This window comes from Pyrgilauda ruficollis, unplaced genomic scaffold (assembly GCF_017590135.1).
Source record: "Pyrgilauda ruficollis isolate IOZ18807 unplaced genomic scaffold, ASM1759013v1 scaffold40, whole genome shotgun sequence".
Taxonomy (NCBI): Eukaryota; Metazoa; Chordata; class Aves; order Passeriformes; family Passeridae; genus Pyrgilauda; species Pyrgilauda ruficollis.
Genome location: NW_024525490.1, coordinates 5557192 through 5701370, shown reverse-complemented (window position 1 = coordinate 5701370; position 144179 = coordinate 5557192). Strand labels below are relative to the sequence as shown.

Here is a 144179-nt window from a genome sequence, read left to right as displayed (position 1 = left end):
CTCCCAGTTAAATGCCTATTTCTTCCCAGTATCAAAAACTTTAGTGAGTAACCAGAACCTTAAGCTTACTCCAACTAGGAGATTTAGTAACTGCTACTTTGGACAGTTGAAATGTAAATTAAAATCTCTTAGGGCAGTTCTCTAGCAATTTAATTTCAGGCCGTGCAGAGCTGTGGAGAAATGCCAGGAAAAAATCTCCTTCTTGCAGAAAAAAAACCATATTAAAATATGGAAGCTGGTTAGCAGTCTATTGTGCTGTCATTCACCACATGCTACCTGTGCCAAACAAAGGGCTGGGAATTAGGCAGTCAACAGTAAATCTCAGAAACATCAATGAACTTTACATGCAGTCTTCATGCTTTGTACTGGTATCAGAAACACTTGACTGCATAATTCCTCAGAGATGGAGCAGAAGAGAACCAGTGCTTCACCCCTGTGGGACACCAACCTAGAGTAAAGTGGGTAAGGTTTACTGCAGAAAAGTTATGTGGGTGGGAAGAGAAAACATTTTGTCTAGAGCTGCTGAGATTGTCTAATCCAGGGGCTTGGACTCACTTTAGTTAAATCTGTCGTCATTGCTTTTTGGGTCCCACAGACCCAAGAAAGGCACTCAGGGCAAAAGCTCCAGACTTGGCCGTGCAACCTATTGCTTCACATAGAGCAAAGGATGCACCCATGCCAGGCGAGACTCAGTCCTCACCTGTAACAGCCAGGACCTGGCAGTCCTGCAGCGGAGACTCTGTGCTTCCTGAAGACAGCAGGGTTCAGCCCATGCCCTGCAGCATGCTGGCCAGCTGGTTCTCCTGCAACAGCTGGAGAAATTTTGGAGAACCTTGAAAGCAAGATCATTAGATGTGCATTTCACCATCACCAGCTTCAACAGCAAAAATAAGTCTGCAATCATAATAAGTTTGTCTTACTGTGGCGCAAATTGAATATGCTGCAAGTACAGGGCAAAACAAGTAATCTGATTTATCACAACAGACACCAGTCCCCATTTATAAAAACTTGAATTTGTGCTGTACAGTTGTTCTACAAAAAGCCTCAGTAAGTCATTCGCTATCCAATAGCTACATTGAGTTATCACAGGAGCAGCCATTAGTCACAGTGACAGTCCCAGCACAACCAGCCCCTGTTGAGAGCAGGAGTTTCTGCCTACACGAAGCAGATGAAGCTAATGGATATCCACGTGCCTGGCTGAGCCCAGCGCCCGCGCAGCCCGAGCCTGACTGCACACAGGGCGACAAATCCACCACAAGAGCATCTCGCCAACAGCAGCTGCTCTCTGCAGGAGAAAACTGACATGCTGCTGCTTTTCTTTGGACAAGCCTGGGTTTTGTTGATTTGCGGGGTGGGAGGGTGTCTCTTTGTTTTTGTTGAGTGAGTGAGAAGTTAAAACAACTCCTATTTAACAGTCACAAGGCACATCAAGCAACATATGTGGGACAGGAGGTAGGGAGTAACCTTTCAAATGTGATGGGAGCAAGCTTGGCTTTGATGTTCTCCATCAGACCTGATCTGCCTGGAACCAAAGATAAACCAAAGGCCTGGCCATGAAACCTTCTTTTGGGAAGAAAGGGGCTGTGCAGGCTAGATCTATCTTGGGGGCTATTCTAATCCAAATCTGTAATCCTATTTAATTTAATCTATAATTATAAAATGTAGAGTAAATTAATACTATTTAATATATTATTATATATTGTATATTATGTTTATTGTTATAATATCTATATTATAAATAACATATAATTATAACCTTCCTATATTACCAAACATCTTAAAAGGTAAGTTTTCTAAAGCTGCTACCTGAGGGAGATCAAAGTTTCTTCCATGGCTATGTCTCTTGATTAGGAGATATTTCCTGGCTGCAGGCAGACATTGCTGCATTTGAGCTGATTCTAAATTATTTTTTGTTAAAACCTATCACCAAGCTTCACAGTGAAAAGAGATGACTTATTCTCTAACCAAGCATAGTAAAGAAGAAACAAAATGTACACCAGTTATTTTCCTACTCTTGAAGTTGCTTCATTGTAATTTTATAACTATTTCCTCCTTCTCCTAAAAAAAGTAATGGAATCCAGTGTCTGAAAACAGAATATTCATCTTCTGACTTTTTTTTACTCCAGTTTTAGAAGGAAGAAAACCCCAGTAAGTAGCTAGTGAGATTGATTTCTGGAAATGTCATTTAATCTCTGGGGGTTTTGCAGCTCATAATAGAGCACAGCCAGTAGGGAACAGTCACATTTTGTGTTCATTCATCTGAGTAAGGAGAAAAAGTCAGTTCTTAGTGCCATGCATTTAGCGGGGGATTAGATGAATTACTACGGTCTGAGTCACCAGGGCCGTACCTGTGCTCCATCAGTCTCTGCACACCCTTCAAGCAGGGAGTTGCATGGTACAGTCCTGCACCGCTGCACCCCAGTTTCTGCAGTGCCACCACCCCAGAGCAGCCTCCAGCCTGGCCAGCTGCCACCACCGGTAGCTGCTCCAATGCCATGGTGGGTTCTGCTCCTAAAGAGACAGGAGGAAAGAAGAGGCTCAGAACGTCCTCCTCGCCACAGGCACCAAGGAAACATTGCCACTGACAACAAGGAGGAAAATTATGTTTACCTGGACTCTTTAGTTTGAAGCTTTGTTTAAAAGGAACACGAGGCAGATAGGGACAGAATAAATCTGCACTAAGAAATGAAGTGGGATAACAAATAAGACAACAACACTGAATCCCGCTCTTCAGGGAGCACAGCTACATTCTTTCCTAGCAGTAAGTCCCTTTAATGATAATACACTGGAAACAGTTCAAAATCCCATTAATATAAAAAATAAGTTCTTACCTTCAGTTTAAATGACAAAGCTCTCTATTAATGTGAAATCCTTACTATCTCCTTCCCTGGATGCATGTATCTAATTTGCAACTACATTATTCTGGGGATTTAAGCTATAAATGACCCCACCTGATGCTGCAGTACTTTTAGCCTCAGAGGGGTGGGAAAGTTCTCTTCTGAACCATTGCCAAACACTACAGCACAGCAACTTCACTACCTGATCAGGCAAAACCTCTTTTAAAAGGCAAATGTTATTTACACAGACAGTGAGGAGCCGAAAGAACAGAGCTCTGTTGCGTGGCAGAGCCACAAGAAATTACACAGTACCTCTTCAGCCCAAAGATGAAGAACAGCACTGACAGAAACCACAGCAAAACTTCAGTACCTGAAGTGAAGTCATTCTCTATCCATCACATCTGCAGCTACCTTTGCAAGGCAGGCAAGATGATGATAAATATGGCGCGAGGACATTAAAGTATCTTTTCCCTGGACCACAAATAAAGCTACCTGCAGGACCTGCCTTCCCAGAAATAAATGTCAAGGAGAAATCCAGGGAAAACAAAGGGAGCTTGTTAATTGAGTGATGCCCACATCACACAACAGACATGATCCTACAGAATGGAGCATGCAGTTCCAATCTGGCGCTGTTTACAAACACGATGCAACTGGCATCATTTCAATGTTGTTGTAACAGGTGAGAACACATACAGCCTGGGGAGGAAATATCATTTTTATTGACTGACAGATTGTGGTACCACATTACATCGAACATCCCTATAAAAAGAGGAGTGAGCCTTGCCTAAAATATGGCACTGCACTGTGCAAAGGTCAGCAGTGCAGTGGTCATTTTATCGAGGTTCAGGTTTTCCTGCAAAGCTTTGCTGGAACAGCTGTGTTGATTATGAATATTCAATAAATAAGTAAATATGAATCATATCTCAAAGCTTATCTCTTTAACCCCTGGAGCAGGTACAGATATGCTTGTATCAGCTCAGTTGGGCAGCTGGAGGAAGCAGTGTAACACAAGCAGGATCTGTGTGTGTGTCTGTGCTGCCGGGCTCAGCAGATTCCTGGTGCCAGCACGGCTGCTGCTCCCACCATCAGCCAGCCCCAGCACAAGCTGCCTGCACCTGGGTACGGACACACAGACAACGTGTGTCTGCAGGCACATATCCTGACCCTCAAGTCTGGTTACAGCTCTGCCCCTCAAATGCTTCTGGAGCATACAGAGCCCTCAGCAGCTGCTGGCAGTGCCAACCCCACTGCCACTTCCCTTCAGACTGCACTTCTGGCCTGCCTAAAACCAGACTGGGGAAGTAGAAAGCAGATAAAAAGTTTTTAGGCGCAAATTTGACACTTAAGATTTTTCAGAGATCTGAATTGCATCTCAGCTAATTACACATCTGGTTTTTCTTACTCTGACAACTTCATGATTGACATTTTTTTGTCTCAGATTTCTGCACCAACCTTCCACCCCTACAGCAGCCAGTGCTCAAGTATTCGTCGAGTATCATTGCTCATCCAGTACCATTGAGAGTAAATGTGTATATCCTGTAGACTGGCCAAATAAGTCTGGATGGAATGATTTTCTTGTCTTGCAAGATTTCAAAGGTCTCAGGTTTGGCTTTTTTCATGCATCTGGATGAAAAGTGATTTGGAAAAAAACCAGAGATCACATATTTCTCAGAAATTACTACTGTAACAGTCAGAAAATGTATCCCAGATTAGAAAGATGTAAATTAAATCGCCCTTTTCCTTCTTTCAGAACAGGAATTTCCTTCAAAAACCATTCCCTTTGAGAAAGACATTTCACAAATAAGTTTTTAAAAAATAAATTTGGAAGTTTCTTATATTTCTGACCCAAAAAAATTGCTCTGGACTACCAGACAAGGAGGAAAATTGTAGCAACACACATTTGGCTTATAAACATCTATATTTAAACTAACTTTCACTGAAAGAAGACTCACTGAGTGCTGACCATTTCATCACCTGCCTGTATATGTGAAGGTGGATGGCTTAAAACCTGTCCATTCCTGTCCCTCAAACAGCAGCACAAGAATGAATCTCTTAAAATCCTCGACCTCCCCTCCCATGCCACTTGTGCCTTCCCTGAATCCAAAATCTCGCTGTTCCTCCCCTGAATGACAATGCTGATGTTAGCTTCTGCTGCTGAGCAGCTCAGAGCCAGCCCTGACTCCTAACTGGCCAGGCAGACCTTGAGTCTGCCAGGAATTTTGCTGAAACACTAATGAATGAAAAAATGGAGATATTTCTGCTGCTTGTTATGTCAGCAGCACGTCTGTGGGCCTTGCATATGCTAAGGACCAATAAGGAACCATCATCAGAGCATTCACACATCTGTCACTCCACCTCTTCAGACACTGCAAGTCACTGGCACAGCAAAAGCTTCACAGTCTCTCCTGGGTTCATAAATCTGAGGGCCTTTATAACTCCCAGTATCTCTTAAACTCTACCTCACATTTAGACAGACCCAGCACAGCATTTCTTTCAGGAAATGCAGATTACACAGAGCCTTAAGTAAGGCTCTTTGGATGAAGCACAGCTGGAATGTATTCTGGGGAAGTAAATATTTCACCACTAACTATGACACTGCCTGGGGCAAGGACAGAGAACATCAATGCTTAGACAACTAAAAAAATAATATTTACTACATATGGACACCCTTGTTTGGTTATAGCCAGTAACTTCTCCTGAGCTTGGGGCTTTGATAGCAAATGGATGAGTGGAGAGTGGAATGTGAAAATAAATCACTGTCTGGGAAGCTGCTCTCTTAAGCAGTATACACTAGGATTTCTTACAGGAGAGAGAAATGCTTTCTTGGTTTCACCTTTGACACAGGTAAACCTGCTGGGAGCAAGCAGCAGAAGGAAAATCCTGCCTCAGATGTGATGCTCTGCCATGCAGCTCACACTCCATCCTGGGTCATCACTGCTCTTAGTTTTCAGAAGCCTGCACATTCTTGAAGAAACAGTCTGTTTCCATTAACAAAACCCCTACAGTGTGTTGAAAAGATGGAAAGCATAAAATTGTGCATGGAAAAGTAGGGGGTAGGCTTACCAAAAGTTTTTCAGTCTTTAATTTCTTCCATAGTCTGAAGAAAAGCTAACCCATATTTATCTCTGCAGTTGCTTCAGCCAGCTCTTTTTCTTAAAACTCATGGAAATAATAATTTTCAAAAGAGCATTTAAAGGTCATGCAGGATTCCAAGCCTTTTTTAGTCATGAGACAGAAAAACCAGCAGATCACAAGAGATAAAGCTAGAAGGGCCAAAATTCACTGAAGTTTTAAGATAGCTCCAGTAGATCCAGAAGGATTTGGTCGAGTTTGCCTTGTAGTCTAATCATCCTAAAGGCTGCCGGCAATGACAGAATACAATTTCTCCTTTTTCATAGTGAAAGTCACATAAATTGATAAATGCTGCCTCATTTGAAAGCTGGGTGCTTAGTCACTGGCTCTAATAACACTCTGCAGACTTAGGACTGATTAACTGACAGACATTTGGGATACCTAGGGATAAATATCAACAACAAAGTGAAACGTCAGCAAGTGAGTGAAATATATTGCAAGGCTTGTGTGGATTATGAGAAGCTGTATTATCAAACAAGAGAATGAAGTCAAGGGATAAGCAAGTGTAGAATCAGAGCATGCAGCAGGATAGAGGTAATTAAGTCCAGAGAGATAATTTTGTAAACGTAGATTTAACAGCTATAGTCAGATGCTCATCTTTTCTTGTATAACCAGCAGGTTTATTCAAAGATCATGTTGGCAATCAACTCAAGTAGAAATGGCAACATGAGTTGAAAAGGGGTCATACAGGAATGGTTAGGTTGAAGAAAAACAGAATTCCAGTCTCCCTGCTGCCTGTTAATGATTTAATGACCTCAAATGTGATCCATAGAGGGCAGCAAAAGAAGGTGTCTTTTGAAATTCAAGAATTTTCACATTTGTTATGTTCATTTCCAGACATAATTGTGACCAAATTAATATATAAAAAAACATTTTGTCTGTCACTTTGGGTTTAAGATGCAATCCTTTTCAGAATATATATATATATGTATACACTATATATATACACCATATGTATACACTATATATATACACTATATACACATACATATATATGTGTGTGTGTGTGTATATATATGTATATATATATATGCATGTATGTATATACATATATGTATCTTATGTATGAGCAAGTAAGCAATAATGCCCCTTAGGTTAGAATTGTGGCCTCAGTGTCACCCAGAAAACAGGCTGTGTTAATTGCCCAGCTGCAGTGCCATGAAAACAAACACATCTATTTATGAGAATTGCCTGTTCTTACATACCTGCTACTGGGTGCCCCAGAAGCACCATCTTAATTTGATAATGAGTCTGGCCAGAAAAGAAAACAAAGCAAAATGAAATGTTTTATATTTCACCACAGAGTTCTGCCTACCATAAGCATGAGCTGGAACAACCATGCATGGCTTTGGGAGAGGACAGGAGAAAAGCAATAATAAGATAATAAGAAAACTGCTGTGAATATTCAGTGTTAAACCACTATTCCTTGAGGTGCCTGATTTCCCAGCAGTTCCTCAGGTGCAATACCATGTAATCATTGCTCCACACTGCATGTACAAATGGAATGAATGATGGGCTTCCAACCTGCAGCCTCCAAACCCATAAGGAGTCCATGGAGTGATGTTAAGATGTCCAAGAAAGGGGATTACAAAAGCAAGATCCTCGATTCTCTGTATAGGTTGGAAAGGGAGTTTTTTGGCCCACAATTGCTAGAAATTGAAATTCGCTGAGTAAATTCTTTAAAGCCTAATGGGAGTGATAACCACAATCACAAGACATGGCCTGTGGGCTCATAAGACCAGCATAACTGACTGTGCCATCAGAGGATCCCTCAGCCTTCCTGCTGCAAACACCAAGCCAGAACCTGAGAAACCTTTGCAACAGACATCTTGCTAAATGGTGTGCAATTCCAACAGATGATAATTTCCCTACATCCATAACTTTTATATAATAATAATTATAATACTAATAATAATAAACAGAGGCACACACAGTTTGCACAAAGCACTTCAGTCTTTGGGTTTCATAAGCTTAGAATCAACTGGAAAATTGGAAAGAAACTTCAGTGTAGTGGGAGATTACAACCAGAATTATCATAAATTACAATGAAAATAAATGTGTATTCACTTTAAAAATTGTAAAGTCTGATTTCAAGTTTAAGCTATTGTTTCATTATGATGGCTTTTAAATACCTATAACTACATGTTAGTTACTATTGCTCAGACCATTTAATATGAACACATACAGAAAATGCTCAGAAATAAATCCCAGGCACTGATAATTTTTAATAGTGCAATGCTTCTTCTATGGTAATTACTGGGGTACAGTGACTATTAACCTATTCAGCATTCCTAGAGGAACTTAAGTCAAAAGCAATCTGATTAAAGTAAGGGCTTCCCATCTCTGCTTTCTTTCCCCCTCCTCTGCTCAAACAAATATAAATGTGTATTAGCTATGCAGAGAATCAATGAAATTATATTAAATTGCCAATTCAGCCAAGTGTCTGCAAATTCAACTAATTATTTATATTTTGAGTCTTGTTGATGCTGCAGTTATTGTAAAGCTCAACAGTCCATCTCTTTATTGTAACCAGTACCTCAGGCTTTTTTACATATCCATTTCATTAAATTTGAAACATTTTGTGGCCTAGTTAAGTGGCATAGGTAGTATTTACCAGAAAGTGTGAAAAATGGTTTGATGTCCTGAAATGCATTTTATAAAGTAGCATATTTTCAATAGGTGCCAACAGCTTCGTACACTTGCTTTATGAATATTTGGATGTTTGGAAAATCATTACTGAGTTTACTTCTCATAGGACTTCTGTGAAAAGCCTTGGTGGTGGCTGGACAGCAGCAGCTCCTTTCAGACTCCACACAGTGGGCCCTGCTCCAGGAAACTGTGAAAATACCCCCCCAAATAACATCAGTCTCCCTGTTCCAACAGTAAGAAAGCAAATAGCTTGATGTTAGCAAATTCTGACAGGAACAAGGAAAGCCTGCCCAAAGACATTGGGCAGCCATTTTCAATCTGTAATATGACAAACATTGGTGCAAATACTTTCAACTTGATTTGAATCCACAAGGAATAGTTCACTGCAAAGACCTGCTGTCCACGGCTGCTAAACACCCTGCAACATTCATCAGAGGAGTAACAATCTCACTTTTCCTCGGCAGACATCCAGCCTCCCTGAACTCAGCTTTAAAAATGTGAGTGAATTGTACATTACTCATTTCCGGCTTAAAAGTGTCCATTATTAGCAAAAATTACATTTTGGTAGAGAGAGAAACTATTTCAGTGTAATCTACAAAATTATTTTCAGGGATTTTAGCAAAGCAATTAGGGGAATTTCTGGACTACAAACACTGTAGTGTGTAATGTGAGATTTCATCTTGACTGATAGACCTGTTAGGATTTCCATCCAAAAATACAGCCATGTTTCCTTCCTTGCCACACCACCCTTTAATGAATTATATGTGAAATTTTCTTATTTCCTGTATTTTTATTAGCACCTTACCCAACTTTAATCTATTTTAATCCTCCTGTTGTCCCACTGAGCAGAACAGATGTCCAGCAGAAAAAGGGACAAACGGATGCCATAACTACAGAACTCAGGAGCCACCAAAGAGAAATGCAAACCAAATTAAACCTCTAAAACTTACCAAGTGCTCACTGGGCAAGGGGAAGCAAGGTGAACCAATTTTAAGTTCATAAGCAATCACAGAATCGCCTGGGTTGGAAGGGTCCTGAAACATCATCTAGTTCCAACACCCTTGCTGCACTGGGACAATTTTCACTGGGCCAGGTTGCTCAGAATTTAATCCAAACTGGCCTTGAGCATTCCCAGGCATGGGCATCCACAAGTTCTCTGGGCAACCCATTCCAGTGCCTCACCACCCTCACAGTAAAGAATTTCTCCCTAATATCTAATCTAAACTATCTTCTTTCAATTTTTAGTGGTTCTCCATTGTCCTGTCACTATGTGTCCTTTAAAAATTCTCTCTCCATCTTTTCTGTAGGCTCCCTTCAGATACAGAAGGCCACAAGCAGGTCAGCCCAAAGCCTTCTCTTTTCCAGGCTGAACAAACCTGATTAGCCTTTCCCCACAGGAGAGGTGCTCCAGCCCTCTGATCATCTTGTTGCCTCCTCTGGACTCACTCCAACAGCTCCATGTCCTCCCAGTTCTGGGGACCCCAGAGTGGGAGGCAGTGCTCCAGTTCCTCCTGACTGCATGGATGATGCTGCTCCTGATGTGAGCTCAGCCTGCTGTTCTGCTGCTTGCTGTAAATCAGCTCAGACACAGCCACGCCAGCTGCACTGGGAGGGAACACAGGCACGGATAAACAGAACATTCAGAATAATTAGATACCCACAACACTGCAAATAATTTAAATAGGGGTTTTCACACTCTGAAGAGTGGGATGGAGCTGTTCATGGCAGATTTTTAGTGGCTGCATCTGAACCTACTATTAAAGCAAACAGCAGAACAGAAGAGTGAACTCAAAGCCTGCACCATCCATGCAGTCAGAAGGCAGATTTCCTTTCCTGCCTTATGTACCCCATGCTGGAGCCCTTACACACAGACCATACCCTGCCCTTATGGCTGAAGAAGAGGCTATGTTGTGACAGAGGAGTGGGAACAGTTCCAGGGGCACTGCTGGAAGCACAAAGATTTGAAGGTAGCATTAAATGGCAGATGGAAATCCAGCATCACTGGATCAACATGAAATCCAGAACATGACAGAATCAGCAACTAGGAGTGTCCCAAACACCCAGAACTTTTAGCATCAGGATGCTAGAGGAGGCTACCTGAAATATTTTTTCCCATTAAAATCCAAAGTTATTGTTCAGGTAAAATACCCCTTTACATATCATGTGCCTGAAAAGAGAATTTTCATCATTGCTCATTGTCATTGCAGGCAGATGAGACAGTCTTCTCCAGATGTCACACAGGAGGAGATACAATACATGTGGTACAGACTGATGCAAATGGGCCAGAACTGGGGTAAGGAGGGATGGTTCCCTTTCCCTTGCAGGTGAGGCAAGTAGACAGCCACAAATCACCAGGGGAGATTCAGGGCCACACCTCACATAGAACATAAACTGTCCCAGGCTCTGCAGCATAGTTTCTGAGTGGCAAGAAAGGAGATGGTCAGTGGGACAGCCCTAAGAGCAGCAGTGGAGCTGTGCCTGCTAAGCCAACATGAATCTGATACATTTATTAGGAAGAGAAATAAATTAGTGAGCAAATTCACTGTTGTCCCAACATACAAGGGTTTCCCCATAAAAAAAGTGTCTCTGCCCACTGCTGGCATGTGACAGAGAGATTAAGAGATTAATGAAGCAGAAAAAGATGGTGACAACAGCAAAATCTGTTACTGCAGCTGTACCCCTCTGCAGTTTGGGTATTTACCCCCTTCCCCACAATTTCCCAGGGAGACCACACTAAGAATACAACGAGCAAAGTCCAGATACAAGCTCAGCCCTGACAAAACTTCACTTAATGAAGAGAGAAGAGAGGGGTTTGCAAATCAGCTTGTAAATCGGGAAATATTTGGCCTTAGGCTCATATCTGGCATTAAAATGTGGTAGTTTCTGGTAAGCAGGCAAGACTGTGTTTTTCTCATCATAACTTACTGGTCTTCCCATCATCTTCCAGTTCACCAAGGCAAAACCCTGTTATACCTACCTCTGACAGCATGTCAACTTTCTCTTTCTGGCAGGATTGCTCAGCTAGTCCCTATTTACCATCCTTCATAATGCAAGCTGGATACTGTACCTGCTTGCACATCCTGAACCTGTGACTCCGCAGTTTTTCTTTACTGTCTCTGAAAACCATTCTGCATCCTTTTGTAATGCATGTAGATAAAACTGTTCTCTCCCTCCAGGCCCTATAATATTTTAATTTTTTATATCTTTAGTAAAGTAACTTAAAAGTCATATTAAGTGACTCTTTTTACTGCTATTTATACCTAAGGTATGCCATTTTGTGGTGCATTCATGAGAGATATGTATGCCAGAACAAAGAATTACTAAGCTTCACCCACAGTGCATTGATAATGCATTTATTTCTGGCTGTATTCAGCCACCACCAGTGGCGCACAGTGCATCCTGACAGCTGCCACTGGTGTGTGACCTCAGCAGTCCTCGTTAGTACAGTTTCTTAGCTATCATTTCACAAAAAAGAAATTACTATGGAATAGCTCCCAAATGAGCACCTCTCCCTGCAACTCAAATTCAAGGGATGAGACAAGAGACAGAACACCTGCCAGAGAGTAGGATATTTTGTATGTTGATCAGCAGTGGAGAACAAATAAACCATGTTCTGAAAACAGAAAATTGACTTCCTCCAAATCAGGAGAGCATCTATGCTAACTCTGAAAAGGAAAAGCAAGTGATTGACTCTGCATACAAGAGCACCCCCAGTCAAAGGCAAGGTAGCTCCCCAGCCTTGGTACTGTTCAGCAGGCAGAGGAAATGCTCCCTTTCCCACAAAGACTGAGGTTTCTGGATGATGGAAACACTATCCCTTCAGTGTAGGCATTACTTTAAGGAGAGAACTAAATTTAAAAAAAGAAAAAATAAAATTTGCCTTTCTTACACTTTTGGTTGGTACACTTTAGACTCTTGAATGCTCTTTCCTTGCAAGTAAAAGCTCAAATGAGACTGCAGAAACAGGTTTTCTTCTTCTTCTCCTTCAGGCTTTTGTCGGGAACAAAAGCATTTGCTTACTGATCTACCTGTAGAGAAACAAAGCACAACTTCAAATACCTGTTCCAAATCAGAAACAAAAGATAAAAGTCAAATAAGTGGGTGCCTGCTCAGGGTTTATAAGTTTCTTTATGTGGCATCATTTCTACAATAAGCTTCTCTTCCTGAAAGTACTATTTAAACCTGGAAAAAAGCCTCTAAAGCAATTCTGGAATGGCAGAAAATAATTAAGTGATCAGAATACTGTTTTGAACACATTTCAAGTGCTTATCATGAAGTTTTTTGAATGTATTTGACTGGAAGCTTTGGAAATAAAAACTGGGCTGGAAAGAACAGAGAAGGAAAGAGAATATGCTGGTTGTTTCACTCCAGACACATCTCTTAAGTCTAACACATTAGGGGAACATATCTAGAGTGTGGAAGACATTTCTGTCATCATGTCAAAGATGAATAAAATATCAAGGTATACATTTTGGATATTCAAGTATTGAAAAACTGTTTGTTGCTAATTATGAGGTTGCATGTAAAAAGATAAATTAACAGAAAAGGAGTTCTCTTATTCCCTAGTCAACCACATCTGTCAAGAAAAGATATTTCCATTATTTTTTTGGCTGGGTAGTATTTTTGTATATTACAAATTGTTAACAGTTAGTTATGATTATAAAATAATTACTAAGAGATTCATTTTGTGGCATCAGTCCAAAGTCATTTGCTACAGCACATAAGCTAGTATATGAAATTTGCTGAAGCCAGGGCTTCAGTCCAGCTATAAAATCACAGGACTAGAATACAAAACAGACCATTCAAATACAAAGACATTTACGAACCTTAACTACCTGTGTTTAGAGAATATGAGACCAGCGATGCTCAGAACAAGAGGAAGTGTTTACAAAGTGTACAATCCTATTCTTTGGTCAATCTGTAATAACAAAAATAGTTTATATTTGGGGTATGTCATCCAATCTTCAAGATCTCTCATAGAGGAGTACAATGATAAAACATGGGGCTGGCTTTGGCTTTCACAACACTGAAATCAATCAAGTACCTGTATGCAGTCCAGAGGGATGATAAATTGTGTTTGTCACACCTAAAACCAATTTTCTGGGAAGAAAAAAAAAGTTTAACAATTTAGAGGAGCCTAGATGCCCTATATTTATTCTTTCCCTGAAAGCCAGAATTGAAGACAGAACAAATCTCTCATATATATATATATATATATTTAATGAACATTTTCATTTTTTAAAAATAGAGCCTTTCTTTTTAGAGCCAGATTTCTTACTACAGCTGAAGCTTCTGTTTAAGGCAGAAGCTATCTGAAGTGTTTGAAACAGCACTCTGGACTCCATGTAGTGGCCTAGACTATAATTCATAAAATGAATTTACATTAATCTCAGTATTTATCAGGAAATATGAAAGAGGTCAAAATGCCTTGGATTTTTTTATGAAAAACAATATCATGAAAAATCCTTTCTATTATATCTGTTTAATTTACTACCTCCTTCTACATATATATTCTAGTTACAAGACATGTTTGTTTTCTCTATTGGTAATTATTAGGAAAATATGAGATTTTAGATTAGAAAAAATCTGTGCTGTTGTGAGCTCTTACTTACAGAATTACTTGTTTCCACTTGTTTCCTAGATATATCACTGATCTGTATAATCCTAACAAATATTCGAGCAGGTCAGTCTCCAACACAGTTTCTTACCAGGCAGATGATGTTTCTGGAGCTAAGAAAACACAGGAGAGTAATTTTCTCTGCAGCATGTCCGGCCACCTTTGGTTATCCCCAGGCAAAATTACCAGGTACACAGAAGTGTTCATGCAGGCTTGATATGAGAGGGGAACTCGTGCTCTGAGCACAAGGTGTGCAGTGAGACCCATTAGCTGCACTGCAACAGTGACCAGACAAGTCTCTGGAGCACTGGGACTGAAAACACAACCTGAAGTCCAGGATGGAAATAAACCACATATTAAAAAGAAGAAGAAATATGAGAGACACAGAAGAACTGTGCAGAAATATCCAACGCAGCAAGACTCTTCTGTTTACAAAACCCAGGACAGCTAGAACCTGCTATTTTGACAAGGTGAAAATTACATTTCATATAATAAAAATTCATGTGTCATGGTAATACAAGAATGCCAAGATTAAAAGTGTAAGTAACTTCAAAAAACTGCTTTAAAATTCATGGACTACCCAGAGAAGGCTCACTTCCCAACTTGTTTCCTTCCTTTCCTAAGCATCCAATGAGTTGCAGCTGCCAGGGATGAGGTATGGACTACAGAGTTATAGGACTCACTCGGCTTCATCAGGTAGCAAAAATTCATTTCAATTCAAATGCTCAGGGAGTGCAAAGCAGCAGCAACAGCAATGAAAATTTAAGATTTGCCCATCAGAATAAACAATATACAGAATAGGCAATAAGAATATATCAAGCTTGTTATTGCCATTCTATGCTATGAGAATCAGAGCTGGGATTGAGAGACTGCAAGGAGCACCAGTACTCATCACCCGAGTTACAAAGCCACTCTCTAACCAAAGGTCTTTAAAAACAGAAGGTATCATGACTAGTTTGTGTGCATAATATTTACTTACTTTTATTTTGACTGAAACAGGCTAAGAAATCCAGCCTTTAGATGCCCTTGTGATCACTCATAAATGCAATTGAGTGCACTAAACCCCATTAAAATAATCTCTGTAAATAACTATGAGCTGACACCTAAGAGCTAACATGGCTGACATGACAAATTTTCATCTCATGATGTGCATAAGCCTAGTGTCGCTCAAAGCCAATGTATTTTAACCCATATCAAATTAGAATTGCCAGCTACTGTGGACTTTTCTTTCCTTGAACAAGGTACAGGTGAAAGGCCTGCCAAAAGAATCCCACATTTCTTTTGGAGCAACCTACAAACTTTCTGCACGTGCCATTGATGTTGGACATGGGAGCACAGCTGCTGCATGTCAAACTGCTTCTGTGGTGGAAGGGCTGCTTTGGAAAACAAACCAGGCTCATAAAAATGTGTTTTATAAGCTGAAAAAATATTACAAAGCTGAATGAAAGGGAATTGGACAACATCAGAAACAGGATGTGGACTATTCTGTCTCCAGAAGTCTCAGGCAGTCCCAAGCAAAGAAACAAGTAAAGCTTTCTGAACACTGAGAACAGTACAATTAAAGACCTTGTCAGACACAAAAGCACCCTTCTCATAGACATACATGAGAAACAGGCACATTGCTGTGCCTTTTGTTGTCATTGCAATGCCACATCAATAATCCAGAATTAGGGGCCAGAAAGTGAAAGCTCGTGTTCATGCAAGAGCTTCTGCATTGTCCAAGGTCCTGAAAAAGTTTGTGGACAGCAAGAGAACACAGAGATTAAGAGAGGTACAGACTTCATCTCAGGGTTATTTTGCATATAATTTGATTACATGTATATTCTTACTTTGTATTCATTGATTTAAAATGCTTCCTCTGTACCCAATTGCTCATACTGGATAGGCAAGTGGCAAGCAAACACTATGGACATAATTAACATTTATTTTAACAACCCACCTCAAACCTTCAACAATACATAAATGTAAACATAACATCGGTCAAAGCCCTTGCCATTTTATATTTTAATCATCTGCCCCTCATATTTGTTACATTCACTCATTACATCATCTCATAATTTAAACTGTAAACTGTTGGGGACAACAAATATCCTGTCTTCCATATTCCTGTGCAATGATACCACAAACGATGAGACCCTGCCACAATAGCTCCTTTGGAAATTAATACATGTAACAATATTTATAACAATACATGTAACAACCTTTTCTTTGTCATTTTGAAATGGTATGTTTTTTGCTATATTTCTTTAGGAGTAGCAATGGAAGCTGCTCTCTGGTTTACACCTCTTTGTATTTTGCACTACGTACCCCGTACAGCACACATCTTCCATGGGAAAAGTGGGTTGTAGCAGCAGCAGAGTAAATGAATTCAACAGGGTTTGTCCTTCAGGGGAAGATGCCTTGGTTTGGTCACATTCCATGTTTTTGTGGTGCTCTAAAGTCACAGAACAGCAATCCACAGCGTGCAGCACCTCAATATTGTGGTGGAGATTACACAGTGGAAATTGTGTTCTTTTGGAAAAAGCAATTTTTCACACTGCATCTATTGACCAAAGTGCTGCAACTCAGATGGCTCATTAGCATTTTAGCAACTTCCAGATTCCCACAGCCTGATGGAGGAACATTCAGACATTCCTGGTACATATTTTCCCTCTTTCCCATTCGTTGAACACAGAACACACAAAAAGAGACAATGGCGAAATGAAGTTTGCCTGAACGTCTCCATTAAACCAAAGCTATTTCTAAGAGCAAACCTGACAACAAAACCCCATCTGGAGAGTGTTTTCAACTGAAAACCTGCTCAGAGACCACGCACACAAAAAAGGTCTCCTGCCTACCAAAGGGAAATGCTTGTGGCACTGAATCACCCCCCTGTTAGTGAATAGGAACAGCAGCATTTTCCTGCAACAGTGGAACACCATGCCCTGAAATGATCACTTGGTGCTATTGGGCTCATGGCCAGGTTTAATGTCACGATTCTTTTGATAGTGTGATTCTGTGCATTCATAGAAGTGAAAATCTATACAGTTTGGGGGATTCTTTTGAGCTATTTGTATTCTAACCACCATGAGTATTAAATAAAGTCCCTCAGATGTCACCCACAAGACCTCCAGCCCACAGCCCATGTCCCACTTACTGTGCTACCAGTCCATCCATGCAGAAAACAAACATTGATGCTTTATCTCTCCTTTTCTATTTCAAAGCCACCCTGTGGCCCCAAGGACTACGCTGGACACCTTTCAGTGCTAACAACTGTTCTGAATCATGAGCAAAGCAGGACTGATGGCCAACAGAAGCATTCTCCACACTGGGAAGCGAAGATTTTACCAGTCACTTACAAACAACCCACTGAGACTAGTTCAGAAATATATCTTTAATTACTAGAGTTCAGTCTTCCACCTGGCAGAACAAACATGCAAAGCAACCCATGGCTTTAATAATTTACTCTCTGCAACCACAACTTGGTCATACAGCTAATTCATGCTGTAGATTCTGCTCAGTGAAGCACCACAAATTATCCACACAAGCAAAAAAAAAAAAAAAAAAAAAAAAAAAAAAAAAAAAAAAAAACACCAAAAAAAACCAAAAAAAAAAAAAAAAACCAAAAAAAAAAAAAAAACAAAAAAAAAAAAACCCAAGAAAAGCCCAAAAAACAGAAACAAAACAAAAAAAAACACCCAAACAAACAAACAAACAAACAAAATTTAAAAAAAAAAAAAAAAACACTTTCAGGGAGTAGATTTAGGTTAAGCAACATTCAAGGATTTGCATGCAAGACTTCCACCACAGTGAACCATGAAGACATTAACACCATGATACATTAGATACACCAAATGCATTTATTTACTTAGAGCACAGAAAGAGCCAGCTCTTCATTCCCAAAGCAGTCATTCAGCAACTGTTAAAAATTAAGACTCTTCTAAAGTATCCAGGAACAGCATGTGTTGGTGTTGTTTGTTTGATTTTAATAGAAATATTTAGACATTTGGATTTTAAAGGAATGCCAGCAACCTTCAACTTACTGGTTGAAATAAGTCCAAACCAAGTTACTTATCTCCTTATGCATCTACAAACTGAGCATTGAACTTGTGAATGAACTCTCACATGAATTCAGATTGTGAGATCTGAGTTTGCTAAGCAGCTGGTCAATGCACACAGTACAGCCCACCTGCCTGTCAGACCCAAATTCCTGTCCTCAGATGAAAACAGTCACAAAGAACAGCTCAGTCTGATACTAGGAATCTCAGCCCTGTTGAGACATAAGTTAATACCAATTGCAGAATAAACTTTGCTCAGTAAAAGGGATCTATTCACCTCTTTATAATGTCAATTGAACAGCTATTAAAAGTGGTCCTTACTAAAGCTTGAGGTGCCCATAATTTAGACAATTCTTCCAGATTTATGGACAGCATCAGCTCTGAGGAATTAAATGTTCTCTATAGCGATGATGATTAAGAGGACAGCTGGAACAATAACATTGTATACAGGAGCACTACTCTCTGTTCTAAGATTTTGTTGTTTCAAGCTACAGAAATTACTCAGGTGATTTTTGTTAGAGAAAATGATTATTGCAGTCACTCTCATTGAAGAAGATTCAGACAGGTTTAGGTCTATTAACATGAAGGGTAAAAAAAGTAACTTATTAGGAATAAACATCTGGCAATAAGCTCCACTGAATTAAAAAAAAAACTTCAGTAACAGACTGTAATTAAGAAATGCAGCAATTTTTTCAGTTTAAATGTAATTAAAACTTTTTTTAAACAATTCTTTCTTATAAAGATTACCACAAAATACTGAATCACTACAGCTGAAGAGAGCAAGTGAAATTTTTGAAGCGGCATTAAATTCTATTTAGGAAAAAAGTATTTCTAGAGTTTGCTACTTGGTGAAAAATAAGATCAACTCCCCTAGAGAAACTGAATCTAAACTGTGAACTGAGAGTGCTGGTGGCTGGCATTATTGCAGAGAACTGGGTTTAGTGCTCTAAATCGGCACAGTAGACAATTTAATAAATATTGAAGTTATCAAGTTATGAAATAATCATGTGCTAAGAACACTTCTTGCAAAAATATGACAAGCATGTTACAGAGCTGTTGTTATTCAGATATAAAACCCATTTAGAGAAAGCACTTAGCAGAACCAGTTATACAGCTGGATGGCATTCACAGAGATATGATTTTTCCCTCCCAGATAAGCATTTAAGCACCTTAAGTAAGTGTCACACAGGCAGACTGGCTTAAATAGGTTCCAGCTACCTACAGGAGACAAGCGGCTCTCCTCTGCCATCTAATTTGATACATGCTGGGAGCACACATTGCAGTTAAAAAGAGTGAATATCCCATCAAACTTGCTTGACAGCCAATTTAGATATTCCAGCTTGATGGTTGTGCTCCAGATAATTTTGGCCTTCAGGCTGGAAGCAGTTCAGCAGGCTGAATATTCTACTATTTTCATTTATGATAAGGCTACTGAGGTTGGTTTGGGTTTCCCTCACGACTGAAGTCCCATTTACATATGCTCCAAAACAATTCAGAAATCAAAAGAAAAGCTTTGCCTCTAGAACAGGCATAAATATAGTCACACGGCTTCCTCAGCGTAATTACACCCCCCTGTTTAGAAGAAAATTTACTTAATTTCTTTATTTATCATTTCTTTTGATGGAAACTTTAGAAGGTCAAAGGGAGGAGTTTATTTCATATGGTCTATGAAGGTATTCAGAATTTTCATCGTGGAGGGACTTTTTCCTAGGTGATGCATGAAAAAAAAAATGAATTAAGTCGGATTCTTTAATCCAAAACTACAAAATCCTGAGGTTTCAACGTAAGGCCTTACATAGCTCATAAGAGGGAGCTTAAACCAAAACATAGAGGCAGGAGACAGAAAATCTATGAATATCAGTGATTAATTTTAAAAGGACATTCCAATGCATTTTTTCCACTGCATAATAAATTAGAATTTTTCACAAAAATAAAATGATAACAATTTTTAAATTAATAGTAAAAAGCAAGAGATATACTTTTTACAACTCATTTATAAACACACCAAGTAGAAATAACCTGGGAAAGGAGTACTGCACTTCTTTCACATATGCTTGCACTCCCCAGATTACTATGGCTGCACTACCAACATGTTTAACTATTGTAGCTCTGATTACACACCCTACAACCTACATAATGAGTCTATTTAAATTATTCTTTTTATTTTTCTTATTTGTATGTTGATTCAGGTATTTGTACTTATGATTTTACTTACTTGTTATTCTTGATCTGCTACAGTACTAAAGCATGTATATATATTTTGATGTACTAAAGCAGTGATGAAACTGAGAAGAAGACCATAGATGAATACCTAAATCCAAGTGAAAAGATTCCCCAACTGTAAAAAATTGCATTTCTATTAGTGCCAGGTCCTGGAAAAGGAAGTTTTACAATCGCTCCTTAGGATATCATAATAGAGAGAGAAATTGGATCACTGTAGACAAAACCAGTCTTCAACAGTGACTCTGGATTTAACCAAGAGACAATGTAAGAAATCCTTCACCTCCTTCCTAAGCCACAGTTGACAAGGATTCTCCTTTTCTTCCATGTGAAGGCACACAGTAACTGCAATTATTACTGTTTTTCAGCTACATCATGTTAAGAATGAAACATATTTTTAATTATGCTCCAATACCAAAGATCAGCTCAGAATCCAAGTCATTCAGCAGGTTCCCTGGTATCTTTCTACAGCCAGCCATTTCTCTGGAAACTGCAGCTGGCCAAACCACTGACAATTCCAAGACCTGAACATCGAGTGGGTGAATCACGCATCCCTGACTCTTCCACCGCTCTCAGATTGCCTCCACATCCCACCCTAAAGCACTACAGTAGCTGCCTGAAGCAAGGACACCTTCAGCTTAGAAGAATAAATTTGTATTAAGCATTAAAATAAAGCCACATGTCATAGACTTGAATGGCCAAAAGGGCCAGCCAGGCCATCAACTTTGAACCGTGTAACAGAGACCATCACATTTCCTCCAGTGCATGCATCCATTTGACTGGTTCAGTTTGAGCAAAGACACTTCTAAGTTATTTTTATTGAAGTTCACTTTATGAGTTTGGCCATTGAACATGGCAGAGATTTTCTATTTGCATAACATCTCCCATGATACAACTCTGATCCTGAGTAGAATGCAATATTCTTCTGAAAAAAAATAAACATTGTGCCACATCATCTTCCACTCTACTGATTTCTTTTTCATTACCCCATGTTCATGAACCATCTTAATTAAAGTTTATATGACAAAACATCCTCAACTTGGCTGAAAACTTTCAGCTAGAAACACAGCTTCTCACGATGCCTCCATTGTTGAAATTTTTATTCTAAGAGAAACTTAGAGTTCATACATCTTCCTTTTTTTTGCAGCCTAATCACCAAGTCCTGCTCTCCCCCAGCTGATACCTTCAAGTCTGCAGCTACTGATCTACTTTTCACCCACCCCAACCGTCTTCTAGTCTTCCAGTGCTTCCTCTGTTAATAAGTTAGTATTTAGGTATCTATTCCTCATATTTCACAGCTATAATTCATTCTTGACATTATCCCAACCATTTTTATACTTGTTTTTCAATTAATTTACCTATATAAACACTTCAGGTTCCTTGTGGGATTGAATTATACCCGGTGATCATAACCTTTGTCCAATTCAAACACCGCAAATCCTTCAGCATTTGAGGAGTTTAGACAAATCTCAGCAAATAAGTGTGTTAAGGGTGAAAGTCTATTTTTTTCTGTTAACTAGATATCACAGGTAGAAGTTTCAATGTTGAGATAATACCATTACCAAGAGTAGCTCATGAAGACAAGCAGAAAACAAGTGATTCTTCTGTGGGTTTTTAAAGCACTCAAAATAGATATGGATTTCAGAATATGCTACATATGCTTAAAAAAAAACAAATAACAACTGAGGTATCATGATGTGAAATACACCCAAAAGAACCACTTAAATTGAATACACCTTTCCATCTGTGATTCATTGGATTTTCCTGATAGGTACTTGGAGAAAATAAGGAAAGCATCTCCTGGGGAGGTGTGGGATAAAAAAACCAAAAAAAAAAAAACCTCATGGTTGAGATAAGAACTGTTTAATAACTGAAACAAAAATTTTAAAAAATATTATTCTAATAATAGTAATGAAAAGGACAGAGAGGAAGAGAACCTATAAGAAAGAAGTGATGCACAATACAATTGCTCATCACACACTGACTGGTAATCGGTGACTCTCAGTACCTCCCCTCAGTTTACACACTGACCATGACATTCTGCAGTACAGAATATCCCTTCGGCCAGTTTGGGTCAGCTGTCCTAACTGTGCTTCCTCCCAGTTTCTTGTGCAGCTGCTCCCTGGCAGAGCATGGAACACTGGTAAGTCCTTGATTTGGAGTAGACCCTGCTCAGCAACATCTAAAACATCTGTGTGTCATCAACCTTATTCTCATTCTGAGCCCAAAACACAGCACAGTAACAGCTACAGGAAGAAAATCGACTCTATCCCAGCCAAAACCAGGATAAATTACATGGACTTAAGACTGTCTGAAATGTTCACCATTTTCAAGGCAATCTCTCAAGTCACCTCCATTTGCTCTGCTTTGGCTCACGCTGCCAACCAGTCTGCATGCATACAAACTGGGTCCCTTCTGGAAGAAACTCACACAAAAGGCACATCCTGCACATTCCTGTACCTGCTACTGACCACTCCAGCCACAGTGTAAGGCAAAAACTAGTCTGAAGTAAAGCTCCCAAAACACGCAGAGAGGAACACAGCGCGCTCAGCATCAGGAGTGCGGCCGCGTGGATCAGCTCCTGCACTGGGTGCCGTGACGGTGGTGGCAGCTCCCGCCATTCCCCTTGCCACTCCTCACCTCAGCAGAGCACTTAAAGCTTCCCTCAGCTTGGGAGCTCCTCAGCCTCCTTCTGCCGAACACCCAACAGTGACATCCTCTTCATCATTATATCCTGAAAGGCTTTGAAGTCAGAGACTTTTATTGTCTTGCGTGCTCACACTTCAGCAGCTTTGGGCCAGCATTCCTTTTGAAACATCCAACTGCAAACTGAACTGGAGTACATTTGAGATTAGAGGTTGGACGGAAAGAAAACCTTCCTACATCAGCATGACTGCTGCATAGAAATACATGCTAATAAGCTTTTAGCTTCTTCATAATGAGTCAGTTAGCAGAGTATCTTTTTTCTATTACTTTCTTACATACAGGTGTCTAAACTCTGATTATGTTCTCTTCCAAGTATCAAAATCAGCTCTCTAAATTTAGTGCCAAGGTACAAATTAGGAAGCTGATTTCCCTCAGCTCCTCATATAGAAGAGACAGACAGACTCCTCCAGAGGGTAATTTTGATCATAAGAACTCCTACTTAATCACCATCCCAATATAGCTTAAAAAAAATACAAAAACCTTTGCTTTGCAATTTTTTTTATTAAGATGATAGATAGAAAAGTGATCACAAAAGAGGAAAAAAATATTTGAACTTATTGAAGCAAACAAAAAAAGGTAAGTAAGACAAAAATTACCTAATAATTGTGAAGAATGTTTCATTTCCCATCCTTAAACACACGCTATAAAACAGCTTCCTAAAGCAGTAAGAATAAATACTGGATGCAATTACAGCTTCAATATTTTGTTTTTTCAGCCTTCTCAAAGCACTAAATGCTTCTGTCTTCCAGGTGGTGAAGTGCATATTCCTCAGTACAGGGACAAATCCAGCTAGAGAAGGGAAATAATAAAAGAAAAAATAACACAAATAACCCTGCTGCTTAGTCTTCAGTGAAGTATGCTTCCAGTCCTTCCAGTTCTGTATCAGCTTTGGCATTTGAAGAGGTGGGAGTAGAGCTTGAATTTATGCTTTCCTGAATATTATTTTTTTGTTGAAAGTTTCCCGAGTTATTGAATTCCTTCTTCGGTTCTCGACCACCACTTAACAGCTTCTGACTCTCTGTAAAGTACTGATTAGGATGATTCAAAGAAAACCCAATGTCATCAACCTGCACATAAAAGGAAAGGAACATCAAGTTATCACACTTATTTCTAAAAATCATTTTTTCATATTCAAGAATAGATTAATTAACAATTTAGTAAGTTCCAATTTCATTGACGAAAAAGGCATCAGTTTGTAAATAATGTTTCAGTAAATGTTAGCATAACGCAAATCTCGTTTCATCGGAAATTTTCTTCCTTCATTGCAGAAATAAAATAACTTTGGCATATTCAAACATTATTTCACACTGTCTTTACTACAGTAAAGAAAAATAACACCCCAAAGCATCTAAAACACATAAGTAAAATGGCAACTCTTTAGAGATGAACCTACATCTTAATTGAATCTTAATCATCTGCATTGAACCTACATCTTAAAACGGACTTTCACTGTCCAAAAAAGGGAGTGAGAGAGGTCTAGAGTGCAAATGAAAGTGAAAAACACTGCTAGAAGTTGTACCAACTGCACTGTATAAATCTAGATCTTAAGTATCAGTGTGAAACTGTAAATGGAGAAGGGGAACTTCATGTCTTTCCCTGTTTTCCCAGGAAGACACAAATGCAATATTTACAAGGGAGTGAGCTAAGACAGAAGCCCAGAGATCAAGTTTATCCTTGCTCCATCAGTGCCACCACCAGCACCCTGACTCTAGATGCACACCCAGTACCATAGAACATTTAGTCTTCAGTGCAAAAAATACAGAAAACTAGCAGCAGATTTGTATTACTAGTTTTTACTTCAGCAGATGCATTCTTTCAACTCTGAAATTATTTGAAAAATGAACATTCAATTAATGCTCTTCAAATATTTCAAATCAAGAAAGGCTTCAGCTTTAAAAGGAAGCTATTCTGATGTAATGACCAAGAACCAGAGTTACAACTTTTGTATTTCTTTTGGGAGGCTCAGAAGTTGGAAATGCTTACTGTAAAAAGTGCTTTCATCGCCTATTCAAGGCAACCTGCACCTTTCATCTGCCTGTCAGTTCATGTGAATTCTGGGAACGTTTTAAAAAAACCACTGCTCTTAAAATACATTGGAAGACTTACCAAACATGGGGTACAACACACCATGGAAGACTAAGAGTCACATACCTGTTAATTTCTGCTCCCACTATATTCCTTTGTTCCCAGAAGGGAGTGGCCAATTCAGGCATAATAAGCAACTCTGCGCACACACTGAGTCTCCTGAGGACATACTGTGGCTAATTTAATATGCCAAACCCCATCAATTCAAATTTCAGCTTCTTGTGAATAATCATAAAGCAGAGGATCAGTGTGTGCTCTAAATGGAACCCTGATTAAATGCATTACCACTGCCTAGCTTAGCTCCATTAGAAAATGGTGACATGGATAACAAAATCTAATTCAGACATGAATTAGCAACTGTAGTCAGTGACCTTGCTTGAAAAATCTTAAAAAAGTAACAGTCCTAGCACTCTAATTTGGTATTCAAAGGCATAACAAAAAAAAAAAAAAAAAAAAAAAAAAAAAAAAAAAAAAAAAAAAATCTAACCCAAAGTCATCACTGAATTTGATTTTAGTCTTATCTGGATGAGTTTCATCCAGCCAGCTTTCATCCATGCTCCAATTTTCATTACATGGGAACTAAATTACTTCTTTACATGAAAAAAGCTTAAAAAGAAGTGATATAGTGAAAACCAGGCTTTCCTTTTAGAAGCTCTTAATGAGCTCTGGTTATTTTAACCTTAAAATCTCAGTTCTCTTCAGACCAATTTAAGAGTCACTTTGTACCTCTTAATTTTATTCTAAAGTCTTCCCTCCCCAACAGTCTGAAAAAAGCTGTAGAAGCAGCTCATTGTATGAAAGGAGCCTACAACCATGTTTTCAGAGGTGACTGATGGTATTTGTGAGCTTTAATTTGTGGGTTTTTAAAAGTTATTTATGGGCTGTTAGTTGAAATTGTTGTATGATTACATGTACCATTTTTTCCTTTTCAAACTCGAATGCCAGTTAAATAAAAATCTATCAGATGAAGCTTAGACAACTCTTAATTAGAAGAATTCCACCAATGCAAACCATCAAATTTTTGTGAGAGCCTTAAAAGAGAAGGGGGAAGATTTTTTCATTATCTTCATTTGTGATATAGTGATATAGAAAGAATTCTGTTTTCTGTAATTTTCAACAGGGTTCAGCAAGCATTCCTTTTAATGAAAATATTCTACTCTGGCTGGAAATTCACAAGAAATTTGAACACAAAAATGGAAGTCTTTTTTTACATTAGAATGCTCACACAACTTTATGCAAGTTTTACAACGTTTTTAAGTAATATAGAACAAAGCACAATAATTTTAAAAGCCTCATCATTAACTTTGCTGTAAGTTAGCTGAGACTTACTACAAGAAATAGAGAAAGTAGATTTCTCGAACAGAAACAGCTTTCAGACTGGCACTTCAGACACAACTGCATAATCCATCTAAGTAGGTGATACTGACACAAGACTTTTTTTGGATTCAGCATATTTTGCACATACTGGCTCTCATACAAACTCCAGTTTAATATTCCTGCTATAGCAAATACTGTTTTGAAAATCCTGAAATAATCGTTTTGAAGCTGTAACATCCTTGGACTTTAATCAAGAACTTTCAAAATGACAGCTGATATTAGAGAAAAACCATGTGGAGCAATCATGGTACTACAGCTTTCCTTTTGCACACTTACTGAAGAGTTAACAAATTGCCTACATGTATCTTAGCTCCTGCCAGGTCCATGCACTGGGCCACAAAAATGATGTCTGCTTTTGTTCTTGGTTGTAAAAAAGTGCAACCAAAGTTCAGGAGAGGTGTAGCACTAATGTTCATAAGCCCAGGTCACAGAGAACACAGAGAGCATCAGCTTTTTGACAGCCCACACTATTCGAACACAGCACTGAGGTGCAAGGACACAGCCGCCACCACTACCCCCCAAAAATGTATCTCAACAAGAATGATACACTCTAATCCAGCTGCATGCATCAGCACAGTCTTGGTGCCAAGCACTAGACTACTGAAGCTGACCCTGTGAACTCAGAGAAACAAAATCTTTAACAAGTCTCTGTTACAAAGTCATTCATAGCCAATCTTACCCACATATACACCATAACTTTTAAGAATTGAAGGCAACACCAACAGCTCTTCCCAATACAAAGCAAACAATTTCTTGGTAAAATTTTTACATAATTTAGAATTCTCCATGTGAGCAAATCCATTACTTCCATGACAATTTTACTTAAGACTGTTCCCCTGCTCAAAGAAACAATCAAAGTTATGCTAATTGATTCTTCTGAAATTTCCTTCAATTACACACTCTGCTAGTGATATACAGGAAAGCAAAGGTTTGATTGCAAGTAAAGGTCACATAAAAGCTTCAGAGACATATCTTTTACCTCCCCATAGGAAAAAAAAATAAAATAATAAAGCATATAGTTGTAGAACAGAAAAATCAGTCCAAGGAGGCTAGTAACAAGTTGAGCAGCTAAATTCTGTAAAAAAATTGCCATCATAAGCATGTGCCATTAAAACTACAGGGTCTGTGTATTTTGCTTTCTCTCACTGAAATAATATCAAGAGCAAAGCAGAAAGATGATTGTGAGAGCAAGCAGAGATATTTATGTGAGTGCAAGCAGCAAAGACGTTCATATTACCACAAAATTGATAAAAAATAATGCTTTTCTGGAATTTCCTATAGAAGAATGGAAAGACAGCTTTCCTAAAATGCATAGTAGTGATTTATCTTTTGATGAATGTTGACCTTGGGGTCCACAGTCATCTTGAGAAAATATTATTTCTACTGACATGAGTGTTACCTAAATTTAAAATTGTATATTATTTTGAATTTCCTTCCAGATTAGTAGACTTTTTCTCACATTTTCTAAGACCATAAGACAAAGTGTTCCTTTCAAAATACAGCTGCCAAAGCAACACTGGACACAGGCTCAGGGTACACCTTTGCTATACATTCATACATATGACTGCTGGAAATATGTGAAGATGAACAGTTCCACTTAAATCAATTGTGAAAACCAGTAAGAACAAAAAGTCAGTGGTAAATGCCTCTGGGTGGGTCATCTAGTCCTCATCCATATCCTCATTAAGGCTGTTCCATAGTCTGCTGTTTGAAAGGGATGCTTCCATTTTTTGGTTTGTGAAGAGAACAAAGCTATTAGAAGAGCTGTGCTTCACTGGGTTTTCTTTTTCTTTGATGACAAGAAATCTTGAACCAGTGCAAAAGCTGCTTCTTTGAATCAAGAAATCACACAGGAGATGGAGTGTGACCATTTGTTATCTTAAAATTTTTTGAGAAAATTTTCAGATAACTTTGTTTACAATTAAGCAAATGGGAAAGCTCTGAGAACGCTCATCTCGATTTAAAAAAATAATCACACACAACTACAAATGTGAAAAAATACCAAATAAAAATTAACAAAAGGTACCATGAAAATGCAGGAAGATTAAATTAAACGGTTTTAGATACTTTCCCTTTATTTTTTAAAGGTTTTTATGTGTTTTATCTAAACACATCAAACTTCATCTATGTATTAAAGCCTACAAATTTGATTAAAAGCAGGATATTGAAAAAGCTAAATGACTTGAAATAGATAAGATTCAACAATATTGACCTTTTCGGGAAGACAGCATAATATTTTACAACATCTTGTAATACTGAGGGTATCAATAACATAAATATATATATGCAGAAAATTACAAAGGAATATTTGAAATTACTGAAAAGATAATTAACACGGCTAATGATGGATGGGCAAACTGAAAACAGTCTCTGGGCTTCATTCATGATTTCCAAGGCCTTCCTCAAGACAAAGTGGGTGAGAACAAAGAGTAGTAGCTACTCACATCATGTGTCAGCTCGAAGTACTTCTGACAGGCCAGCTGGTAATGCATGCCCTTCACCAGCTCCAGCACCTGCACGGAGGGAGACCAACGAGACACTCACAAGCAGCACACATTCAACTTACTGACACTCACAACAACAAGGTGTTCCAGGACAGCCCTGTACAACAGCTCATGGACTTCCAGCACATGATACCTGTGAATCCTACAAATAACTGACAACATTTTGAAATGCCTTGGCAACGTTAAATACAAGATAAAAACCACAGGAAGGTACGCCCGACCCTTAAAATGTAATTTCAATACTCTTAACTTCAAGCATAAGTTGAATCTATATTTTGGTAATATCATTGTGACAGTTATTGTCAAACTATCATATTGCAACATCTCTTCTATAATTGCAGACATAAATCTAGCAATTCAAGTGGTTGAAGCATGAAGCAATCAAGGACATGATTTGTATTTTTGTTTTCCACATTACCAGTTCATGGAGATGCACAGCAAAATACTACTGTGCTCCCATCAAGAAAATTTAATGCAAATCCTTTAGACAAGTATCTGTGAGAGGGGAATGCTTTTACCTTCAATCAGATTTGTCCTTTTAGAAATGAAGCTATTTCTAGTCAAGCTCAGCAGAATATGTGAGTGAATAGGCTGTTTTGAACACGTATTAGGAAAATCATGCCATCTTTTGTAAATACAATTTGCTTTCCAATTCTGCTTCAGGTAATCTCTTCTGTGCTGCATGAAGTCCCATTCTTATCACTACAATGCAATGCTGGTTGAAATATTTTAAAGTTTCATTACCTCCTCCCTCCTTTATAGAATCAAAATGTATGTTCTCTCTGCTTATCAAACAGAGAAAATTGCTGGAATTAAGAGATAGCCTCAGTGGAAGGAAAAATAGTTTTCAAGAAATGTTAATTTCAAGCCATTTCCCAAGGATGACCTTTGTGTCAAACACAGCAATATACAGCTTAAATCCCTGCTGTACTCATTATTGGATGCTGCCTTGTATTTATTGACAGATATATAAATAAATTACATTTGCTGAATGGATAAAAACAGTAACACACTGCCAGGAAAGTACTTAGCCCCATTATTTCTCTGTAATAGCCCAACTGATTACATTTCTATCCCTCTTGCCACCTCCTGTTAAACCTTCTGTAAAACACAAAGGCCAAAGCCAGCCAGGCAATGAAGTCTGAAATCTGCCACTATCTGTGTACATACATACAGTTCAATTTTTTCTCCTCTCTCCTTGAAACTGACTGGAAAAATCAGTAGTTAAGGATTGAAAAACCTCATCTATTCTTAACACTTCCATTTCATATTGCCTTACATTTGCTTATTTGTTCCTTACAAATAATCTATGCCATATAAAGGAGCCACCTATTTTAAAGAAAATGCTAACCATGTTATATGTACATACTTTCTTAAAAAGTATTCTTCACCTAATATGGAGTAATTGTTAGAAGACCTATTTGTCTATTCACTACATTCTGTAGCATTCAGACCTGTCTAACCTGAATTTCCCAGTTGAAGTAAGTCAGCTCATTCAATCTAGTTCATAAACACTTAAGATTTTCTCAGAATTCTTCTTTATTTAATCAAGATTACATGAAATAAAATGATATAAATAAAAAGTTTTCTAAATTTAGGTGTAAATACATTTTAAATCTCAGAACCTTAACTGAGCAAACAAACTCAGGTATGCACTGATTTTTAGTATAAACCCTAAGAGATTAAAAAAATTAGATATATGGAAGTTTCAACTGGCCACATCATGGAGGACCAGGTTCCCCTTCTGCACATATGAAAGGGAGGGGGAATAGGGCATATTTAAGGTATTTGAAGAAGAATAAGTTCAGAGATTAACTTGCTTTATCAGGGAAGAAGTTGCTAAGAGGAAACAAAAAAGGTTAAACAGTGCAATAGAATGAAGCCCAGCTAGAAGGGAGTCCTCTCTGTGAGACAAACTAACAATCCTCTATTAAAATAATACGGATTTACCATCCCTAATAAATACTATCTTTTCTACTACATTTCTGTCCATAAAGAAAGCAAGCTTGGAGCTCTTTTTCCCTAGTATTTCCCAGAAACAGACCTCCACTCAAAGCTTCATTCACAGCAGCAATCTTTTGCCTCTACGTTCATTAAGCCATTTACACTGCATTGCTTTATTGTGTAAGTAAAGGTACACACTCAAGGACTTTTCCTGTGAGTCCTTGTGTGCCTTTTTCTTCACTGCCATCTGCAACTTGCTTTTCTGATGTTGCTCTACTGACTGCTAATGAGGCTGAGATGATGTTTGGCAGATGCATGCAGCCACCTGCTTTTACAGATCCTCAGCACTCTAAGTAAAGATGCTGCATAGCAGGACAGTTGGGGCTCTATAATTATCCACTGTTATTTTCTACTTACTCAAAGTGAGTTTGGGGTTTTTTACGTTGCAGAATTAACTTACTATGAAAATCTTTCTACTATAGACTCAGTCATGTGTGATTAATTTCCAACTTTTCCTGGAAACTTTCTTTAGCTGCACGGGAAAATATTTTTACAGACAGCAATAACCTAAAACTTTTAAAATATTATAACAATAGGGAGAGTGTTACATTTTTTTCCATTCATGGTGGGTTTTTTTGCAGGTTTGGCAGTTTTTTGTTTGGCATTTTGATGGGATTTTTTTCATTCATAGAAACATATATCCTGTATCAGAGACCTAGGCACAAACTGCTTTATTTATTTCCATCTCTGTGAAGAATCTCCAAATAAATCTGTTGAAGAATACACAAAGTTCAGTGAGTGACTTAATCAAAACCTTTAATTTAACCCAGTTATAGGAAAAAAAATTAAGAGAAAAATTCTACTAGAAAGAAAAAGCCTTCTTTAGAAGTTATCTGCTGTTCACCGACATAAGTATTTTTCCCTAAAATGCTTTTACTCCTAGTAGGAAAGCAAAAAGAACTAGTCTAGACTCTCTGTTTCTCCTGTTAGCAGAACCAGAAATTTTTACTGCTTTTTGCTTTTGCTATTGTTATTGACATGATTTGGGAAGAAGGTAATTTCTGCAAGAAAACTTTCTGAAACAAATAATAGATATTTTGAACAAACTAATTCAAAGCCTGTAGTTTCTCTATGTGTAAGATGCAGGCAACATATTACAGTGCATTTAGTACAGCATCACAACAGATGTATTAATCACAGAATCATAAAATGGTCTGAGTTGGAAGGGACCTTAAAGATCATCTAGTTCAGACCCACCTGCCATGGATGGAGACACCTTTCACTAGGCCAGACTGCTCAATGTCCCATCCAGCCTGGTCTTGAACACTTCCTGGGATGGGACATCCACAAATTCTCTGGACAACCTGTTCCAGTGACTCATCATCCTCACAGTAAAAAATTTCTTCCTTATATCTAATCTAAACCTCCCACTCTTTCAATTTGAAGTAATTTCTCCTTGTCCTGTCACTACACACAACTGTTCAATGTCTCATACGTAAAAACATATCTTAACGTATTCTTTAATCTTTATATTCTTCAAATTGATTAGCTGATTTCATTAGGATTTTTACCTAATTAGAAGAATACCAGACAGAGAAATGAAAAATTATACACTATAAATTCAAATGCTATGCACTTACACATCCACACATCAGATCCTCAGCTAATGCTTCTTTCTCCAATAAGCATTTAAAAAAAATCCAAAAACCTACTATCACGAATGTACACTAATCTAAGGAAAATGGGAAATTAATACAAGTTAAATAATTCAGGGATAATCAGGGATAGCTCTCTGCTTCAAGCACCTTGATAACTAGGCAACACCTGTATCGTCTGCTGCATTACTTTGCCATGATTACTTCAGCAGATACTATCCTAGACAAGATACAGCCTCAGAAAACCTAGACTGGAACAACAGGTTGGATCCAAATACTTCATAGCAAGCAGATTCATATATTCAAATACTTTGATCCCTGTTTTCATTACTGACAGCACTACAGATGAATGCAATGAAAGCAGTCTAATGCTCAGACTGACTACTGAAGTCACATGAGGTCTGGCAGTATTTGCTCTTTATCATCATCACATCATTCCCTTTTCATACTCATTCTTGTGAAAAAGACCTTTAGGATGGGGTTTGTTCCTACCACACAACAATCAAATGCTTTATCTGAATTGGAAAAACTCAGAACCTTTATGAACCTTAAAGGAAAGAGTGCATGTCAAGAGTATGTACAGCCCCAGAAACAGAAGGCTGAGAACAACACTAGAAAACTGAGCACCTTGGGTAAAACCACAGCCACTAGGGCTAGTCACTAACCCCCACTGTGGCTCACATAACAGCCACGAGGAACAAGCTTCAAAGACATGGAAGGGCCTTGTTTGTGGGTTTGAAGGGAAGACATGAGTACTCTAACCAAAAGATTAAAATCCCAGTGGGGGACCAATTAATCAGTGCATAGCTAAATTCAAAATAGATGTTTGCAAAATTATGAGTCATTCCCAGAATTTTGGAACAGAGCAAGGAACAAGCATAAGAGGACCTGAGCCCTGGAAAAAACATGCTTTTTATTGAAATATAAAACCAAACCATTCATTAAAAACAGGTATCTACCAGTTTGTAAGGGAGCTCTTGTTGGACCTGGAGTTAACAGGAAGTCTAAGAGTCAAAGGGAATGGTTTGAGTGAATGCCAGTCTAGTTACATGAGACAACTGCATGACTGGTAAACCATCCACCCCTAACATCTATTCACAGAGCTAAAGGAAAAAAAATTTCTGATACTCAAGAACCACCATCAACATCGGAGAAGACTCCTAAAAGCCCTGTCTGGACTGAAGGATCCTGAACTCTTCTTAGTCACACAAACATTACTGGACCATGAAAACAGAGCAAGAAGGAGGGGCAGAAATAATGACAACTTGGAGACTGATGGCAACTATTTCTCTTCCTCTTCTCCCACTGGATATCTCAAAGACTGTCTGATGTAAAAGCTTAATTTCTCAGAAGCCAGGCACAGCCAACATTTTATTTTACATTATTTTATTTTATTTTTATTCGATTTTGCATGGAGAGTGTGGGGTTTTTTGTCTAACACTAGGAGTGGACACTGAAGAGCCCTTTACCCTAATTGCACTTAAACACCACAAAAGTCACAAACAGGACAACATCCATTTCTGGGCAAAAAAGATGTTGATGGAGACAGTTTTTCTCAGACACTTTTGATAAAGAAAATAAGACTGCTAGTGAATCCAAATTCTACTTTGCAAAAAAAAAAAAAAAAAAAAAAAAAAAAAAAAAAGAAACAACAAAAAAAAAAAAAAAAAAACAAACAAAAAACCTAAACACATGCACAAACAAAAATAAAATCACAATTCACATTAAATATGAAGACACAGTCTTACTGTGCAAATTCACTGAAGAAATAACCTCTACTAAATCCTACCCACATATACAGCGAGGCATCTAAGCCAGTAAATCCTCACCAATCTGCCCAATGATTAGCAGGATAAGAAATCCTAGACCAGCATCAATTCTTGATATATATAAAGGAAAAAAGACAAAGGAAAGTATCTCTAGGGTCTGTCAGATATATAGATGATTATTGATATGAACCAGAAGAAAACAGGGAAAAAATGTAAAAGGAAAAAACACTCCTATAGTGAACATTAAACTCCTTAAAACGCTTTTAATTCGTATCTTAATTAATCCTTCAAAGGGAGACTGCTTTAAGTGGAACTTTTGCATTCTTTTCCATTTGGTAGAACAGTCTGTTGATGCCTGACAAACAATGGTGACATTCCACATGAACTAAAGACAAGAACTTAAAGCCGGTTTTTCCTATGGACCTAAAGCAGGTTCCAGGCAGTTAATACACAAAACTGTTTGGTCTCAGCTTAAATGTCACCTCTTCTTTCAGTGAAAACAATGACAACCTCTTACTGCCTTAAGCTCTTGCTAGAGAATGCGGTGGGAGACACAGTTCTTCAGGACACATCTCAAAGTTCCAATCCCCACATTGTTTTTGCTATATTAGATTTTCAATATAAGTTTACATTTTCTAAAAGCTGATAAAAATTTCTGCTTTATTTCATTAGGTGTTTTATGTGCTTTTGTTGTTCAGAGGAAGTTAGCACAACAGATAATGAGGAATGTATGGGTTTTAGAAGTTTATTATAGAAAATAATTGCATTTGTATAATGACTACACAGTAGTCGTCCACAAGTCATTACAAGAATAAAAATAAGTTCTCTAAAACACTGCCAGATTCATTTAAACTTCTTTTCTAATCACAGTGCAGTAAAACAAAGCATAAAAAATTTCTGGATTGTATCCACTATTGGAATAAACCTCCTCACAATATTAAACAATAAAAGGTGGTGACAAGAGTCATCACATCAGTGGGAGCACTGCAGCCAGAAAGCCAAAATTCTGGTTTAAAACCTTTATAAGAAGAAATATTTCACAATACATAGTGACAAATTGCATATGGCATTTCTACACAAATAGAACGTAAAATTGGAAAGCAGTACCTTATTAATGAAAGTGTCAAGCAAAATATGCCTTACCTGAGCTATTCCACTGGGAGGGATCTTGTATGACTGCAGCTTTTGCTTCAGTAGCTCGGGATCACTGTGGCGGAATGGGCACCCTGGCAGTAAAAAATAAGCAAGCTCACAAACAGGCTGTTTACTCAGGAGTTAGTGCAGTAAGGCACTCAAGAGACCAGCTAAGCTGTTCCTAATTGTCTAACAGCTTATTAATAGGAAAGTTAATTACCCATGTGTACAATTGCCTTTTTTTTTCTCTTTAAATAATTACTTTACTGCAGAGTTATCAGGGCACCACAGGCTCAAGAGTCACATAAAATATCCCACCATAAAGAGGCCACAATTCTCATTCACTGACAGGAAAACTGTTTAAGTTAGTTCCTTACTAACAATGACAGTGTTGGTACATTTAATAGCTGTGGAAAAAACCCAAGAAAATAAAAGTAATGAGCGTCAACTGGTCTTTAGAAGCATAGTCCCTTGTAAAAATACCACCTTGTAATAACTCAGAAAGTTCCACCACCTAAGTGGATTTTTTTTGTCCTAGAGTAAGTTTTGAGACACAACTGAATAAATGACTTAATATTAGCATAACAACAATGAAGCAAGTGTAGGTTTCCCATGTTTAGTCACACAGTTGTAGGAGTTTTTAAAATACCCTTGCAAACTTCAGACTTCCTGTATGATTGAATTCCTATCTCAGAACACCTCTAATTGGTCATTTCTTAAAGCATCTGCACATTCAAAGTGTCTTTGAGCTGCACGACAACATATGTCAAAACTAGCAGTTATCAAGTCTGATCTAAAGAGAACAGTTCAAGACCACAATGGTCTGGAAATTAAAAACAGAATAAAGGAGACTACAGGAGGGAATAACTTCTCTAGCCAAGAGATTCTGCTGTTTGTAAATGCTTGGGGTTTTTCCCCTTAAGGATCTCACCATGATAATCCCCTTGACTTGGTGGATTGGACATGATAATCTTCATGCAGCTGTATGGGGTATAATCAGTCCTCTTTCCTTCTTGCCCATAGTTGTGGCGAATGCTGTAAGCATATCCTTTGTCAAACTGAATAAAAACAGAAGAATAAATTCTTATATACTGGGTCAGTAATTCTACCTTCTCTGCAAATAGAAATATTGAATAACAAAAGAAATTTTCCAAACATACTCAAACTGAGGAAAACAAAAATCTAGTTGCTTGCTGCCACCTTTGAGTTTTATATTACACAAACTCGCATTTGTACATAAATGTGCTTTACAGACACAACTCAAGAGAAGTGTCTAACTGCACTGATTGAAGGTCTTTTCAGCTGATTCTGTAATGGCATTAAAGATAAGATGACATAAGGATCAAAATTTTGGACCCCACAGTATTAGCAAATGGAGAAAACAAGGTAATTTAAAATCTTTCAAAAATGCCCATCAATTGATTGCCTGACGGGGGGGGAAAAATAGAAATACAGATTTCTTTACTCAGGTTCATGTTCTTGTTCTCCCAAAGTATAGCGTTACACCTAGACTTTGCTTCAGCACTGAAGTTCAATTCTTCAGATTATAAAATGAAGTATACTTTGCTTGTGTAAAAAAGGTTCTCTCTTACGTCTACCAACAGACTACCAATTCCTCCAAAGAAATGAAATCTTCTAAAGGATATAGATGTAATCAAGCATTTATCTTTACAGCTGAGCACAAAGCTATCAATATATGATTTTAGATAAGTCCTGTGGAAACCATGCAAATACATGAGTTCATGTCATTTTTTACGTGGTAATAGGTGACACAAAATCTGTAGAGGAATCAGATTACTTAATATACAGATCCCATTAAATTGCATTAGCTACTGTAAGACATCAAGGGACATTTGTTCAAATAACATATTTCAAGTTCTAAAAAACACAACGATGATAAAATAAAAAAACATCATATTTAGAATTACACCTCTTTAGTCTCTGTTTGCCTTAAAAAAAGAACAGACAATACATAAAAGGAACAACTCTGCCCTTGCTCAATTCAAAATTATAGCATTAATCTCAAATTCTGCATCTAAATATAGACAATACCCATAAGAATTTAAGTCTTCTTCTCAAAAAACATTTTAAATTAATTTTTTACTCTGACTCTGGTATTTTACTAATAGAAGACAATGTAATATACTGAGAAAAATCATTCAAACATACCACTGCTAACACTACTACTGCAAGGATATTCTCATTTCTACTGATAAAAGTAGCTCCCTATTTGGCCTGTGTGTGTCCAAAAAGTACTTCAGAATATTCATATACCTATGACTGGCCTAAAGACGAAAAAAAAACAAAATAGAAACATAAATGATTTTTTTTTCATATAAAACACTTCAATGATTTTGAAAATATAGTTAAATTCTACAACATAATATGCAAATATACATAATAAATGTGTATAAAAATATACACAAACTTTGAGAATAAAATCCTAAATTGCACCTGACTCAAACAGTAAAAAAGAAACTTCACCATCAAGATGCTGCTCATAATCAAGTCAATACAAGAAGACTAAAATTCAGCATTCAGCCCTAGTAAGGCTTAAGACATCCAAAGCTCTGAATAAATATTGACTAATTAATCTATACTGTGCATTTGACAAAGTGACTTTACTCTACTTCAAAAGAATTTTAAAAAGCAGGAAGGGGAAGAAAAGAGAGAACATAGCATTTTGTTTTCCAGCATGGCCACAGGCAGGATCAAGCAGGTGGGAATACTCCTTCGTATCTAGTCAACCTTTTTGCTCAGGAGATAAAAGAACTGGTTGGTTGAATAGCAAATGAACACCACTTTTTCTAGGAATAGAGTCGGGCTCACCAACTCATCATTAGAAGGAATTCTCCGGGTGTGTGCTCACACTCAGAAGGGCCAGGGAACAGCTCCCCACCCTTACACAGGGCACCAGCAGCTGCTGGCCAAGTCCTGCTGCTGCTCCTGTTGGAGCAGCAAATGGTCTGGTTACTCCTGAAAAACAGCAAAGATCAAATACAAAGATGTCTGCATTTTAATTTCCAATCTCTGCATGAACCTGTTAAACTGAAGATGGAATCTGTGATCCTGTAGCCACCTGTTCTTCTAGCCAGAAGCTCTGGAATATTTCCTCCTTTACAAAAGATGAATTAAAGCACATTTCATCTTCTTAACAAAGGATATTTGAGCAAACAATTAAGTTAGACTAATTTTTTTTTCCCAAGGGTAAAGCAATTCATGAATGTTTCAGGATGCACTGCTTAGTTTCCTAGAAAATTAACACCCATCTTTAACAGCTTTGTAGACTAAAATCTTGAGCTGTACTTTTCACATCCCTTGCCTTAATGCCCACAGAAATTGCTTTTAGTACCTAACTCATTACTTTATGCTGAGAAGCAGCTCTTGCAGTAAATAGAAACAACAGCTACATAATAACACAACACAGCCTTGGGACAGGTTGGATATTTTCTCACTGCTTTCTTGTAATCCTGTTTGGTTCTCTCCTTTTGCAGCGGCAGATGGCAGAGAAGAACACAGCTACGTGGTGCAAGTTGGCACATCACTGAGAGCTCTCTCGTCCCTGTGATTCACCTTTTCTTATCATTGATCAAGGAAACAGGATTTTAGCAGGGCCAGTATCTGACAGGCTGTGTGGTCATCCTCAGCGGAAGAAGCCATGAACTGGGGCATTTCATTACCAAAAATGCATCCTGCAGAACAGCCTTCTTGTACACGGGGGAGTGAACTCCATGGTCAGCCTCATTCTCTCCTAAGGCCATTACTCTAGGATGTGCATTAACAAAAAAAAAAAAAAACCCAAAAAAAAAAAAAAACCCAAAAAAAAAAAAAAACCCAAAAAAAAAAAAAAACCCAAAAAAAAAAAAAAACCCAAAAAAAAAAAAAAACCAACGAAAAAAAAACCCACAAGGAGCAATCTGTTTTGCTAGAAAAAGCACCGAGGTAAAATTAGACATGTCTGAAATCTGCAGAAACAAGAAGGCAGAAGGATTTGTTACTATTTATTCTAACGCTCCAAGTTGAAGTGGTTCAATTAAAGTTCATTGAACAAAATAAATTATAGACAGCACATATAACACATGTAGATGTTTGCAGGATCATTCTAATTGCTTCGTTTTAAACTGTTTTAGAGAAACAGCTTAAAAACCCACAAAACTACTATGACCATCTATTCTGACTGCAATCTATTAAAAGGGCATTATGGCAACAACCTGTAAAAGGTCAGACTCAAATTAAGTGATTTGAAAAACACCAAAAATTTTTGGTGATTTTTGTATGAAATTCTGAGTATCTTACTGAACCCTGATATGGACTTGCTCAACAGTAACGATGCTGCAGGAGCAAGTACATTTCCCTTCTACTCTGCGTGACAGTTTCCACTGAGGTGAAACAAATGCAAAACAAAAAATTATTCACAGAAAAGCTGGGTATGTTCTACACATTCCACCACAGTTGTGATAAATATCAGCAGAAATTACCAAAGTCACTATGAAACAGTAATACTGAAGCAACATCATTACACTATTGAGATGACCTACCGCTGGTTATACTTGACAGCAAGGATTCTCTCCAACTTTTTAACTCTATGGCCCACATCAGGACTATCTCACTTACTTTGCCTCTATTTAGCTCTCTGAGCATTCTAAAATCTGCAACACATTCATAATTTATGTGTGAGGTGAATGGGCCATGACTTTGGCAATAAAGAGATCAAGAAATACGTCTCATGTCAGCAATGAACTGATTCAGAGGCCACGAAGCTGAGGCAAAGGCAGCCCTACCAAAAATTGTCATTTGGATCTTGGAATGTGCAAGTCTAGGCATTAGCGGCAGTGTGAATTTTTGTTTTAAAAGAAACTTCAAGTCAACTCTCCAAGCTTTAACTTGATGACTAAAGACATAGTTTTTTAGGGACCTCTCTTTCCCTTAGGCATGGCTGTAGGATGCAGGCGATGCCATCAGCAGAGCACTTGAGACCTGGCAAGTGGGTAGTTCTGAGGTTTTATGCACCAGTGTCTGCTGCAGTGAACTGACATGTCCATTGTATGATACTGAATGATACTGGTGATATTGGGTATCCTGGTGACACCGAGGCTTTCTTGGACAACTTCTCCCTATAAGAAACAAAACTCTGGGTGATGATAAGCGGGACAAAGCCAATAGTCCAAAGCCAGAACCAAGGAGGCTTGGGAGATAGTTCACCTGGTATAGATAAGTGTACTGTAGCAAGGAACTTATCTTTTGCTTTTATGTGGTACAATCACATAAGTATCTGAGTAATGCAGATTAATTTGTCTAATAAATGTTAGTTAAGACACACATACTATACTAGATAGCCTTCACTACAAGATACAAAAAGTTATAAATAAAAAGGGATAGATACAGATACAGACATTTAAAAGCCATAAATTTGCAACTGGTATAGCCTAATACCAGATTCCCATATTCCAGATAGGAAAAGATCCTGATAGGACAAGCTTTTTTCAACAAGTTCTGATCACATAAACGCATACAAGACCTTTAGATATGGAATGAGGATGGAGCTCAAAAGGACCATTTAGCAGGTGTATGCTCTCCTTTGAAGGCAAGTTTTCAACAGACAGAGCAGGAAAGCATGGGTCATGTCTGCCCCATAATTATCAGTCTGATATAACAGAATACACTTTCAAAGCTACAAGAAATGATGTTCCCAGCCACTCCAGTCACTGAACAATGGGCATCACATCATCACTGACAGCCACCTTCCTTATATCACTTGCCATATTTGCAGATTAGTACTTGCAAATATAACCAGGTGCCCCATAAAATTTGTTATCAAAGATGATATTCAGCATGCATAGTAGGACAGAAAATAATTTGCTGAAAAGTCTTGCAAGCCCTGTATGCTCAGGTTCACACTTCCACAAAACTTTCATGTTTCAGTTAGAACTATTTTTATATATTCTTGTAAGATTTTATGCATCTATTCCTTACAGTACTGGGAAATTTATTTATTTAAAGTCTATTAACTAAGCAAAATGGTGCACTAACTTTGTCTAGCTTCTTGACTGACCACCTGATTAGTTCCACGTCTGCAAAATTCAAAGAAGTAATGGCTTAACACCTTTTTTTTAAACAGTCACTGGGTAATTTCCTGTCTAAAATTGTTGAGCCTGTGTAGATAACAGCTTCAGATTCATAAATTTATCACACACAGTCATGTATCTGCTGAAATAATTGGTTCTCTTTTTCATTCATTTCCTAGGCAGGCACTCAAATCATTACTGTTGACATTGCTTAGTTGGCATATTTTTATCCAAGCAACTTTTCTTTTTTTAAGCTCATTCTTAAAATAACCTCAACTTGAGATTATCTTTTTGCAAGCACAGTTGTATTTAGGAGCACAAATAAATGCTTCCCTATCTGCCAACAACAAAAATTCGTCCTAAATTACCATCCTGTAGCCCAATTTCTATCTCAAAGGTACAGATCAGAGACACCACCTAAAACCGAGCTGGAAAACTATTACATTGTGTAACAGTCAGCACAGACCAATCCATAGCAGTACAAAAAAACCTTTTCCCCTCCAGTTCCATGATTATCAAACTACATGAGGCAAGAACCACTTAGCATTGGAGATAAGAAAATTACATTTTTTTTATATCCAACACCTTGTATACTACCCATATGAACATATAGCGTGGGGCTGATAAACTAGGTAAAATCTGATACCGTAGGCTTTTATTTTCAGCAGTCTAAGCTTGCCTTAATATAATTTAGCTAAATACATAATTTATGTACACAATTTTTTCACATATTTGCATGCCCAAAGACCTTGAAAAGGAAAAGTAAAACATAAACCACAGCAGGCTGTCTTCTGCCTCAAGACATTACATCAAATTATCAGCACAGCACATCTTAAAGCCTTCTCTATAACAATTTTTGTTAGGCACATGCTTGGTCACCTACAAAAGATTTTATTAGCTACTTCAAAACATTGCAATATTTGTTTTGGTATCTAAATTATTCCGATGGTTTCAGTTGGGATAAAGTTAATTTTCTTTCTAGTAGCTGGTACACTGCTATGTTTTGGATTTAGTATGAGAATGATGCTGTTAACACATTGATGTTTTGGTTGTTTATAATTAGTGCTTACTCTGAGTCAAGGACTTCTCAGTTTCCCATGCTCTGCCAGTGAGGAGGTGCACCAGAGGCTGGGAGGAAGAACTGTCGGGACAGTTAGCCAAGGGATATTCCAGACCACAGAAACCATGCTCAGTACACAAACTGCTCTAAGCTGTGTGGGTGCTGCTGGTCACTGCTTAGGGACTGGGGGGCATTGCTCAGCACATGCTGAGCACATTTACTGTGTATCACTTGTGGCTTGTTGGGAGGGGTGCTGTGATTTCTTTTTGCGGGGCGGGGAATAGAAGGAGAGGGTCCTCTCTATTTTTATTCTGATAACTAAGAAAGTCAACAGAAGTAGAAGAGTAACTGACTGCATCTGCAGAAATAAGATCCCACTCCAAACATCTAAATCCAGACATCTCTCATTATCATCAATAGTGGTCAATGGAATCAGAGGAGTCTGGGGAGCAATTCCATTTGCTCTGGAGGCTCATTAAATAAATCATTCTCTAGACACTATTGACTATATAGGCTAGATTTCTATTGGTCATAATGGCAGTTTATAATCCAAGTGTAAAGAGAATGTATACTTAGGAGAAAAGAAATTTAGTAGGTCTGTTATCAAAACTGAGAGAAATCCATACTTACATGTATACCACAGCACCATGTATTACAGGTTTACAAAAAAGAGGGATGAAGACTAGCCAGGGACCCAAAGTCCAAAAACTAATTTCCTATTGCTAGTTCAAGCCCTATAAATTCCCTAAACAGGAATGCTCTCATACAATGTTCTATACTTTTACTTGAATTTTACCCTAAGTCTCAGATTTTCAAACATAGCAACATCACTCAAAGAGATTCAGTGACTGAAAAACTGGAAAACATTCCTTCAACCAAAATGACAGTTATCAAAATTTGATACAACTGTGACAAAAACCCTTGCCTTTTACTGAGATATGGTTAAACCTCTTGGACAAGAATCAGTGAGAGAAGAAAATTATATTAAGTCCCAATCACATGTTTCAAGATGTCAGCAAATCCTTAGTGTAAGTGCAAGTTTTAAAAAATTGATTTAATTTCTGGATGAATTGATCATTGAAAAAAATAATCAAATAATTCTTAAAATAAAATTACAAGGAGACTGAGGAATGAATAAACTTCCTCAGGCTGATAAGTATTCCTTATGTCTACTCTAGAAACATATACACTTAGCTTTTTTGAGGCAGTCACAAAAGAATGACAAAAGCAAGGCAATGAAACACCAAACACTACATGGATAGTTGATGTTTATTAACCCTCTTGAACATAGAGTAAACCAGAGATTGGAGCTCTCCTAACAGCATAGTTTGGCTCAAGATCACTGGCATTCTCTCTCTAAAAACTCTGCTGTAAAACCAGTTTTTTTTTATTTATTAACAGGACAATAAAAGACAAAATGACATTTTAAGACAATGATCGAACAGAAATGCAGAAAACCAGGTATCAGCCCTTGCTGTCATAATAAAGAGAATTGCTTACATACAAAGAGCATTTTATATTCTATCTTATGCTAAGTGCACCATAATCAAGACATATGTCAACTGTAGACTGCAATTACAAGAGCCTTTCTGCACTCAACAAACGAAAGCTTATTTCAAAAATATACAAGACTATTTTCCTATCCTTTCAGGTTTTTTCTGACTAAAAGATGACTTGACTGCAGAGAAAATCGCAACAGAAGAATAAAGAAGCTCCACTACCAGACTGCTCTGAACTGTCTCAGAAGAAGTAACACTCGTCTCATTTTCAGTGCCTGCTGTAAACTTCTAAAAACAGGGAAGTAACTGTGGCAACAAAGTACAAGAAGCCCAACTATTGTAATTGATTTTTTTAAAAAAGTTTGTTAGAATTCACTAGTATTGCCCCAGTTCTCATGATCCAATTTCAAATCCATTAAGTACATGAAATTTAAAAAAACCAAAATAAATTGGAATTTAAATAGCAAAACTTGCCATAAAGGCCACATGTTTCCATTCCTACATGTACAGCAGGTGACCAAAAGAAAAACAGGGAAACAGAAAACAAACAAACAAAAAAATCCAAAATAAAAAAAAAATACCACACAAAAAACCACATATTTAAGGACATTTTGTTTTTCTTCTTTGTAAGTGGACTTAAGAGGGGATGCAAGGAGATGTAAAAACCCAACCTATGGAATTCAGTTTCAAAACTAAATAGCATTGTACATTTCATACAAAATTAGAATTCAACCTTCTTTCAAGAAGTAGTAATACCTATAATGTTGAAGTACTTGAGCCCTATCATCATCTCCCTTTCCTAAATCAATACATTAAATTTCCAAAACATAAATTGCACATAGAACAAATAATCTATGAAGAGTTGTTCTGACTTTATTTATGAGATTCAACAGATTTCAAAGATATGAGGCAGAATGCTAAATCAATTCTGAAAGCAAAAGCACATTTTTATTTACATCATGCCTATTGTGATATATCAGCAGTGTGCACATTTGATACAATATGCTGCTTTTCTGGATGACTGAATATGAAACGCAGCCATAATTTATTGGCTGAGTACAGACTGAATATGGCAGCTATATGATGTTACAGCAATTACATGGACATTATCAAAAAAAGTATTCACAATCCTGGGTTTTATTTCTGAAAACAGTTTCTACAATTCCAGGATATCTGAATGTTTGAAAAATTATTTGAAAGCATTATTTCAACTAAGAGTATCAACGTTAAAAAAATTCATATCAAAACTTTTCTGTTCAAAAAGCACAAGAACAAAACTGGAAGACACCTGCTGTGTCATTCAGCTTGTCCTGGAAGGCAGTAAAAAGATATGGATGAAAAGATTTGCATCTCAAAAACCACTAACTCCTGTCTCAGAATTTGGGGTAAATAGCCAAAGAGCTTAAATACATTACCAGTGGTGTGTGCAGCAATGTGCAGCAGGCATTTTTCAGCAGATGGTTAGAGCAGTATGGTTAAAAAGGTATTCAAAAGAGTCTGATAAAAGCTCTATATTTAGCAACACTCAGACACTTCACTATCCCTAAACTTAGAAATTTATCAGCCACATAGGCAAATCCATCTATTACTTTTTTTTAAATGTCATGGAATGACTTTCTTGCTGCTGCTGCAAGAGCCAATAAAACAGAAACCTCTTCTGACAAGTAGAGTCCATCTACACTCATGATGAAGTGCAAGGACTGACAAGTGATTCAAAACTACAAAAGGAATCTTAGAAAATTAAAGGTCTGGCTTCACCATTCATTTTTATACATGCAGTTCTAACAAGACACTACATCAAGGAATATCTACAGCAATGTGTGTTGCTGAGAATAAAACAAGTCATAAGAGAGCAGATTCTGATCTAAATTAGTTTTAGTACAGGAAAGATAATTATTGCTTTTACTCTCTTCACTGCAAGAACCTTATCACCAACCAGCTCATACATTAGATTATTAAATGCAGATTTCTGTGTCGAATATGTAACAACAAAGTGATCCTATTTCTTTTTATGGTAGCTAGCACAGTTAAACATCACTAAAACTATGCCAGCACTGTTAATATCCTGGAAGAGAGATTATAGCTAGAGCTCTTCTCTAACCCTAAGATATGCCACAGGCTAAAAGACTGCCCAAAATCCTCCCTTTTAATGTAATTCAGAAGATGAAACCTGAAAATCATACATTTTTGACAGGTTAAAAAAAATACTGAACAAATTAAAGCACTTTAAAGTGCTTAATCATAGGCAAACGCCAGCATAACTTCAGCGTTACAAAGACAGCAGAGTTCCAGTTTCAGCTGGAATAACTGGGAAAACTGAAAAGAGGATTGAGTTTGGAGTGAAAGAGCACACATTTTTAATATCACTTACTACTGTGTTTCTTCAAATATTTACGTGCACACTATAGCCTTCACGTATATTACAGTCTAATACTCTTCAATGTTTTCTAATACCTCATCTTCAGTTGGGGTTCACTGGAATAACACCAATGAAACAAAAATATGGTGGAAAACAATGGGTCTATACCAGATCCATTTCATTTAAGAAATACTGCTTTAAGACTTTGAATCTATTATGCAAAAACTTGTGTTTTTTTAATTAGAAGTTTCTGTAACAAAAATACTCTCTTATGAAAAACAGTTGTAAAATGAAACATATTTTTGTCAATATTCCTAAGCTTAGATAACTGCAAGACACTGATATGATGATTTTTGGCTTGAGAAAGGAAAGTTTCAGAGGGAAATACACAGAAATATTGTTGAGTTTAATATGCATCATTAGCTACAGGGCATAATTAAAACATAATTATGTCCCAAAGACATTTCTTCCTTAGCATCCTTAATTTCACTGATAATCCTGTAAGCATCCTGGGTTTAAAAGGTCAGGCAATACTGTATAAAATAAATTCTTACAAGTAAAAAGTAAAAAGGGTTTGCTTTGTTTTTATGCCTTCTAGTGCTCAGAACTTCCAGTGCATCAGACAAAGAAGAAATTATATGCAAACTGAAAGAAAACAGTATCAAGTGAAGTTACATATTATTCCCTGCCCAAAGGAACCAGCACAGCATCTACCCTTGGAAGGGGTGTGCATGTGTATTTATGTATTTATGTATACATAAAGTTGTAAGTTAACAGAACCTTCTCAGTGTTGATTACATATATAGCATATGGGCAGAAATGGTGAAAAAAAATTACTTTCATCTTACTTTCCTGAAATACGTGGAATATGTACTCTTATATTCACATCTGATTTTTTATCTGATTTATGTGTCAACTGGAATTGTGATGTGCTCTGTTTACCTGTCTAATTTGGAACCAAAAGTAAAACAAACTATAAGAGAAACAGCCACAGAAAAATCTGTATTTTTTTGTTCAGTAAAGAGGTTAGAGCAGCAATAGCTACAATCACATTTGTGTGAGAACTGTGAACAATGTAGATGTTACTGGTAAATCTCTTTTCAGCAAAGTCAGAATTTTTTATCCATCAGGAAAGCAAAAATGGTTATCAACTGCTTTGTAAAACTTGTACTATTAATCACATCAGGCAGCAACAACCCCAAATGCAACACGGCATGTTACTTTAATGACAGCAATTCCATACCATTATTTATATCCAAGTCCTAATAAAAATCATCATCTGATGCAAACAACTTCAAACAATACTGATTTGATCTCACGATGCTTAATTAAACAGGAAAAAAACAGCTATCTCTAGCTCTGATTAGATGAGCTAATTTTCTGCAGTCTTTCCAGAATCACTGTGTACACAAGACTAAACACAAGTAACACTGACAACACTAATAGGGACTTCCCTCCAGCCACGGTTATATCTTTTTGCTAATCATCTCTATTTCTGATACAGCAACTAAGCAATCTTGTCCCAGTTCCTTCCTATGATCTGGCAGAATTTAACAGGACTGCAAGAAGCTATTGAAGTATGATCACAAACACAGAATCATTTATGTTAGAAAATACCTTCAAGATTGAGTCCAGCCATAAATTTAACACTGCCAAATCCAACACTAAGCCATGTCCCCAGGCACTCTCCTTCTTGGAATACAGTCAAATGCAACTCCTGTGAGTGTGCTTTCTCTCACTTCCAGAATCCATTACAGATCTCCTTCCTACTGCTGTAGTCAATGGGCACACACAACAAATTGACAAAACCTAACCATGCAGACCAGTGTGTCAGTAATCCACCAACAGGACTCCAAGGAGCTTTCAAAATTCTGAAGCACTCCACAAGAAAAGGGAACAGAATGCTAGCAAGCATAACCAAATGTGCCCAGGACACACAGGACATGAAGGAAACAGAGGACAAATTCCCACCTATAAAACACAACTTTAGATAATAATATATGACAGCAAGAATCTTGCACAGACTTAACATACATACCGTGATAGCTATAAAGCCAAAAGCAACCCAATTTTAATGGCAATTGAAGCTTATTTTCATTCAGCTAAAGAAAGATATTACAAGTTTATGATTCTATGATTCTAAACTCCGTGGCCAGATGACAGAGGTTTTTCAAGAAAATCCTACTTGTCAGGCTCAGCTCCAACTATTCATATGGAACCAAGTAGTGAAGAACAATAGCTGCCCATAACATAAGTCCTCAGGATTCTCAGTTATTTTAGTCTTACTCCTCAATGCTAACTAGCAAACTATCATAGCCAAAGGAATATGAAACAACATCTTTTTCCAAATACAACCAACAAGAATACTACTAATTCAGCTTGACTTAAATGTAACACCATTAATACATGTACTTATAGCTTGAAGTCATGCTTTTAATTCTCATGCCTGGTTGTATAAATTTTTACGATAAAACAAATTCACTCAAAACACCTCTTCTGCATATTGCTTATTAAAATACAAAAGGGACTCCAGACTATTCTCTTCAGCCAGGATCAAGGCAGCTCATCGATCTCAGCAGCCATCCGTCTTTTTGTGAGTATCACCTACAAAAACAGTTATGTCCCATTTGGACAACACACCTCCCCTCCTCCAGGCTGCAATCTGTATGCAAAAAAACCACTGAGGAAGTTATATGAAAGGAATAGATCTCATGATACAAATACTCTGATTTCACAGACTTGGCTTTCTTTTCTTTACCTGGCTCTTTTCTTTAGCCTTTGGGGTTAAAATTCAAACTAAATATTAATTTTTAGTTCAAGCCTACATGCCTAGTATTTAGGCCTTGGACCATCTACTTACTGTCTTGAGACCCCTAACAACTTAACATTACTGTATTTTTCTTTGAACTTGCATTGAAATAAAAGATTTAATGTAAATTAAAGTACAGTACGTTTGGGAGTAAAAATAATAAACATGCATTTTCTTCTGATAATTAAATCACTAAGCATGTTATTAAAGAAATTTCAAGAGCTAATTTTGTAGAATATAAAACACATTTTGAAACATACTGTTTGAAACATACAGTTGTACTACATAAGTATTGCCATTCAACATACAATAATGTTATGAATGGATTGCAATTTTGCCAAAAAACAATAAAACTTATTCACTCAAAATCTTTAAAATTCACTTCTTTTATTTCACTACAACTAGAGTATGAAATCATACATTCCAAATAATCAAAGACAAATATAGGCAGTACGTGGTTCTACTGAAGCTAATTTTTACAGTCATTGGTGGAAGGAAAAAAAACTTTGTGATTTTATGGTAAGTTTAATACAAAACCACAATTTAATCAATAATGTGAATATCTAGGCCCCTGATAATCAATGAAAACAACAACAACATTCTTTACTATATTAACATTTTGTTACCATGACACAGTCCTTCACTGCAGAATTCAGGAAATAAGATCTTACTGCCAATATATGCTGCACTTTTATTACAATTTTGTTTTATATATCCTAGAAGAGAAAACTACACCTTCCTGAAGTTCTGTTTCAGTCTTTATACATCTCAGGAGAATTCAAGCCTGGTCACCTATTTCCATTATCTTTCTACCGATGTACAATATTTTTTAAATGAGATTTTAATCAATATAGAGGCATATCAATTTTACCTTTATCTCTTTGATGTTAAATATTGTGGCTTGCTGTCTAAAATGTCATTCTAGCTTGCAGATTTGTAAAGTTTAAATAATTAAAGAATAAAAATAGCAGAAAAAAATCAGTTAGAGAATTATAATTAAAAATATGAGAGAATAAAGATCCTTTTCTGATTTATGAATCAAAACCTTCCTAAAATAGTAGCCAGCAATACCCAACATAAAGGGGGCAAGTAAGAGAAAAAATGTAAGAGCAAAACAACCCACAAATCTCTAAGAAATGAGAAAGTAAAATACCAAACCCAAATGTAACCAAGTGACTAACAGAGAAAAATATTCCTGAGGATTTGAGCAGGTGGGGGTTGTTTTAAAGAACCACCATATCATCCAAGCATTACAAACTGCACTGGGGATAGTTGTACATGCTTAGAAGCATATACAAACCTGAAGATTGCCAAGTGCCTACTTCTACTTTCATTTAAATACAAAGGGCTTTCAAAATAACATAATTGTATAGATTTACACCGCATTAGAGAATAAACACTTCTAATTTACATCTATACATGATACTTGTTTATTCCACACTATCTTGTCTCCCTCTAGTGGCTGGCTCTCACAAACACGGGCTTCTACCTGGATTCAGCCCTTCTGCAGAATCACAGGGTAATTCAGGCTGGACAGGACCTCAGGAGGTCCCCAGTCCACGCTCCCCCTCAAGGAATTTCTGGCTGGCCTTGGTAGAAACATTCATCACCAGCTCTCTGCAATCAAGGTAAAGGCTCACTCTTGAATCCAGACTCAAGAACCTCCTAAGATCATTTGGAAAAGAAAACAAAGAGCAAGGAAAATAAAGTCACTGGAACTACCATTTGGGATGTATCGTCATCCTAAAGTTTCATTTTTTTTTAACAGAGCAGGAGACATATTTCTTCGCATATTGAAGCAGTATATGGTTGTCACATTATCTGTCCTAAGCTTCATACATGACCAACATGTGAGGAAGAAACATGTAGAATATATCAATGAACTACTCAAGTTCAAAAGCTTCATTGCAAAGGGTTTGCTTCTTTACCAATAACAGACCCTGAACAAGGCTGCATCTTCCTTCTTCCAGCAAAACATCTGTCATGAGGACCTTCCCCAGCAAGAAGGGATGAAGAGGCATACCTCAGACAACCAAAAACAACCTGCTCCTTGCCATTTGCAATCAACTGCGATAGAAAACAACACGCCCTATGAAACTACAGTAAGTCAATCTGGGAGACTGACTCAGGATGAAGAAGAGGCTTTGCCAGCCTGAGTGCCACCACATCTCTAAAGAAAGAGTCCTAGAACACAGGAGCTGAAGAGCCATAAGTAGTCACAAAAACAAGAAAGAAAGCTGTTCTGTCACAAAGGATAGTTTTGTAAATATAGTAATACTTTCGTTTTGGAGATTTATTGAATAAATAAACCCCCGCGCTCTTGCACGATTTTAAGATGCATTTCAGTAGCATATGCAACAATAATTAAAACTAGTGCAATATCAAACTGCAGCACCAAGGGAATTACTTTTCAACACAGGAGTGTATAACCAGTAACTATTATTTCTGCACAATGAGGTAAAAAATCAGAGTACCAGAAGAGAGGATTTGTATCACCATACATCAATAACTGCTAAGAAAAAAGAACATGTATGACAAATATATGTAGCAATGGGAAGCAAGAAGTGAGGAGCTGCCTTAAAGCCTTCCATCTGTATAAAAAATCTCAGATCCAGGCTATTAACTAAAGAAGTAAGTGAATAACACCTTAAAGAAACTGATTCTGCATTCCTTCTTTCCTTTGTTCTAAATACTGCATTATCTTTCAACTCCTCCTTTTCACATTCACAGGTTAATCATACAAAAATATCTGAAAACAGTAACAAACTCCACTACAGTGATATCAGTTAGAGGACTTTATTTTCAATTATGAAAGCATTTTTACATCTGCACTCTAATTATTTAATTTGTTTTGTCATCTTACTACCTTTGTGTATTTTTAAATCACACTGGAGTTACATCCCCCCACCATTTTTTTGGTAGTTCTTTTTTGGACAAAGTCAGGAGTTACTTTTTAAGCAAGAATAGTGCAAGAATCTATGAGAATCAATATCTGTTTAGAGTAAGATTTCAATTTATAGAAAAAAAACCCAGTCTTAAAATAACACTGAAGTTATGAAGCCAACTGGCACAACCGTTCACTCAGAAGTAATGCATCTATTCCTATTAGGCAGTTGATCCTTTCATCTGAAAAACAACAATTTACCATTTAGGCACTCTTAACCTAGCAATTTGCAGAGTGATTTTAATTGCAGTGCCTAAATTAGAAAATGTTTTATTTCGCATTCTGCATTTGTCCCTGTTGTGAAATGCCAATAGATGACCATTCCCTCCCTCACTCCACCAACAGAGCATCTCTACCTTCTTTCTTTGTAGGTGTTACTTGATTTTTTTTTTCCCCACTGACTACATGATTTCACACTTCATTCATATTTCACGGATTCCTCTCTAAAGGTAAAATATAATTTCTTAAAAGCTCTTCTACAGTGTTTTTATCAATGAGGCCTCAGTTATTCAGAGCACAGGAGGAGTTCTTTTTGGTGCAAACTGTCCATATGCCTATGCTCAGCCTGGAGACCATGCTTAGCCAGTTTGCTGCTAACGTGTTCATGGTAACTTCCTTCCTGCTGTAGACTGAAGGTGCGTGCCAAGAATTCTTAGGATTGAAAATTGCCATAGATGTTGCAGCTATTAAAGACAAAAATGAACAAACAATTTTGAAAGCAGAACCATTTCCAGCAAATTGAACACTCCCTCTTTGCAATGTAAGAGTCAATAGGTAATACAACATTAACCTTAATCTTCACAAAGTATCATGCATATATCTTCACAATGCTCCAGTAAAATGAAACAGTATAATTAATTATCTCCACTCTACCGGAAAGGACCAATGGCACGAATGCCAGAAAATAAAAATGTCAAAACAAAATACCAATAAGAATTGTATTAATCTTCCTTTTTTGAGGACATTAAACATTGTATGACACTACTGTGAAAAATCACAGGCCACCAACCTCAGTTAGTGACATGAAAAATTAGTTTTCTCTTTTATTCAAGATTGAAGCTGGTTATCTAGAACTTGAAAAGGACCAAAATTACATGGAAGTAGCAGCTTGCTTGTGAAAAATGCAGTAACTTAACTCCTTGTTTGAGTCACAATATGCTTTCTAACTCTTGAAGCTAAACACAGGATCATAAAATTTCATTTCTAGGGCCCATCAACAGAGATGCTATAACATAAAGTCATAACCCTGTGAGTGAAAACAGGATCCAAGGTGCATACATGTCTTCATACATGTGCATGTACATATTTGGCCAAAGCACAAGTAGATGGAATCAGATGTGTTCTCCCAATATTTTTTGAAAACAGAAATAACTAATGTGCTACTGTTATAATTTCTAATAGCTTGTTTTAATTTTTTCGATTCCTTTAAGCACAGGATATGTCAGCTGAAAATTCTGGATTTTCCTGAATTCAGGTAAATGAATGTTGTGGGTTTATCCTGGCTGGATGTCAGGTGCCCACTCTCCTCCTCAAGTGGACAGGGGAGAGAAAATATGATGAAGGACTCAAGTACACGGAGGGATCACTCATCAGTTACCGTGACAGGCAAAACAGACTTGACTTGGGAAAAGTAATTTATTCCAAATCAAATCAGAGGAGGGAAATGAGAAATAAAAATAAATCTCAAAGACACCTTCCCCTCATTCCTCCTGTCTGCCAGGTTTGACTTTACTCCTGGTTCTTCTACCTCCTCCCACAAGCGGTGCAGGCTGACAGGAAATGGGAGTTCACCACACATTTCTGCCACTCCTTCCTTCTTGAGGGAGGACTCCTTACACTCTTCCCCTGCTCCAGAGTGGGGTCCCTCCCACAGGAGACAGTCCTTCATGAACCTCTCCAATGTTGAATCTTCCCACATGCTGCAGTTGTTCACAAACTGCTCCAGCATAGTCCCTTCCATGGTGTGCAGTCCTTCAGGAACAGCCTGCTCCAGTGTGAGTCCCTATGGGGTCACAAATCCTGCTCCAGAGTGGGCTCCTCTCTCCATGGGGCCACAGGTCCTACCAGAAGCCTGTTCCAGCATGGGCTTCCTACTGGGTCAAAGCCTGCTCCAGGCATCCCTCTGCTCTGTCATGAGGTCCTCCTTGGGATGCAGGTGGATCTCTTTTCCACCTTGGCCCTCCATGGGCTGCAGGGGCACAGCTGCCTCACCATGGGCTGCAGAGACCAAAAAAACAATCCTCCCACCTTTAAAAAGGTGTACCTTTTGCCCAGTTTTCTACTTCAACAAGCATCCATTCAAATCCGTAGCACAACGTACACATTAACTACATCCCCACATTCACATTTTCTTGCATTACCTTATCTGCATCCACTTTTCCTCTGATAAATTCTTTCAAATCCGTAGCACAACATACACATTAACTCCATCCCCACATTCACTTTTTCTTCAATTACCTTATCTGCATCCACTTTTCCTCTGATAAATTCTTTCTTCCAAAATTCCAGTGCCTGTTCCAGAGTCAGGCCGATGCCTTTCAGGAAGAGCCCGTACTGCATCCGGCCCCCGTGGCGGAGGTGGTGGCTGTCGCGGAGGGCTCTGTGCAGCTGCCGCATGCACAGAGGGAATGACTTCACAGAGAGCTGACAAGAGAAGAATTTCTGTTTAAGGCATACTGATCATTTAATTTGTAGGATATGTGTTTACTGTGATTATTAATGAGCTCCATTTGAAAATGCCAGTGGCTGGAAGAAAAGACAGGCAAGTACAGAGAGCCTTGGGAGTGAATTCATAACACAGGCGAGTCCATAAACTATCCAATTCAACAACCACCTCAAGAACAAAATCCAGAGGACAGAATAATACAGCTGGTACTATGAGACTGTCTCCAGCTACAAAGTTAAAAATATACCCACACTTGCATTACAATATTTCTTAACTCTGCTTTTTTTTAGCATCTGGAATAGCAAAATGACCTTTTATAGAGTTGGGGGAAGGGGATTTTAATTCACTGCCAGAGAAACACTGTCATGGTTAAGATGGATGCTGAAAACACACAGTTCCTAAAATTCAGATGAAGAAGTTATGTTTTGAATGGATTCTGCACAATTTATGCATGGTGTTTTACTTTTACTTCCATTTTATTTACTTCCTTGTTTTCAAAACTCTGCCTGTAAGTCAAAAATCAAAAACCAGCATTAGAAAGACTAATACTGCAACACAGTAATCATAAACTTCATGGTTTGCAAGACGGTTAAATAAGAAAATTTTGTTGTATTCTGCTTATAAATAAGTATTTGTGAAAGTACACGAAATTGAATAGCAAATTAAGCATTTCCCTGCAACTTCACTCTGAATCTGAATGCTGATTAGAAGCATTTTCAACTAATTCTGCTCCGTCTTGAACGTCAATGCAATTTCATTCAACAGTTACAAAGCAAACATGAAAAAAAAAAGAGGATAAAGGCTTTATATTTAGTTTGTACATAGAGTACTTGAATTTAAAAAGTTATACTTCAACATCCTATATGACTCCACAGAAACATAACTTACAGCATCAATTTGCTCTAGAGAAATTTTTCCGGTGTTCTTTTGGACGCTGTAATCTGGGCCAACATAAGAATGGCTGAAAAAGAAAGCAAACATTATGGCATCATTTAAAGCAGTTCCAAAATATTTTTAAGTTTAGAAATTTTGAAAGAAAATGATTTATCAATTATCGGCTGCAAATATTTCATATCAGGCAAAAATAAGAAACCAAGTAGTTAGGACTCATAAAGTCAACATTAGAGCAAACATAGCAAAGAAACCCTCTTTCCCTTCATCTGAAAGGAGAGGTGAAGGATTATATAGGATTTAGATCAGAGAGACCACTGAAGATCATCTAGTACAACCTCTGCTCAAAATGGTGTTTGCTACAGCAGATTGCTTAGGATCTTATAAAGCTGGGTTTTGAGCATATCCAAGACCCAGACCCATAACCTTCTGAGCAACCTGTTCCAACGTTCAACCATTCTGTTAAAAAAAAAAAAAAAGTGTTTTCTTATGTTTAGGCAGAATTTCCTGTGTATCAGTCTCTGCCCACTGCCACCTGGCCTATCACTGGTTACCACTGAGAAAACTCTCACTTTTTTAAATCCTCCTTCTCAGACACCTATTTACATGCACTGATAAAATGCTCACACACACTTGCTGAAATTTATCTCCTCCAGGCTGAACAACCTCAGTTTTCTCAGTCTCTTCTCATACGTACTGGGGACTGGACACAGCCCTGCAGAAGTGGTCTCAGCAGTGCTGAGTAGAGTGGAAGAATCATCTCCCCTGACCTGCTGCAAGTGCCCTTCCTAATGCCATGCAAGAGAACTTTCGCTGTCTGCTTCACAGGTACTCTGGTGGCTCACAGCTTGCTGTCCAGCAGGACCCCAAGGTCCTCTTCTGCATTCACAGCCATTCAACCCTCAACTTACACTGGCACATGGGGTTATCCTCTTCCAACTGCATGCCTAGCTATTTCCCTTTGCTGAACTTCATAGGATTCCTGGCAGCCCATTTCTCCCTCCTGCCAAGTCCATCTGAAAGGCAGAGCACCCATCTGGTGCACACCATTCTCCCCAGTTTTATATCATGTGAGTCTTGCCGAGTACACACTGAATTACATCACCCAAGGCAATAAAGCAGAAGCTAAAGAAGATAGGACCCTAGGTACTCCACTAGGGATTACTGTACTTAACAGATTTTTTTCATCACACAAAAGGGATAAATAATTTAAAGTATCTAAAACATGTGTGTCTATTATTACTAATTTTACTATAGAAGCATCTAAATTCCCTTTGGTCACGTGTCTGTTCACTGCCAGAGGTTGCTTTTCAAGTTGCAAGGTCTGATATATTTTGTTCATTTTAAAGGAACTTCCAAACAGGCAACTGGGAAGCATTTGTATCATTTTTTTGGTTGGTGACAAATTAAACTTGAAACAGTCTCTCCATTTTCAAAAAAGCAAAATGGAAGTGATTTATCAGCTGTATAACATACATACCCAAGGTAACATAAGAATGTACAAAAATACCAGTTGGCATAAATGTGGGGTATAGTATCCCTCTTGAAGTACCTTCTTTTGGAACCTTTCATTTTACCATATTTAAAAAAAAAAAAAAGCACAGACAGGACTGATCGTGATACTGAAGAACTGTTTGACTTTCATAGAACAGAGCACACATCAAAAGAAATTTTCAATTTCTCAGTAATTACTCCTAGAGAGCACAGTTAACCTAACTTAATTGCTCTTGATCTTCAAATTAAGAAAGGTATACCACCGAGGCATATTTTTAAAACCCCAGTAAGATGTAGGGTAATAAAATCATGGAAGGTTATTGGCATTCAGAAGTACCCCCGGCTGTGTAACAGTAACAACAACACTGCAATCCTTGTTTTTATTCATCGGTCTTGAAGAAAGTTAAATCATATGTTAAAACAATCATAAGTATAAACAATCAGAGATACAATGAAAGCTATTTTTCCTACTCTGATTTACACTATAAGCAACAAAACATAAAACTCTTCCTATATAATAAAAATTATGAGACTTTTAAAAATCAAAATAAAATGTCAGGGTTTGGGAACAGGTAGCTCAAGCACTAGAGCACCGTAGAAAATAAAGAGCATGAGCCAGCAAACTAGATCTGCATCCCAATTCCCCATGCAGTGCTGCCATGATTGAACCTCAACACTTCCATTTCTAATTCATCCAACATCATTTCAATGATCTTAATGCTAAGATGTATGTGTTCACAAACAGCTTTCATTGCTGACATCCAATATTTAAGTAAATTTCTATTCTTACAGACATTAAAAATTCTACAAAAAGAAACACCTGAGCAACCTAATCTAACCAGATCTGCACTGAACACAGGTTAGATTAAATCATCTCCAGAGGTTCACTTGAAGCTCAATTATTCCATGATTCTAAACAAGCTTGCTCTAATTGTATGGACCTTGTCCACCTGCATATAACCATAGTAAGAGAAGTCTATCATATAAAGTGGTAAAAAGCAATCATATATATATATATATATATATATATATATATATATGTATAAAAGAAAGAGACCAGAGTTCTCTACTTACCCTCTTCAACTAAAGTAGAAATTTATATACATATATATACACATATATATTTATCTATACACAAACACAAATAAGAGGGAGGCAAACTATTTACTCTAATGGTTCACACTTTCAGCAACCTACATAGGTCTATTAAAAGATCTAATTAGTATTCCATTCATCAATGACAGCAAAATCTTCCAAAAAGAGCAGGGAGTATAGAATATTTGCAACAAGGAAGGCCCATGCTCTGAGCACTGTAATTTGGAATCTCTTTTGTTTATAAAGGAGCTTAACAACTTTGCACTTCCTATAAAAAAAAAAACCCAAAAAGACAACCTTTATAAAAGCTACAACTATTTTTTGTTACTTAAAAGCAACACTAGTTCTATAAACTGTTCCATGTAATTTATACAGCTTTTGTTAAGTTGAAGAATTACTTTTGGGGTTTTTTTCAAAGCAAATCACACAGATGAGGTCTGTAAAAAACTCGTACCTAAGGCATTCTACCAAAACAATTACTTGCATCTGTATGAAGGAATATAGTCATGCTTTCACTTTATACTACCTGAGATGATTAAGCAGAGGTTGAAGTCTCTCATCGGACTGTATGGAAGGTAGTGATCGTGCCGTCAGCTGGAAGAAAAAAGGAGTAAAATTAATAAAATATTAGTTAAAAAATTGATAGCACAAGGCAGGAATTACGTTAGCAGTCACACTGCATTGTTACAACTTTATACAACATTGGGTAAGACATAATTTCTCCTAATAAAAATAACTAAGCACAGACTTCCAGAATCCGAAGCTAGCAGAAATATTTACAAGCTAAAAAAACAGTGAAAAATCATTTTTCTAAAATTACAATGCTATTAGAATTAAATAGCAAGACATCATTGAAAGTGGTATACGTTTTCTAAACATATTTGAACTAGAAGTGATGTTGTGCCTAGACAGCCTTCTACCAATTTAAATATAATTCATAAAGCCATATTATATATAATTTACATTTATATAAAAGCAATTTACATAGTATTTAGCACTATGTGACTTTTATATAAACATGCCTCTGTGTATACTGTTATGTGGGCATAACATGTTTTACAATTTGATTGTTCTAAAACATTTTTTTTTTCTTCTAATTCATATGACTAATTAAAACATTCAACTTTTTCTGCAAAAATAAACCCAGCAGTCTGTATATCACACTATTGTAGAATATTAGTTAACTGGTGTATTAACTAAAATAACTGGGAAAATTTATGTATTAAATTTTCTTAGTATTTTTATATACGGTCGCTACCTTCTCCTATAAAAGCTCCAAACATAGCACTTTGGATAATTCTGATGTATATCTAACACAAAATATTGAACACAAACATGCATTTCATGATTCTGTGGCTGCCATGACTCTTAGGCTGTATTATGAAAACTACCTTTGAAAAAAGTAGAAATTTCAAGATATTTATTTCAAGATATTTCACACTGTATAAATAAGCATCAACTTCCTGAGTATTTTACAAGTAACTCAAAAATAGCATGCAGTGTTATTTAGTTATTATACATACTAATTAAAAATATGTAACTCCTGAAAGACCATCCATTCATTACATCCATTTCACAACCTTTGCTGTTTGGCAGAAGTCAGACTGGGATCAAATCTGAAACTTGCACTACCAATACCGCAACACCATCCACCAATAAATGAGAGGAGATTGGAGGCAGCTGTCTGCCAAGGGAAGGCTGAAGGCACCGAACACAGGGACAGCAGGGAAGGAGGAAGGGGACTGCTCCTTCCTTCTGCTGCTCGGGAGCCCTGGACTGCAGCAGTCACTGTCCCACAACACGGCTCTTCTCAGCCCCAGGTATCCCAAATGTACTCATCCGATCTGACTGCTGCAGAAAACATTAACCTGGCACCTTCAGCAACCCATTCATCCTCCTTTTAAAGAAGGCAGCTCTCTTGGCAATTACAGCATGATCCACATTCCCTTGTTTTATGGAGCTAGATTGAGATGCACTTCAGTAAGCTCTGCATTTATTCAGAAGTTTCTGAAAAAAAAAACCCCTCATTTCCCTACCACAGGGTTATAAAGGTCAGTATAAGTATTGTCCTATATTCACATCCCCTACAGAGTAATCTCTAACTTTGTTTTAAACACAACCAAAAAATCAAAAATTATTTCTGAAAAGAACTTGGGAGCCTTCTAAACACCAACCAAAGTTACCAAAATGAAGACAGAACCACCTGAAATATGTTTCTTTCTCCATTATTAACTTAAGAGATACAGAAAACAGTATTTGTGTGCACACTCAAACACATAAGTATAATTTTACATAAGACAAGCATACTGTATTTTTCTCTACGCAGTATTTGAAATATTGCATTTAATCAGGAAAAAAGCGTGCATTTATGACAGGATGTTTATGAAAGTCTGGATAATGATGTAAGCAGCAAAAAAAACCAAAAAAATTCAAAATATGAAAAAGTATCAACATTACTATCAAAGTTATATATACAATAAACTACATTTTTGTGTAAGCACTATGAATTAACAGAAACACTGGTTTAAAACTAATTTTGGAGACTTGTAGTAATTGAGGCAGAACCAAGACCTAGTGATCTTTAACCAAGATTTTTCTTGATGCTGCAATGAAAGAATATGGAAGAGGTGGTCAACGCTTGGTAGTTTCAGGATCCACCATTAAAGGGCAAAAAACAATCCCCTGAAGTCAAAGGAAAATCCATATGGCCAGTATTTTTCTGAATCTGCAAATCTTAGGAGCAAATTTACTCCCCATTTTCCTCTATGATGTTTCCTGGACAAGGTAATGTTCTCAACAGACCATGTTGTGAAAATAAGATCTAACACTTTCCCTATCTTAGAACAAACACTTTGTTCACTTATTTCAAATTTTTAATGTCAGGAAGATGCGGGATCCTCATGACACTGCTTTTTTTCTATCTACCACTAAGGATAGCTTTCCTTAAACATAGCTGAGGAGACCTCATCAAAATATTTGAACAATTTTAGTTGAAAGAGCACATTTTCCTTCAACTTGCCTGGATTACAAAAAAAAGAAAAAAAAAAAAGTAATATTATCAAGTATAAAGTTTCTTCTTATAACCTTGTATTTTTATTAACAGTGACACATTGTAAATAAAGCAGCTTTTACAAAGGTCATGGAAAATAACTGCTGGTGTTTTTAAACTGCTAAGAATTTAATGAGGTTTTTCAATAGCATTTTTCTAAAAGATGAACCCTATTACACATTCCAAATTGAGATTCTGAAGACTTTTTCCAACGACTCTGAAATTAAATTTAGACAAATTCATGCAAGCGCAGCCTTGCTTCTACCTCTATATGATACTCAACATAAAGATCGTCTTACCAGAGGAAAAAAAAAAGCAAAACCATGACATTTGACATTTTAGATACATGAAAGACATGAAAATGTTGTCAAGTAAAGAGCATAGCTCCATACTGTAATCATGTTGAAGCAGTTTAATTTACAGAGAACATAAAACACTGCTGACTTAAGATAACTGAAGTCCCAAGGGATGATCAGAGGAGGGGGCAGAGCGAGCTGCAGACAGGCTCAGGCAGACAGCTCGGAGCTCAGCTGAGCTGGTGACCTCCTAATCTCACGCTCACCAATAAGGAGGGGTCGTTTTTCCAAATCTGCCATTGCTCAAGACCTGGCAAATCTGCCTCCTCAAGACCATCAGTCTATGGATGGTAAGCATTGCTTGTGGGGTGTTTTGTTTTGGTTTCCTTTTTCATTTAATAAACTGTTTTTATCTCAATCCAGTCGTGTCACTGGTCACAAGACTGACGAGATCAGTGTCTGCCCCTCCACTTCCCCTTATGAGGATGCTGAAGGCTGCAGTGAGGTCTTGCTCAGTCTCCTCCAGGCTGATCAGACCAAGAGACCTCAGCTGCTCCTCATACAGCTTCCCCTCAAGGCCCTTGACATCCTTGTGGCCTCCTTTGGACTCTAACAGCTTAATGTGTTTCTTATATTGTGGCACCCAAAACTGCCCCCAGCACTCAAGGTGAGGCCACCCAGTGCAGAGCAGAGCAGGACAGTCCCCTCCCTTGCCCAGCTGGTGATGCTGGGCGTGATGCCCCCAGGACAGGGCTGGCCCTCCTGGCTGCCAGGGCACTGCTCATTCAGATTTGACCAGTGTTAACCGGTGTTTACAGGTGATTGTCCTGTAAATTTCTATCAGTGTAGGGTTTTAGGTGCATAATCTGTTTTAGTCCCATGACAAATTTTCCTCTTTAAAATATTTATATATTTTGAAGACAAAAAAAAATCCATTAAAAAGCATTGAAAATTAATTTATCAAGTAAAGTATTTGTTTAAATAGCAGTAGTTCTCTTGAAATTGTCAATGGTTTTACGAAGAAACCGCCTCTCCTCTGTTTACTAGCAGTCTTTCAGATGGTACTGAAGGTTTGAATACTTGTCCTGTGCGGGAAAGGACAGCTGACTCAGATTTGACTTTCCATCATCCAGGACCTCCAAGTCCCATTCCACAGCCCTGCTCTCCAGCCTCTCATCCCCAGTCTATGCACACAACCAGGGTTGCCCACCCCAGCTGCAGAACCTGGTACTTTCCCTTGCTAAATTTCATGGCTGGTGACCACCCAGCCCTCTAATTTGTCGAGGTCTCTCTCCATGGCCTGTGCCCAACTTAGTGCCTGACCTATCTGTGCCCAACAAATGCACTATGGCCTATTTGTTCCCATTAAATTTTGCTACTGTGCAGGCTCACTTGAGTATGAGCCTGCACAGTAGCAAAGTCCAAGAGGGAAAGAAGGTAGAAGATTTTTTTCCATAAAAATAGGAACAAAGATAAAATAAAAGAGTAAAATATGGCATCACAGTAGTATCTGCAGCAGCAACTCACCTAAAGGAATGGTATACAATTAGCAGCTATCTTTAGTGGAATGAAATAAAAATACTTTTTGCTCTACTAATCCAGCACTACTTTACCTATTCAGGTCTTTCTCTTGAACGTTTTGAAACACAGACTGCCTTTAGCGATAACTATTTAACGTTATTAACTACACTTGTTCCAACTAACTCATTAGTACTAGACTGTAGTCTAGATCTGTACTAGATCTGTTTGGCCAGCATGTTGAGATGTTTTCTAAATATAACCAACCTAACAGAATACAAAATTTTTTGTAATCAAACCATTCATGCTTTTTTTATTGACTATACTGTAGCCATGCCATATGTGGAAATGAGAATAACAGATCCCAGCTTTCCCCCTTCACCTGGAGTAACTGAGAAACAAAAGAAGACAGTGAGATGCTTTCTCTAGAAGTTTTTACCTTAATTCCAGATTTTTTTCTTTAGCTCTAGTTTATCTAGATTAGCTATCCTTCTGGAGTATACATTTGATCAAAAGAAAAAACAATCTTCAGGAGATGCTACAAAAGTGTTGGGAAGCTTTCCTTTCCTTATTCCCATTTTAAGATATGGAACAGGTTAAAAATAATGCTGTAGAAACATTTTAGTTCTACTCACTTAAAGACTGTGTTATAATATTCACTATATTGTTATAGATACACTACACACATCTCAGAGTACTCTTTACGTATTTATAGGATCAACACAGAATCACAGGACAGTTTGGGCTGGAAGGGGCCTTAAAGCTCATCTAGCTCCAAACTCTTTGTCATGGGCAGTGACACCTTTCACTAGACCAGAGCCCCATCCAGCCTGGTCTTGAACATGAATCCTGCAAATATCCAGCAAGACTACAACAAACAGCAGGCCTTTAAGTCTCAGTTCCACTTACACAGAGTCCATGAGTCCATATATAAGGCCATGCTTTTATATAAAAATGGAAACTCTACCATTCAATGACATTTGAAACATAAATCATTCATGTAAAATCTCTTTGCCGCTGCAATCTGCCTTCAGCAACAAAAAATAGTTTTCATGTGCATTTTGTTCTAGAATTCAGCCTACATAGAGGAAGTAATAGTTGCAAAAGACTTCTTAATGCATTTCTCTCTGATTAGAAGCATTGTTGATGAATAGCAACTCTAAAACTTTAAAACAAAATCTGAATTTTAGCTGGCTATTCTCTTAAATGTAGTACTAAAGGATATGAATTCTCCAGTTAGGCATTTTAATGCACCAGGCACCAAAATACTCGCTTTAGATTAAATTTCAGACTCAATGTCTAGAAAGGTTTTGTGTTTCTGCCAAAGTCTTAATATCACTTTGGTTTGCCTTTATTTGTTTTTTTCAAAAGATATTTCAGAATTATATTACCTGGTCTGTATGATTTTGTACTAAGAATTCGTAAGATGCAGATATTGCCAGAACCCAAGAATTCAAGTTAATTATGCTCAAGAAACACTTTCAACATCCAACTAAGCGGCAGGCTGCCTCATCCCAACAGAAACTGATTGATTTTGAAACATGAGCTATGGTGCTAATGTTGCTAGAAAATGTCACAATGCAAATGCTATGCAGCTGGGGAACCTGGAATGAGAGAGCAGTGTTTGCATGCCAGTATGCTGCTGTACCTAGACAGCTGACATTTTAACACTGATCAATTTTCTTTTGAAAAAAGTTGGGGTTTAACCTTTCACAGCATCTTACAAATCTCAAGCAAAATTAATAAGTAATTTTTGCCAAGGCTTATTCAGCTATTAAAAGTTATTTCAGCAGCACTTACACTGAAATATGCTCAATAAAAACAACACCAAACAATTAATGTTACATCTATTCCACAACACATAACCTATGTAACAGCAAATAACATTCTTCAAAACTAAAAAAACTATGCAAAAATGCTTTCAACATTATGAAACTTTTCTTTTTAATTGGTCAATATAATTTAATACATAAAACATTTATATTTTTTCCACCTAGTACCACCAAATTTATGAAAGGAAGGAAATAAATAATATAGACTAGCATTACTGGGCTTCTAGTAAAAATGTAACAATTCGGACATTTCTAAAGAACAGGAAAAATATTCCCTCTTGAATTCCTAGTGGATGATATGAGTGTCAATATAAGGCTGAACTTGGTTTTGTGGGTTTGCTTTTGTTTTCTTATTTAATTACATAAAACTCCCCACCAACTCCATACACACACACCTGTTCACAGTAAAACAAACTAGCCAAAAGAAAATCACACAGAACACTAAGTGGCCTACTATGTTTAAGGAAAGCAAATCTAACTAATTGATTTAAAAAACAAACAAACAAAAGAATGAAAGTTATATTATTAGCACTCTCATTTTCTTTTTGGACTCTAAAAGGCACGCCACGATAGCTATCAATGTTGCTAAGATGCTGTATCTAAACATTTAAAACCTATATACGAGTATAATAGAATATAAATTATGTTGTAAAATATATATTCTAAATTATAAATATTACATAATGTCTTTTCATTTTGCCAGTTAATTCAAGCTGTCAAATGAAAAATTTTCCATAAGTGAAGAAACAAATTAAGAGTTGTGAAAAATGCCCTTGTTAGCATGTCCTAGATATCTACCTAATGTTTTAAGAACTCTGAAGAAACCAAAATCCACTAATTTCAGCTCAGCATTTGTCAAATGCACTCAGAATAATAATTAATGTTTTCCTGAGGCACTTGCTTCTGAAAGTAATTGATTTCTTTTTCCCATTTGGAAATGTCTAGGCTTTCATATTCACACTGAGGTATAAATAACACCTGGATTAGAGTCTCATATTTAGTCTTTAAAGCAAAATCTTTCAATCATTAAACCTTGTTTAATTGCCAAACGAACTGTTGCTGGGTTTTGCAGCATTATTATTTGTGCATATCATCATTTCACTTGCATTTGAGGGTGACAGCATGTAAATCAACTCATCTCCTGTACTTTTTTGCATACCAAAATAAAGCTGAAGTTGACAGTTATGAAGATGCTCATTAGATATTTTCCCCCAAAAATAAGTTATTGATTCCACCTTTCTTACAAGAGTGCATAGTGTGTTTCAGGCTTTAATTATATGTAGATTGAAGAAGACATTTAAGAAGCTACCTTGTCAGCAAAATCCAAGTCTTCTGTTAAATAATACTGCTTCCCACAGTTGTGAATGTTCTTCAGTGATTTCATCAACTGACTTGGCCTTTACAGAGAGCTTTCTCAATTTTTAATTTAGTCTTGAGTCCTTTCTTTGTATCAACTTCCAGATACCTAGTTATTTTCAAGCCAAATAAAGAGCGTACTGGAACACTGGCCTTCACAGCAAGCATGGAAAATGAGGTAATTCGTTTTATTTCACTCTATTTCACCATGAACTTCTGATTCATGCAAACAGTTCTTCATCTCTTCATTACTGCTTACTATTCTTTGGCTGCATGCAGATTTTTTGCATCTTCTTCTGGCATTATTTATGAACAGTTTGTTGCTTTTCCAGGCCTTCTCCCAGGTTCACAGAATAAATGGTGATACCAGTACTCTAAAGTAACCTGGAATGTATTCCTCAGTTCCACTACACAATGATACTTTAATTAACTTGCATCCATGGAGCATTAGTGATGTGGGAGAAGGTAACTCAGACAGCAGTGATTTCCCCAGGGTCTTAATGTTATCATTTTAAAGTTTCACACGCACATCCTGCCCCTTGCACTTCATGCGTGAGAAGGAAATTAAGTAAGCCAAATTCTTCATAACATCTCTTCTTGGTAGAAGCTACTAGGCAATATCGCATAAGAAGCAATTGGTTAGAACGTATGAAAGATTATTATTTAAAGACCCTCAAAGTCACTGCCACAAACCACGGCAGGTGTTTCCCATCACAGACCTCATCAGCCTAGCACTGTGCTCCAAAACTGCTTTAAGAACAACCACACTAGCAAAAGTTCTCCGATGCTGAAGACTATATAGTCAAAAAGAGAAGAAATAACTCTGTATACGCATCCAATATACTTGATTAAAAGCTCATTTCCATAGTCATCATTACTACTACAGGGCTTCATCAATGTAGGTCTTCATAAAAACCTTCAGTTAAAAACTGTTGTGTTTTATCTTTACAAACCCTATTACTAAAGCCCTGTGCACTACAGGAAATAAATGTCTTCTACTGTATAAAAATCAGGTACTATAAATCAGTTTTATTACAGAGCTTCAGAAGAGACATTTAAATTTTATTAGTAATAGGATTTTACTACTGGGAATCAATTATCTGTCCAAGTTCTAGGCTCCTCTCTAAAAGAGAGATGGATATACCAGAGAGGGACCAGCACAGGGCCACACAGATGAAGGGACTGGAGCATCTGCTATGAGAAAAGATAGGGAGAGTTGGAACTGTTCAGCATGGAGGAAGGAAGTCTCTGGAGAATTCTACCAATGCATATAAATACCTGAATGGAGGGTACAAATAGGACAGAGCCAGGCGTTTTCCACGGGTGACCAGTGACAGGACCAAATGAAATGCAGACAACAAATTGAAACACTGAGATCCCTCAGATCTGAACATCAGAGATCTGAACAACTGAGATCCCATCTGAACATCAAGAAGCACTGTCTGTATTACGTATTGTGCATTTAGTTTTCACCAGCTGTGATTCACAATGTGGCCAAGGTTTGAATGCACATCTGAAGATCATCCCAAGCCCTCAGATCCAGCAGGGCCATCTAGAGCTGTTTGACCAGGGCTGTCCAGGCAGGGTTTGAGTATCTCCAAGGATGGAGACTCTGCAGTCTCCCTGGGTAACCTGCTGAAAACCAAATACATAATACAGCCCATAATACAGTACCAAGTATTTCTGAACTACTAAGCCTTCCTGTTTTGTATATAAGAGCTTCCATTCTCTAAGCAGCCTCCAAAGTCCACATTTTCATCTGCACTGAAGGGAAATTTTAAAAATTACTAGTGATTTTTCTAACAAATTCTAACAAGATTGTCAAGTCTTTTTTCAGGAGGATGAAATGAAGGGGTTTTTTTTGGAAACAAGATCATTTTACTTTTAGATTTCCTTAAAGGAAAAATTATTAACAAAAGATCTTAAAAATCACTTGTGCTTAAAGACCAGGAGTACTTACTGAATTTGATTCTTATCAAGGCTGTGTTCTTAATTCAATCCTTAAGTAATAAGATAGAGACACTAACATCTAAGGAAAAAGGCTACTATTGCAAAACATTTTTCTGTGTTTAATGAGCTTCTCAAATCTCCATGTATTTACGTTTTTCCCTTGACAAATTTACTATACAATTTCAAATAAGTTTAAATAATCCTTAGGAATTCCATACCCGATCTTTAGTAACAAGCAACACAGAAAAGATTTCATTACAACAGCCTGCATGACACCAATCTCTTACTTTCAAAACTCAGAAGGCAGCATTTGAATTTCATTGTTTTATTCTCTCACTATGTGGTACTGCTTGAAAAGAATTGTTTTGTTGCTAAAACTTGGAAAAATATCCATCTTTTAAAAGCAAAAAGGTATTTGAAACACTTCTGCTCATTTGTGCATATTTTAAAATATTATCTTTTATTAAGAAATAAAATCAAATCTTGCCAGCCTCAGAGTTTTAAGTCCCAGTTTCCTTTATATTCAAGTACCAGTGATTACATTCTTATCTTTAGTGAGTAGAACTAAAAACATGACAGGCACTCAAATTTCATACAGCTAAAACCCAGCATTAATCTGAGCCTACTTATCATCATTTTCCAACAACTCTCAACTGCCAGTAACAACGACACTTCTCAGACATAAGTAAGAGTTAATGTTTAAGTCTTTTCTTTCCAAAACAGAAAAGAACACTTGTAGCAAAGAAATCTACTAGCAACTCCAATGATATGCAGCGCTCTCATTTTTTTTAATGGTTATTTGCATTTACAATTATTACAAATGTTCTGAATAAACAAACACACTCCGACGTAACACTTCCCCCAGGAGTAAATTTCACGAAGCAGAAAAGCAAGCCTCCAAAACAGCTACTTGTTTGTAAAACATAAATATTGCTGCCTTAGAACTTAACCATGGAAGTGGGACCTCCGTTTGACCCTTACGAAGGCCTGTGGCTCAGGGCCTTTCAGAGCACAAGTGCACACAACAAGCTGCTGAAGCGAAGCTGAAGCTGATGGCTTCAAGCCCCAGGGATGTTCTCCTTCCCAGCCCCTGACCCCAGCCAGGCTGACCATGTACTCCTCTTACACACACACTGTGCAGGCACTGCTGGCCACCTCAAGAACTCCAAACACACAAAAACAGGCACCAGAAGACCATGGAGTCCAGCAACCAAAAATACAGGATTGAAAGGTATAAGTTGCTTGAAGCCAGATGAATGTGCAAAGGAAAACCAACCCAAATAAATACTACATCAGGTACTGCAAGGGTATTTCACAAAGTAAGGTAAGCTACTTTACAGTAATGCCTTCAAATACAGGAAGTACTAAAAAAAAAAAGAGTTTTTATTAAAAATGTACTCTCCTAACATTAGTCTTTGAACATATCTGGTATCCATTTTCTGAAGCAAGAACATATTGTTAAGCAAAACCTGTTACCAAATATCCTTTGTATTCTTGTACTACTCCAGCATTCTTCAAACCACAGTTTATGATCCATTGGGAGCCATGAAAATATACAATGTATTGGCCAAGTGTCTGGCAACAGACTGCAGAAGTTTGGTTTCTGCTAAGTCACACCAGTTCAGCACCCTCAGGGTAGAGAAATAGAGGATGTAATTACTACTGGCAGAGGATCAGAGGCTGTAATCAGTAGTTCAAGTATTTATATTAGCCAAGGAACTCTTGCTGCTAGCATCAAATCTGTTTCACTACGGCTGCTGAGTAATTGTAAAGCCCTAAAGGATCTCTAAGCTCTTGCAGCACGCTCTCATAACAGAAAATAACCCATGTAGGAGAAAGCGTACATAAAGTACATTAAAAGCTGCTTTCTACATAGTTCAGCAAAGCCATTGTTAAATATAGTATAAACACAATTAAAAGTTATAAGTTACTACATCCAAATACATATCATACCAGTCATGTTCTGGGTAGTTCATCAACATAGCAACAGCAAATAAAAATTAAAACATCACTTATCAATGATAGTCAGCTTACTAATTTTTTCACAGATTGGTTTGACATAAACCTTGGGCACCAAAATGGCTCCAAAGCTCTCACTAAACTGGGACCAGGTGAACTGAGTGACACTTTTTTTATATATACCCATTAGCTACTTCCTTATTTCTCGAAACAGTGTTCACAAGTCCTGCTAAGCATACTTCCTACAGCACTCAGCATATTGCATCATCCTTATGACCATAAAAACATAGATTCCAAATCTGTGCAGTTCTTTAATTTTGCTTTTTACAACACTTGCTCTAATGGTTACTGAAAATCATGTGAAAGCCCACTGTCCATTTTGCATAAGAAAATTAGCTTCTTTTCACACAACTTGTGACTTTGTACCACGACTAAGCCTGTACAGAATATTATAAGCAAGAAGAAAATTATCTGGGACAATAAGGTTACCAAGGTTGGGAAAATCATATTGTTTTCATCTATGAGCAAGAGATAATGGAAGAGGTTAGGAAAAAGCAGAAAACAATTGCCACAAAATGCCAGAGCAATCACAGTCACTCCTCAGTCTATACAGAATATTGTTTTCGAAAGCAAAGTTAAACAATAAATTACCTAAAATATTATCTCTTTTCTTTAAGGTCAATTCACTAAGTGAAAATAGAAGAACATATGCAACAAAACATCCTTACTTTCCTTTGTTCAAACTTTCTGTTCCTAATGCCTTCAAGAATTGACAGAAACAACTGTGTACTGTCCAAGTGTGCTTGGAAGTGTCACTCAGAAGATAGGAATTTGACTACATTTGTCCAGCTCTGGCTCTTTAGATGATACCTGTATACACTGGTAAAATGAGGGAAGCAGAGATGAATGGTGTAAGTTTGCCCAAAGAACAACATCTATCTTTCTATAATGGCTTAGGTAAGGGTGGGACAAAAACAAGAAGAAGGGATGAACTCGTAAGAGCTTTGCATTCTTACACTTGGGTCAAAATGCAAAACAATGACAACACCTCAGGTAACACTGTGAGCTGAGCAGATGGGCTTTTAGATATAGACAAAGTCGAAGATACAACATCACCAGGGAGACCACTGACAGCTTATGCCAAGTGCCTAAATTAGAATGCAATAAATAAAAAATAATAGCCCTGACTAGCAGGAGGTGACTCACCTTGAACACTGCAAAAGGCTGAGCCCAAGAAGGAACATGCATAGAAGCCAAGCCACCAGCCAAGACCTGACCCTTGCTGGGAGTGCCCTGCTCAGAGCCCATGGCACCAGCCACAGCTTGACAAGAGGAGATTTGTCTGATGTAACTCTTTTTTCTTCAAAGAATGTGAGAGCTGGTCATAGAACCATTTGGTGAGTAGACCTTGGCTAAGCACCACACTCCCACCCAGCCATTCACACACTTCCCCTCCTCAACAGGAAGGTGGGAGAAAATACATTACCAATTGCTATTACAGGCAAAACAGACTCCATCTGGGGAAATGCTCATGTATTGACAATAAAAATAGATTTGGGTGGTGGGAAACAAAGCAGAAAACCAAAACGCAACCTACTGTGACCCTCCTCTTCTTCCCAAGCTCAGTTTCACTCCTATATTCCCAATTTCATTACCCAGCCCTACCAAGTGGTACAGGGTGAGAGGAAAATTAAGAGAGTATATCAAAAGCAGTGTGCAGTGTTTTAAAAGATTGCAATGTTCTTAACCATATGCTCTAAAAGACATACTAAATTGTCTTGCAGATTTTTCAGTTGTATTTTTTTTGGTGTGCAGTGTTTTAAGAGATTGCAAGTTCTTAACCATATGCTCTCTAAAAGACATACTAAATTGTCTTGCAGATTTTTCAGTTGTATTTTTTTTCTAATTAGCCAATTATTTATCTTTTACTCTATTTTTCCATGTTATTATCTATATATGAACAAAAAGTACAGAAAACCTACAAGTGAAACAGTATTAAAGATGACTGGCTCTTTTATAACATCTATCAAGAGGTTGTTTTCTGCCAAGTAAGGCCAAATGCCTCTTATTTTCAGGAAGAGCCACTTCAGCTCTGTCTCTGTCTCTGCCACTTCAGCTGTTCTTCACTGAATGTTAAATCTTTAAAGTACTCCAGGTGAAGAAGGCAATACATACATGGACTATATAATTTTGTTTGTCTGAGACAGTTTGAAGCTTGGATAAAGACAAGGATCACAGTTTTCACCAAACCAGGTCCCTTTATCTACAGCACAAAGTGATATTGTGTGGGAGCATTTGCCTTGCTCTTGAGGTGACCATTGCTAAAGCACTTTTCAACAGTGTGAAGCTACCACTGGCCAGATCATTATTTTTCAAGAATATTACTATGGAAATACAACTGCATAGTAAAAACATGCCAACCTTGCACCAAACAAGCATCAAAGGGACCAAAAGAGATCAGACAGATCAAAAGCAACAAGCAAGGAAAGTCACAGAATTCCATCAAGGCTGCTGGGTAGAAACAGGTGATAGAACACAAGTTATACCAGGCTAAAGAGTCAAGTCTAGACACCACAAAATTTAAAATAAAAAACAAGACAGTCACCATAAAACATCATTCTTAACTCAAACATTACATTTCAAATCCTAAAAACATCTCAAGTTCTTTTTGAACCAAAACACAGCAAAGATGTTTAAAATAGCATGCTTAATTTTTGCATATCACCAAATAACCAGAAACAAGATTGTGTCAATTCCCACGTGTTTTCAATAAAAATGCAACTATTTTTCATATAGTCCTAATGGTTAACCAAGTACACTTAAACACACCTACCAAAAAAACAACCAAACAAAATCTCTCCACTCAAAAAAAAAGAGCTTTACATAACAGTCTATTATGCACAAAAAAACCCCCATGAATCTCTATCAAAACCCCATAAACTTTAAGTTCACAGAATGAACTAGGTTGGAAAAGTTATTTGAAATAGTCTGTTTGGCTCTAATCTTCCTTATGTGTTCCTAAGAATTTTTAATTACTTACTTGATATAACAAAGACTGAGTAAATCCTCATCTTTTTTGAGAAAAGTACACATGTATAATGTGAAATGGTAAAATAAGCCAACAAAAACATACCATTCTCACCATTCACCTTGGTTCATTAATGAGGCAAATCTTGCTTAAGGAATGACACATCCAGAACTTTAATATTCAAACACTATGTGAATATGTCTTCTCCATAATGACAGCAGTGACACGTATCTTCTACTTTAATAAACAGTGTACTAAATTCAGTGACAACACTGACAGATCAGTGACAACACTGACAGATCTGTTTTATTTTCCTAAAATTACATATTCTTTTGATTCAAGTTTTAAATAATAAAACACAATAATAAAAATATTATAATATTATAATTGTGTATATATATATTCACATGTATTAAAACCTCCATTAGTTATTCATTACAAGCATTTAAATGCACAGTAAGATACACCAACAAATAGCAATTAACTTTTTTGTAAGAAAAATATTATTCATTAGGACTAGAAAAAAATCTTTACAAGTGCTCAAAGTATCTTCAGCTATCTGTGTTTTTTTTAAACAGATGCCTGTTTCTAAACACTTGTGGGGCCTACTAATTTAATGCTGCATAACCACATCACAAGGGTTGATCTGTATTTTAAATTCAACACAGTACCCAAGTGTATACAGCACTGCTACTCTGACTGTAACTTCACAAACAAGGCTTAGAATGGCAAGGCCAGGAAAACACAGAAAAGATTTTTTTATTGTGAAGGTGTCACTAACAGGGTTAGGATTTATAAAGTCAGATCTCTACCACTCAAGAAGTACTATGTCTCTTATTAGTTTTACTATTTTGAGAAAGACCATGGCAAACATCAAGAGGAATTGTTGTTACAGGAGGAAAACAGCAAAACTGAGCTATTTAGGAATTGTTGCTTACAGACAAATTATGTCAGAAAATGTGTCAAATATTTTTCAAAGCTATTTTATTGCTTTATCTTGCTGCAAGAGCAGACAACTGCAGAAGCATTCCAAACTGATATATTTTTTTACTCAAGCCTCTATTTCTTCATTGGTTTACCAGCTAGAACATAGACAGTAACAGGGTTTTAGCTTGTTTCTGGTGTGTGAGACAACCTAAATTTATATTGCCATTTAAACCAGGTAAACAAGAGCTGAAGTAGAAGCAAACCTGAACTATGTTTGCACTATATGTAAGTTCACATGCAGAAAAGCCATGTTATGTAGAATGAGTTTCAGAATGTACATGCCTCCACATGTCCTAAGCACACAGAGCTTTTACTAGAGACACCACCACAAGTCCTAAGGATAAAATCATCATGTTAGCATGGTACTCTGCTGCTGCTTTCATCTACTTCTCAGTCATAGCTTGGCGCAACACAGACATGCTGTGGAAGGTAATAGAGCCACATGTCACTAATTCTGTTATCTCTGCAGTAAGCTACACAGTTACCACCTAGCATAACCACTTTTTAAGGCTGTGGCTTTATAAAGAATAAGTAACATGGTTTGTTTATTTACTTTTATTGCAGCCTATAGTAGAATTGTGGTTTGGTTTTTTTAAGCTTGCTGAAGAATTGGATTTGTTGTCAGGCAGGGAACACAGAACTCAACATAAGCTAGATCTGACAATGAAGAGAATTCAACTAGAACACAAGTCTGGGAGAAATAAGATTATAAGATGCTACATCCCCTCCTTGAAAAGTTTTAGAGATAACACTGAGATATTACATAAAACCTGGAATACGTATTTTTCTACAAGCATCCTGACACACAATTTCATAGCTGACAAGAACAAAAATCTGTGACTGAACCCCTGTGCCACTGTGGCTCGAGTACCAGGAACAGGCTTTGCTCTTCTTACAGTATCAAATGCAGGACAATGCTCTAAATATCCAGCTGGTAAAATGGTGTCTATGGAGATCCAATACACAATATTTGCAAGAGAAGATCAAACACAGAGGTCTTAAACTAGAATACTGGTCATATTAAGGTCAGGTGTGATGAATATAACCACATCAAGGCAAAAAACAATGCTCTGAAGACAGGATGACTTTTACAGCCAGCTGTTCACTGATGATGATACATCTGCAGTATTTCAGGTTATAGAGGACTTGAGGGAAAATGCTCAAGCAATGACCCCAGAAAGCTCAAAGGACAGGTAAACAGAAACAGTTTTCGAAACAAATGAGTAGTCAATTAGTAAGAGTTTTCTGCTTTTTTGGTAAATCCAGATAGCATTATTTTCCAGGATCAACAGTAGTTGGTAAAAAATACTCAGACAGAAAGAATCACTCATCTTTTAAAGATTAGAAAAAGCTTTTAACATAGATTATTAAAAAAGGAACATATTTCCATTTAGTAAAAATACAATGACGTCAGGAAGAAAATTAACTAAAACACTAGGGAAAGAAAATAAGAATAAGGAATTGACCATAAAAATCAATGATAAGCCGTCTCAACAATAATAAACACGAAAAATGTAATTGCTCATTTATGGTCAGACACTTGGTTTAGCTGATGCTAAGTTTTATGGAATGAAGTCTAATGACTGAAAGATTAACCTGCATAGTCCTAACATCATGGACAAAACAAAATATTACCTAGGAGACTGCAAACTTTGACCAGATGTAGAAGACGAGCTGCAGATGACAAATACTCAGAGGTTTGGGGAACGCCATCCAGGCACACCTGCCCAGCACTGCCACCGTGCCCTCCGCCGGCCTCGCCTGCGGCGCTCCCGCAGGGAACACGGGGAGCTCCCCGCAGGGAACACGCTCGGGCATGTTCTGCCTAAGCCACACCAGGCTCAGAGGCAGGCTCCCAGACCTCACCGCATCACCCGGGTGCTGACCAGAACTAAACCTTACAGAGTCAGCTCACAAAACAAGAAACTGAGGAAGCCACTCCAAACTCCACACTCGGTGGGTAAAATGTCCAATTGGAACACATGACGTAAGTTGTGGAACTGCAGCAGCCTGGAGAGAAAATTCATACAAAGAATTTGATTTGTAGTTTTTTACCTGTGTTTGCTTTTCTGAAAGTTTCCTTAAATTCGAGCCCAGGACAGAAACAGTGCATTCACAGAGCTCACTTTAACAAGCTGAATAAAGACTTCAGGAGTCAAAAAAATCTAACTTGAAAACTGAGAGAATTTTCCAAAAGTATTTTGAAATTCCCACACTCTGCCTTTTGAATCCTGCAAATACAGGAAACTTTTGAGTCCAATTATGCAGTCACTGTAATTTAACTGCTATAGCATTTCCATGTAATAATCGAAGTGCATAGTTTAATTATGTTTGCTAAGTGACAGGACATAGTAAACAAAACAAAAAAAGGAGTATTGCATATTGACTTTCCAAATTTCCAAAAGCAAACAGAAATCAATTAGATCCTAAGTATTTTAGCTTCTAAGAGTAATGCCACAAATTAGAGACAAATGCAAGTTTGAGAACAATTCTATCCTTCACATTTTTCATTCATCTTTACTGATAAATTTCCAGACATTAACACATTATAAAGATTATTTAAGGAAGCAAAGAATTACCAAGGAGTCAAAAAGGATTCCATAAGAGATCTACCAAGAAATGTCCTCTAATGCCAAGTCAGTGAAACCTGACAGGATGTACCTGAAGGTACTGAGAGCTGAAGTTATGAACCCACTCTCCACCTTTGCTGGAAGGCTACTCTCATCAGAAGCTCCTGATGACTTAAAGAAAAGTCCTCCATCCATCCTCTCATGGAGCAGGAAGGATGAGTGGGGAACAACAGGCCAGGCAGTCTCACTGTAGACCCTGGGAAAGCCACAGAGCTTAGAATTCCTGAAATGCACTTATAATTAATTTGTTTTTAACCAACATGGTTGCCTTCTGTAACAAAAACAAGTACATCTGTGAGTGAGGAACAAAGGAAGTCTTTTGCCTTGGCTTTGACAAGACTTTTGACAGTGGGTCCCTGTGCTTAAGCTGCAACTTTAGAGTCCAGGTTAAAATAGATGGCTGGAAAGCTGTTGGAAGGTTGGAGTGATGCTAACCAGCTCACTGCTCACTGTAAAATGCAAGCATCTAAGGATTTTATTTACAGTAAACCTGAGTAAGCCAAGCCTGGACTGTTCTGCACTGCATGTGTTGCCTGGACTTGTGTTGTGCCAACCATATTCCTTGGCTGCAGGAGAAATTCAGGTGACTAATTGTAATTGAAATTCACCAAGCACAACTGAGAAGTCCTCTACACAGGATGATGGCCAACCCACTGGAGAACAGCTCTTCCAGAAAAGAGCTGAAAATCTGGTAAGCAGTAGGTTCAACTTCGGCAGTAAAGACAGGTAGAAAACACAGAGGGTAGAAGTTTACAAAACTTGCCCCCGTTTATGAATATCTTGTACTGTGAGCCCCAAACTAGACATAATGTTCTAGACGTGGTCTGTTAAGTGTAAAGTAAAGGGGGAATCAGTTCTCTGTACCTACCTGCTACACTTCTGTGGATACAGCCCAAGGTACTGTTGATCTTCTCTGCTGCCAGGGCGCTTTGCTGGCACACACTGAAACTACTGTTTGCTTAGACGTGAACTACACTCAATCCAAACTGCAACACTTGTACTAAAAGTTAAAGCAACAGCATTACATAATCCCACTGTGGTTGCTTTTGCTATGCTATTTAAGTGGCTGAAGGAACACACATCAGTGACCAGGGGAAATCAAAATCTTGGTGACTTAGATTTCAATAGTGCTACCCAACATTCAGAAAAAACACGTAAGGAAAAGAGTTGAAGAGCTAATTCTGAGCTCAGAGTAATCACTTGCCAGATGAGAGTATGTTACCATTTGCTACACAAAGTATTGTTTCTGGGGTGAGCCACATCTTAAAAATAAATTTTAAAAAAATCCCAAAAAAAACAACACACACAAAACCAAGAGCTGCTTCTTTTCCTGAGACATTCTCATTCTCAGTGGCTTCTAGACACTGTCACAAAGGCAAAGGATGTTATGAAAGAAAATAAAATGGATTTCTTTTTTCAAATATCTCATATCCTTATCCTGCTGGTAATAGCATTCATGCCTGGGGAAAGGTTGTCCAGCTGAAAGAAGTGCTCACAATGACCCTCACATAGCTTCTGCACAGATTTGCCAGCAGTGCTGGTGGAGCACCCTGCACCAAGCAGGACAGGAGCACTCATTCTCCACTACTCCACATCTACTTCTGAATCCCTCAGCAGCAGCACAGGTTTATGCTCACACCCTGTATGATGTATTCTCCCTTGCACCAACTGAATTCAAGTATCCCACATCCGTGCCTGAAAAAATCCAACTCTCTTGAGTACCAAGTTATGAACTTCATTTCATAAAGAATTCCCCATTGTCTTGGAGCCATTATAAATTCCCAAAGTCACAGACCTAAACATGGTACTGGTTTGAAAAACATGTAGCTTGAAGAATTCTTTATTATTGCCTCTCTATTAGTTCAATCATCTTTGTTCTTACTGCAGGCTCTAACAGCAATTATCCTATAACATAAAAAAATACAGATTAATAGAAGTGTCTAATAGTTTTCCACTAGAAAGGGCACTAATGATAAAAAACAGGGATTATTTCCCAACCTAAATTTTGACAAAAGCACATCATCAGATGAAGCATTACACTCCCCTCCTCACTCCTCCTGAAATAACTTAAGATCAAAAGTCCAATGGATTTGCTATTTAAAACTGGTTAGTCTAGAACTGGCTAGTTGCACTATGAGTGACAAAAGCACTGACAGGGAAGAAAGAAAAGGTAACTACGGGCATCAAGATGCCTGCTCTCCAAAGCCCTTTGTTTCTTAGACAGTAACATCAGAGAACATACCAAATTTAAAAGCAGATTCACCCCAAGATATTTGTTCAGTAGCAACAATCTAGAGAAAGAATTTCAGTAAAGTTTAGAATCATATTTCAAAAGAAATAGTGTAATTGGCCTTTGAAATCACACTTATTAAAGTGTCTAACACAGCGAAATGTATTGTGTGTGACAAATAAGAGACTGACTTTAAATTTAAATATATGCTAAATTAATTCATAGCTTTTATTTTTTCTTATTACATTTCTTCTACTTACTTGCTCATGCAATATGAGTTATCATCAACTTTTATTTAAAAACAAGTGTTTGCTTTCTGTCAACAAGGGGTGTCACATGCCTAGCATTCTACAAAACTGCCTGGGAGACTCAACTCCTCCAAAAATTACTTTAAAAACCTGTCATCTAGAGTAAGAAGTGATTAATAGTTTTATTCATTTACTCTGACAACTGGTGGCATTCTACTCACTTTGAAAAAATTAATTCTATATTTCCACCATCCCCAAAGAAGATTCTCCTGATCCACACTTCAGTTTTAAAGAGAGAGGGTGAGGGGAAGTGTGTTGGGACTTCCACATTTTTAAATTTTATTTTTGCTGTCTATAAATCAAAAGGATGGAGTAAAAAGAAACATAAATAATGTTTGGGATTAAGAAAACTAGTAACAGAACAACCTTCACCTCACTTTGCCATTGTAGCTACAAAAAAAAAAAAAACAAAATGCATTGGTTTTTGGTTTTTCTGTTACTTAAAGCTCTAAGCATCCAAATTTAATCCATTTTTTTTCCATGTGTACATACATACCAAAGGCTGCAGTCATTAATAAACCAAGTCATCTTGCTTAACTTGCAACAGATGGTAATAAAAAGACCTTTGCTTTCTGATATTTGTTCAAGAATACAGATTATTTAAATTAAACATCAATCCTTACAAACAGAGAAATACTAGTATTTACATGAAAAGGAATTTGTTTACATAAATACAGAAAAAATTACAGCCAAAAAGATCTTTCACAGGCTACATGTAAATTGAAACTGAGTATCTTCATTGGTCTGTTTTCTGCCTTTCTACAACTCGGACACTGGACTGCTAATTCAGTGTCCCTGCAAAAATCTACAGAGCACATGCAAGATTTTACAAAATTTCACATAGAACCAGAGACTTCCAAATACATATCACCTTCCAAAATCCATTTTTACAATAAAATATCTTTATTATAGTACTTTACTGTCTCCTCCCTGACACAGGTATCATCGGACCAATGAGATGATAGAACACATTTATGTATATTGACACTACCAAATGTACCAAAATAACTCATGTAGGACCTGTGGAATAATCCAACAGGAAAGCCAATCAAAAGAAGCCCCAAATCAATGATTACCCTACTTTAAAACATCCCTGCAGTCCAAACATCCAGGGATACAGCAGTACACCCCTGAGGCAGGTGAGTCAATGGTCACTAGAAGGAAAGGGATGATCCAGCAGGAGCCTGGCAGCAGAGCACAGGCACCGCAGAGGCACCTGATGCTTTCCTGGAGACAAGTCACTATCCAAGCAGGGACCTGCTTCTTTTCAAGACAGAGGGGCAAAATGAAGCCACAGCTGGGAAGGGATGGGGCAGGATTCCAGTGCTACTACAGCCATGTTTAACTACTCTAGCTCATATTTGCAGCCTAATTAAATCGTGTTTCTTATATTTAGGAATATTTTCTGTTGTAAAAATTCTGTTCAAATACACAGCCTCTGAAATATACCCTGTTTTCCTATTATTAGGAAGAAGTTATTCTGAAAAATAACCTTTGTTTACAAGAACTACAAAAAAGTCCACTTCCTCTATAGCACAGGTATGCAAATTAGGAATTAATTGAAGAAGTAATACATTAACAAATAAAATACCCTTTGGGAAACTGCAGTAAAATGGAAAGACATACAATGAGGTCACCCAGAAATTAGCTGCAGCAACACTTGACAGTGACAAGCATTTCTAAAAATATTCACTTCATCTATATTCAGAAGTCTGAAAATAAATATTCAGCAAGTTCAAAAAGTATATTGCTACTTTTTTCTTAAAAGAGTTCACAACACTTGAGTTGTGTAATCAGTAAAATTAGTGGGGCTTTTTAAAATTGGTTTCCAGTAGATTTTTTTTTAAACATATCTTGGCAAAGTCATTGCTGAGATAAAACTTGTGCATACTTTACTCTGACATTCACTGCTTTAAGGTGTGCTCCAACCTCTAAAAAGATTCTGTAAGTTAATCTGCCAAGACCTGAGATGACTACCAGGTGCTCAATTTATTTCCAGTCTGATTTTGATCTACTGACAGTCATTTCCAATTTTTCCTTCTGACTGAAAAAATTATTTCAAATTTAGCCCTTCCCCAAAGGCAGCCAGTCTTTATCATTAGTAGGAATGGCAATGAACTTGTTAATGTCACATGTGCAATGGACATTCCCTGGCTCAGGACATCATAACACTTAACTAAGGAGACCAGCCATTCTCCATATTTTATTGAAAAATGTGTGGAAAAAAAAAAAATCATGTTATTGTAGAGGAAGTCATCACAATTTTTAGTGACTCAACCCATTTCTTTTTGCCTGCTCCATAAACTTGCTAAGCCAGAGCACAGTGGATGAAATTAACTCCAGATAGAAACTGCTTCAGCTATCACACAGCCAATGGCTGTGGGTCACAGGCTAAAACAAGAAAATCATAATGAAAAATGCAAATTTGCAACACAGTGTCAATGTGAGATACAGACTTTTGTTTACTCACCAACTGCATATGCCATTGCAGTTCTTTCTCACTGACTAAATGCATCATTCACAAATTACTGTTACCAGCGTATTAATAAATGACATTTAATAGTGCCATACTAACTGACGAGTTTTCAGGTTATCACATCTACCACACAACATAGAAATAAAATTGCACTTGCAACTAATATATTCAATTCCAATTTTTTTCTGAAATTTGGGGAACAACTTAGTTAGGCAAACCTTCTACATGCTTCAAATACTGCAAATCTTATTTTGTTAGCTTAACTATCATGAAGTGATAATTAATGTGGATTTGAAGACTGAAGCATTTTCATACAAATAAAACCAGACTATGTAGAGACCACAGCAATTATTTATGCTGCAAATTTTGTACTTAACAAACTCTTATACTCTGTATGAAAGATGCAAGAAGACAAGAGAAGAAATAGAGAGAAAAAATACTGATTACAGTCAAATTTCATTTAGCCTCCTAACATTATAAATAATTACTTTATGCTAGCAATCTCTAGAAGGAACACATGTACTTCAATTAGTACAGGAGACAAAACACTGAAGGGTGTATTTTAGAAAATATCAATGGGACAACGGCCAAAAAAATGCCACAAAGGAAAGTCCAGTAACAAGTCCACATACAAGCTTCAGTCTTCTCTTGACACACACACTCTCTGAAAATAATTTCCCTGAATATCACTTCTCCCACTCAAAATATCACTATTTTATTCAGTTGATTTGTGCTTTAGATGATGCCCTTGTAACACTCAGAAACCAAGACCAGCTGCTTCTCTGCAAAATTCTCACTGCAAACTTTACCTGAAAGATTCAGAGGACAAAGTCACTGTACTCACATTTTACCTTACACTGCCTAAGTTATTACCTTACTAACCTTGTATGTGCATATTATAAAAATCATCCATTTAAGTTACAGTGAATTACTTTAAGTTAACACTGGGAACACAACACCTGAAATGAATTTCAAGTGACAAGACCATCATCAATCATACTTTCTCAACATTAATGCCACCACATAAAGCCTTCTGCTCTACTGCTTAAAAAAGTAGGTGTTTCAGGAAGAAAATGTTTCACAGGTGGTGCTATGTATACTGATACTTTTCTGAATTAGGAGGTTCTTTGTAACTATAGCATAAGTCAACCAAAATAGCATATTTGTTTGACTAATATTTCATTTTAAAAGACAAATCATTACAAATATTAGTAATGCAACTTATTTTATTCCCATTTCTAACTGTTTAAAAGATTACATGCCAAATCAGGAACGGAATCAGGAAAAAATATACCAAATTAGAAAACACCAGTGAGGTCTTCCTTTTGCAGCAAGTCGTCAAAATCCAGCAATTTTATTTGTAGAACATTTTTTCAGATTACAAAAGATGGTAATTAAAAGTTAAAAAATGCTGGTACTAAATTAGGAAGAAAAACGCTCTATCAAGCTTGTATGTATTAATATCAGAATCAATTTCTTATGGTGCCAATTAGTGCTATTTCTAGGTTATATTTTAATTTCCAAACAGTAAGATGTTAGAATCAATTTCTTATGGTGCCTATTATTAGTGCTATTTCTAGGTTATATTTTAATTTCCAAACAGTAAGATGTTATGTGATGTTCTGACAAAGAGTTCTCACAAAAGCAACTTTTTTGCAGTAATTTAGAGACCGGCCAAGTTATTACTTCAATTGCTAGGCAAAAAAGGGGCAGTATTTAAAAACAAGTATGATAAATCTATGGCTCAGTTATACTAGCATAGATGATTACAAGTCTTTGTAAAATAAACTCTTCAACACACCATAAAAGCACTCACACAGCAGGAATATTTACACATTCTCAAACATCATCTTACAGCTTTAAAATATATTGTTCAAAAACCACTAAAACTTTAGGACAAAGCATTTTCTGAATTAAGCTAAAACAACAAAGATTCAATGTATTTGATTCAAGCACTATTGGGAGGTATCCCAGTCAGAGCTGGGTTTTTCAGTATCTAGGATCCCCACATCTTGAATTTATCAGGGAGCTGTTCCAGAGAAAGAGCCCAGGAAACACAGAAGCTAACATGGCTGTGTGAGCTGGAACCACAGTGCTGAGCCTCCTTTCCTCCAGAATCCAACCTCAGCAGAACTACAAGCCTCACGACAGAGTATTAGAACAGCCATGGATAACTCACCCCAAATTAAGGGCCAAATTCCCACTCAGATAAAGACAGGGAGATTGATAAACAATTACCACTGCGAGTGAAACAGACTCAACATGAGGGAAATAAATGTAATTTACTGTCAGTTAGACTCAGGTAGCGAGGAGCAGAGACAAACAAGGCAAGGCCTTTGCTTCCCTCCCTCATCAGCTGCTCCTTCAGCCCCGACTCCCACACCTCCCCAGTCCAGAACAGCTCCTCTCCACAGCTCCTGCCTGCTCACAATCCCCCCTGCTCTGGCATGGGCTTTCTCCCATGGGATGCAGTCCTTCAGGAAAACAGTGCTTAAGCATGGGTTCTCCACAGGCTGTGCTTCCTTCAGGACACTCCACCTGCTTCTGTGTGGGTTCCTCCCTCCATCCTATGTCCACGTGTCGGCTGCTTCTCCCACCCTCTCCCCCTTTTGTCTCAATTCAGATTTCTCTGGAGCAATCCTCTTTTATGCAGTACTGAGACCAACACAGCTCTGATATAGGTCTGCGATTAGTGTCTGAGCCATGACATTAAGCTGAATCTTCTGATTTTTTTTTCATCAAAATTTAAAACTACTTTCCTCAAATATGAGATGCATAATTTTGTATGTTAGTGTAAATGCAGTGAAACCCTCATGAATAAAACATTAAGCAAACTTCTATGAATTTAAATTGTGTTACATTATAAAACAATTGTTGAGCTAACATTACAGCTCACATGTTACAGAAAATGTTGAAGCTTTCTACAGTTTAATCATCACTAATGGCACAAGGAAATTATTTACTATCAAATGGGTCAGAGAATACATAAAGAAGGCCTTTCCAGTATTGATTTCGCACATAAAATAACCATCTTCAGTTGTACTTGGAACTGCCAAGAAGGCTTGACTACTATCAACTCCTCTTATTATAAGGCCTCAAGAAATAGCCACAGTTGGGATGTCAAACTTGTTTTTAAATGATAAAAGAACATCTGAATGCTTCATGGGCTTGACTAGTAAGTGATTAAAGTGTAACTGACTGAACTGAATTTCTGCCAGTGTCAACACAAAACTTTTTTTAAAAGTCAGTGCTATGAATTATTTACTGTTCTTTCAAAGCTCAGTGTCAACACATCAATTCACTCTCATTCTATTCCTTCCTTACAACCCCAACCAGAATCACTCTAATATGCAGGATGGTGACATACATCTGCAATGTAGCGAGCAATGTAACAAGGCTAGGCAACCAACCAAATTATTCAATCCTTTGGAGACCTAAGAAGAGCATTTTAGCACAAGCACAATTCCCGTAAGGTGTACAATTTCAGAACACCTTGGAAAAGACAGAGCAGGCCATCATAATATTGCTCCTGCATAGGTATAACTCCTTCCAGAAACCTGTGCATGTGACTCCTTAGAGTAGCACCAAATCAGCTCCATGAAGCAAAACACGGATCAATAACACTGCACGAACAACCCATACTGGAAAACTATGGTGCTTTAACATTGAAAAATTGTGCCACTAACGACAGCTGCAAGAAACAACATGCCTGAAAAACCATCTCCCCAATATCTGTACCAGGGTATTTTGTCCACTAGAAGTATACAGCAGACTGCCAAAACCAGAAGTATTGCCCGAAGTCACAGAATCGCAGAAAGACCTACAAAAAGACCTGTGAGATGATCAAGTCTAACCTATGACCAAACACCACCACCTCATCCAACCTCATCCATGTCACCAAGAGCCATGTTCAGTCTTTCCTTAAACACCTCCAGGGACAGTGACTCCACAACCTCCCTGGGTAGCCCACTCCAATATCTAATCACCTCTTCAGTGAAGAAATTCCTCTTGCTATCCAACCTGAACCTCCCCTGATGCACCTTGAGGCTATGTCTTCTTGTCCTGTGACAAATCACCATGAAGCAGAGGTCAGCCTTGCTACAGCCTCCTTTCAGGCAGTTGTAGACAACAATAAAGTTTCCCCTGAGCTTCAATTTCCTCAGGCTAAACAACCCCAGCTCCCTCGGCCATTCCTCATTGCCGCGCTGCTGTCAGAGTCTCTCTACTCCCCCGGGAAGCTGAGCTGAAGGCACCGCAGCCGACAGCCGGGGGCGGGGGGCACTTCCCAGATGCGCCGGGGCGTCCCGGGAGCGCCTCAGCAAGGGGCAGCAGCGAGCAGCAGGCAGGCGAAGTGGAAGAAAGAAAGGAGGGACTCTCCTCAGGGGTGAAATCCAGAGGTTTATGGCCTCCAGGGGAGCCAGCCGAGAAGGGAACACGAGGCGGGAATACAGGGACAATCCCTGCCCTGGGCCTGCTGGCCACACTACTGCTGATACAAACCAGGATGCCCAAGGCCTTCGTGGCCACCTGGGCACACACTTGATCATGTTCAGCCAGTTGACAACCAGCATCTCCAGGGTTTTTCTGCAGGGCAGCTTTTCAGCCATTCTGCCCCCAAACTGTGGCACTGCCTGGGGGTGTTGTGACCCAAGTGTAGGGTCCAGCACCTGGCTTTGTTGAACCTCATACCATTCACCTCCACCCATCTATCCAGCCTCTCCAGATCCAGATCTGCAGAGCCTTCCTACATTCCAGCAGATCACACTCCAACCCAACTTGATGTGATTCATTAATTTACTGAGAGTATACTCAAGTCCCTCATCTAGATCATCAGTGAAGATGTTAAACAGGACTGGACCCAATACTGAGCCCTGGGGAACACCACTAGTGACCACACACCAATTGGATGTGGCTCCATTCACCCACAGTTGGGACCTGGCCATCCAGGCAATTTTTAAGCCAGTGACGTCAAAATATCTAACAAAAGATATAATTTTTTAACCTAATTTTACAAACTCGTTCTTTAGAAATAGCATAAGCCTAATTAAGATTATCACACCATTACAGTCTCAAATTCTAATACAAGGATTGTCCATTAGAAAGTGCTGAGAACAAAGTGTGAACACCCAGATGCTGCAAAACTACGAAAACATACTCCCAAAAGAACACACAAGTAATGCTTACCAAAGTGGTAATGTTATCAGATATATTCATTAAGAGACAAATTAAGTAACAAAACAGGTGATGATGTTCAAGGCTTTATTACTTCTTAATTAAGTCTGGCCATGATGCACAACTTTGTGCAAAGTCATGAAGACCTCTGCATCACCAGAGTGCCTGAAATGAAACACATTTCTCTTGGCTGATTGCTCTTTTGAAGCGAGCACAAAAAAGCACCTATGTCCTAAAAAAGCACAGCTAAACCAGCTGTACTTGCAGAACTTGGGCCTAGATCAAATAGTATTTCAACAACTATTTTCCACAAACAATACTTGATTTGTGCTATTGTGTCATAACTTCTGCCTCTTCAGTCCAGATATGGCTGAGGAAAATTGTTAAGATTACTCTCTGGATTTGTATATACACAATCCTTTCTTTAGAAGTGTATTCTTACAGTTTCACTGAAATGTAATTATGTTTATAGCTTTGTTCCAGTGCAAACTGGATACACTAAGTATCCAGCTACCAAGTATCACACTTCAATTAAGTGTCTGGTGTAACAGAGTTAACATTAGACTGACCTCAGTAAAACACGCTGGAACTTCAGCCTTCATTTCCAAAGACTCAATAATATCCCTAGCATCACTCAGCTGTGCACTGTGCTGGCTAAAATTAGCTGAAACAGTTTATTAAATACAGTTTCTAAATTAGTAAATTAGTAATCAAAACCCCTCAAGTTCAATTAGGAGCTTTGGAATATGACAGAAGTCACTAATCATTTATCCCTTGCCTAGAAAACATGGTGAACTTTAATAAACAAAGCTTATATATTAGAAGACTAACATGAACCAAGAATAATGTGAAACACCACAATAACTTCAAATACAGCAATCCTGTAGAAGATAGTTTTTCTAGGTCATGAGTGTTCAAATTTCTAAACCATGACTACTAAGTATCACAAAGAAGTACTTTCCTGTAATGCAGTTATTGCCTTTAAGGAAGCAATCCAGGTGAAATGAATAACGTGTAAGATAGTTTGAGGAGAAATCTAAGAACACACACACTAAGTCAGGACCTACTCGTTGCAGTTCTTACTGTTTTTCAGACTTCTCAGCTATTCACACAACACACAAATTTCAGACGTTCACGAAGCTTCTCAAAAGTACTTTGAATAGATGCAGATAATGCATCTACATTTAGCTACATGTCTGTGGAACACATTCTTTCTTTTTAAATCCTGCACAAGTGTTATCAGCTTCCAGCAAAAACATTATGCATCAACTCAAATACAGGCATGTCTAGTTGCAGTTCTGTTAAAGAGTTCTAATGAAAATGTTCACATAAGACTATCATAAGTTTCACCTACATTAAATAATTCCACAAACTCCAGTGATATTCAAAATTGATAAGACTGCATTATGCTAATTTTCTAATTTGATAAAGGAATGCATTTTTGCTTCCCACTGTTTGTTTACTAAATGTTCGTGGTCAACCTTGGCATTAATGTAACGTAACAATACAAGGCTTTGAAAAACATTTTTGAAAAGCAATCCAATCTGTCTTCATGTTATTCAATGCTGCATTTTCTATGACTAAAATTTTGTGTATTAGACATGATCACCCCCTTTTAAACCCTGTGAAGAGTCTTAAGAGATATTGTAAAACAAGCAATTCCTGAACTGATCACTGAATTACTGACAGAAGGACATTCACATACAGTGTTTACCACAGATGTCCTAACTAGATGTGATAACTCAAATGTTCATACAACAAAAACTTTACCTTTGCCTGACATATTCTGGCTTATCCTCATTTGAGTTCATAGAATATTCAGTGTTAAAATGGACCCACAAAGATCTCCAAGCCCAATTCTTAAGTGGGTGACCTGTACAGTGACTGAACTCATGACCAGGGCATTAATGCTCTCCATGCTCCAACCAAATGAGCTAATCTCAGTCCTTACCAACAGAACATAGAGTAAAAACCCACAACTCTTATACTTGTTCCAACAAAAAACTGTTGCAAAATGTTGTGGGAGAAATTACAGGTATGAGTAGAATAAACAGTTGTGTGCATAGAGCTAACATGTTGAATGAAAGGGCATCATGTTGCTATCTCTGTCAGAAACAATTTCTAAAATCCTCTAGGACAAATTACTTTAGAATGCACACTATATGCTAAATGCCATTTGAAATGAATGGACACTCAGCTCACAATGAACGTTTTTTAGTGCTACCTGTACTTGTAGTAAGGTTTCTGGTATTCTCCAGATGGAAGCATATACATTTTAAACCCAAAAAGGCTATTGTCCAGGAGTGTCACCAAGCAATACCACAAGAATTGTGAAAAGCAGACTTCATGTGACTTACCGCCAGTGCTTTAGACAATTTTGTTCTATAGTTATTCAAAACAATCACATCAATCTCCTTAAATGGCACATAGGCAAAGCCATCTTTAATAAACACTCTTCTGGCTCTAAATAAATCCACAGCATCTGCAAGTCCAACCTGAGAAGGAAGAAAAACCCACACTGTGGAATAGCAAAATAACACAGTAACAATGTTTACAGACCTAAGATTGAAGATAGACCAGTAAAGCTTTAAGTCATTTTCTGTCTTTTAACATTGCCTCCAGACAAAACTCAGTCTGTGAAATTAAATCTTGACTTAGGAATAGCTAATCATTATTTTGGTGGCAAAAATATTGCTTGCTTACAGGAAGTCATGCAATTAGGCAAAATAAGGTACTTCAAAGTTTGTGTCTGTGAGTACTGATCCAATTATGTAGCTTTGCATCACTTACTGATTTGATATTTGCAAATGGATTTCTACTTCTAACATCTGGAAATATTTGATTCACATAAGCTACATGTAAAAGGTTTTGCAAGCTGATCTGGAACCCAACCAGCTTCACTCCAAAGAATCAGTGGGCCACATTACAAATCTTTTCCTCTCCCCATGCTCTCTTGCAAAACGAATTTCTGACTAATCCAATCAGACCAAAACTAATTTCAGCAACAGATGTTTGACAATGTCTCCATCCTGAACAATCTGACAGCCAGGTAAATTAAGTCATTTGTCTGGGAAACATTAAAACTTAAGATGATTTTTGTGGCCAAAGTAAGGGATGGCAGAAGAGGACAGAAGAGTTTCAAGCTTCCTTCATTTTCCCAGTCCCTCCATCCACCCTTATAGTCACATCAAGTGGAGGAACTCTCATTAGTTTTTTAGACACTTGGATTTACTGTGACTATTAAGTAAACTTAAAATTAGCAACTATGCATTTAACTGAGAGACAATGAATGCAGATCTGTGGGACTCAGCAATTTTTACTTACCTTATAGAACATTTGTTCTTTTACTTTGGGCAGACTGAAGCCGGGGGTTGACACACTCAGCTCATTAGCCAATTCATTTTTCAGGTCTTCATCAATCTAAAATGAAGAATTTGTTTTAAAACTGTTTAAATACTTTAGGATAAGGCTTTTTTATTTTATTAGCGTGAGCTAAAATATTACTTAATCTGTAATATCAGTTTACATGAAAAGAGAAAAAGAACAACATATTCAATAAGTGATCACTAATAATTAATTAAGCAGAAGCCAGGAAAACACTAGTGGTCAATAGCGTTAAGCAACCTTCCCTCTGAAGTAGAAGGGCAGATTTTAAACTACAATAATTTTAAGCATTAACAAGAACTCTAAAACACAGTTTTTAGAAGTCAGCTTCTCTAAAATAAAACTCATGACAATTTTTGCTTGTCTCTAGATATGCATTAAAACAAAGCAAGATGAATAAATAGCAATTAGTAACGACTTCATCAGATATTAACAAAAAGAACAGTTTCAGCTTATTTTCAAATACAGATTTAACAAAACTATATCTAACTATATATATCTATATTCAGGAATTTAACTTGCCTTTTTCTAAGGAGTGAGAACAATGGTATCTTTACTATCCTCTAAGTGTTAGTGCTTTTGCCATTCTTGAAACAAGTAAGTAAAGCAGCAATGCTCTAATTTAACAACTCGAAGTATTTTAAAATCACAATATTCCATTTCCTAATAGAAGAACTTAGATAGTACATACACATAAATACATATCATACAATCACAGAATATGCTGAGTTGGAAGGGACCCATCGGGATCATGAAGTTCACTTCCTGGCCCTGCACAGGACACCCCAAGAGCCAAACCATGTGCCCAAGAGCATTGTCCAAACACTTCCTGAGCTCTGTCAGGCTGTGCTGTGACCACTGCCCTGGGGAGCTGTTCCAGTGCCCAACCACCCTCTGGGCGAAGAACCTTTTTCTAATATCCAACCTACACCTCCTGTTACAGCTTCAGGCCCTTCCCTTGGGTCCTGTCACTGGTCACCACAGAGAAGAAATCAGTGTCTGCCCCTGCTCTTCCCCTCAGGAGGAAGCTGCAGACCCCAGTTACCTGTCCCCTCAGTCTGATCTGGGCTGAACAGACCAAGTGACCTCAGCCGCTCCTCACAGCTCCACCTCCAGACCCTTCACCATCCTCACGGCCCTCCCTCAGACACTCTCCAATAATTTCATATCTTTCTTATATTGTGGCACCCAAACCCACACACATTTGCATAACATGCTTTTGATGAAGTATAATGGGAGTAGTCCCCGACTGAAAGGATTTTAAATGTTAAGGAAGGCAGAATACCTTCTCAAAACATAGAGGGACAGAAGTGTCACCAAAGCATAACACGCTGTGTGACACTGCTCTCCATGAACTGGATGAGTGCTCCAACACCTACAGTGAGCTGATACAAGGCTGCAGCCAAGGTAGTTTTTAGAGACTAGCCAGGAACCTAGCCCAGGCCATCACATGCAATAGATGTGCAGACTCCAAATGCAAGATAAAGTCACCCAGTGTCTATCCTCTCCATGGGAGGGGATGTGCTTAAGCAGTTTTATTCTCTGAATGGAGCAGAACATCTAATTTGTTGACCAAGAACGGGCATTTCAACAAAATTTTTTCCTTCTCAATTGAAAAACCCAAGAAAACAAAACCAAAAAAACCAACCAACTTCTCTTGGAAGTCATAGAAAGGACCATTTAATTTCAAACTTGGACAAGTAGCTTAGTGAAAAACAGCGATTTGATATATGCATATGAAATAGCCAAGGCAGCAATGTTGAGAAGGCTTATGGTTACCCTGTCTGCATCTTGATGCAATCTGTAGTACTCCCCAAGGAAAACCAGCTTTAAAAAATAATAAAGATGCCAGCAAGGCAGAAGAATGTAGCTCTGAAGAGAAAGGAAATACACAACAGCCTTATATTTACGCATGTAAAAATGTAAAGCTCAGCAGCATGTAAAGAAAGCATTCTTTAACGAAGTAGCTGTATCAAAACCATTAAATGTGTTTCTGTAAATGAAACGAGAAAATACTTTCTATAAAATACTCTCATTAACAATCTTATTCTTGTTAGACTTCGAAAAATTCTTGCTTTTCATGACACATTGAAGCTATATACAAGTTTCACACAGTGGTACCAAAACTCTATTATTCCTTCCAGATGATCCATTTCTTGTCTAAGTAAGTATAAATCTAAGTCATTGCATCAGTCTGAAGCCTGCCTTTCACCCACCAGAGACCTAATTTTTCATTTTAATTCCAAAATAGTGGCTTCCATTTTCAAATGTAACAGTTTTATGAATTCTTAGTAGAAATCCCTTAGGAGAGCCTCTCCACCCTGTCATTCCAAACCCTCACTGACGGTGTAAACACACTGACCAAATAAAAACAGTACAACACGTTGTATAGCAATGGTGGTTACAATTCCACTATTTCTTCTACGATATCTTACTAAAAATAACTTTATCAAACAAACTAAGCCAAGGACACAGAAGAGTTTTTTTCCAGAGAGCTATTAAAGGAGTCCAGAAACTGTATTACAGACAGGCCAGCAATATTGAGAGGAGAACAAGAAGAGGGAAAGGCAAGGATGCCTTCTTTATTTGCACTTCCAAAACAAATCAGCTTAATTTCATCAACAAAACCATTTTTTCCAGTATTACATTTTATTTCAAGGGGGATTTATTCCAAACTTCACAAGCCATCTACATCCTTCTTTATTAGTAATTTGACCATATCAATTTTGTACAAATACAGTGACAGTCATTTTAGATTTTCTTGCATGTCACCAGCAAATAATTTTACATTGTTGGGGTAAAAGTGATCCTGGTGAACCCTCACAGAAAACAGGCCAATTTGCCATAATTAAAGATTTAGGTTAGACTGTGGACAGTGTGACCAAAAATACAGTTTTATCAGAAATTTTATTTTTCAAACACAAATATTATTGCAAACCACTATTTATTATATACATAAATTATATACATAAAGCTGTTAAATAGCTTACTTCTTACAGGCTCAAGTATCTTGCAGGTTAGGCAAGCATTCAGCAGCCCCACAAACACTTTGCTCCTTGCCTTTTCACCAAATTCACACTGCCTTCATGTTTTCAGCTAACAGAGAGAAAGAGGAAGAAGAAACAAGGATAATCATAGCCCCTACCTAAAGCTGGAGAATTACTCCAGAATGCATTCAAAAACAAAACTGGCTTCCCTAAAGACTGAAACATGAAAAATAATGCTCCCATTGGCATTAATGATTTCACCATTTTCACATCAGATTGATTGAAGGTGCAATGCAAAGAAATACACTACCCATAGTCTGAAGTCAGACTCAAGCTTTCAGTTAGGCCATGCCTGTATTGCTGCATCCAGAGCATCATGAAACATGTATCCCAATTTTTCTTGGTTCACAGAAGCCAGAAAAGCTTCTTTCATACTGTTGTTTTTAGGGTTTTTAATTATTTAAATAAGAGTACTACAATTTGTATATTTGATAATTTCATCCTAAAATAGCACCTGCAAACTCACATTCCAGTAATCATTAAAAAATTAGATATAATTAAATACAGCTTTTAGGATTCTAACCGAGATTAGAAAGATAAACAGGCTGCTTGACTTCTGACAGAACTTGGTGATCTTCAGCAGCTAAAACACTGTTGCTTAAAATATTAAAAAAAAAAAAAAAATAGAGTCCTTCTGAGGGTCTCACCAGGTCATCATCTGACCTTCCACATGGAACTGATTAAACTCACCTCATAGAAAAGAATTCACTAGTTTTGCCTCGTTCATTTGTAGCCAGTTTAGCAGGCTGCTTAGCACTGTGTCAGACTTTGCTTTGCACAAACAAGCAAAGAACACCAGGAAAAGGATCTTCCCTTTTCAGCAACACAGGTCAGGTAGCATAGCTTGAAACAATTCAGCAATTCATTGCAAATTCCTGAGACTTAGGAAAAATAAAGATAGAAAAAGAGAGGAAGGGAAAGAAGCAAGTACTCAGACAAGTTCCATTATTTCTCGTTTTCTTGCTTTCTACATGCAGTTTATTCATTGACTTTTAATCACAGGACTGTCCTGGAAACACAAAGACACATAAATTTAGATTAAAATATGAATAATTTAATGTGCAGGGCTTGGTTAAACAAACACAGGCAGTGAGGTAGTCCAAAAACTTCAAAATAAATTTGGTATCACTACTCTGTTTTAATGAAGAGATAAAGATGCATGCACACATTATACTGCTATATATGTGCAACACCTAGTTTTATTGTTTCTAAGTCTCCCAGTAAGGAGCAAGAACTCCATGCCCAAAGTTCTTTCCTTTTCCAAGACTCAGCTTCAGGTATTCATGCGCACAGGCCACTGGTGTCCTTAGAAAGTGAACTTCCTAAAATTTGCTTTTAGTTACAAAGCACCTGGTACTCAAGTGGCACAACACCCTTCCCAAAAACAAGTGTTGTCAATCTATATTTTGCTGAATTGCCACTCTAGGCATGAAGCAGAAAAAATAATAATTTCCTAATCAATCTTCTCCATTGCCACACATCACATTACAAACTAAGTGAGCACTAGAATACCAAAGTATTAACTTACATACCATTAAATTTGAGAATATAAAGTGTAATCAGGCAGTTAATGAATTGCTTGATTAGCAAAGGACACCATTCCCAGCTCTCCCACCAATTAAAAGGATGAAGAGCCTTAAAGAAAACATTCCAGAGGCTTGTAAATCTGTCATTCAGAAACCTGATGATTATCAATTTCATTTTGGCCAAGCAGAAATTAAGATGATTTATCTTCCAAAATACTACAACTTTATATCTTCATTGAAGTTCACCTTGCTAGCATACCTAAAAATATAAAGGGCAGTACTTGAAATTATCTATTCTTATCCATCAATTGAAACATTGTTTGAGCTTTTTTATAGAGTCAAGAGTGGGCACAGAAAGAACATTTTATGATTTGCCTCACTATGCAGCTCATTCATGGTTACCACAATGACAGAGAAACTCAGTGACACCGGTTCAGTCTCCTACATTGCTGACAAACATTTCCCAATACCCATTTAAAGGAAAGCTGAACAAAATAATTACTACAGAATTACCTAGAAACACTACCACATACAAGTTAGAGTCACACATGACTGTAGAGCTAACAGAAGACTCTTCTGATAAATACATCAACAGGTTTTCTTTCATTTAACAATCTGGGTAGTAACATCAGATGCAATTTTAAAGAAACTTGTTAACAAATGTTTCTTTAGATTCAATCACTGGATTAGCCAGGAAGAGTGTTTCAAAGTTGGCAGATGGTTTTCTGAAGCTAATCCCAAAGAGCAGCTAGTAAATTCTACTTGCAAGGTAATTACATCCTGCAGAAACCATCCTATCAGCTTTTATGCTGCTGTATTAAGGACCAACACAAACATCTCCAAAGCCACTGCATTCACTGCTCAAAAATAAATTCATTTTTCAAACATTATGAACCTTAACCACTACAAAAGAACTTAACACCTTGATTATTAAAAAAAAAAAAAAAAACTTTTGTTCTTGTACCACATATGGGTATCATGTGGGTATCATTTAAAAATTTCCCAATTTTCTCTTTTCTCATTCCCCAAAAGAATCTCTAAAATATTTATAGAAAAAAGAGAAGACACTTGATGACACTTTTCTGCTTGTCCATACTAAGTTTCTTCCAAGAATCCAAAATTACCAACTGCTAAGAACTGAGTATCTATAAGGATGAGGTTAGGATTTGCCATTTTTCACCTTTTCCAAACCTTTAGATAAATGGCAGTCAAGTATGACCTGCTCAACTACTAAGTGCTAGAGCACATAATCACACAAGTAGTGTGGTTCCCCTTTCCATTTATTCTACCTTAAGCTGAAGAGCCTGGTGTTCAAGATCCTATTTTCCACTACATTTTTGGCACAGCTGCCATTTCAATTTTACTTTAGAAATCCAGAGTTACAGCAAAACATCTCCCAGGATTCAGACTGTATTCTAAATGTTGCCTAGCTGCTTTCAGCTAGATTAAGAGGAAGAATGTTTTCATTCATTGTATTTTTAACACCACTTTTTCTGCAACTTTTATTTCAACACACTTAACTTTTTCAAAGCAGTTAGAGATGTACTTCATCCATAAGGAACACATATAGTACCTAAGGCAGAAGGATTCAGCCTTACAGTGGACTGTAAAGTTCCTATTTAACTCAAATGATGAATTACACAAAGCCACTCAGTAAGAATCATAGTGCCCCAGTGCTCTAAAGGGGCCTAAGTAACTGCACATTTTGTGGTGTAGTTTGACTTTACTTCCACAAGTCAATTTTAAGCAATAAGGAAGACCATCTAAGGGTCCATTTAGATTTCTTAGATAATCAGCATCTGCTTCTAATCAAACTGAGATGATTGCCAAATTAAAATTTTAATTAGGATTTTGCATCATTTACAAACTGTTGTTCATTAAGTTTATGAAGGTGAAAAAGGACATCCCCAGTACCTATATATTCTTTAATCACATCTATTACTCAATTCTACAATTTCACAGAATATCATCAACACCATATGTGCAAATAAATACGTGCAACTAGAATTACTGCAGCAAAACGCACCAGTTTTCTCCATAACTAATAATACAGTAATGCTTACAGCTCAAGGATCCATTAGAGAAGAGTGAAGCCCCCATACATCCTGCCAGTGCACCAAAAAAACAAAATAAATTTCTTTTAAAAATCAAGCTTTATTTTGTAAGTCTGTGAGAAAGTATTACCACTTATTTTAAGCTTAAATATTTTAATCAAACCTCATCTCATCTACCCATCCCTCAAAATGTTAGCTCACTAGAATACCCAGGCTGCTTGGCAATCAACCCAATTACTTTTAGATGAGAATAACTCACAATGTTTGTTAAAGTACTAATACTATGTTTCACTATCTTATCTAACAAACTCTAGCACTTAAAAAACCACCCTACTCCTAAGCCTTTCCACATACAATTTTGTTTCTGTTAAAACTCTAAGCATGGAGTTAAATGACAGAATACATACTGTTGGCAGTAAGGCACATTTCCCACTTAGGCATGCATCCCTTATGACTTTTGCTGTCAACTGTAAGATAAGCATCGCTGGTTTTCAAGCAAAGGGACAAATACAAGATTTAAGTAATGGAAAAGTAAGATACAATTCAGAACCATTTCCTTAGCAAATGTAAACCACAGCCTACTTGCATAGTTATTGTCTTATCTTGGCATAAGTTTTCACACAGTAATATAGACTCCAGACAGTTTCTACTTTTCCCCATCCTGTCTGGGAAAGGAAGAAATATTATTTGATGCCCCTGATATGAAAAGCCATAAACCCTATCAGAAGAACATTCTGGATTAAACACCTGTTCCAAAATGGATAGTTGTAGTCACAGCCCTTTAATGGTTAGCCCTTTAATGGTTAAACATAGTATTGAGCATTCTCTCAAATACATCTGTCCTTAATAGGGACACAAACCAGTCCCCATTCTTATTAATCCACATCTGACTTATGATCTTCTGTACCAAATAAAGGCAGTCATAAAACGTTTTCTCAAGAAGCTGAACTACGAATATTTATACAACTGCCCTACTACCAAGATAAATGTTTTTGAAGACAGCATAATAGTGATATCAGAAAGTCTCTCATAGGACTACTCTGATCATAAAAATGGAAATTAAAGAAGTTTAATTTCTACTGCTTCAAGCAGCTAAAAAAGCACTTCAACTGCATCATCAAAGAGCTCTTGTGGAAAAAAATTCCATCGCTAATGCATTTTGCTCTTTCCACTTCATTTTGCAGTTCTTATTCCTTCCTCTCAAATGCCTGCAGATGCACTGAAGACCTTTAGCTCCCCCAGCTGACTATTCCCATCTGCCATTCCTTCCCCATTACTATGATCCAAAGCATTTCTTAAAATACTGTGCTTTATAACAGCATCTAAAAATTAGGACATCTGATTCTGCAATAACTGGCTGTTACCCAAAAAATAAGGCATCTAAACTAGAAGTTATTTAAAAGGTCATAATATTTTTTTAAATTTCAAGAGGCTATTCAGAAGTAAGAAAGTTCAATTTAAACATGATTTTTTTCTTCTCTGTGGAGTGAAAACAGTAACGCAGATGTATTCAAGATGAAATATACTACACTTAGAAGTTTTTTTCTTTTGCACAATGCAGAAAGATAATAGTGAACAGAAGTATTGCAGGAAATATAAATCCAATTATACAATATCCTTACACCACAGATTAAGACATGATAATGCCTATTAATTTTCATTTCTTCTGGAAGTAACAAAGAGGTACTAACAGTCTGAAGACAAAGAAACAAGAACATTCAAAATGATGGCCAGAATAACACCAAAAAATAAATTCAAAATTAAATTTTGCATTCTACTTCACTCCATATTCCAGTATGTAAGTTAAATTCCTAGAAAGGTGTAGCAACAAATCAAAGCATCCAATAGTACTTAGGAAAAACACGAGACAAGCAGCAACGCTCCTGTGTCAAAAAATCCCAACCACGTTAAGCTGATATCACAGCCTTTATCACCGTGCACAGACCTCTGGGGCATAAAAAAAGCAGGTGTCATATTGTGTCAAACACCCTTGAAGTCACCAGAATACACTTTCACATGCAAATGACCAAACAGTTCCAAACAGTTTCAGTCAATCTTCTACAACCTGGGTTCAAAACCCATTGGAAAAGAAAAGACCTTTGTAGAAGAATTAAACTCAAAATAGAAGAAAGATGTCTTAAGTCAAGTTCCACAACCAAAGTAAAATTTAATACTTTGCTTATATTAAAACAGGAGCGGATCACATACTAAAATCACAGTGGGGGCACTGCAAGAGCTCTAGAGAACAGGATCAGAGAAGAAAAACCTGATCTAAAATTGAAGGCTGTAAAAATGGCCAAGGACACTCACAGAAATGACCAAACACCACAGAGAGAAAGGCTTAAAGAAGAAGCAAGAAAGTATAATGACAGATAGAAGGTAAATACGAAGAGAAGGAAAAAACAAACAAACAGTAAAAAAAAAGACCTTCCTTTCTCAACTAGTGGAGAGAACAACAAGAATTATGTTAGGTTTGACATTATTTTTAAAAAGTTAAAAGGAAAGTAAAGCAGCAGAACGATGACCGCCACTGTGATATATAGATGCAGGGAACTTTGCAAGCAAAGCTGTGACATTTTCACGGACAAGGCAAATGGAACTACTGTTATCTTCAAAGTGCTGTTGAAATTGTTGAAGGGAAAAAAAAAAACCAAACACCCAAAAAAAAAAAAAAAAATCCACACACTTTGAAAGTAACCACAGAACATTTTGTCCACTTGAGCAGAAGAGACCCTAAGACCATCCCCATAAGACCATCCCCAGGGAGAAAAAGTGTGACTGGTTAAGGTGAACAGGCTTTTTGGCAAGTTTTTACAAGAACAAAGTGGAATGGACCCAGAAGTTCATTAGATGTTCCAAATCAGCGCAAGATGTATCACAGACCTACAGCTGCAGATGCTGAAAGGACAAATCTTCCGTTTGATGTCTAAGAACAAGTGGCAGGTCTTGGAGACTTAAAATTACACAAGGCAAAACAGACAAAAGGCTGAAACTCAGATTGAGGGCTTCAAAAGAGATATTTCTGACGATGTCAAGAACACCTTTGTAGTTGAAGTCCAAGTATCAGTTACCTGTAAAAGCATTAATTTTATACAATTTCTTCATATCCTGAATAACTTACTTTGAGATTAAAATATTTTCTTCAATGACTATAATATTTAAAATATTCACAAATTTCCCTTTAAATATCTTTAAATCTGTTAGTGACTTTTACTGCCAGGCATCATTGATGTAATTACTCATTCTTAGTAAGATTTTAATACTTTAATCTCCTAAATTGATGTAAATCTCAACTGCACACCTGTGTTTGCATATTCTCTTTGATGGGCTCTGTCACCTGGAATGCCAGCACTTACTCCTCTTGAGTCTTGCTTAAGGGGTTCTGAGGCTCCCTATGTGATTGACTTTGCACATAGACTATTTAATATGCCTTGAGTGCTGAAAATAACATGCCATACATAAAAAGCTTCCATATTTATCTGGATGATGAGAGTACTGTCCCTTAAACACCTTTATCGTTCCTTTTTTTAATATTTAAAGCATAGAACAGACTAAAAAACATTCTGAAATACCTTCAGAACCATTCCATTATTCTCCTTCTACTGTGATAGAAAACCAATCAAACATCAGGGGAAAATACTCTTAAAGCACAGATTTATTCTTGCTTTCCTTTCACCCTCATCCTTTCTCGACATTTTATTCAGTATCATGCACTCTACCTCTCACTCATGTTACCATAAATTGGTAGGTATAAATAATATTTCAGAGTACTGTAAAACTTTAAGCACCCAAGCAATGTTCCACTCGGCTGGGCAGCACCAGTCCAGGCATCTTCCACACTTGCCAGAGAACAGACTGGCCAAAGCTGCTCCTACAAGTGATTAAAATGCAATCTGCATGTTAGTAGTTCAAAAAAGTATCTCAAATACAAAATCAAATCAAGGTTCTTTTTCCATGAAATCCAGGTCCCAGAGGCTACTTACAGAATACTGAAGATGGACTAACTTAATCCAGTGCCAGCTTTGTAAAATCTTTCCAAGGAAGAACTTACATAACCATCAAATTTCCATGATTTATATTAAATGTAGAGAGGTTTCTTTTCACAAACATTGCAAAAATTTTGAATTTTAATAATCCTATGCATGTTCAGACATATTCATCACACTGAAGTCATCATGTTTAGCTTGATTATCATGAAGATCACAGCCTTTCTTTTTCAAGTGAAGGGCATCTTTATAATCAGGTAAAACTCCCCAGAGCAGGCATTTACTAACTGTAATAAACACTGTGCCATATATTTTGCTCAATCAGCAATACAAATGTCCACCCCTAGACATAAGAAATCCTATTAAAAAATTAAAACGTTAGTTTTCCTTACATTCCATTTCTATTTTTAATTACAGAAAGCTCTTGCTCTTTGATTAAAAATTTCTTTAACCATGAGATGAGAACTACTATCATATCAAACTCTCTACAGCTGACTATCACATGAAAAAAAGCTTTGGAAATCTGGTAGTTTTTTCTTCTACTTGTTAACAATTTCACTCTTTCCAAAATTTGCTAAGTAAGACCTTTTTGTTAAGTATTCAAAGACCCTAAATAGGGAAAGATCCTAACAACTTCATAAGTATTATTCATAAGTGGGATTGAAGATTTCTTTATTCTATAAAGCAATGATTCTCAACCCACAATTCAAAAAATCTCAGAAATTAGTTCTTTAAAACCCCTGCAAAACATATATGCAAGTATCATTTTCTCATGCATGTAAGCAAATAAAAAAAGGTGAGATGACAGTTATTGAATAGTCAATTTTAGATTCACTTTGTTGGTGCTGTAAAAGACGACAACTGTGACAAAACTGTACAAGACAATCCATTTATTCCTCCTCCCCACTATTAAAAGAGTTGACTCTTTTAATAAGTACTGAGAATCACTTCTTACAGTGGTTCTTAGAATTGTTAACACTGCTATGCCAGACTACACCAAGGTCAAGCTTTAGCAGCTGTGGCCTTTCTCAGATTACAGTTCTGAAACCAGAATCAGTATCTAGAAAATGCAAGGCACCTCTCTTCTGGTTAAAGAAATTTAACTACAAGTTTCTTAGTACATCATAAGCAACTGAAAAATATAAATAGAATTTCTATCCATTTGCCCACATAGAAAACAGATTGTAACATCAGAACTTACTTCCTTTTTCTGAAGACCATCTTTTTTTCTAACAGGTAGAGCACAAAGTTTGATTTCCATCTTGTTTTATGCATGATAAGGCATGAAAACATTGTAACTTCTAACAGGGAAGAATGAGGAGAATAGCTCATCCTAATTTCCTTTTCAAAGGAAGTGTCTCCTTTTACAAATAGAACATTGAGAAAAATAATACTGCTTTTAGAGTGGCCTTGCTTTTGTAGTAGCCCACACATAGCTCCATAGCATTTAGACCTGTTTCAAATATGGGATTCATTAGTAATATTCAAATGTTTTATACATGATAGTGCATGGAAGGATTAGTTTTGCCTAAATTCCCATGAGAATTGGAAGCAGGGGGTGAAAGCAGAAGCAGGGAAGTAGATTTTCAATGAAATAATGCTTTTTTGCCTCAACAGGAGTAAGAAAGTAATACCTCCTTAATCATTTTGACATACTGAAGGCACATTCAGTAGCACAGAATCAAGCCATACTCCCAGCTATTTCCAGCAACCTGCAAACATTAATTTATTCTTACAAGCCCAAATGCTGTAACTGTGACAGGAGAATATGAGGCTGGGGAATAAGCAACAAAAATACAGCTCCACAAACACACCTTTCACTGAAAGGTCTGTTGAACCAGAGAATGGCATTTCCAATAGTCTCTCAAGGACACAGGAAAGCCTCTGTTACTCTTAACACTTCACAAATCCTATTTTACCAACGTGCACTGACACCAGATATTTCAGTCCAGCAACACATCATGTATATCAGCCACATATCTCAGAATATTTAAGCTATTCTAATAAGCAGTATTTTAAGAGAGGCTTTAATTTTTATTCACTTAAGCTTACCGTGAGAGCTACAGGCAAAGCTGGAGTTTCCCAACAAAACAACTCATGGATGCAGTGCAAAATACTATTAAAATCATTGATGAAGACACTGCAATAGACATTTTCCTTTAATCAACTCAGACAACCAAAACAGTATGTAACAGTAGGTACTCTCTTGTAATATCCTAAAACACCAACAACAGTTGTTTGTCTAAACAGATATTGCATTTTCAAGGTTTTTCATCAAAAGAAACATAATGAGTTCAAGTCAAAAGGGGAAAAGTTTTCAATCTAAGTTATAATGATAAAACAACAACTGTGGAATGAGAGCATTTACAGAATTTTGGAGAACTTATATTCTGCATTCTCCATAGCACGTACTTAATGGGCAAAAATCAAATTGACTGTTAAAAGAAAATAGGATAATTTACATGTATGTGCATGTGTAAGGTCTAAGTTACAATGAAACTTATTTAATTGCACATCATTTCTTTTAATATTATAAATAATAAATAATCCTTATATAAATATAAATAACCCTTAACCACAATTTGTAGCTACAGTATTTAACACCAGCCTCTAATTTTGTGTTATTTAAGGTAACTTATGGTCTTGGTTATACATCTATAGCTCCAACAACTCACATAATATGCACAAACAAGAAGAGTCAAAATGGTTCTTAGCATGCAAAAACATTGCATGTCCTCATGGTGACAGTAATACAGAAAGCTACATTTTCGAGCAATCCATACAGGATTTTCATACTTGGATTATTAAATTTTAACTATGTCCTCAACTACTATCATAAGCATTCATTGAATGCAATTATTTTTCACTTCCACGTAGTTTTCCAGATGCAGTGTTCACAAATGGAACAAGGCACAAAGTCCCCAGGTCACTGTAGTTTGCAGCAGTTTCTATAGCAAGAAGCCACATCTTAAAAGTAGTTAGTAGATTGTAAAGGTTCTAGAGCAAAGTTTATGAATAAAAGCATTTTTTGACCACAGTTATTTTTCATCTGAAGTCAATAATGTGATGAGAACAGACTGCACCTACAATTCACATAAGAATCAAACATAGCCATTGCTTTTCTTATTACTGAAACATTTAGGGTGAATTATCACACAATTCACCAAGAAAACAACATATTTTTAACATCAGTGTTATTTGGCCCAGATGGCCGATAAGGCAGATAAGACCTTATCTGAAGAACCCAAACTATGCTCTTAATCTGAAGAACACAAACTAGGGACCTGATAAGATGCATCCCAGAGTCCTGAGAGACTTGGATGATGTAGTTGCCAAGCCACTCCCTGTGAAATTTGAAAAGTCATGGCAGTCAGAAGTCCCAGGTGAAGGGAAAAAGACAAACATTGTACTCATCTTTAAAAAGCTCCGAGAAAATTCTGTGAACTACCAAACAGTCAGCCTCACCTCTGTACCTGGAAAGATCATGGAACAGATCCTCCTAGAAGCTGTGCTAAGGCACCTGGATAACAGGAAAGTGATTTGGGACTGCCAGTATGGCTTCATCATGGGCAAGTCCTGCCTGACCAAACTAGCGGCCTTCTGTGATGGAGTGACTACATCAGCAGACAAGGGAGGGGCTACAGATGACATTTATCTGCATTTCTGTAAAGCTCTGACACAGTCCCCCACAACATCCATCTCTCCAAACTGGAGAGAAATGGATACAATGGGAGAACCATTAGATGCACAAGGAATTGGCTGGACATCTACATTCAAAGGGTAGCAGTCAATGGTCAACTAAAAGACAGGAAGTTTCAACTCTACATGAGGAAGAACTTCTTAATGCTGAGGGCTGCAGACTACTGGAACAGGCTGCCCAGGAAGGTTGTGGAGTTTCCCTCTCTGGAGACATTCAAAATTCACCTGGTTCCTGTGTAACCTGCTCGAGGTGACTCTGGCCGGGTGATTGGACTGGATGATCTCCAGAGGTCCCTTCCAGCCCTAACAGTCCTGTGATCCTGCGCCTCTGCTTCACTCTGGTGAGACCCTACCTGCAGTACTACTTCCAGCTCTGGGGTCCTCAGCACAGGAAGGACATGGATCTGTCAGAATAAGTCCAGGGGAGGGACACCAAGATGATCAGAGGGATAGAACACCTCTTATACTAGGAAATGCTGGGAGAATTGGAATTGTTCAGCCTGGGAAAGAGAAGGCTTTGGGGTGACCTAATGGTGGCCTCCAGTACTTGATGGGAGTCTACATGAACGAGAGGGACTTTTCACAAGGGCCATGTGGTCCCAGGACAAGGGGGAATGGATTCAAACTGAAGGAGAGTAGGTTCAGATTAGAAGTAAGTTTAGAATAGGAGAAAATTCTTTACTGTAAGGGCAGTGATGTCCGAGAATAGGCTGCCCAGAAGAGCCATGGATGTCCCACTGCTGGAAGGGTTCAAGGCAAGTTTGGATAGGACTCTGAGCAACCTGGTCTGATGGAAAGTGTCCCTGCCCACAGCAGGAAGTTGGAACTAGATGCACCTAGATATTTAAGGTCCCTTCCAACCCAAACCATTTTATGATCTATGATCTAATCCATTTAAAATTTTGAGTCAAAAATACTTAACAGCTTTATTAAACCTTGTTAACTTACCTGTGTAATTACACATTTTTTCAGCTGTGTATGCAGACTGAAGCAGACCAAGCTTCTCTTGTTGTAGCACAGTTACATCACTTAATCCTCACACACACTATTCCCCAAGTTTAGAAGTCCTGTGTGGTTAGGTTTTTTTAAAAACCGTAACTGCACTTTCTATTTTTTAAACAAGATTGCTAAAACTACCTTAATGAGAATTTAAAAACAACACACATGAGCAACATAAATACAGAAAGTAACACACTTACAGCTTCAAATGATAAGTTAACATGTTCCAGGAACTTCTGCATTAAACTTTCAGTTAGTTGACTGAAGCGATATCGGAAGAGATCCATTTCTTGCTGAAGAAACCAACGCCTGAGATCCTCACTAAAAAAAAAAAAAAAAAAAAAATATATATATATTTTTTTTTAAAAATAATAATAATTCTGAATATACATTATTTTTTTGCTTGAAAACTAGACCACCACACTAATGCTGACTGGCATGTGACCCACACACATTGAGAAGCTTGGAAGTGAAGGCAGGAAACCTTCAGTAATGCACACTCAATCAGAAAAGACTTGTGGAGAGACAATACTTTTTACTTGTTTTGGATAAAAATAATTGCAGATAACATTCTCCTTTGGTATTTAAAGGACAAGTTTTCTCTACAACATGGCACATATTTCTTCGTTGTACAATTAACATCACAATTAATGTGATGAGGCAAATATATTTTGAAGGCTACTTCTTTTAATTCTCCCTTTTGGTGTATCTCCAGTTGAAGAAATATGCATTCATCTCAGTAAACGTGACAACAGTGCATTCTATTCTAGACAACAAACAGCCTGCAAACAGGCAAAATGAAAATATATGGCAATGAAGTTGGGTGAGGAACACAAATTGAACAATGAACTCTTGACAAAAGAGAAAAAGGGGTTTAGCAACTGCAGGTGAACAAGTAGAACAAACAGGAACACAGGGACAGGAGTCAGAAGACAAAATAAAACAACACTGAAGCCAATCCAAGTACTTTAAGTACTCATGGAACTCTTCACATCCTAGTGCTCAGATTCCCAGGCACCAGCACATTACTCAAACCTACAGCAAGCAGGTACCAGAGTGCCAGTAAAAAAAGCCACCCCACATGTGCAAGCACAGAATGCAGATGATGCTGTATCTCACTACCACAGGGAACTCTCTTAATCTGTCCTCTGAGAGCTACCCTGTGGGCCACTGCCCTGGGAATTCACAGAGCACAGAAATACTGCAGTCATATATATGCTCTCTTTACAATATTGTAAACACCTTTTCCCATAAGAAATATGTGAATCACAACGAAGTGTTTGTGGTTTTGTGGACAAAACCTCTGCTTGAAATACGGCTTGAAGAAAAGTAATTATTACATAGAACAGCCAAACAGAAAGGCTGTTAAAGTGCTCTGTGAAATATAATCCTGTGGACAGTCTCAGTGCTTGGGATGTAATAATAATCAGTGCAACTTAAAATGGAAGTTAATGCTGTAATGACTGATCTGTTGCAGTTCTTCTGTGGCCATCTTGGACTGTAGTTAAATCCTGGGATGTGACAATTTTTTCCATTTTCCTTTACAGCACACTTGTTTTTGGGGGGAACCAAACAAAACAACAACACCGCACACATAAAAAACAAACAAACCACAAACATGATTGTATATAATTTCTTTGGAGGCCAGCCAGTCTGTTGTTCCTTTCCTTCAGGAAAACAGATCAAAGGCTGTAATCCCACCTATGCACATAAGTTACCATAACTAGAAAACAATATTTTATCCTTTATACACACACCAATGTGAACTCTTCCTACAGCTGACAAAATAGCTGACCTCACACTTGCTGTATATGTCCAGCAAATAATTTTAAACTGACTTTCCTAGGATCATCATCACTAGGGCATTATACATCACTTCTAAAGCCCAACCATATTTTATACTCATTACTCACATGAAGAAAATAGTACACTCTCATCTCAAACTCATACTAAGGAATAATACCTATTATCAAAACCCCATGCTTAACTGAAAAGCAATGTCACTGTCATTAGACAGCTTGAGCAGCAGCTTGGTTAGTTAAGGGAGTAGCAGGTCACTGAAGTGTAGATGTTAAGAATATCTCCTCAATTTTTGCCATTTAACTTTACGGTGTGCAGATTACTTAGCAGTTTAAACCAGTTCATAGATTCCCAACTTGAAAAATAATAGAAGAAAACAGTCTCTTTCATATAGGGAAGGGCACTTGAGGGGCTGGGGTTGGAATAGAAATACTCTCCACCCCAAGGAGGGGTAGGAAAAATCAGCATAATTGTTAGGAAGCATGGACATACAAGTACTTTAGGGAAGGCATGCAAATGCTTGTAAATCTGGAATTTAAGACTAGTAGCTCCCATTCCACAATTAATACAAGAGTTCCAACAACTTAACAGTGATTTATGAAAACTCTGGACATGGGTCAGATTACTGCTTTTCTAGGCAACCAACACCAATGGATTACTCAGGGTTTAAGTTTTAAAGACTAGACAGCAAGGGGAACATGGGTACAGATAACACACAAGAGGAAATGCTACTCAACATAAAGAGGCAGCTATTTTAGCAGAGAAGTCTAATTTATCATCTAGGAAAAAAAATGTCAGGGAGTAGTGAACAGGTCTTGCTAAGTTTGAAATAGAATTTATATCCTTGTTATGTGACACAGACACAAATCAAACAAACAAAAAAAAACTTTTAAAAGGCACAAAAGAATGTTTGAAAGTTTCCTGGATAAAAGGAATTCCTGTGTCAGAACAGAGATAAAATTTATTTCTTCTGTGTTAAGAAAGTGAAAAATATGCTCCTGTGACTTTCAAGGTTCTTCATAGTTGATCTGCTGAAGTGACAAGAGCTGCAGTAGACAAAAGCAAAAATGCACACTCCCATCCACCTGCAAATAAAATTATCTTTACATCTACATCTGTCAAGAAAGCAAATGAAACAAAATTATTCTATTTCCTGGTCTTGACAGATCTAAGTGACATTAGAAGAGGGGTGAAAGAAGGGTACGGATGAGACTGTTATCCTGAGACTGTAACTACCCTGTCATAAACAGGGTATTTACAAGCTTGTTGAAAACAAGCTTTAAAGTCATGAATTTCAGAAAGCAGAAGAAGAAGAGTCAACAGATGATGAGTACCTTACAAATTTAACTGACCAGAATGGTGGAGCTGGTCACTTCAGATCACATGAAAACCAAATCAAAATAATCCAATTTACAAATAAGGACTGATAGAGACTAGAAAAGAAAAATCGATATAAACTTTTACCCCTGGATGGCACTGTTGGCCAACTGAAAACTGAAAATCACTATCACAGGAAAACGTAAACACATGTTCACAGAGCTGCCTCAGGAACTGAATTCAACCTAGTTTGCAGTTATGTCTATTTAAATGCACTTTTTCAATCACTCCTACTTTCTTCTTCAACAACTTTCTTCAATTAACCTAATGATTTGTGCCAAGCTTATTTTTCTGACCTAGTATGATAAAAACGTGAAGTACAGTATATTCTATTTGCCTCCCAACTTTATCTTTTGGGAACTTGCCAGTTATAGATGAAAGAAATATCCCTACAGTAGTTGCTTTTCAAGAGAGAATACAGAACACTGGGTACAGGCTCACTTCATAGTTCTTAGAATGCTATTTTCCATGTAAGCATTAAATTCATCGTTTCAAAGTACAAGTAGAAAGCCAAAAAGCTGACCAAAAGCTGCTTTATCAAAATGCAGCTAGTACATAAAAATGGGAACACAAAATGGCATCTGCAAGTTGGCTAAACAGGGTCCCAGAGCTCTATTCAAAACCCCTCCTCTAAGGATGTCTTTCCCCCTAGATTACAAAGCCAGGCTCTTTCCTGCTGATTCTATGGCCCAAAATAGCTTGTATTCATTTCTGCACAGCGGTTCACCTTCATCAAGGTGCCCATTTCTGCCCTGCCTGTAGTCTAATTTTTAAGACACTTCCCTGAAACACAGGGTTTGAACAGTATCTGCAATTTATTTACTAAGCAAGAACTTCAGTCAAATTCTCACCTTCCACAACAGCAGAATTTTCATCAACTACCAAGACCCTCAAAGAATCTCACCTCCCAAAAAAAAAAAAAAAAAAGTAATGGTCTAAATAACAACAAAATGTTCAAAGTAAAGTTTTGGCTTTGTAATTAAGCCAAATTGATTATTCAAAATGCCACTAATACAAACCACTATGTTTTCAGGGGCCTTTTAGACCCCAGGGTACTAGAGGATACTACCTTTTAGGGGGTTTTGGTACACTTACAATACATGTAAACAAAGATATTGTCAAAATCAGCAGGACTAGTATGATTAAGGGAGTTTATAAAAATACAACAAACAGAGGCACTAGAAGGAAGGCAATATTACACTTAGGATTCACAATCACAAATTATGCATGTAGAATACAAAGAGATATCAGTTGCAATTCTGTTATTCAATCTTCTCCCTTCTTTCAGGATTTTGAGCTACACTATCAGAGTCACTGCAGTGAAGGCTGGTATTGATATCCCCACCCACAACCTGCTCCTCATGGTACATGCATCACGGATCTAGCAGGTCACTGATCACACACATTGACAAACTGTCTTCAGCACAGCCCAGATGTCTTTTGAAAGGACAATAGGATGGGACATGAATTATCTGGAAGATATCAGGGTGTTTAAAAGTCACCCAGGGCCTGTCATGGTGAGGTTTCATCCACCTGGTTTTTGAGACCTTTGCTACTACGTACTCTGATCAGATGCTCTGCAGCAGGAAGCCAAAGCCATTTCAAAGGAAGACCCCATCCATTCCAGCTCCATATCCCAGCTTAGACCACAATCCCTCCTACTCAGCTTTCCTGTCTGTTTTTGCTTATAAATCTGTATCCATAGCAGCACTTCAGTCATGTCAGCTATCACAGCATCATAATATGCATTCTATCACAGTCACATAATTAAAATGAACTGTATTGCAGCTTTAAGTGCAATTGAATCAACATTTCAACACACTTCATATCTGCCAGTTTTAATTTTAAAAAGACCACAGTGATAAGAAGTAAAGAGTTCACACAAATGTATAACAAAACTACTTGCAGACATGAAGAACTGGCAACCTCTAATTTCATCTAAAAACTACAGGGGAAACACAAGAACGTGTTTTACAGGATCAACATTTTGCTTGAAATTTCACATAATAAAAAAATTGCAGGGCAACCAGCCACAGCAATGAATATGGACAAAAAACAGAGGCAGCAGATGAAACCTCAAATTCAGATGGTATTTTTAGTCAGTCAGAAACAGTGCTCTCTATAAAATAATATAGAGCCTATTTAAATAGTCAGGTCTTTGGTTAGCATATACAGAAGTTAAACTATGCTATCAATCGCTGCAAATGCCTGACAAACAGTTAATACTGATGTGTGCTCATTTAGTAAAAAGCTATCAAGAGACTCAAGTCAATTGCATGTGTTTAAGAGCCAAAAGTTTGTAAATTTTTTAGTTAGCACAAAATCCAGTTCTTAATTGATTACACATATCCTTTTTCATCACAGTTTAGATCAGATTCCTAGCAAAAAACCCTCTTTGAGCCTACCTCTCTCTTTAGTAGCCATGCAACTCTAAAGCATCTGTAATGTCTATAATAAAGCACTGCAGTATCTGTATACATTTAAAATTAATAACAAGAGTACAGCATAATCCAAAAAGTACTTACGACTGGCAGTAGGCAAGGCGGAGTATGAAATGAGAGATATGATCTTTTCTTCTTGCCTCATAATCATCCTCAGCCAAAGCCTGTAGAACATACTCTTATTATTTCTGAGAAATAATCTCTCCCAGCTTTCACAATCACAACCAGTTTACCATTGCTGTTCAACAGCATATTAATAGTCATCCTTTAGACAATAACTTACTGAGGAAGGGGGTTACCCTAAAGGAAGAAAAAGTTCAAAGAAAACCCTTTGAAGAAAAACTACACCTCTGACAAAATGACAGAACTGCAGTTTTAGAAAGAGCATCTCATCACCTCTACCTTTATTCGTTATTCTTGAATGGTATAAAGAAAATAAAGTGCAAGAGAGTTCCATGTCTTGATCTTTACTTACTTTGTAGGGAAACTTCAGTTTCCGGAGCTCAGTCTCTAACTTAACTTTGTACACATCAGAACTTCTTACATAGCTCACACCGAGATTTTCAACTACTTTAAGCACTGGGCAAAAAAAGAAAACGTCCATGTTAGAGACAACATGCTGAAATCAAACCAAATATATGATGGCTTGGGAAAGGCACAAATTGGGGTAAGGCCACAGGAATTGCTTTTAGTGGCATGAGGAGCAAAAGGGTGAGAAATAGGGAGGATAAAGCACGGCCCGTGAGTCCTGAACAGCTGGCCCAATTCTGGGATCCATACTGTCAATAAGGAAAGGGAGACAGCTAACTATGATGGACCAGTCCCAGAACATCGGTTTCAACTCTAATGGAAACTTGGATCCAGTTTTCAGGACTTCAGGGGAACCCCTGGCTGCCAGCCACAACGACCTGAAATGCAATACAGAGACATCAAATATGTCACAACATCTCTGGAATGTGAAACGTGCTCATAACCCACCCTCCTCCACCCGTGCAAACCAAAACTACACAATCCCGAGAGCTACAAGAGACGCTCATTGTGAAATCTGGCCCAGCTCTCCGGAATGCCCAAAGCAAGGCGCTTTCCATTAACGGGAGCTGCTGGCAGCACGAGCAGCTCCCGTTTATGTCAGGCGAACACAGCACCCAGGCCTGCCAGGAATACACACAGCCATGACAGGAAGGATCCAGAGCATCGAGGGAGGAAGGAGAAGGGAAAGGGGAGAAGGGGGGACGAGGAAGAGGGGAGGGAGAGACGCTACTCACGCCTCAGGCGGTCGACGGCAAAGCTCTCAAACTCCACCAGGGAGATGCTTTCCGTGGGGGGCTCCAGGTAAAACTGCAGGCTGTGAGGGTACTGCTCCCTCCGGTCTCCAGCCAGCCGCGCATGCCTCTGCCTCGCTCGACTAGAGAACTCCATCTCCCCTCGCCCCGGGGCTGCCTCTGGCCCCGTCCCGACCGACCGCCCGAGCCGCGCTCCCGCCGCTCCGCCCGCCGCGACCCGGCGGGACCCGGACCTGAGCCCGCCCGCCCCGCGCCCCGGCTTCCCGCGCTCAGCCGGCCCCGCCCACTTCCGCACAGGGCCGCGCCCCCGGGCGGCCATTGGCTGCTGCGGCGGCGCTGGCAGCGCCCACAGCCGGCATGGCGGCCGCGGCACCACGGGAGGTGGGAGATCCTGGCAGGTGCCGACACTTGGCACCGCCTCTTCCGGTACTGGCGCATCCTCCACTGTTCTACCGTTTCATAATTTTGTCAGTTTTCTAAGAGAACTGCAGGATTTGCTGGTTTTGCCGTTGTGTTGGCAAATTTGCCGCAGCTGAGGGTATGTTGTTTTATGCCCCTGCCACAAAATGCTACTTGCCGATTTTTCCTAAAAGTTGCTTAATGGTCTTGCAGGAAGTTCGGAGCGTAAAAGGGTGTGAAATCAGAACTTGCATACAGTTTGTGCCAACAAAGTGAGGAAAATCAGTAGTTTAGGCTGCCAGGTTCTGAAGAGCAAGGAAAGGATGGTGGCTCAGGGCAGGCGCCACTCCCGCGCTCCCGGGACGCTCCCGGCTGATCTGCCAGACCGCGGGCTGAACAAACTGCCCTGGAGCCCGCCCGGAGCTGCAGCCTGCCTCGGCACCAACCAACAGATTAAACCTGGCGCTGAGCTCGGCTGAGGAGGGATAATCCACTCCACCCGCAAAGCAGGTGCCCACATCCACATTGCCCGCAGTGCTCCTGCTAATTCTCTGTGGCGTCTGCTCCTTGGGCTGGGCCAAACCACTGCCACGGCAATATCTGATCGTCTTAGCAGGACAGAAAGTCAAGTTTCATTCTCCAGCACTCCCCTGTAATTTTCCAGGGCAAAACATACTATTGATATATTTGTATGTAATTATATTTTTGTAATATTTAATATTTAACTGGAAGCAAATTCTTAGCTTATATATATATATAAATAACCTGAAGCAACGTTTTTTCCAATAGCCACTGCCCATCCCACACAGTTTCTTCCCTTCACCGCCTGGCTGCAGCCTGCTTAGGAGTAAGGAGTACATCTGCCAAAATCCCAGTATTTGCAAGAAGATGGAGCTTTTGCCTTTGACCCGTGTGTTAATACCCAAGAGGTCTTCCAGAGACTGGCAACGCGCTGTCCATAGCAGGTCAGGGAGTTCCGTCAGTTCCCATTTGCTCGGAGTGCTGTACCCAGCCTGGCCCAGAGGGGGAGAAGTGCGACAATGCTGAGGAGCACGGCAGAAACCACAGATGCTTTTAATTTTAATTTAATTTAATTTCTACTCATGTTTTAGGTTTCGGCACATAAGCAGCACCACACCTTTGCAAACCATGGTTTGCAGTTTGCTTTCCATCGCTAATTCCCTGAGCGACGTGCTGCTGATTTTTCACAGGTTAGTAGCTATGTCTACATATGTTGTTTTCTTCTGTTTATTTTACTTCTAAGGTTTTTTCCCTTTCTTGCTGAATATTAATCCCCAAATTGTCTGCAAGCAGGTGAAGATCTACCTTGTTTATTTAGTTGTTTATTTATTAAATTTTATAGTTTATTTAGTAAATTTTTTAATTTCAGTTAACTGGTGACACTAACAGCATTGCAAAAAGATTATTTCAACAGAAATTAAGAATCAAAATTAACATCTATATTACTAGACTGAATTACTGTATTACTGCACTTAAATAAAACAACTCAAGACCACACCCTTTCACACAAAAATTATTTTCTTGGGAAAAGAAAATAGACAAGTGAAAACTTTTCACTTTGGGGTAAACTCCTCCCCCCCGCTCCCAATTTCAAACTTTCTCCCTGATGCATCTATTGAAACCTACAGATGGTAATAGTTCGCACTATATTTTGGTTACTTTTTTCTAAATGTATTTTCACGATTTCCACAATAACATTACCACTGGGGGCTGATTTTTGAAGTCATTTTTAAGAGAATTATTGATGTTGTAACGACCCACCTCACAAGTGTCACAACAACATCCACATGCTCAGCTGTCAAGCTGTCCCCCTCATCCCATGCAAACACAGTCCAAGTCAGCATACCCCAAACTGTTCTGCTGCTTAATTAATGCACTCTTGGGAGGACAGGGTTAAAAGTAGAAGAATGGCAATGAGGAGGAGGATGAGGACCAAAGATTCACTCAAGTGACCTTGCAGCTGGGAATGTCAAGGCCTGGAGAGTAACACTGAGGGGAGGCCTGTATATTATGTCTACTACTGTTTACAGTCTCTTTTGAGAAGCATTTCTGTGTGGAGATAATGTGTTTTGAGAGTCTTGGAGGCACTCTCATGGACATGCTTAAGCTCCCTGGTTTTGGGAGAGAGAGGGTCAAAGCTCAGAGGTCATAAAAAAAGCCCAGAGGAGATCACAGCATGTTGGTAAATTACAAGTGCAGGACCCTTGATAAATTGGTGCAAACAACAGGCCTGCCTTCCACTCAGATGGACTGAGCCTTGCAGTGCCTGCCTTCCTGCTTGTGTGTCTCTGCCAGGGTGTTACCTTGGGGTCTTCCAGTTAGCAAAGTAATGCAATAAATTTACTCTTTGCATTTAACTGTGTTTTTGTGCTTGTTTCAGCTGCCTGCCTGTGTCAACACAGACACACACACACACAGAATCCTTATTTGCCTTAAATATGCACAGTTATATTAAATTAAATTATATTCAATTGCGCAGTTGCTTCTGCCACTTTTGTTATATTAGCTAGCAGAGTGCCTAATGCTAATCTGCCAGAGCCCAGTTGTTCTCTATTTGCTTAACTACATCTGCTAATAAAAGGGTAAATATGGTGATGCTGATATGTAGTCTGTCTTTCAAACCCCATTCATCCCTCATGTCTGGGATGTTTGGATCTCTGTGGATGGCAGTGATTAGCACAAAAGGTCCCTTCCCTGCTTCCAGCTCCATTTCAGATCTTATTGTTAATTGACAATCTTACTGCATGTATCATCAGTCTGATTGAATTCTCATGTAATTCTGTCTTCAAATATATTGTATTAATATCCTGGACTTTTGGTCTTTTCACCTCTTAAAATGTTCTTCTCAAAAGATTTTTTAACTTTTGTTTGTTAGAAATATTTACTCACATATTTTCCCCTTGTCTAACTCTATTCCTTCACTGATCTGACCTTTTCAGAAATCTTTTCTTGTAGTCTGTTGGTGTAATTCCTAGACCAAATCCTATTTCTTTTTTTCCATTTTGCAGTTCTCCTTGGTTTTTATCACTTATTTAAATGTTTGACATCCAGGTTATACAGGGATTTTAATTCTGACTAAAATGCACAGATACCTCTGTACTTACTATAAATAGCAGGGTAAATGTTCTGAGCTGGCCTTTAAATTCCTGCAGGCTCTGAAGTGAGTAAAGCATGAATCATGCAGGGAAGAGAAGTTCAAAGGGCTGCTTTAGCTGGTATATGCTCTCAGTGTTAATTTATTTAAGTGGGAAGTAACAATGGTCACATCCCCTTGTGACACTCTAAATTTCTCTGGCTCCACTTACACAGGGCTTACAAATCCTAGATTTATTCCCCAAATCCCTTGTCCAAGACTCTAGTGCAGAGGCAAAAAAATGTAGATATATCTTCACAATCTTAAATTTATCCTGGCAGGTAGGTCTGTCATTCACCTCTGCCTCTCACTTCCTGCATCTTCTTCATATTGAAGAAGTTTAGGCTGCTGTAACAAATACATTCATTGCATCTTTCTTCAGTTATATATCATATTTTTGATCCCTTTGCATAATTTTTCAAGGTACATATAGAGGCATAATCTTCCCTGTCCCTGTACTAGGCTTTTTCCAAAAGGATGTTATCCTCATATTTCCTTACAAGATGCTCCATGTACTTGAAATAATTTTACTTGTCATACTGGGACTTGGGGGAAAGGGGGAGCTGACTTGCTTATTTTCTCTAGTCAATCTTCCTCTGGTAACTTTTGAGCATTGAATCAATGTTAAAGAGAGGGGTTGAAGTATCAAAGATAGATGCACTCAAGTATTTGAGAAATTAGAGCCTGAGTAAAGAAAAGAGAGAAAGATTCAAATTTCTACCATGGGAAAGAAAAGCAGAACTTGGTCTTTTTTGTGTGTGGAGCAGCAGCAAGGAGACAATTAAGACAAACACCCAGGCCGGTCAGCATAAATACAGCTTGAGCTCAGTCACTCCAGTTCACTCCATCATCTCCAAACAGACAGGGGAAGGTCTGAACTGTCCAGAATCAGGACCCAAAAAAAAGTAGAATTCATTTCTAGACTTAATTTTATCTGGTGCACAAAGATCTTCATTGTAGTATGTCTATCTTTATCAAATTTAAATTGTGAGCTTCTGAAACACACAAAGAAGTTTTTCAAAGTCTGTTTGAAGGGATACTGGTGTTTTCTTTTCTTGGATTTTTATTACCACTAAAATAATTTACAGTAAGAAAATGCTTTTGTTACACATAACATTTAAGATTTACTGCATTTTTACTGTATTTTTATAAGGAAAATCTCTTATTGTCTGAAAAATTTTAGATATTATTCTGTCTCCATTAAAAGAAACCCACTGCAGTTGAAGGATTTTGCTCGGCCTTTTTGGTGTTTGATGAGGGTTATTGTATAATACAGACTTGGCCAGGAAGACTTCCTGTTTTAAGCCTATGACTTGATGATGAAAAAATGTTCTGTTCAGTCCTGAGACATACTGAGTGTTCAAATACTCAGACACTTTGTAAAACAGTCTGCAAAATTCCAACCTAATTGTAAGTAGCCAGCCACGTTCCAATTGCTAATAAATGTTCATATTAGACTTACTCAGAGCACTTCCACTATTACAAGTGAAACCCACCAAAATAAACATTGGGGTGGGATTTATTCTGCCTAATCTAGTCAGTAAACCTTCACCTACCTTTTAAGCTCTTCTTTTAAAGGGAATAGTTTTCCTGAGAATACTTGGAAAGAGGTAGGTATCCTGCAGGCCTCCAAAAGGACATCTAGACTGCCTAAATTTAGGTTCTTACATAGCTGATTGTTTCCCCTTTGTTTACCTCAAGTTTGTTTGGCTTTTTTACTCGCTTGTTTTCTGGGTTTGGGATTTGTGGTCTTCTTTCAAATATAAGTGATGTTCGTGAGTGGAAACTTAAAATATTTTTGCAAATTAGGGGAACAAAGTCTTCCTTGCATGTAACACAAGGTCAACTTCCCCATTAGGAATAGATACTAGCATAAGGAGTTAGAGATAACTTACATTCCCTATGTAAGCACAATGCCAATTAATTGGAAGTTGCCTAAGCAAGACATATGAGATTAGGATGATTAACAAACATACCAGCCAATTCTTGAGCACCTTCCTACTGTAAACTAAATATATTACTTTGTCTTGGTTCGTAGTATTTTGCCTTTGTGTTACTTTTTTCATCCTCTTTAATTTCCTTTGTCTGAAACTCTGTGGATATTGAGCTAAAAAAGTAAAACTGAGTAGGAAAAGTTCCTAGTAAGGCTTCTCTCCCTGTTAAGTATTGTCTAAAACTGCACTGGTTTCACCAGAAGCAGAATATAGCCTCAGAATATAAAGCCCCAACCCAATCCACCTGTGGAAATCAGTTCCTACTGTAATGCTCCTTAAAATTCAGGGCTTGCTGATAAAACTTGATTTATTTTCAGACTACAGAGCTAAAATAACTATTGGCACCAGCATCTTGGCAATCTTTCTTCAGCTCACCTACGTGAATATGCAGAAATCTGGTACACACATTGTTATTTTGAAAACTACATGACACATTTGCATAACAAATTTCAGAAGCCACGACTCATCCTAATAGCTTTTGAATAACCATTAAAATTGCCTACAATATGTCCACACTAAGTACTAGGGTTTAATATGTTTAAATTTCCAATTAAAAACCAAGTTTATCAAGTGCACAGCTATTAACAACATATTGCTTTAAAAAAAAACCAATGATATTAGATATGTTGAAGACCTAACATTTTTAAACAGATCTGGTAAGAGTTAAACAGCAAGGGTGAATCACAATGTATCTAAATGAATCCAACTATTATGCTTTATATTTCAGGTGGTATTTATGAGTATAGTAGCAGATAGTATGTAGCAGATAATGTTACAAATGCTTTCAATACGGACTACTTTCTCTTTATACCTATTTAGTTTTTATGGACCCATAACTTACATGGGTAGCTGGATGGTATTACACACTTAAGTGCCTGCAGTTTTGCCCTCTCAATGAAGTTAAACAGTTAAATATGGGTATAAATTATGGTAGCTATGTAATTATATACTGAGTGTTGCGTACATGTGGTGTTGCACTTTCTCATCCAACGCCAACTAATCTCATCACCTTGCAGAAGTGAACAGATTGTATTCTCAGGGAACAGTCAAGAATATAAATTTATCTACAGGCCTATGGACCTCCTGGTTTTTGCTTTGTATACCCATGGCAGCCTACAAACTCTACACAGAGCACTGAGAAAGCCCAAGCTGTAGGAGGGTAATACAGAGCAGGAGGTGTCGAGAAGAGAGAGACAGACAGAGGTGTCCTCAGAAGTATGCTGGTGACACTGCCATCCTTCAGTCCTAAGTCACCTCATCTGCCATTCCAGTTCCCTTAGCACAACTCAGTCCACTCTGACAGTTTGACAGTTTCTAGGCCTCAGGAACTCATGATGCTCATTTCTACTCTGGTCCCATCCACATGTGTGTGTGTGTGTGTGTTTCCCCACATTTCCTTTCCCTGCTCTGTTTTCTGCATAGGCAGCACTTGGGTTATGCCTGCCCAGACTGCCCAGTTCCACTTGTGTGCAGGCAAAGCTCGTTTGCAGGCAGCAGTAGGACAGCAGTCACAGCAGTAACCCCAACAGCCTGGTGTCCTGGACCACAGCACGACAGTCACTTCTGGCCCTCCCTCATGGCCCCATAGCCAATCCTATTTCTTCCCACATTTCTTTTCACCAGCATCTCACTTACTAACATGCTTATTCTGCATCTCCCGGCACTTGCCTTCAGCAGTGGCAGATGAAATGATTTAGACCTTGTTCTTCATTATGGCTCCACCTCAGCCTTGCCATCGAAGGAGTTTACAGTGTCCAGGGAAGAGAAGCAAACCTCCCATCTCCCAACATTCTGCCCCTCCAAATGAAGGCATAGACCAAGCAGGCAACAGCGACACCTTCCCGATGCTGTCTCCTGACAGTACTGAAATTCAAAGGAACACATCAGACGAAGGGCTTTTCTGAACATTCAGTTATGTCATGTGTAAAAAGAAGAGGGAGGGGGTAATGACATTTTAGATAATTAAAAATACATTTCCTCTTAGAAATTATTTGTGTTGGAGGCAAAAGACTAGCTTAATTTCTCATTGCATTTATCCTTCTTCATAATGTTTTACTTTGGTGATTTTTATTGAGTGTTTTCCTGAGTCTGGTATAAAAATATCTGCATTCCCTCATAAGGTTTCTGTCTCCCTCAGTAAACTAAAGTTGGATTCACTAACTTCTTTTTTAAGATTGTTGTGACAGACTCTTCAAAGTTCAAGGGTAATAGCCTGAATGTTGATGAGTTTTCACTAGTAGCCAAAGAAAATATCAGGAACTCATTCTTCCTGGCATTTTTCATCTTCAAACAAACTGAAAAAAATGACTGACTGAGATTTTGCTTGAGCAACCAAATATATATATCAATTTGGTTTGGTTGTTGGGACTCTGTACTAGCCTGTTTGTCAGTCACAGTTTTACTTTGGGATATTGTCTTTTCCATGCTGCATAGGTCTGAGAAGGCAGTTGGTTAGTATCTTTGGATATCTGTAAAAACTACTTCAAAATAAGATGGCTCTGGAAATTCAACAGTACAATTTCTATGTTGTTTTTGTGATTCACAGGTCATTTTCCATGAGTAACAACTGCATATTTTAAATTGTGTTCTACTGATGACAGATTGACTGTAAGGTGCTTACTCATGGTCTACAGAAAGAGACTGACAACACAGTTTTTAAAAGTAGAAAATGCTCTATGATTTAATTTTAATTAGGCTTTATAGCCAGAAGAAAGTATATTTAAACTTCCTATATACAAGAGGTCATGGAATTCATCCACTGTATGGACCCATACAATTAAAACTGGTCTAAATTATCTGGTTTACAAAAGAGTGGATCTTGGCATCTTTCAGTTAAATCCAAATTTTCCAGAGTAAACGTGAAGCAAATGGGAGATCTGGTTGTGCCAAAATTTAGTAAAGTTTACATGTTGTGGTCACAAGAACATGGAACATACATTTGAAATTTGCAGCAAGACATTGCAAGCAGTCCTTCAGATCAATAATTATTTATTCACATATGATAGCAAGACTGGAATTGGTAGAGATCACTGTTTATTTTCTTATATTTACCAAAATGTAAGGGTTTTTTTTTTCCCATGTAATCTGGCTGTAACATGCTAGAAAGTAAAATTCTATTGTCCTGTTGCTTTTAAGTATAAATTGCTTTCCTCTCCTGCTTGCAACAAAAGGCTTATAGTGGGCAGGCCCTTAAACACAGAGGCAGAATATTTCCGCTGTAATCTGTACAAACACGTTCCAAAGTTGTCTTTATGTTTTCCAGTTATTCTTTTGCTTTTATTGGTGCTAGTTAGTTTCAAATTCTTTGCCTAATTTTCTTCCTTATGAATGTAAACATAGATTTAGTTTTTCTGTCACATTGACATGATCTCAGCCTAACAGTACATCATGGGAAGCTGGAAGATTTATCGGCAGAAAAGAGCTTGTTGGAAAAAAATCTGGGTAGTGGTAATTGGAGAGTGAGTCAGTGTCTGGAGTCCAGCTGTGCTTACTACTCAAGCCTGACCAGAGCTGAGTTACTCAGATTTCTTCAACTATCTGAAAGTGGCTTTTTTAAAAAAATAAAAAAAATAGACTTTATATATGCGGGATATATTTTTGGCTGAGAACATTGTATAAAGGCAGGAAATGATCTTTCTTTCTTCTTCTTCTTGTTAGTATTGCAGTGGCATGCAAGAGCCATGCTCTTGGAGAAGCAATTCATAATCTATGCACAAAGCAGCATGTCTGAAAGATGGTGTGGCATCAACAGCTCAAAATGCCCCAAAAATTGTTTGATATGCAATCAGTTCTGTGATTAACATTGCAAAAAACCTACATCCTGACCCTGGGAGGCAAAGCTTTCTTATTGCACACATTTACAGTGGTTGAAACTTAAGAAGCACAAATCAATTCCTAGTTGGTGTTATTTTAGTTACTGGCTTGTGTTATGAGGCTTGCTTCATCACCATCCCAAACACTGAAGTTCTAACCTTTGGACATAATTTTGAGGAAAATGGCATTTAAATGTCCTTAGAGAATATTGTGAAACTAAATACTGAATTCAAAGCAGATTTTATAAAATTAAGGTCTTAAAAATTGTAGATTTTATCATTTTTGCCATACTAATAAAGAGTTACTTCTACGTTCTTCACAGAATAAATAAATTCAGTGTTACAGGAGATATTTGTTGCCTAATTTTGTCAAGACTGAAGGAAAAGACCCAATTGTGAATTGTTTACATATTTTAATTTCTTTACACTTTAATAATTCCTGCAAGTTTTGAAACATAATTAATGATTTTTCATGTTTTACGTATGATTAATGAAAATGAATATTTAAAACCAAAGAAATAGTACAGACAAGCTATTACAATTTTGGACTACAGACAATACAGAGGCGAGGATGAAAACAACAATACTACAGGTGCCACCAAAAAAGTCAGGATTGAAATTTGTGAAAAATAAAAAAAAAATCTATCAAACACCAAGAGTTTCATTTAAAACAGAAAAATCCTTTGACAGTCAGCTGGGGGGACATTTTCAGGCAACTCACATTCAGAATGAAATTTTGCCAGCAGTATGATATCTAAAACAGTTTCAGCTCATACTAAAATCTGATGTGTTGACAAGTTTCTTATCTCAGTTTTTGACTTATTCCTTGCAGGTATAACTTCCTTGCAGGTAGATAAGTAGCCTAAAATTTCAGGAGAGCAAACCTGACAAGATAGTATGTCTTGTATTTGTTACAGGTATTTATAACACTGTTTCTGGGGATTTAGATTGACTTGGGAATTTAAATAAACTAAAAACAGAGCAGAAAAGATAAGGAGCCACGTTACCCTTTCCTCTCTGTCCCCATTACTCCCCACAGATGCTTCAAGACTACTCATTCCAGCTCTGGGTAGCTATAAAGCCAGCAGTGTCTGCTGGGGTGTAGAGAGCTGGATTTCTAACTAGCTTTGTTCCAAATGGGAATACAGTGACCCACTCAGTCTGCAGGAACAGGTCACTGGATAAAGAAGATCTCTGTGATGCATCTGAGACCTGGCATAATTCCTGAACTCCCTGTACCATTAGATGTACAGCATTTATTTGTATTTAGGAGAACACATACAATTTGGCTTTTTATGGATCACCATTTTTTCTTTCCCCTAGCTTGCCTACAGACGTCTGCTCCATTTCACACACAGCCTCCTCCCCATTTGTGTTTCCTAGTCCCTCCTCTTCTTCCTCACTGCCTGAAGATGACAGTAAATGTGAGCACAGCCTGGACACTGCTTAGTTTAGTGGTGGCTATCAAAAGTGACAGATAATTTCAGCTGTCTTACCCCTGGGTGAACGTGCAACTAGGTCTCTTTCTTCTACTTCTACTATCAATTTTAAGGCATGTTGAATGTTTACCATCTCCAAGATGTTTAGCTATCTAGATTAATTGAAATTTACCATTACCAGCTGCCAACTCAAACAAAACTCTGCTGCTGCCGTTGTATTCACAACAGCCTGGAAAGGCAGCCAGCAGTGATCAGCTACATAGACAGCATTTGCCACTCAAATAGTGAGTCCCTGTCTTCACCACAAAATGTCATGTGCAATGGGGACAATGCTGGCAAGCTAATATGGTGCATATCTTGCAAATCACAGCACACTGTTTCTGATGAAAAATAACACTTTTTGCCATTATATTTCTTTCTCAGTTCTCTTTTATGTCTTAGAGAAGGTAGTTTATTGTAAGGTCCTTAAGAAATGTGATTATCGGAATTCAGTTCTATAGAACTTCTGAACAGTTTATCCTCCTAATTTCCTTAATTTGCCTATCCACAACTCTTTAGCAGTTTCATCCAATATATCCAGATGTCCCAGCTGTCTGAGAATAGCTGCTGATCTGCTGGCAGTGCTCAAGGAAATAGAAAAGTACACAGGAATTTTAGTCCTTAGCATTACCTGTATGTGTTTGCCTAGAATTTTCCAGGTTTCATAGCATAAGTATTTCCTGATTTTCATGAAAGCATTTCCTTCATTACTATTATATTAATATGAAAATAATAAATATCTTCTGATTGTAGTGAGGCAAAGAGGAAAGTGAGAAGTCACATAAAGAGGATCAAAGGGTTCTGAAACTCTCTAAATGAGAAATAAGGGAGTTCCCTAGATGTGAGCCAGGGTTACTCAATTCAGGCTTCTCATAAGCAACTTTTTTGCATCACTGTAATTATTTTATCTTGAAGGCAGCTTTAACTACTACAAATTCACACATGAAGGAAAGCATTTAATGACTGAGTTCTTTTTCTAAGTAACATGTCATCTTTACAGTTTTCTTTCAAAAAATGTTTGAGCTATGTGATGTTTTAGGAGAGAAATCAGTTTTGTCTATTTTTCAAATGCAAGAGAGACAAGCTCTAAAAGCAAAGTCAACATAATAAATAGAAAAGACAAAAAATAACTCCTACCAGCACTAAGGAGACTGATAATCAGTCACAAGACAGAGCCTTGGTACGGAAATAAATCTAAAGCAAGCAAGAGAAGCACCATGCACTACTCCATAACTAGGACATTAGATTAAAATGCCAAAATTCTTTCATTGCCACCATCACCAATGACATCGGTTATATAAGAATGTAGATAAATATGGGAACAGATAGATATCCCTCTACAAATGAAGGAAAAGGAGGTTGTTTTCCATCTGTGATGTTGACAAATGAAATACTGAATGACTTGACAAGAAAGATTAGAAGCCATTGATCCATCTTTTACAATCACTTTCTACCCTTGTCTGCTCACTAACATCAGGGCAATGCAGAGCAGAGGTGGATTGTCATCTCGTACAGATATCTGCATCTGCACAAAGTGCAGGAGCTGCAAATACAGGAGCAGCCCAAGCACCTACTTATGTGGTCTGATTTTGACAGTGATTGGTTCCAGATGCTGCAAAGGAAATTTCCACAAAACCCACGAGGCAAGCAGTCATGGAAGAAGTGATGTATAAGGACAGATTCTTCTCAAGTTTACTGTTTAGCTGGTTCATGCCCTGCAGAATGGCATCTTATGCCCTTTCCAACTTCTCTTTCTTCCATCACCTCAATAATGTATATCCTGTTTAGTGAAGCCTGTCTCTTTCTGTATTCTGCTGCATATTTCCCCTATCCCCAGGGCTTTAGCAATCTCTGCATCAAGGATCCTCTGACACCACAGCTGCACAGCCTCTGTTCAGATTGCAGAAAATAAGTTGTGAATCCATACAGAGGAAAGGAAAATGAATATTCTAGGTATGGTGAGCCAGGATTATTAGCAGCTCAAGGATTCAGGAGGGAAAACACTGTCACAAAAAGGTATATACATAAATTAAAACAGAGGGGAAGGCCTCTTGGCCCAGAGACTATTCAGGAGCTTCTTGGTCATGTCACCAGTACCATGAATGTCAGTGGAGTTGGTGGTAGGTGGCTCCTCAGCAACCCTGGGCATCCATTGCAGGGAGCCATGGGATAGCCTGCTCTCCCCATCGTGACTGATGGCTGAGCAACAACAACCTTGGGTACCATATCTGGAGCAGTGAGTATATCCTTAACCTCAGAGGTCATTAAATCCAAGCTGACTTTGTGAGGCAATAAGCATTTAATACCTGTAAGCTGGACATGTCATGCTTGTGTAGATCATGGGATATGGACAACAGGACTAAACAATCCAACTGAAAATAGGGCCCATAACAACTGATGTGTGCTTATTGCTGACCCCTACTAGACTCTTAACCTCAGTCCTTACTGAACAATCAAATCCATGGATTATGTGTTCTATCAAACATTGGTGATGTCTATGTAAACTGGGAGAAATTGCACCTTTATGGGTCTGTGTTGCAGATACCTGGTTGAAACAAATATTTTTCAAAGCAAAATATTTTTTTTAATATTTTTTGAAGCAAACATGCTGTTTTAATCGCTGTAAAACCAGCCAATTCTACCACTCAATTTGCTTATACTGCAGCTATTTGACCCTTGACATTTTCAGCAGATTCACCATAGGTCACCAGTTGCAACATGTGTGTACAGTTTCTTGAGTAGATAGCCCACAGCCATGTCTATTTTGTTTTTACAAGCATTTTTGTTCAGTTACACTGACAAAGCAGTCAGCAGGATAATATTTCATGAGGTCATCTTTTGCATTAATATTTTTTTTGCATTAGTAACAAGAATTTCCACAACAGAATATTGTTGCTAATTACATTCACTCAGCCAGTTTAACCACCTAAAGGCTAAGTCTAATTTAACCTAATTTACTTGCCTGCTTCATTGTTTACTGCAGAGAGAGCATGGTCTCAGAGAGCAAAATTCTCCAGTGTATTTTTGAAACTTACGCTATCCCAAGATGAATCACACTCTAGTCCTCCTTCTTTCTGCTGAATACAGAGGTAGTCAAAATGACAGATTAAAAATTGATGCCCACCCCTGCTTTTATGCAGTGTACATATGAAGTTCTCTGCAGATGGACTACAAAGAAATGGCATTACATACACACAGCTTGAAATCACAGTTACTTGATGTGAATGAGTGGTTTAGGTCACCTAAAGAATCAAAGGTATTAGCAAAATCATGTGTGATATAAATTTGCAAAAGCATGACTTAAAACTTGGCAAGTTTCACTCTATTACTTATTACATGGATGAAGTACACAAAGAAAAATTGCATTAGGATAAATTTGTACGGAGACCAGGGTCACAAAAGGGCAAGGGGGTAAGGGAGATCCTCCCACTGAGACATAAGGCTCAGAGTTGATCCCTTAATTTCTAAACTCCTGATGGAGCCTAGGTGTTGTTGAGTCCAAACTTCACCTCAGACTTGGTCAACAGCTTATACCTAAAGGGTTTAACAACCCTTAATAATTGACTAATTTAACAATGAATGATACAACAGGATTTACAATAATCACAGCAGTAGCTTAACTACAAATCAGAGATGGCAACATTCACACTACACTTGCTATAAGGTAATTACATCAATTATGTACAAAGGTATCTGTTAAAAATTCTCCTCAAGTTTGGTGAAATACCTCAAATAATAAAAATAATTGGGAATGGGTATTACTAGTCCAGGCACCATCATTAGCTTTCAGTAATGATCTTCCAATTATTTTGAGTTTGAGAGTTGGCAAGCTCTGAGAAGCACCCCACTCAGAGGGAGATGCTGCAGCCCAGGAAACTCGAAGAGCCTCACTCAGGATTGCAGTTTATAGGCTGACCAAAGGTTTGGCTGTAATCATCTGTCCATCACCATCCTGGCTGCAAACTATCCAAGATGGTAAGTACTGAACTTCCCTCAGTAACAATAATATTGTTCCACTTGGGCTATGATTCAGACAGAACAATGCTCCAAGGCTATCTGTTAGAAAACAGAAGTTTCTAAGGTTACAGAAGTTCCTGGGAACAGACAGTGTTTCTGATAGGCTCAAGGGGAGTTTAAGTGCCCAAGAGTCATTAATCAACATGGAGGTTTAACAAGAATTCCTAAGGTCGCAGAGCAGCCTTGGGAGGAGGAGGGATGCATCACCACAGCTGAGACATATTGTTTCAGATATAGGAAGAAAACTTGAAATTTTCCTCTCCAAATCAAAGCCCAGGTCTCACTCTTTTGCATTGCTACGTTTAAAGTAAAATGAAGTTGGTAAGCACAGTAAGTCCTTTGCATGGGTGTTCAGGTCAAGGTATTTCAGTTTCTTTTGAGGTATTTTTTTTTTTTTTTGGAGGTGAGGGGTTGGAGTGTGGAATTTCAGTAGCAGCCATCATCACCAAAAGCCCAGACCACAAGTGAGGGAGGCTGTAAATATGGTTTTGCAACTGATTATCACATTTAAGAGGGATACACAGAAATTGGAGAGTGTAACAACAACAAAATCAAAGATCCAAAATCAAAAGTATATAATAAAGTGGGGTTTTTTACCTTAGTAAAGGGAAGACTGGTAGGGGAGAGTGGTGCCTGATGATTTTCAAAAACCATCATGAAGTAAAATCAATGGTAACTGCTAGGAAAATTTCAGGGTAGACATCAGGAAAAACCTTTTCAGGGTGAAGAAGTTCCTGGGAGAAATTGTCAAGTTTTCATTACTGGAGCTTATTAAAACTAAGACAAATGTTTATCAGGAATGACTTAGGCATAGGTGCTCTGTTCTAGGAAGACAGAAATACAACAAATACATCCTTCATCTGTAATATTTCATTATCTAAATTGTTTCTTGTTTATAATAAATTTATTTTATTTCAATGTTTCTTATTACAGGAACCTTATGAAGTTCAAAAAAGAGAATTGCAAAGTCCTGTACCAGGGGAAGAACAACCCCAGGCACCAGACCCTTAAGATTAGCTCAGCTGGTGAGAGCATGGTGCTGATAACACCAAGGTTGTGGGTTCACTACCTGTATGGACCATTCACTTATGAGTTAGGCTCAATGATCCTGTGGGTCCCTTCCAACTCAAAACATTCTGTGATTCTGTAACGAGAAGCAGATAAAATTACCTCTGGATAAAATTACCTCAGTGTCCCGGTGGACATGAGGTTCATCATGGCCAGCAATGTGTCCATGCCACAAAGGTAACTACTGTTATCCTGAGCTAGGATGCAGGAATGCTGTCATAGCTAGGGGCAGTAGTCTTTACCCTCTACTCAGCACTGATGGGGCCACACTTGGAGGAATAGGTGTCAGTGCTGGGTCCCTTCTTAGCTTCCACTAGGAATCAATGAGTTCCATTAGCCTTTCTAGGAAGAGGAAAGCTTGAAAAGTAATCCTTAAGAAAATCAAGTCTCAGGACATTCTGGGAGTGAGACTGTATGGAATGCGGGGAGGAACAAATACAAGACTTTTATTTTATGGCTGGTCTCCTATGGGACAGATACCTTTTGTAATAGATGCTGTGTCAGAAGAAAGGGTTTAGTATGACAGGGTGGGTCTCAGAATATAACTTGGGCTCAAAGAACAAGTACCTTTCACTTTCTGACAGCTGTGGACTTAGAAACAGTTAGGAAGCACAATGTATCCCCAAATGAACAGTACTGTTAAGAGCAATAGACTTGGAATTTGGATCTGATAATAGCCTCATGTACAAACCTTCACCTTTTCAAAATAAAGAAATCTTATCTCTAATCTAGCAAAATAACCATATGCTTGGCTAAATACAGTTTATCACCCAACTGATATCTGAGTGGGATTACTTTTTTCAGCCCAAATTATTTTTGGAAGTCAGTCACTGGTGAGTTTCCACATATTAGTTACTGCTGCCTCTGAAGCCATGGTCTGCTTATTTAACAGGAGTTCAGAGATTCACAGTGCAGCTCAGAAGTGAAGCGTGACCTGTATCAATTTCAACAGCGCCACTGGCAGGGAAAGTCAATCCCTCTGCTGACAGGAGCTGTAGACAACCTTCTTGTGCAAGGCAAGCTGCACTGCTTTGCCTGGTTACTGTGCCTTAAAGAGGACAGCTATACAGTAATTTCCTCCACTTTCAGTGGCATTTTAGTTGATACAAATTTTATCAATGTCTGTTTTTCTTTGAAAGTTATATAGCTGACTCCAACAGGCATTTTGGAAAATACCTGGTGTGCTCTCCTGGGATTTACAGTAATGTGCTGTCCTGGTTCTGACTGGGACAGATTTTTTCACAGTAGTTAATATGGGGTTGTGTTTTGGATTTCTGCTGAAAACGGGGTTGCTGAAAACACAGGCATGTTTTTTGTTGTTGTGGAGCAGAACTTGTAGAGCAAGGAGTTTTCTACTTCTCCTACTGCCTGGCCAGCAAGAGGCTGAGGTGTGCTAGGAGCTGGGATGGAACACAGCTGGGACAGCTGACCCCAACTCAATAAAGGGGTCCATACATATGATGTCACACTCATCATGTAAAGCTGGGGGAAGAAGGAGAAAGGAGGACATTCAGGGACATTCAGGGTCATGGCATCTGTCTTCCCAAGTCACATGTGCTTTCCTGGAGATGGCTGAACACCTGCCTGTCAATGGGAAGTGATCAATGAATTCCTTGTTTTGCTTTGCTTATGTGTGTGGCTTTTGCCTTCCGTGTTAAACTGGCTTTATCTCAACTCATGAGTTTTTTCACTTTTGCTCTTCTGATTCTCTCCCCCATCTCACTGGTAGGGTGTGAGTAAGCAGCTGCATGGGGCTGGGTGTGCTGCAAAGTTTCTCTTGGGCCTCCACCTTTCATCTTTTTCTGTCCAAACTTTTCTAAGATTGAGGTCACAAACAAACTTTACTGTTAGCCTAATCTTATATATTAAATGATCCAGAGCTATACTGAGAGCAACAGTCCCCAGTCCAGATGGGCAGCACCTATCACAGTCTGATGGTTGAACCAGGCAAGCCCAAATGACAAGGAAAGAGGGGTACCTAAAACATTTTCTTGTATAGGTCTTGTATGGGTCTATTTTAATGGCTTTAAGCACCAAACCTAATTCCTATTTTAAATAGTCATGATTTATGCAGGATTTAAAAAATCTACTGCCTTCAGAGATCTTTAGTATAAAGGTCAATTTTTGAGCACTCAACTCTACACCAGGGGAACCTTGGATTCCAGTCATATGGCAGCTGGACAGGGCCTGAACTCACTGCATCTAGCTCTCTTAACTTGTTGTCAAGGGGTTTTTTGAATATGCACTACCAAGAAGGGAGTAGATCAAAAAACATCATGGCACATTGTTGCTATAGAGCGCGACACGGCGCAAGCACCAAGACACAGATCAGAAGGTTGTATAGGCTATTTATTAAAGCAACGTTACCTTTATAGGTTTACAGGATATTTACATTTGCTTAACAAACACATACACTGCCATTGGTCATGAAAAAGAAACAAAACTCTCAATAAGTGAAAAGGAGCCACGTCACTCTGTGAGCCAACCAAAGTCCATATCTTTTGATTTTCTCTCTTTCTTCACGTTGTCATAGTGATAGCCTTGGTAACTTCCTTGAGAGAGATACGAGGTTTTTCTTATCTTCAGGAAGCCTTCGCTGGCTCACAAGAACAGCACAAAAACGTCTTTCCTACAATTTTCCCTTTTTGTATTTGACCCACAAACAAAACTGCTAAGGATTTCTGCAGAGCCCTTGCAAAAATCCAAGCAGACAGAGGATCCATTCTTCATTCACTTACAGGTAACCAACTTCTACCAACTCCACAACATGCACTCCCACAATCTTAACATACATATACAAACAAGGCACATAAAAAATAGATCTTCAAATACCATTATAGACCTCGCAATTTCCAGATGACACATTTGTAGCAGAATGACACCTTCACCTCTAGTCAAATAACTTTCTCCCACACAGAGTCAGAGACTAAGTCATCTGCCTAGTCACCACTTAGAACCAAGTAGCATCCACTTAACTTTACAACTAGTTGCTGCTGTCATAATGGGCAACCAACCTAGTTGCTCAAAGTGTGGACTTCAGCTACTAATTCAACACCTATGAAAAGGCAACACTCCCTTAGGTACATCAAATTCCCCTACTTCTGGAAGCGTCGGTGCCCTGCAAAAGGAAATGACACAAGACACATTTCTCAGTACTATCAACCTCTCTATAAGAGAAGTCAAGGAAAAGAAGCAAAAGTAACATGCACTAACTTACATTTTGGATTTTCAGCGTGAGCCTATAAGTCCCTTTACTCTGTCTCAAATTACCATCTTTACCACACATTCCTTTGAGGGTACATGCTTCCATCCACCTAATAACCAATGCAGTTACCTACTCATTTTGCTTCCGCTGTAGAACCACCCATCCTGTCCTTTCCTGTATGCTCCCAATAAAGTTTAACACAATGTGCAGAGATCCAACGAGGGCCATTTTCTGTTAAAACACATGCATGTCCTCTTCCCCATGTTACTAATTCTACTGGGCCAGTCCACTTTCCCACGGTTAAATCTTTTACCTTAATACCTTTCTGAAAGTTTGGCTGTTTTGAATTCAAAGATGAAAAATGACAGAATATAGGAGACAATTGTAAGTCAGGTAAAGGACGCAAAAAGTTTAAGACATAGAGGCTTTGTCTAATCTCACTTGAGGCAACTCCCTCTGCATTCTCCCTTTTTGTTTTTGTACCTGGCACTTCAACACACCATAAGCTCATTCAATAATTGCTTGGCCTGTCAAAGCATGAGGAATACCAGTAGAATGATCAACACCCAAGGCATGAAAAAACACTTGCAATTTCTTTGAAACATACGCCGGGCCATTATCCGTCTTTACATGTGATGGAACACCTAAGACGGAAAAGGCGTGGCAAAAATGACAAATAACATCCCGAGCTGTTTCACCTGCCAACGCTGAGGCAATCATGGCATGAGAAAAGGTGTCAATTGTGACAGGAACATACTTTAGACAGCCAAATTCAGGCATTTTTGTAACATCTGTTTGCCATTCTTGCAAAGGAAGTAAACCTCTAGGATTAGTACCATAATATTGCGAAACTTGAGACATATGACAATCAGGGCAAGAAGAAATAATTGACTTTGCTTCACTATATGATAATTTAAATTGCTGCCATAGTGCCTAAGCACTCTGATGAAAAAACTGGTGAGATAGAACAGCATGCTATAACACATTAGGCACCGTTTTTACTGCTGAGGCAGCCACAAGGGAATCCATATAGGTGTTACCTTCAACAAAGAATCCAGGTAATGATGTATGGCTATGAATATGCATAATAAAATAAGAATGCTTTTGATTACAAATAACAGTCCACAATTTCAACAACATAACAAATAATGGTTTCTCCTTTACATTATTCAACACAGCATGATTCAACTGTTTCACTAAATTAGCAACATAAACAGAATCAGTAACTATATATATTTTTTTTTACAGAACTAGGAAATAAGGTAAAGGCCAAAAGTATGGCACAAAGTTCAATTAACTGAGGAGACCCTTGTTGAACCATTACTTCATATTCCCAGAGGTCATCCTTCTTCCAGGCTACAGCAGCTTTTCCAGTTCTTCCTGATCCATCTGTAAAAACTGTTGCACCTTCCACTGGCACAGAAGAGCAAAGTTGTTTCCCCTGAAAAGGAATCCTCTTAGTGAAATTCAAAATAGGATGAGAAGGTAAATGATATGCTATTTGACCTGTAAAGGAAGATAAAGCAGATTGCAGCTCATGATTGTTTTGAAAACACCACTCAAAATACCATTGTTGTACCAGTATGAAAATAGTTACAGGATCACGGCCTAAGATTTCATGGCAGCGTCTGCAACCTTTGATAATAATGTCTGCAAAAAGCTCCTACAGATCTGGAGGTGTTTTTCGGGACCTGAAAGATAGAAATATCTATTCCAAAATATGTAGTTTGTCTTCCCATTTATCATTCCATTGACATAAAAATCTGCATGATATTTCATCATCTCTCAAAAGAAATAACTGCACATCAACAGAAACATCTATCCTGGTAACAAATTTAGATGTCAAGGCAAATTCAACTTCTTCTACAGCCTTTGTTTGCTGCAGCAGTCAAATGTCTCTCATCGGTAGAGGAAGTAATCCCTGACAGTAAGTCAAACGAAGGTTGCAGCTGATGATTAGTTATCCCCAAGTAAGGCCTAAGCCAACCTACTGCACCAACCAATTTCTGTACATCAGCAGCAGTTTTAATTTCAATGCCCAGTTTTACAGGTTGAGGCACAATTTGTGGATTGGTGATTATCAGCCCCAGATATTTCCAAGGCATCTGTCTTTGAACTTTCTCCGGGGCCATAACCAAACCAACTAGAGTGTACACATCATCCAGCAGTTTGAGGGCATTGTGTCTTCACATGCCCTGATTCTTCACAAGCAGAACATCTGGGTGAGGACTTCATGACTGTTGCCAAAGCAGCCATTTTATGCTCAACTGAACCAACCTTTGAGCAAGCAACTACAAGATCAGACAGCGAGGGATCTCCCGTTAAAGAATTAATAATTCTCCTGCAGTCATCGTTTGCATAGTCCTGTGCTAGCTGTCTGCATAAAATTTGCCTCAACTTATCACCTTCTACTTGCTTCTCAAGGGCTGCAGCAACTCTCTCCACAAACCACAGCAAAGGTTCCTTCACCCCTTGCTGGATGGTCATATACCTTGGTTTAGGAGCTGCCATCTCCATTGTTTTAAGTAAGGCACTCATACCCAGCTGCTGGGCCTGTGCCAGAACCAGGGGGTCCCATCTTGCCTTCAAATCCGGGTTAAACAATGGTCCATTGCCGAGCAAGACACCAACTCCCACAGCATGACGTGGATTGTGCTGAGGTAACTGCATATTGTCCAATGCTATCCTTTCAACCATGTTTCCAGGTAGCTTGAAACACACCATACTGCACTGGCTGAAACAGAATTGTAGGAAGGTAAACAATATCATAAGGCGCAAGTACATCAGCATTTAGAACACAAATCACTTGCATCACCTGCGAAGAGTTAACACCATACTGATCTGCTTTTGACTGGAGATCCTGCACAACCCGCCATGCAAAAACCTGATGCCTATCTTGCTGTCCCGAATTAGGAGCAGCTTTGAAAACAGGAAAAGCCACAGGCCCACCAGAAGCAGCAGCAGCCATCTCCATCCTTTTTGGTGGACCTATTTTCTCTAACAAATTCCAATCTCCCACTTCAGCTGCTTTCATTCTCACATGCTCCCAAAATTGCAAAGGGTGTTGAGGAATCACAGCCACCTGGCAGGGAGGCAGAGTCCAAGAAACAGCAGGCCTGGATCTGCTATGAGGTCTAACAGAAACAGATTCCTGCGTCTTTTTAGATATACTTATAACCGGCAGTTCATCGTCAGAACTATCACTGGACAAAGGAGGACACAATGGTAAAGATTGCATTTGTTCAAACAGTTTGGGGGCGGGGGGGCAACAGCTCATCTGGGGGTGGAGCAGAGGCAGAGCTCTCGAAGGGGGGCACAGGAGGGGTGGACGGCTCAAAGGAACATGGAGAGGAGGCAGACGACTCGAAGGAGCGCAGGGAGGGGGCCGATGGCTCAAGGGAAAGCGGGGGGATAGCAGCCCAACCACGGGAGGATGAGGGAGGAGCAGCTGATCCGTGGGAGGATGAGGGAGGAGCAGACGGCCCAGAGTGAGACAGAAGGGCCGATGACCCAGCCTGTTTTTGACTTCACTTCTTCTGTAACTTCATTTTGGCTAATTGGTGTGCGGGCATAAGATACTTTGGTTTAGTACTCAGTTCAACTAACTGCTGAGCAGGCAAAGTATACACAGGTTTAATACAGACTTTTGCAGATGAATACCGAGGAACAGTCTTAGCCTGCCGTTTGATTCTCACGATAGCAAACCCTGGGGGAACCTCTACAGCAACTGCAGCAGACTCCTCAGATATGTCGACAGGCTCAGCCTCATCTTCCTCCTGTTCCTCTACTTCAGTTTCTTGTTCTAATTCCTTTTCCTCCAACTCCTCCCCTCTATCTCGTTCTGCTTTCCATTTCTTCAATGTCTCATACAACAGTCTCCAGGTAGTGGCCAAATTGACAAGCGTCTCATCCCCGTTAGATATCACTTCTCATAGTCTCTTCCCAACCTTCTTCCATGCCTGGACACCGAAGGCAGTGTCGGCATCACCTTCAAAGTCCTGTGATTTACACTATATCAGTAAACTACGAAGAGCATAATCAGAAGCTTGAAAATTTTTCCTTTTCAGTAAAGCTTTTCACGTGGACAAAACAGTCTTTTCCTCGTTTGATAAATTATTTCCCATTATTTTTCCCAATAGCTCACCTTGAATCAGATGTCTGAATTAGGTCCGGACCTCCACAGCGTCCTTGCTGCCTTCACTTATTTTTAGGGTACCCTTCAACTTTTTCTCTCTTTTTTCTTTCCTTTTTTACAGTCCAGTTGCAATCACGTCAGGATCACTATAGAGCATGACACGGCGCAAAGCACCCAGACTCCATCAGAAGGGTGTATAAGAGGGATTTGTTATAGCAACATGTTGCCTTTATGGTTTTTCAAGATATTTACATTTTCTTAACAGACACAAACATCACCCATTGGTCATAAGAAAGAAACAAAGTTCTCAGTAGGTGAACAAGGAGCCACGTCATTCTGTGAGCCAACTAAAGTCCAAATCTTTAACTTTCTCTCTTTCATCATGTTGTCATGGTGATAGTCTTGGTGTCTTCCTTGAAAGAGATATGGGGCTTTCCTTATCTTCTGGAAGCTTTCGCTGGCTCACAAAAACAGTGAAACAAAATGTCTTTCCTACACCAACTCCCAGTAGTACAAACCTCAAGTGGTTCAAGTTCGGAGTGATGGGGATCGTAAGCTACCCCCTCAGCACAGACTTTGGTTATGACTAAGCTGGGGAAAGATGACACTGAATTTTTGGTAGAAATTGGAGCAGCATATTCTGTGTAAAATACCTTAGATGGGCAAGGACTGGGTAACCCATCAATTCCTCTATATGCCAAGCTCCCCTAAACCATTGCTGGGGAGGGATTTGCTAGCAAAAATTGGAAGCAGAAATTAAATTTAAAAAGGAGAAGAGTGTACAAGTAGTAATTCCTGAATCTAAATTTGTCTAAGTTGCTGCACTTTTTATACAGGAAAAATGTGGTGAAATTCCCATTAAAGTTGAAAGTGTGGTAAATCCAATAGTGTGGGCCAGTGATATCCCAGGAAGATTTACAGAGATACCTAATGGCTTTAGGTTCCACTTTGCAGAAACTCCAGAATTACATTGTACTCTCCAGACCCACAGGACTGGACACACCTGCACATCATTTCCATCCTGGAGAATGGGTCTATGTTAAGTGGTGGGACAGTGATCCTCTACAAGCCAAGTGGAGAGGACCATTCCAAGTCCTGCTGACCACCCTGACTGCAGTCAAAGTTGCTGGCAAACCACTCCAGAGTTCACTACTCCTGGAATCACTACTCCAGGGTTAAGAAAACTTCTGCTCGTGAAACAACTGCAAAAAGAGACTGATGCAGACAAAAACATGTTTTAAATAATTCCTCTTCTGTGCCTAAAGAATTGTTCATAATAATAATTATTCTTCTTTGCATGATACCCAACTGTGCAAGACATTACTAGTGTTAGATATTTATCATATTTATCATTCTTATAGTTAGTTAATATTGTTAGATATTTATCTATTATTAGATATTTACTGTTAGATATTTACTGTTGTTAGATACTTATGTGTTATTAAATACCTATTATTAGTAGACATTTAGAATAGAGACTCGACAAGGTAAAGGCCTTGTCAAGCCTCTATAGGGGGAAAATGATGCCTTAAGATTTACTTTCATATTTTTAGATTCTGTACTGCCTTAGTGTGTGGTTCTGAACTTCATATAAAGTGTTAGTAAGTTCTCTTCACAGGGTAGTTAGACAAAACAATCCTTTTCCAGAACCAAGGATAGCCTCAGGCCCAAAAAAAGCATAAACATCAGCGAATTGAAGAGAACAAACTGAGAGGATGGGACTTCATAACCTGAAGCTGCAATTAAGCCCAATATGTAAAGGGACCAAAACTTCTAAAAGTGTGAAGACTTGTGACCAGTCATGCATCTTGTGTCCATCTCACATCCATCTCTCAGAGCCCTGGCCAGGCTCTTGTACTGCCCAAGGTGTATCCTTTAAAGGCATTTTAATAAATACTTGCTTTACTCCTTTAACTCTGTCTAGCCTCTATTCCAGATCAGCTCCTCTCTAGGCTCACAATCAGAAGGCAAAAGCCAATTAGGTGACAAAGAAACAGAAAATGTGCTAAAACTCTACATAGTGCAAGGGTGGAAAAAAAAAGGGTGAAGAGTTAAGTCCTCACACCACAGCCCACTCTTGTCATCATGTTATATGAGCTGTCTGCCCCCAAGGACGGTAAGACAAGAACAGTGAGCACCATGTACCCCAGCAGTCATCATCTGGTGACCTTCCAACCTCACACAAAGCATGAGGCAGCATCTTGGCAGTTCTTTATGCTTACTTGCCCAGTGCTTTGAGTTTTAAGTTGGAAAAGTGAAATCTAGTTCACATTCCTCTTGTGACTGATTTAACTTGTATCTTTTAATCCTCCTATATATGCTCCCAGTATATTGGTAAAAACACAATTCAGATTACTTGGGCAGAAAGAAGATTTGACCAAATGATGTCTTAATTAATTAATTCCCATAGCAAATTATTTCCTTATAAAAATTCATTTATTATTAAACATATACACCAACTTCAATACACATAAATTTTCCTCCAAGCTCATCATGGTGTATGAACACAAACACAAACATTCCAAAGAAATCTACAGTTACTAGAAGGCAAATGTAAAAAAACCACAGCATTATGGAGTAAGCAGCTACTGGGATGTACAAATCACCTTCTTTAACCAAATAGCTCATAATTGCTACTCTTTTCAGCAGTTATTTAAAACAAGCCTATAGAATTTTAAGGTATAGTACATCATATGTTGAGAACCAAAGAAATGACTATGTAGGCATGGACTCATCACTACTCTCAGGGCGGTATATTTATTACTCTATTACTAAATTATTACTTTTCTATTAATATCTGATTCCTTCACAGGGACATGAAAATTTTAGCCATTCTTGATTAAAATGCCAAGTAAAATCTCAGAAAACAAGTTGTTGGGTTATTTTTATAGTACAATTAACAACTTTGCATACTTTTGCATTTTGTCAGTTGTTACAGTCTGCACTTTTACTCCCAAATAAGTTTGCCTTAATTACTTGGAGGCTTAGTAAATACATATCCCAACTATCTGGGAAAGCATTTGACTAAACTCCATGCAGTCAAAATATGTTCTAAAATATAATCTCTAGCTCTTCTTGCTCTACTCTGTTTCCCAAAAAAATCCACGCTTCAGTTTTCCAAGCAAAGTATCAACAAATCCCCCCCTGTGGCTTCTGAGTCCCTGCTCCAGTAACTCCAACAAGACACCATAATCCAGCGAGGCCACTTCATCCTCACCCCACAGGAGAGGCTCAGCAGTAAGGCTGTATGGGGTGTGCTTTGATGGGGCCACACGGCGTGGGGGAAGAACTGTTGAATTGTGACTCGAAAGCTGTTGTCCTCACTGGAATTAACACACTCCAGGTCCAGATTCCAGTGTTCTAATGAATAGTTTTAAGGGAATTTCAGAGAAAATGAGATCTTCACTAGAAAGTGCTGAGGCAGAGTGCAGAAGTACTTTTATACTGGCAGCCACAAGTGAAGGAGGGAGGGAAAGAAGAAGAAAAGAAAGGAGGAAGGAATAAGTGAAGGAACTGTAGCCTTTTATAAATATATCAAGAGTTTATTTTAACATGGTTTTTTACTCAGTAGGGTATAAAATTGGCACTTATTTGTCTGTGCTTAAATCAAATACAAGGCTTTGTTTGCAGCAGATTTATTCAGTTTCATTCTGTGAGAAGGAAAGGAAAATTCTATAGATTTCAAAGCAAATTCACTATTATCCTTGTGATGGTTTTCTTGACAATTATGCATGAGAGTTTTCTGATTGCTCAAATGCAAAATATCTAGCTTCACTCTTGAAGAGCATCTTTTTTCTGCCATCTTCATTTCTACTTAAACAGTTTTACTGATGTTTGTGTAAAGAGGGCATTAAGAAAGGTTCCATTTTCATAGAACAGATTCTGTTAGGTTTTGTAAATATACTTACAAAGGTGTCTGGGATAAATGCCCATAACATGGTGCTCCACATTTAAAGTGCTTTCCATCAGCAAGTGCCTGCAAAGACAACCATCAGAATGCAAGACTTGTAATGTGGAGAACTAATGCTTCCAAAAATAAGTAAGGATGCAGAGATGTTGACCACTCAATACACTAAATGTACACCTTCTAGCTAATAGAGTATGTTTAAAATAAGTATGTTTTATATCAGTCTTACATAAGACATTAGCTTACTTCAACAATATTTTGGACATGACTCATTGTACATAAAACTGAGTTTCCTACTTTTACTAGTGTGACAGTTATGAATTATTCTAGTGCCTGAATAATTTCTCAAGAAGTACAGACATGGCAAGCAGGCAAATCTATTACCTGCCTAGCTACAGGGATTCACGTGTATATGTTTTCTTTTCCTGATTCTGAAGGTGAACCATGGCACAGAAGTGTTTACAACGTAGGCATTAGGTGAGATGAATCCCAGCCACACCCCCAATGTCTCCCATGATGAAAACAGGGAAGTATAACAAGGCACGCTTCCAATATATTACTTGGTATTAGTCAGGTAACAAAATTCTCTTAATGTGAGGGGTCTCCAATTCAAGGCTTTTTGGAACAAGGAAGCCCTGGCATCATACATATTCTGAGACTATAAGCATTAACAAAATGAACATATAAATTTCAAAACAGAAGCCATGCATAAAATCTTACTATTCCTTTGGGATGTAACTGCACAATGTTCTAATCCAAAAAGTATTTATTTAGGGACCTAACTGACTCTAGAACAAAGCTGTTGTCTTGAGAAGCACGGGACAGGCATAGAGAGGTCTCTGTTGTGGAAGGCAGACTTCCCCAACCACACTCGGCAATATCTGACTGTTACTTGGCCATCTTTGAGTAGCAGGAGGGCCGGGGGCACTAACAGCAACCACCCCAGCAGGGATGTGCTCGGCAATATGGGAAGGGGATTTAAGGCAGTGGACTTCTTTCAGTTTAACTTAGAAAATCAACCAGCCAAAAAACGAAAATAAGGGTTTAAAAAAGGTTAAATATTCAGATTTTAAGACTACCACCTCTATAGCTGTGCCAAAACTTATGCTGTTTAATGTATAGCCTGGGAGCTAGCAGACCGCGTACCACAGTGATGGGCACATGGTGGTTTAAAAAAAAAAAAAAATGGGTGCTACACACAGCTGCCTTCTGTGGTAGCCTAAGGAAAACCCGAGGCTGGCCACACGGGTTTGTTTTCCATGGATGAGGTGAGGAATGCCGACATATAGGGAGTAGACCAGGAATGAAGGCATCCGTAGGCAAGGAAAAGATCACCCTTGTCCGGATCTTTCCTCAGGAACCCAGACGAAAACCCCTAAAAGCAACTTGCCCCTCGCCTCAAGCCCGACTGGGGCGCACAACGCCGGCAGCCCAGAGGCGGGAGCGGCTCCCGGGCAGCCCTCACGGCGGGGTCCGCTTGGGGCGGGGGCAGCGGGCAGGCGCCTCCCCGAGCGGCGCCCCCGGTCCTGACGGCGCTTCCGGGCGGGGGAGCCGGGATGTGCGTCCGGGTTGGGTCGGCCCCAGCGAGCGGTTTCCTCTGGCCTTCCCTCCGTCTCCTCTTCCCTGCCCCCTGCACCGCCGTGCCCTCGGAGGGAGCGCCGCCCGCCCGCTCCGTAAGGGGTTGGTGAGAGGGGCCGCGGGCGGGCGGGGATCGGAGCCGGGGTGCCCCGGGCTGGCGGGAGCGGGGCCGGGGCCGGGGCGGCCGAGCCTCCACCCTCGGCGTGGCCCCTCGGGCAGGGCCGGGAGCTGCCGGTGGGATGGATCCTTGCGCGGAGACCCGTGGGTGGCTGCCTCTGTTCTCGCCCAAAATGGCCATCCGGCTTCCCGGTGCGAGCGGGGCTTGCGGAGCTCCGGGTAGCCGGGTGTAGGCTAATGCAGGCAGGAAACATCATCTGTCTGAGCGAGCCGAGCGAAGGGATCGGGGAGCCGCGCTCTGCCAGCACGGGTGTGAGTGTGGCGATGGGCAGAGCCTTGAAAACGGGTCCTCTCCTTCGAAAGGAGCGTGATCTTATTCTTGGGCGGGAGTTTGCCGCTGCGAAATGTTACTGTGATGATATCCCGACGCGGCAAGGCGTGGGGGAAACTTAGCTTTTATCAGGTGGGCACTGGTAAAGTTGTAGCAAGTCCGAGGGCGGTCAAGAGAGACTTCAGAGCCTTGGAACGACTGGTTAAGGGAGCAGGAACACAAGCAGTGTTCTCTTCTGGCCTTCCAATCACAGGGAATGAAATAGGAAGAAATTGGTGTTACAGGCAGAATTTTGGTTTTTTGGTGGTGGGTCAGTCTACACAACAACCATGCTTGCTGGCAATAGACGGGATACATCTGTTTTGAAGGAGGAAACTACTATTACAAGAGTTAGTAGGACTCACTGGAGTAGTTCTAGACTAGATGTGAAGGGGAAAAGGGATAAAACCAGGCTTCCTAGAGAAAAGTTTGGGGGAGGCATGAATTTGAGGGATGGAGGTCCAGAGAGTGGTGGTGAGTAGATTTAAATCCATCTGGCAGCTGGTTGCTAGTGGTGTTCCCCAGGGCTTAGTGTTTGTGCCCGTCCTGTTTCATAACTTTACCCATGATCTCGATGAAGGGATCGTGTTCACCCTCAGTTTGTAGGTGACACCAAGGTGGGTGGGAGTGTTGGTCTGCTGAAAGGCAGGAAGGTTCTGCAGAGCAATTCGGACAGGTTGGATGGCCAAGGGCCAGCTCCTGCCCTTGGGCCACAACAACCCCATGCAGAGCTACAGGCTGGGGCAGAGTGGCTGCAATGGGACCCAGTGGGAAAGGATCTGGGGGTGCTGGGCAGCAGCAGCTGAGCATGAGTCACTGTGAGCCCAGGTGGGCAGGAAGGGCAGTGGCATCCTGGCCTGTGTCAGCAATAGAGTGGCCAGCAGGAGCAGGGCAGGGATTGTCCCCCTGTACTCAGCACTGGTGAAGCCACACTTCAAAATCCTGTGTGCAGCTCTGGGCCCCTCACTGCAAGAAAGAAATTGAGGGGCTGGAGGGTGTCCAGACAAGGGCAGTGGAGGGTCTAGAACACAAGTCCCATGAGAAATGGCTGAGGGAGCTGGCGTGATTTAGCCTAGAGAAAAGGAGGCTGAGGGGAAACATTATTGCTTTCTACAGTTGCCTTGAAAGGAGGTTGTAGCAAGGTGGGGGTTGATCTCATCTGCAAGTAACAAGCGATAGACAAGAGGAAATGGCCTCAAGTTGTGCCAGGGGAGTTTTAGGTTGGATATTAGAAAAATTTCTTTGCTGAAAGGGTTATCAAACATTGGGACAGGCTGCCTGGGCAGTGGGGCAGCATCACCATCCCTGGAGGTACTTAAAAGATGTGTGCAGGTGGCACTTAGGGACGTGGTTTAGCACTTGGCAGTGTTGGGTTAATGAATGGACGTGCTGATCTTTGAGGTCTTTTCCAACATTAATGATTCTGTGGTTTTGTAATTCAGTGCCTCCCTTTCTTCCTCATTAAGAAAAAAAACCACCAAAACATCAGTGAAATATCTTTGCATTGAGCCAAATAAATTATTCTCTACTTCCAATTTTTATAAATTTTCAGTTAGTGTCAAACCAAAACTAGTTAAATAACTTGCCTGAGGTCACTGTTAATAACTGCCTGAGCAATCTGTGACAAAGACAGAAATAAACTGTACTATCTATATGCACCCTAATCTGTGTGATCATCTTGCCTCTTGCTTTCTATTCACAGCATTTTTATGAACATAATAGCTATTTACTTTGTTGACAGAATCAGTAGTTTCCTGAATAAACCAGAGAGTCACCTGAGACGCAAGGATGTTGGAAGAAGATATGGAGGTGGCCATCAAGGTGGTAGTAGTAGGAAATGGAGCTGTTGGAAAGTCCAGTATGATTCAGCGATATTGCAAAGGGATTTTTACAAAAGACTACAAGAAAACTATTGGTGTAGATTTCCTGGAAAGACAGATCCAGTATGTATTAAACAGATGACATACTATTGATTTTTACCTCTCTCTCTATTTCTTTTTTCTGTTGTAAT

General features: G+C 38.3%; 2 protein-coding genes across 6 annotated transcripts in view; one reads left to right on the top strand and one right to left on the bottom strand.

Annotated features, from left to right (window-relative positions):
• Positions 1-23700: 23700 nt before the first annotated feature.
• On the bottom strand, positions 23701-113169 carry PRIM2 (DNA primase subunit 2). Its single transcript, XM_041477452.1, has 13 exons — positions 112917-113169; positions 112127-112230; positions 111736-111815; positions 106234-106354; positions 90663-90758; positions 89696-89833; positions 59074-59141; positions 55956-56028; positions 54860-55045; positions 36598-36724; positions 35676-35758; positions 29105-29173; positions 23701-24265 (listed from the first exon to the last, which is right to left on the bottom strand). The coding sequence occupies exons 1-13, from the start codon at positions 113068-113070 to the stop codon at positions 24038-24040; spliced, it is 1527 nt and encodes a 508-aa protein (XP_041333386.1). The 5' UTR covers positions 113071-113169; the 3' UTR covers positions 23701-24037.
• Positions 113170-141640: 28471 nt separating this feature from the next.
• RAB23 (RAB23, member RAS oncogene family) overlaps positions 141641-144179 on the top strand; it is a 17104-nt gene continuing 14565 nt past the window's right edge. The window contains exons 1-2 of one of the 5 annotated variants that reach the window (XM_041477389.1): positions 141641-141783; positions 143910-144111. In XM_041477389.1, the coding sequence (XP_041333323.1) occupies positions 143957-144111 (155 nt within the window). In that variant the 5' untranslated portion in view covers positions 141641-141783; positions 143910-143956. Of the gene's footprint in view, positions 141788-141901; positions 141943-143909; positions 144112-144179 lie in introns of those variants that run through there. The other 4 variants (XR_005955962.1, XM_041477391.1, XM_041477390.1 and 1 more) reach the window with 4 other exon arrangements.

Bases quoted from the DNA above. Each gene is read 5' to 3' on its own strand.
- PRIM2 (XM_041477452.1), bottom strand. From the start codon at position 113,070: ATGGAGTTCTCTAGTCGAGCGAGGCAGAGGCATGCGCGGCTGGCTGGA. The intron at 89,834-90,662 runs GTAAGTAAAAAT...CTTCCTTCTCAG, and splicing joins AAGAACAAATGTTCTATAAG to GTTGGACTTGCAGATGCTGT. The intron at 36,725-54,859 runs GTAATTGAAGAA...GTTTTTATTCAG, and splicing joins GAAAAGTGGATGCAGATAAG to TTTGACAAAGGATATGCTTA.